Genomic DNA, 144179 nt, shown 5'->3' with positions numbered 1-144179 from the left:
AAAATTAGTTTTTATTTTCTGGTTGGTTTGCTAGATGTTTATGACTATAATAAAAGTCTTAAATTTTGTCTCATATCTTAAAACACAATCTGACTTAGCAATGGGTATTGTGCTATACATAGGGGCTGTGATATAGTTTCTAACTTCAAAAACATATAACCTAGAAGGGAACACAGACACATATGCAGCAATTATGGCAACTGCATTTGTTTACTAAGTGAAATAGTACTGAGATGGATAAAGTGCTAGCAAGCCTTGAATAGCCAAATCAGCTTCAAAAATAGATGCGCAGTTCTTTAAAAATCTTTTTAACATTTTTCCAGCTACATGTAGCATATAACTTAGCATAAAAACGGTATGGGTTTTATTTTAAGTAATTTAGCATTTTGACATCCTCATAATGAAATTAAATCCAGAAGGAGGTTTCTCTCCCTGATCTCTTGAAATGGTCCTTGATTATCCGCAATATTTCCCATCATCACAAAGGTGGTACCAAGGGCAGGGAATTCCAACATTATTAAAGTTTCATAAAGCAAAGTCAATTTTAAGAATATAATGTCCCCAAACTGGTAAAGGTCTTGACAGATAATTTCAAGGGAAGCATAAATTATTTTTTGTTTGTCAGAGGGCAAAAATATTTAGGTTGAGTTAATGAATGGTAGAGTTTTTGAGTGGAGAGTGTCCTTAAAATATTATGTAGATCTGTACTGTCAACGGATGCTAGCCACGTGGCATTATTTATATTTAAACAAATTTAAAAATAAGATTAAAAATTCAGTTCCTCATTTGCATTTGCCATATTTCAAACATGTTTATTAGCTTCATGTAGCTATTGAATACTGCTTTACATAGTACAGATATAGAATATTTTCATTATCAACAAAAATTCTGTTGAGCAATACTAAAATTATACCCAGATATGCACAGAGAAGGCAACCAAGTCTCAAGGAAATAATGTAACTTCCCCAAGATCACACAGCTGTGTTTTTAAAAAAAACCAAAATGACACAAAGGAAATAGTAACAGAGGCATTAACGAAACCCAGTAAGTTTCTGGAGCAGTCAAAGTAGGGTTTAAAAGTGCATACTTAGCTGTTAGCAGGGTTGAAGCTCTTGATGGTTGGTAAGATCAACCTGCCTGAATTTGGACATTAGCATTTTATGCAATGAATTAAAAGCAAAAAGTAATTTCAATGAATGGCTTCCAGCTCCATATTTTTAGCCACTGCCATGCTTCCAGGTTATGTTTATCACTTTCATATACAGGGCACCACTGTGAAATGTGATGGTTTATCTGACCCCAGAGAAATCAAGAAATCTTGTGGGGGTTATGGCTATATTTGAAAAGGTTGATTTTTAAATGCATCATGCAGACTGGCCCTGTTTTAAAAGGGATTCCTGCCATCAAAAAATCAAAATGTAAACTGTCTTCTCACCTTGCAAAAGTCAAAGATAGTCCCTGCATCTTTATTATTTCATTGAAATCCAAATATTATTTTTCCATTCTCTAACTTGTTTTCCTCACAGTGTGATCAACTATTGCCAAGGAAGGAAAGGTTAGATTTATCAATCAAAGTTTGCTAAAGGCCCCCTATGTAACTGAATCCTCAGGAGAAACAATCGTCAGGTATTCATTTTCTGTTGTTTCAGTATCTTCGTAAAGAGTCATTTCAATATGTTTGGTTCTGTAGCAGAGGTTCTGTGAAGCGCTTATCTTCCTCAGAGGTGCAGAAAGCCTGCGAGTCTGTGGGTAAAGATGGGTAAGGAGAGAGAGGGAAGGAGGCTAGACAGAGGCTCAGTGCTGAGATAAGGACAGTGTTCTAAAGCCTCCTGGGGGTGAGGCTGGGGTGCACAAACACCCACGACTAATCTAGACAGAAAGTGAATAATCAAGGGGACGACCAGTGTGAAGTCATGTGGTCACCTCTCCCTCTAGAAATAAACATTGCCCTCAGTAAGTCTCCCCCCACCCCAGAAGAGCATTAGGAAGGTCTGGAGAGGGGGATTATTGGCAGAAATGGGAAAAGCAGGTTGAAGGGATTAGCCTGGAGCAGAGAGCCCAAGAAACCTAAACCAGTAGATGGAAGGCAGACTTTTCATGGAAGTCTCCAAGCCCACGTCAAGTTCTGGGACCACCAAGTACAAGTCAAAGAGTGCTCATTTAACCCCTTTGGGCCCCCACGGGAGTGGAGGAAGGCTGGACAGAGAGGGAGAAGAGGCCATTGAAGGTACAGTATTTACTATGGGATTTAACTCCTCAAAGGCCTCCCAGTAGCTTCAGATCTTCTCAAGAATCCTTCATGTCCTGCTGGTTTGCAGCGAGTGGCTCACAGCTTCAAGGCCTCCTCTGCCAGTTGGAGAACTATTTCAAACATCCTGCCTCTATTTTGTACTGTAGCGATGCAGTCAGGAAACCTGACCCCATTTTCAGGTTCTAAAGAGAAATTCTAAGTACCTGAAAGACTGAGGAACATGGTGGCTTTTACTTAAGATGTGGAGATAGAGAGCACATACCTGGACTTGGGCCTGCAGCAGCACCAAATTGCACCAAGTGTTCCCTTTATTTTCTCTCGCATCTCTGTTTCTCCTTTTCTCTCTGCTGGATTAGCCACGGGGACTCCAAGTTCTTTCTTGTGTGGTCCTGGTACCAAGATTCTCCTGGGAATTATAAAGCTATTCACCTTCTACATCGAGCACTTCTTATTTTTTCCCCAGCAACATAAGTCATCCTTAAGAGGGGTCAGGGTGCTAGCTCTTAAATATATTTTAGTCATCCCTTTGTACATTAAATTCTCTTTCTTGGAGACTGCTCCTGACATGGTGTTCACCGTGCTCTCAGCTGGCCTCCTGAAGTTCTGCCCTGCCTTCCCCACCAGGTACAGTTCAGGAGCTGCCTACCTCAGGGTGATAGGTTCTCGTCTAGTTGCTTTATTCCTTTCCGTTTTACACTTAGAGAGTATAATTGGAATACATAAACTTCTCTGTGACCACAGCTTTATTTGCAATGCACAGGTTTTGTTATGGCATATTTTCATTATCATTGAATTAATAAAATTCTAATTCCCATTGCAACTTTATCTTTGACCTACATAATGATCAGAAGTATGTTTTTAATATCCAACTATTTGGTAAAATATTGGTTATATAGGTTTAAATTTCTTGCTTATTCGGAGTCTTGTTTTATAACCAGCATATAGTCAATTTTATAAATGTGCCATGTGCACCTAAAAATTTCTGCATAATATATATATTCCATCATTGTTGGTGCAGTGTTTTATGTAAATTTAGGCCAAAGTTTTTAATGATGGTATTCAGATCTTCTATAATCTGCTGATTTGTTGTTGTGGTTCTATGTTACTGATCTAGGTAATTTAGATTTTTCTATTTCTACTTAGATTTTTGGAATTTCCCTTCATATATTGCATTGAAGTTTAGATTTATAATATATTCCTCGTAAAGTAACAGTGGGTTTTATTATCCTGCCTTATCGCCAGTGATACTTTTTGCTTTCAAATCTATGTTAAGATTAAAAAGTCTTCTTCAATTTTACTTATTGTTGTTATGACATAACTTTTGAATCCTTTCATTTTCAATCTGACTCTTTGTCTCTTGTAGGTGGCATAGAATTAGGTTTTTTGTTTGTTTCAATAATCCTTGTCCTTTAATTTGAATATTTACAGTTAATTATTTTCTTACAGACTGTTTACTCCTTGTTTACTCTTTGTCCCACCTTGTTATGTTCCTTTTGCTCTTATTTCTTCCTTTGATATTTCTTCAAATTCCATTTTCCCTTATATTAGCTTGTTACTTTTACACAAGTAGCAGTTACACATGTACCATGACTTATTAGCTCTTTTACTGCTTCTCAAGCAATGCTGAGATCTTAAATTTCTTTTACTACATTTTCTTCTTCCATTTGTTTTAATGCATTCTAATTTTTGATATATTTTATTATTACTCTTTTGTGCTGTTAGATTTTATTTAGTTTTATCCACTTATTTCCGTGATAACTCGGGGTCATCAGTTCAATCAACGTTTGCATGAATAATGCAAATGGAAACAAGACAGGCATGCTTACTGAAACTGAAAATGACATGGCACTGGCTGGAATAACTGATGAGAGAGCAAGAAAAAAACAAAAATGAAAACAAACCGTGATCAAGAAACAATCAGTCAAGTTCTGACTTTCTTTACTTAGTTTCAAAACGGGATACCACAAATCCCAGCGAGAGACTCCAGCATCATCAGCTGTCTTTCTCCTTTGTTTCCACCTTCCTTTCCTTTTCCTTCTACCCTAGATTGTTCCAGAAGTGTTTATAGCTCCTTGCAAGACAAATTCTAATACTTGCTTTCTCTCACGCAAACTTCACAATATGTCCATGTGATAAATAGTGTAGAGGTAAAAGACAATTCATCACAGGCACATCTCCTATGAAAATAGAATTAGAAACTAGCTTCTAAACATGCAGAGAGAAGGGCGTGGTGTCAGGCACTAATTTCCTTGCGAATTCCTCTCCATTTCTAATAGACGTTCTTCTTTACCAAGATCCCTTTTTATTGGTGTCCAATTCCAGACTGCTCCACTCCGCCCATCCTCATCCTGTAAAATACATTCACACTCTTTTGTGACCCTACTTATTTGCCCATTAAATAATCAATCATAGAACTGTCGGAATTAAATATAGAGTGAAATTAAAATACTGGAGTCACTTGGAGGGTTTAAGCAGCTCCACCAGAAAACACTGGGCATGGATTTAAAAGAGGCTGCGTGGGACTTGTCCTTGTCCAAGTTCTTTCTCAAGAAGTATCTGAAATAAGCCTAAATTCAGAGTTAATCAGATTGGCCTGCTTTCTCAGGTGGACTGGAATTCACTGATCTTTACCCTCAACTCCCTGATGTCATTGGCACTTTCCGGAGATGAGGTGGACTTCTCTGCCTACTGCAGAAGCTCAGTTCCCCCCGGGCCCACTCCCTGTCTGAATCCCACACTTGAGGCCAGATGCCAGCCTTCCCAGAACATTCGTGGTCTCCTTTCAGTTTTTGACCTGCTCAGATTGAGTTCCTGTAGACTCTTCCTCAGCTTGAAACCTGATCTTCCACCCCTTTCCCTGACCTCGATGGTTACCTTCCTACTTTAGGCCTCAGGTGCTTTAGCTATAAATTGATATATTTGCCCTTAATTCTAAAGTCTTCTTTCTAAAGCTCTACAATGTGTGGCTCCTTGAAAATGTTTCTCTTTGCTGGTTTTAATTTTGTAGAGAATTAAAAGCACAGCTACTCTAAAAGACAGTAAGTTGCATGGGTTAAGGAAAGTGTGCTTTTGTAGTTAGATTAACAGGGATGGAAGACGACTTAGTATGTTTTAAGATACTTGTGATCCGTTCTCGTGAGAGTCGGGGAAAGAAGGGGAAGAGAGTTAATAAAATACCAAATGATTGTGACAAATTAAGTTCACCAAGATGTAGCTGATTAGTTACTACTTGAATAAGCCACACAAATCCAATTCAAGTTGTTCTTTAGTTTTCTAAGAAGGATCCCAGTGAACTGAGTCCCATGTTCAGTAGCTCCACGTTCAATGGCTTAGTCTTTAAAAACTGTTATGTTGCTGGAAGAAGAAATATTGCCCATCAGTTCTAATTGATGTTTAGCTATCATGCACATTTCAAATAAGTTTATTACATTGCCTGATCTCAGTGTAATACATTCCAAAGGGGCATAGAGCACACGAAAAGTTATGGAGTCTCCATCTTCTACACTGAAGTATGCAATAAATTACATATTATTTGGCCGCGAAATTCACAAGCCATAGAAACCACGCCATTAGCAATGTATACAGCGGTAAACAGCAGGTAATGAGAATGATATAAAACAAAACAGACTGTGTATGTTGGCACTGCTGCCAATAAAACAATCATTAAACGCATTCATATGCATCTATGCTAGGTAAGCTCTTTAGGGCAATTGCTATGAGTTCTACATACCTGTCAGGATATTATATATAGCCCAGTTTCTATGGCCTTTATTCAAAGTCTCTGAGAAAGGGTCACTCTGGGTAAATTCAGACCTTTTCTCAATATAGAATTTGGTCAACATGCATTCTGAACAGCAAAATTTCACAGTATTTTCCTACACTAATTGCCACCTCAGCAAATGCAGGATTAAGTATAATGGATTATAAGAAGTGAGAAAGGAAAGATGGAAGAAAAGAAGGAAGGTAGAAAAAAGGTGGGTATGGAGTACTTCAACATTTATGTAAAGAGTGGACCTAAAACTAACCTGAGGTTTCCCTGAGCTTTTAGCAAAAGCTGTAGAAACTTAAATGAAAAAATAAAAAAAAACCAGCAAGGGAAACTCAAAGATTCTTTGTTTTTTCACTTTACTGCATATACACGTCCATCTTAAACAATCTATATGCTTATATCCAATAAGAGAGCATTGTTTTGCAAGGCTAAATGGGTTCTATCAGAATGTAAATAAAGGTCGGACGACTCAACTTTAGCAGAGTTAGCCTTCAGGTGAATAATTGCTTCTTTCAGGTTGCGAGCATTTGAATTTTCCAGAAATGTTTCCCAAAATATGAAAACTCAAAGAAGGGTCCTAGGACAGCATCCTTTAGAAGTTTTATATAGTATCAAGGCTTTTGGAGGAAGAGAATCCTTGTCGATTATCAACACAATGATTCCAAGCAGGTGAATTTTTGCTGAGAATATTATATAACAGAACCCACTTCACCTCCATTATACTGACAATGATCTTCCTTACTTCAACCTTGTGCTTCTTAGTAAAGTTGAAAATACGGAGGCAAGAACAGACAGTGACAATGCCAGAGACTCAGATGTACCTATAGGTGCCTTCAGACAACATCAGCCACCCAGGCTAAAGTCCTGGTTTAAAACATCCCAACATGAATGAATCTCAAAAACCATATGCTGAGCAAGTGAAGCCAGATCAAAAGGGCACCTACTGTGTTATTCAACTTACATGAAATTGTAAACTCGGCAAAAGCCATCTCTAAAAATAAAAAAACAGATCCGTGGTTGCCTTGGGGTGGGAGATGGGGATACTTTTGCAAAAGCCTAGGAGGAAACTTTCTAGGGTTTTAGAATTGTTATCTATCTTTATGGGGGTGGTAGTTAAACAAATGTATACATTAATTAAAAGTCACTGAACCGTTGACTAAAAATGTCTGCATTTTATTGTATGTAAATGATACCTTAATAAGGTTGATTACAAAATGAACCAAAACCAAAACAAAGCAGAAGAAAAACCTCTCAAGACCTCAAAGGAAATACACTGTTTTCTTCCAGGGCACCAGATTGGAAATGAGGCATTGGTCTGTTCTACTCTCAGATTATCCCTAGGATTATCTAGTCTATTTTAAAGCACTAGAGTCCCCTATCAGGAAAACTCACCCCATGTTTAATTACTTTGATTTCTTCTCTGCCTCTTCTCCCAACACAGTGAAGCCATTCACGGAAGGAAAACCAGCTTTTTCCAACTTTGCATCACCACATATTCTTTCCAAAGCTATTATTTATGGAATGAAATTTGGCTACACTTTGTAAAAATCTAGCTTTTTGAGCCTTACAAATCTTAACAGTTAACCTATTGCCTCCACTGGAATTTGGAAAAAAATTATTTTGAAAAGGAATAGCTGAGACTTGACATTTTTGTGTGTGTGTGATTTTCTCTTCCCCTAAGAGAGAAGTGAGTAGGAATGAGAAACACATACATAAAGAAAAAAAAATTATCTTGCTGCCTTTCCATGGTTATAATTTATAGGAGGCCCTTTTCAACAGTAATCTATTATCAGAATCAATAAAATATAATCTCCACGAAGGCCAGGCCAGGATATTTGTCTCTTTTTCAGCAGATTGCAATACAAACTACATTCATGGATATGCTTCTTGATGATCTTTGTAATACTGTAACAGTTGCCCATTTCTTCATGCCTCTTCACCTTAACTTCAACCTGGTTTTTTACCAATGACCTCACATTTCCTTCTCTATCACTTGGTTGTGGGCCTCTTTTCCAACTCCAACCCCAACTCGCATTTCACTCTGGCACCAAAGGAAGACTCACACCTTCCTGCTTTTTAGTGATACCTCAAGGTCATTACCATACTGTGATCACCCTGAAGAACAGCCAGACAATTGTTATTGCAGAGCCATCTGACAGTTTGTAGCTCTAAAAATTAACTAAGGACCGCATTTGTCAAAAATATCCTAGTTTAAGATTTTGGTAATACAGCAACAGTAATTCCGAAGTCATTTATGACAATCAGTGTGGGAAGCACCCTCCTTCAGGAAGATCCTTTGCCATAACAATACTCTTTCCCTGTCTGGTAATAAGGAAGAATGGCCGTGGAAAGTAACCTTTTGTGGAAAGAAATACTTGGCTTTGAGAAGGCTTGAAGTTCATACATTTTTCTTGAATTAGATTCCCCATTAATTACTTTATCCACAAAGAGGTAATTATCAGAGTTATGTAAGCAATTAAGGAGATGCTACTCCACATTCTTTCAGCTTGTTGACCTTTCTCACTTTATTTCATGTGGCTATCTGAAACATCAGTGATTTACATGCCTTTCTTTTTTTTTTTTTAAACAGATTTCTGTGTGTGTGTGTCCCCATGATGAAAACATCATTAAAGTAAGCTATCATGAATAGACTCTTAAGAAGCAGAGTCTACTTAAAGTCCTGGAAAATATGAAAGCACTAATATTCACGGACAACTCTACACTCTGAAAGTTACTCCAAATGTTGTTGATCTCTCTTTTGTCTAGGCGTTTTTCAAATTTTTACCATGATCTTTTGTTAGTTTTATAATTACATAATAAAGGCATTACATCATACAATCTTTTGTTATCCGTTGCAGTTTTAAAACTATTCCTTTCCTTGTCCTCAGCAGATATGTCATAGATTATTAGTACACAAGCAAAGACTTTCAACGTAACAGTACTTCATAGTGAGAAGAACTATACTGAGCTATCTCTGTCCTAAGACAATGCACTAGGAAAGCACTAGGAATTCTTAAGCACTAGGAATACAGAGTCGATCAAGGGGCAAGTTCCTTGCCTTCGAGTATACATGATCGTTATAGCAAATGCTTAAATAGCACTTAGTATGTAACTCACCACAGCAGTCTTATTATCCTCCTTTTTAATAGGTGAGCAGAGGAAGCTACAGGGAAGTCATAGGGTAAAGCCAGAATTTGAACCTAGGTAGACCAGTACACTCTCCACGGCTTTAACTACTACATTAAAAAAAATATATATATATATATGTTTTATATATATATATACATAAAACTCCAAGTATTCCAAAGTTACAAAACACTTATCTACCAAAACTCAAAAAGGAGCACACAAACTTGCATAGAAAATAAACATGTGGGCTTCCCTTGTGGCGCAGTGGTTGAGAGTCTGCCTGCCGATGCAGGGAACAGGGGTTCGTGCCCCAGTCTGGGAAGATCCCACATGCCGCGGAGTGGCTAGGCCCGTGAGCCATGGCCGCTGAGCCTGCGCGTCCGGAGCCTGTGCTCCTCAACGGGAGAGGCCGCAACAGTGAGAGGCCCGCATACCGCAAAGAAGAAAATAAACATGTAAAAGTTCATAAATAAACCACAATATAACCTGCTCCACATAATATACTGACTGCAGTGTCCTGGGCCTCTCCCATCCTTAGGTAGCCGGAAATTACAACAAAATAATGCTTTTCACCTTTGGAAGCCACACCATCGCTCACACCAACCAACCAATTACTTCCTTAGAATTGGAAATTAACCTGAATATCATAAAATATATATATATAGCATTAGTGATGTAGAATCTTTGTTTAAAGACAATAACTTCAATAGCAGAGGGAACTTTACCATTGCAGGCTTCCGATAACCTCTGTATTTCTCAGATTTCATGCTAAATCATAAAATGCCATATTGTGTCTGAAGCTATTTTTTCAATAGTCCATTTTCTTAAATGGACTAGCAAAGCCGTAAATACTGAGGAACATTTTGGCTCCCAAATCCTAAAGCCATTCTGATCATGCATGGGTGATCATGGGGACGTCATCGGAACTACCAGAGGACTGGCTGAAATACCAGTGTTCTGGCCAGCTTACAAATTAGAAATTATACAGAATCCAGTTTTATTTTTTGGTTAAGTAATTCCTATGAGGCTTTTAGGATGTCAGTGTAAAGTCCTTTCATGTGTAATCTTTATCCATTAGATAGGGAACAATGCCAATCCCCGTCATAAATACTTTCACAACCTGACACTGAAAATCCATTGTAGGGCATAAGACCCGCAAATAGGATGTGAATCACACACATCCACGCATTCAGACAATCCACAAATATTCATTTTTAAGTCTACTATATGCCAATAATGTACCGGCCTCTCAGATGCTAAACCATGCTAAATGCTGAAACAGACATACTCAGTTCGGGCCCTCCTGGAACTTATCACCTACAGAAGTGCCTTCGTTGTAAATGGTCAGGTCTCAGCCAATGCTATTATCATCAGCAGGTGACCAAAGGATAGAGCTTGCTTCCCTTCAGAGGCACAAAACAGTTCTTACACCTGAATGGGATGCAAAGAATAATCTGACTTCTGTTCACCAGGGGATGAACTGAACTGTCCTTGCAGAAGAGGTAACAGATGGTGTGAACCCCAGATCCTAGAAACGGGCCAGGCACACGATAAGTGTTCAGCTTTTCAAAAACAGATGAACAATCACTTCCTCTCCTAGATCTTTACACCCTTCCTCTGTTGGCTACTTTCTCGCAGCTTATAAACATCCTCAAATATACCCACTTAAAAAAACTCTCAGACCTATGATTCTTTGGATATTCTTGTGGATAAACCTAAGTCTCTACCATGCCTTCAAACACCTGTCCTCCCAAAAGCCCACATCTGTACCTTGGGCCCAGACCTGTCTACCAGGCCCCTCTAAAGCACTGAAGATGAAGTAAGATCCTCTCGCCACCCCCAATCCCTTTCTACTGTGCTCTGTGTCTCTCAAAAAGATGCAGCTGTAAACTGTCACCCACGCTTGCTGCCCTCCCTTTTCTAACTGGTCGCCAGGCCTCACCCATTCTCTCTCAGATCTGCAAAACCCGGTCCCACCTTTTGTAACTTAAGTGGGACCCTCAGATTACAATTCACCCTGCACCCAATCAACTGCCTTCCACATGGAGGTCCAAGTGAGCCTCTAAACCAGAATTCCATTTCACTGTCCTTTGGTGTTTCCCGCAGCCTTCAGGATAAACATCCAAACTTCTGACAGGACAAACAAGGCGCCTTTCTGTTGGGCCCCACTAAGTTTTCAGTATCAACTCTCATTTCTTTCCCAAACCCTGAGTTCCAGTCCTGTACATTAGTTTTGCCATATTTTCTTACATTTCTCAAACTTCAACACACACTGCTTTCTCCTGCCACCCCAGGAGCTTCTACATATCCTTAGAAAGGATGGCACTTCCTCCAAGAATCCTACCCTGAACTTTCCCTTCCAAGTTTCTGTGCTCTGCAAAGGGGAAAGATGGCGGGGAGGGATACATTAGGAGTTTGGCATTAACATATACAAATGACTATATATAAAATAATCAACAAGGACCTACTGCATAGCACAGGGACCTCTACTCCATATCCTGTAACAAACTGTACGGGAAAAGAATCTGAAAAGGAATGGATATATGGATAACTGAATCACTTTACTGTACACCTGAAACTAACACAATATTGTAAATCAACTATCCTCCAATATAGAATAAAAATTAAATTAAAGAAAAAAGAGATTCTGTGCTCTGTAGCAGCAGAACTCACTTCTTCCAGAGCACTGACTCCTGTGCTTGTGTTTACTTGCTGCCCAGTAGAAGGGAAGATTACCTAGGGCAGAAGCATCGTCTCCAGCAGCCCTTGGTTCTGACAACTCATTCAAGTGCCAGGATACTTTACACACATAACCTGCTTCATTAATTCTAAGAACCCACAGAAAGAGTGGTTTTTAATGTCATTTTACAAGTGTGGGGATTGTAGTGCAAAAGAAACCTGTCCAGGCCACAGAGAGCATAAGCCCTGGAATTCAAACCCTAAGCTGCCTTGACACCGGTGCTTTTTCCACTATATATGATACACCTATTGAAAAAAAATTTTTTTTTCCTGAGCCCTGTTTGAATGGAAAGGAAATGAAGCTGGGATATATGCATTTCCTAATCGCTTTGGTGTGTACCAGGCAAAGTCATTCAGCAGACCAGGTAACATCTGTGCAACAATGAACGATGCTCCACACTGTGCTAAGTGTTCTACTTTGTAGAGTCGAGAAGCATTAACACAGTGCATCCTTGTAACCGCCACGGAGGCTGGGTCCTGTTAAGCCCACGCTACAGATGAGAACACTGAGGCCTTGAAGCCTTAAGGCACTCGGCCGGGCTCACCGAGCTGGCAGGAGTCCTAGGCCGCACGCCCCGTCTAGCGCACGCACACCCGGGCACTGGGCACCGGTTCTAGTGCCCGCCCTCCACCTTTAACCATTTAAAACCCCGCTTCTCAGCGCCCACACGAGCGCCCCTGGAAGCGGCAAGTACAAACCTGTCTCGACAAGCCGTGGCTGGAAGAAGCTCTGGATACAGATCAGGGGCAGAGGGTGCTCAGGAGCGGCGCCCAGTCTACCCCGCGGAGGCGGTCGGCGTTAAGTCCAGCAGGCCCTCCCTCAGGGAAGCCCGCACGGAGGCCAGAGGCACCGAGTCCTGCAGCGCGCACAGGTCCTCAGAGCGCGAGAAGGAGTCGGCCGCGCTGTCCGGGCGCAGCTTCACCGAGTGTTCATGGCCTGAGCGCGGCCTCGGGGACGCTGGCTGCAGGCAGGATGCCCACACCCGCCTGTGGGTCCCGGCTCGCCTCCCGGCCCCTCGGGCGCCCACCGCCCGGCGGCTGCGGCCCCGCATCGTGCGCAGGACCGGCGTCGCAGCCAGAAGACATAGGGCCACGGGCCCCAGCTAGGCCGGGCCCTCCATGCCGCGCTCTGGAGCCCACGCGCGGCCTGCTGTTGGCGCGGGCATCAACGCCCTCCCGAGCCGTGGGGTTGCGGTTTAAGCCTCCGGGCGGGCGGGCCCGTGGGGGCGGGGCTCGAGGACTTCTGCGCGCTCGCCGTGCGTCCGCACGCAGAGCCGCCTCCCATGACGACGCGGCTTGAGGAGCAGCACGCAGACCCGCCTCCCATGACGACGCGGCCTGAGTAGCGGTGTCGGCAGCTTCGAGACTACGGCAGCGCGAAAGGTAGGAGGTGTGGAGAATTTGGGGTTTCCAAAAAGCGTTGGCTGACTGATCCAAACAAAAGTGAGACATGGTTGTATCAGCGCATTTTAAAAGTAGTTAAACTCCCGCAAAGTGTCTGTGTTCGCCCCGCCCAGGAGAGAGCGTGAACTCCGTGAGGGACGCAGGAAAGGCTGAGTGAACGTCTGCCTGTGGTCCCTTACCTGGTGCACGGGTGTGTGAATTTCTGCGGAGAGCTCTTAATTTCTGTCGTTTCTGCTGACTTGACACGGTGGTTGGCAAACGGGGACGTGTTCCGTGCATTCAGGACATGATCGTGGTTCCTAATAATCACTTTGTTTTGTACTGACACCTCCACAGAGAATTTACTACTGAATATCCACTTTACAGAAGAGAAACTGAGGCATAGGAAGTGAAGTGACTGAGTAAGAGGAAGGACTCAGACATTTGGTGTTAGTAAATTAAGCCTGCAAGGAGGCCGTTAGCCTGCGGTGGCTCTAGCGATGCGGCCGCCTAGTTAAACCAACCAAAATCTAAGCCTGTCAATGCCTCAGGGTGACGAACAGCGCCGAGGACACCCAGTCACAAACCACCAACTAGGCCTTAAAGCCATAGCAAATCACTCGTTTCCTTGCTTTGCTTCTGCCCTTTTAAAATAAACATCTCTGCAGCTCCTGTGGCTGGAGTGCTCCTCACCTCTTCCGCTTTGTGGTGCGTGAATTGAATCTATTTTTGCGCACATAAAGTGTTCAAATTTTAAATATGCCTCAGTTTGTCTTCTAAGATTGGCCGTAGAGGTTGGATTTGTGTCCAGTTTCTAGAGCAGTGGTCGTCCTCTGGTCAGGCCTTAGGCGTTACGTGTACAACGTTCCTCTTCTACCACCACCTTCTGGATGCCTCCACCCACTACCAGCTCCCACGCATCAGTTCCCCTAGATGTGGTCAGCAATGGCTTTTACATGCAGCGTGCTCGCATTATAACATCGCAGATACTCCTCCATCCTCCAGCCAGCGTGTGAAGTGAAACATTACCATTCCTGTTGAAGAGTCTGGTGTGACCACTTTCCCAAACACAGCCACTCCCCAGCTGACCCTGGGTAACCACTCCTCTGAACTTGGTCTCCATCACTGGCATGGATGTCTTTCTATGTAGGCTACATGTTTAAGTATTCTTAAACTGCATATCGTATTCTATTTTGTTTTCTCTTGTTACTTGCTTTATTTAGTGTTATCTTTGCTAGGTTCATCCATGCTGACATGTAAAGGTCTGTCTAGTTCATGTACTTTCCTCGCTACGTAGGATTCCCATGTAGGGAAATACAATAATTTATATGTGCATTTTCCTGTTGATGGACATTTAAATTGTTTCGAATTTTAAGTATGATTTCTTTTTAAAAAAATTTTATATACTTTTTAAAGGTTACTTTACAGTTATTACAAAATATTGGCTATATTCCCTGTGTTGTACAATACCTCCTTGAGCCTGTCGTACACCCAGTAGTTTACATCTCTCACTTCCCCACCCCTGTATTGCCCCCTCCTCCCCCTCCGCACTGGCAACCATTAGTTTGTTCTCTCTATCGGTGACTCTCCTTCTTTTTTGTTATATTCATTCAATTGTTGTATGTTTTAGATTCCATATATAGGTGATATCCTACAGTGTTTCAGACTTCAAAAGACTCTCACGACAGAAGCCAAAAGGTAAGAGCCATTTTACATTGATAAAAAGCATTTTAACTATGTAGAAGCAGGAAATGAAAAGAAAGAACTTTGCATTACATTTAATAAAAGCTTAGGGAGATCTTTGTGGTATATTAGTGAACTTATTTGTGGAAATTTAGCCATGTACATTGTGTTGGAGAGGCACCAAGAGTTCAAGAACTCTCACAATTTGAGTACACAATTGCCTTACTTGTAGGCATGGTGGCAGCCATTTACATAACAATGATTTGGAGGATGTTGTGTTAGTCAGCTCTTGCTGTGATAATGCTTTGGAACAAATCGACCCAAAACTCAGTTCCATAAACAAGAATTTATTTTTCTTGGACCTATTGGCTAGCTGCAGTGGCTCTCTTTTAGACCTCTAGATGGCTGGTTTTGCTCCGTGTTTTGGGTCAGTTTGAGGTCTGTAACACACATCTTCCTCTGGAGCCCAACTGTGAGGCCGCAGCTCCCAGGCCCTGTCTTCTCACAAAGTTCACTGAAACATAAGAGGTGAGCCCAACTGCACAAGCCCACTTAAGGCCTCTGCTGCTCATTGAAGGCCATCATGTCTGCTCACACTTCATTGGCCAAAACATGTCACAGATCTAAGCTGTATTTAGAATATGTGTATTTGTTTAAAGTTGGGTGCCCTCGCAGAAGAATATTGCATTTTGGACAGTGTTACCTTAGCATTTTCATTGGCATTTGCAAACGTGATAAACGCCGTGTGCACTTTTCCACCTTTGAGAACTTTCTGAAATTGTGGGACCATTTCTATTGGAAAAGAGGAAGGTAGACTTTAGAACTCAACTCTAGTTATGGCATTGTTGGGAGAAGAATTAATGAGATAAGGTCAATACAAGTGAAAGATTTGGGATCACATATTCATCATTAACATTAGCATTCTACAGAACATTCCTGGAGAATTGTGATGCTTGCTTTATGTGATTTCTATCATAAATCATTAGAATTTGACCAAGACACTTCAGTGAAACATACATCATACAGCACATCGCATTTTAGTTTTTCCTACCACTCCACAACTTATCATCAATACTTCACCATAACTCAGAAACAGAAAAAGAAACTGAGTGAGTTCATTGTTAGCAGACGGGCTTCACAAGCAATACTAGTGGAAGTTCTTCAGATGATAGCAGACAGTAACTCAAGCCATAAAAACAAAACAAAGAATGCTGACTAGAGCAGTTGTGTAGGGAATTATAAAAGATACTGTAATTTCAAATTTCTTCTCCTTTCTTCTCTTAACTAATTTAAAAAGTAAGTGCCTAAACAATATGACTATATTTGGATTGTTCTCTATATAACATAAAAAAATATCATATATTTGATGATATGGCACAACGAAGGCAGTGAGAACGAAGCTGTGTTAGAATAAAAATGACAGTAGATCATAAGCTGAATCCGCAGGAAGAAAGGAAGAGAACCAGAAATGGTAAATAGATTAACCCGACAAACTCAAAAATATTTATTTGCTCAACTTTCTTCTCTAAGCTCTTTGAAAAAATAAGCTTGTGAGAAGTAATTATTATAATATGTTAAGTATGTAACATATATAAATGTAATAAAAACAAAAAAGAGGGGAAGGCATACAGCTCTATAAAAGTACAGTTTCTGTTTCTATCTGGAATGAACCTAGTAAAAATCTGAAGAGATTCTGAGATGTATTACATAAGCCCTGGTGCAGCCATTACTCAAACAATGTGGTTAAAAATCATTAAAGGAATTACATGTTACAGTAGAAAATATCTACTTACTATAAAAGGAAAATGGAGGAACAATAACAAAAAAACAAAAACATGAGACATGTAGAAAACCAAAGGTAAAATGATAGACATAAATAAATCCTACCATATCAATAATAAAAACTAAATGTAAATGAATTAAACAATACAATCAAAAGGCAGATATTGTCGAACTGGGTATTAAAAGATGTTTTCTATAGCAGGCACTGCTTGGATTCAAAAGTCTAATGTGTACCAAGTAAAAGGATGAAAAAATATACATCATGCAAATGGCAACCGTAAGCATTGCTGAAGTGGCTATACTAATACCAGAAAAAATAGACTTTAAAACAAACAAAAAAGTTACTAGCTATGAAAAGGGACATTTTATGATAAAGAAAGGGAAGATACAAAAATCTTTAACATATTTGCCCTGAATAAGGTAAAACCAAAGTACATGAAGAAGAAAATACCAAAATCCATGAAGAATTGAAGGAAGAAATAGATAATTGCACAACATTAGGTAGAGGCTTCAGTACTCCACAGTCAATAATGGATAGAACAGTTAGGCAGAAGGTCAACAACGATATAGAAGACTTGGACGAGACTATGAATCAACAAGACCTAATAAATGTTTACAAAACACTCAACCAAACAGTAAAATACTCATCCTGCTCAACTACATGTGAAACGTTTTCCAGCATAGATGACATGCTAGGCTGTAAGAGAAGAGATTGAAACCCACATACATTGCTGGTGGGAATGTAAAATGGTGCGGCCATTTTACAAAACAGCTTGAGAGTTCCTGCAAGTGTTAAACATAGAGTTACCCTGTGACCCAGCAGTTCCACTACTAAATATATACCTAAGAGAAGTAAAAACTTATGTCTGCACAAAAGCTTCTACGTGAATGTTCATAGAAGCATATTTCTAAAAACAAAAGGTGGAAATAATTCGAATGACAACCGGATAAATGAATAAACAAAATGTGGAATATCCATACAATAGAATAGCATTCAGCTATAGAAAGGAATGATCTATTGATCCATGTTACAACATGGACGAACCATGAAAGCATTATGTAAAGTAAAAGCAGCCACTCACAAAAGATCACATATTGTACGGTCCCATTTATATGAAATGCCCAGAATAGCAAATCTGTAGAGACAGGAAGTAGATGAGTGGTTGCCTAGGGCTGAGAGGGTTGAGGAGATTGAAGAAAGCTTGTTAATGTGTAATGGTTTTTTTGTGGGGGGACAGAAATCTAAAATTGGATTCTGGTGATGCTTACACAAGTCTTTTAGTGGTGACACTGAGAACCACTGAATTGTATACATTAATGTGTTGAAATTATGGTATGTAAATTACATCCCAATAAAGCTGTTAAAATTATGATAATTTTATATTTATAAATTTGAAAATTCATCGAAAATGACAAATTCATTAAAAATGCAAGCTAACAAGACTAACCCAAGAAAGAAAAAATATCTAAAAACCCTATATCTACTGCAAAAGTTGTTTGTATAATTAAGTACCTTTACAGAAGATGATTTCCAGGGATAAATGGCTTTCCAAGTAAATTCTTCCAAATATTTAGGGAAGAAATATTGGTAATCTTACATAAAAATCTTCCAGGAAACAGAAAAGTATATATTGCTCAAAATGTTTATAAGGCCGACATAAGCTTCAGATCAAAACTAAAAGGAATATTACAAGAATAGAATCACAGGCCAATTTCTCTTTTGAACATGCATGCAAAATGTGTAAACAGAAGCACAAACTGTATCCATGGTATGTAAAACAATCATATATCACAATCAAAGTAGCTTTATTCTAGTAATGCAAGGTTGGTTTAATGTTCAAACATGAAACTGATCCCAGGAATGAATTAGAGTGGGAAAAAAAGTCATTTAAAACAGAAGTCTTGGGACTTCCCTGGTGGTCCAGTGGTTAGAACTTGGCGTTTTCACTGCTGGGGCCCTGGGGTCCAATTCCCGGTCAGGGAACTAAGATCCTGCAAGCCGTGAGGCAGGGCCCCCCCCCCCAAAAAAAAAGGAAAAAAAGAAGACTTAACCAGGAGAAGCACAAGATCGAATAAACATAACAGATAACACCTTATGAAAAGTAGGTGAAGATTATGGAATATTCTAAAATTTTAAAACAAAAAGAAACATTTAAAGATTCAAGAGGATGTGACAAATATTGTACATAGGCAAAAAATAAAATAAAATATACGGATGATGGGAGCCCAAAAATCCAGATGCCCATGTCCTGTCTCTGAAGATTCTCATTCAATGGGTTATGGATTTCCTCTATGTTTAAAAACCTACAGGTGTTATAAAGCAGAAACTAACACACCATTGTAAAGCAATTATACTCCAATAAATATGTTAAAACACAACAAAACAAACCTACAGCTGATTCTGATATGATTCACAGACAATGTAAAGCTTCTGCTTTACAGGAAATAATACCAGATTATTTTGTTATTTTATAGTTATAGTAACAGGTTGTACTATTGACTGGTAAGTCTGATGTCAAAATGCACTCCCCACTAGGGATATAAAAGGAACTAATAGTCTGTACGGCTACTTGGTGGCAGCATGCGTGTATTGCAAGGGCAATTATTGTAGGAATCCAAATGAGTGGAACATTTTAGAATTGGAAGACTACATACAGATCATCTAGTCAAGCTTCCAACTATTATAGTTGTGAAAACTAAGGCCCATATAAAAGAAATGATTTCTCTCCAAAGAGCGTTAGTGAAAGAGTATGAAATTAGAAATATCTCTGAACTTTTAATTTAGTGCTGTTTTTATTAATCTCATGTATTAGCTTAAACTTCAGTGTGACAGATTTGGGATTGAATTCTTGCTCAAGTTTACTGATTGCGTGCCTTTTAGGAAGTTACTAAAACACTTTTTTTTTTTTAAAATAGATTTATTTTTGGCTGCGTTGGCTCTTCCTTGCTATGCGCGGGCTTTCTCTAGTTGCGGTGAGCGGGGGCTACTCTTTGTTACGGTGTGCGGGCTTCTCAATGTGGTGGCTTCTCTTTGTTGCTGAGCGCGGGGTCTAGGTGTGTGGGCTTCAGTAGTTGTGGTTCACGGGCTCTAGAGTGCAGGCTCAGTAGTTGTGGCACATGCTCTTAGTTGCTCCGTGGCATGTGGGAGCTTCCCGGACCAGGGCTCAAACCCGCGTCCCCTGCACTGGCAGGCAGATTCTTAACCACTGCGCCACCAGGGAAGCCCTACTAAAACACTTTTAACTTCGCTTTTCACATATGTAAAATGGTGAGCCTTGGCTGATATAGAATATGAGATAACCTAGCACTGTTCTTAACACATACACGTAGTTAACATTTTTTGGCTCTCATCCCTCTTAAACAGCCTCTATCCTCTTAACAATGAAAGTGTGTTTCAGCTAGCAAAGCACCCCAGAGCTGACCACATTCTGGCAAGAGATATAGGATTCTTTTTCTTGCTGGTAGTTCTTTATACCTGATATTTGAACTGCACTGAAACATGAACATCTCTTGTTTATACTGTATTAATGGATTGATGAATTTGATAATTTGATAGATGAATTTTAAAAAGTAATATGCAGGAAAAAAAAAAGTAATATGCAGGAATTGAGCTGCCTTACTCTCAAGAAATATAATTCGATAGTGGTGGCTAAAACGATAAACAGTGTTTGGACAGGGAGTCCATATTGGATGTGAACTACCTGTACTCCCATTCGTCTATTAAGAATAAATAGAATCCTTTCAAAATCTGTTTTAAAGGGCAGTTATTTCCTTCTGACTCATTTAAGTTACCTGCAAGCAAAAGACAATCTCCTGAATCCTTGCTTAAAAGGCTTTTAATATAAAGCAGATAATTTTTTGCAACATTTCCCAAACTTTTCATTATCAAATTGGCTGAGGCTTCTCAACGATTATCATTTCACAACAATATCTCCATTTTCACCTTTTTTAAAAGAATTGGCCTCGTAGATGTGCCCTTAAAACAGAGCTTCACTCTCAACTTATTTTAAATTTTGTATTCAAACAGTATGAAGAAAACAGGATCAGGGAATTCAGCCATAAAAGTGAATGGATTACTGATACATGCTACATCATGGATGCAACTAAGTGAAAGAAGTCAGGCACGAAAGGCTCTATATTGTATGGTTCCATATTTATGAAATATCCAGCAGTGGCAAATCCATACACACGGAAAATATTATACATTAGTGGTTTCCAGGGGTTTGGAAGAGAGGGAAATAGGGAATGACTCCTCAAAATGGGTGTATGTTTCCTCTTGGGGTGGTGAAAATGTTTTGTAGTTGGACAGTGGTGATAGTTGCACAACATTGTGACAGTAGTAAATTCCACGGAATGGTACAGTGAATTGTAAAATGATCAAAATGGTGGATTTTGTGTTATGTTCATTTTACTACAATAAAAAGGAGAAGGAATTAGGGAAAGACTTAGAGTTTGGGAAACTAAGGTGAACTGGTCAAGAAAAAGACATATGTACTGTTCAGTGTTCTCTCAGCTCTCCCAGTGCATTAATCCTCAGCAAAAAGTAGCCTGAACTTGTCGATGACAGTCATTCAACACAGTCCAGGGAAAAGTAAATAAGATAAAACCCAACTCTTCTTCTTTAGCACATCTGTGAAAGGTTAACTTGCTGCTCAGCCACGTGGACATTCATGAAGACGTTTCACTTTAGGTGTCCTCTACTTCAGTACTTTACTCACAGCTCATTCACACATGTAGGCAACAGCATTCCTTAATTGGATGGAATCTGCAGTGCTGGTTGTGATCGGTCTCATGAAAAGAAAAGGGAAGGAGGAAAAAGCCTCCACATTGACTTGGTGGTCTTGACGAAATGGATGCAGAAGACAGCTTGAGTGTCAAACTGGAAACTGTTATTTTCCTTTTCCTTTTCTTTTTATCTTTGCTATCAGGTCTTCTGCCCACTTCCCACCCCCTTCTTTCAAACAGGAAAGACACTAATTAGCTGCTTTTTTGTGTTTTTGGTAAAACACCTATTGTTTTGCGTTTCTTGTTGTTCGGTGAACATTATTGTTTTTACTGCCAAATGAGCTTCAGTGGTTGATGTAGGGGGTCTCTTGGGAACTTAACTTCTTCCAGTTTAAGTGGAAAAGCTTTTTTGTTTGAATTGGCTTTTACTGGGTGCTTCAGGGTTTGCTCTTGGCTCTTTGAAGGGGGACTGAATAGCACTGTGTTTCCTTTGAGGTTCCAATGAATAAAGGATCCTATGTCCTGGGCACTTTTTGTTGATTTTGCTGTGTCCTCTCTAGTAGCCAGATGCAGATTCCAGGAAAATGACATTTAAATGAATATAAGTAATCTAATATTTTTACAATTTGCTTTGGCCATACTCCTGGTCTTATTCTACTTGTAGCAGATGGCTTTAAAGAGCATTAGCTCTGTATATATTAAAAATAATATAAATATACCAATATTAAATATTATATTGATGTATAAATGTAATATACTAATATTTATATTAGTGTATAACAATTATGTATTATATTAATATATATTTTTGCCTAGCATATATTATATACAAAATATATGAGTAATGAAATGTATTTCTATGGTTAATATGTTCATAATATTAATATGATATATCCTGTAATATTGATTATAAAACAATTATATCATAATATATAAATATATATTATTATCTGATATAATACACTATAGTTAATATATTCTATATAACACAATATATAATGTATTAGTATAATTGTATTATATAATATAAATATAATACATATATAAAACTATATATCTTTTAGTTATACATTACACATACGAGTATGTATAGCTATTTATAATTTTATTTACATAGGAATCTGGTCATCATAACAATTGATGTAAAAATATGCAATATTTTCAATCAAATGGGCCTTAACCTCACTACCTACACATAACTACTTTTAAAATCTTGAACCCTGTCTAACTCATGCTTCCATATCTCTCAACCGGCTTTTCTACACATGCACGTAGACACACATTTATACACGATATACATGTATACTACCAGTTTTCAGTTCAATGTATATAAATATGTAATATATAATTATATTCCTGTGTATGTATACAAATATAAATCAAAGGTATGTGTATAGGTATGTATTTCATATGTTTATATAAATATATCATACAAACAATGTATGTGTATATCAATACATGACTGTATACATACATACACAGAAATATACTTATTTAAACAAAAGGGACCTAAATAAACATAGTTCTCTAAGAATAAAAAGTTATGTCTCACTGTTTCAATAACAGTTTATAGTTTTCTACTGTATGTGCTTCTATAATTGTTATGAACATTTCCCATTTTTGTTGAATGTTAAGTTGTTTTAATTTTTTGCCTTTTTTTGTTTTATGTTTGTTTTTTTTTTGGTACGTAGGCCTCTCACCGTTGCGGCCTCTCCCGTTGCGGAGCACAGGCTCCGGACGCACAGGCTCAGCGGCCATGGCTCACGGGCCCAGCCGCTCCGCGGCATGTGAGATCTTCCCAGACCGGGGCACGAACCCGTGTCCCCTGCATCGGCAGGCGGACTCTCAACCACTGCGCCACCAGGTAAGCCCAGTCTTTTGCCATTATTAATGAAGTTCTGAAGAATACGGTGGGCAAGATTACTTGAAAAACTCTCCTAAAAGAAATGGGTTAGGTATGCTAGATTAAATGTACACAACTTATTTTTAAGTGTGTGGTTGATTTTGGAAGTGTGCAGTCGAAATTTCCAGGACCCATGAAGGAAGGGTGGTACATGTGTAAGAGTTATAGCTCTATTAAGAGTGGATTGAAGATCTTGATAGCTTAGAACAGAAGCTGGAAATCCTGTTTTTATGGAGCCAAATGGCAAATATTTTAGGCTTTGTAGACCAAAGAGGCAAAATTGAGGATATTATTTAGGTACTTAGGTAACCATTTAAAATGTTACCAGTTAAAACGTGAAAATTATTCCTAGCTCATAGGCCATAAAAAATAGGCAGCTGTCTGGATTTGGAATACAGGCCGTAGTTGAATGACACACCTGGTATAGAGACTTGTTTTTAAATGGCCATGACCACATGGGAGGCAGGAGGTAAGACTCCATCCCTACTAGATGGGAAGTTAGAACTAAACCTATCTATCCCTAGCTTCACCTTTAATGAAAGGGTGTGCCAGGAGAAAAAAATATCTGCTGGCAAAGGGAGACTAAGAGCAAATTCTCTTGGCCTCTGCTCTGGGTAGGAAACAGGTAGGAAATCTTGAGAATTCTGAACCGCCGATCTGTGTTCACAGTGTTTGGGTTGCAAATTTATTTGCGGTCTTGCAAACAGAAGCCAAGAAATTAACTTAAAATGCTCCCGAATCGGTGGTATCCCAAACACAAAACTAAACCCTTTCTGGAGAGGTAGACCCTCAACACAGGCCTATAGCGTTCCCACAGATAAAGTTTAGCTAAACGTGAGCTCATGATCTAAATTTACACAATAATGAAGAAATCAGCTCCAAGTGGAGAGAATCAGCAAAAACAATCAATACCAGAATGAAATTCCCAAGGCCATCCATCAGATGTTGGAATAATCAGGTGCCAGGCAGAACATATACATAAAACTAGAACTGAAACAAGGAGCAAGGATGTTTTAAAAGACTGGGTAGGATCTTTCAAACATTTTTAAAATACATGTCATTGATAAAGCTAAAAACTCGAAGGTCGTGTAATACAGCAGATTAATCGTGGAGAAGAGTGAAATGATGCTGTTTTTTAAAATATGGCAGATCAGATTTCCTGCCTAATTATATAAGTTGATTTATCTTAAAAAATACACAGTATTTTAAAGACTTATTGGCTGTAAAATAAGTTGAGGGTATTTCAAAGGGCTTCTCTGCAAAGAAAAGTGAGAAGTAGCAAAACACAGAAAGTCGAGGGGAAAAAATGTCAATATATACATTGCTATAGGGTGAACTAAGCCTTAGGCCAGCAACTATGAGGAGGAGCTGACCCTTAGATACGTACAACTAAGCTGGAACCTTCAAAAAGTTCAACTATTTATAAGTAAAAAGATTTATTAAAATGAATAACCAAGTGTTTTAATTGACATCAGAAGAGTAAAACAATAAACCCTGAGAACATAGAAAAATAGACAATAAAGATATGAGCAGAACTTAATAAAACAGAAAAAAGTATAAAATTGAGGTGATTTAGTAAGTCAAAAGAATATTCTTTGAAAAGATTTAAAAAAACAAAACTTTGATTAGGCAAAACAAAAACGTAAGTAAATAATATACAGAAAGAATCAGGACAATGTTATAGCAGAGAGTACAAACAGAGAATATATGAAATGCCAGTAAATTTGAACATTTCTGTAAAGTGGACAATTTCCTAGCTCCTAAAGTTTACCAAAACTGACACAAGAGGAAATTTGTAGCTGGAGTTCTTGCACCAGTAAAGGAATTAAGTCAATAGTTTACAATCTTTCACCAAGAAAATACCAGACCCGGCCAGATCATTTGGGAGGTGAATTCTATCAAACTTCTGTTAAACAGATAACATCAATATTAACAAAGAAAAACTTCTAGAGAGTAGCAAAGGAAGAATGCGCCTTTATTCATCTTATGAAGTCTATATAATCCTAATACTGAAAACAGATTAGGACTGTAAGGAAAAAGAAATTTACAGGTCAAATTTACTTGTAAATATAAAAGGAAAAATTTAAAACTATGATATTAGCTACCCAAGTTCACTAGAGTAAGAAAAAGCATGAGCAAGTTAGGTCATCCAATGAATGAAAAGGTAGTTTAATGTCAAGAATATATATCAATAGATTGAAATCACCACATTTTATTTCTTTCATCTGTCTCTTTAAAAAATTGGTAAGTACTTATATTGATCTCTCTTGTAGTAGGCACTGTGCCAAGTCACTTACATATTTACTCCTTTAAACCTTCTATCATCCCTGGGGGAAAGTTCTATTTTGCTTCCATTTCTTAGCTAAGACTCTAACCCCCAGGAAAGGAAAGCAACATTTGTAAGTTTTTGTGGATGGTCAGTGACGGGACCAGTACAGGAACATCCAAAGTCTGTGCTTGGAAACAGTGCCCCATGTTGACACTCACATTACAGATGAAAGGAAAGGAACCATGCACTTACCATATAGATTAAATCTCACATTACAGGTTAAAGGAAAGGAACCATGCACTTACATTATAGATTAATACCCACATAACAGGTTAAAGGAAAAAGAAACATGTGCTTCTCTCAAAAGTTGTAAAGAAGGCATATCCATTTCTAAATATATTTCCCAATTTCTTTGGCTTGTTTTCTGACCTTTGTAGTGCATTTTGCCATGAGGAGAATTTTAATTCTTATATAATTAAATGTATCCTTTTTTCTTTGTATCTTAGAAAGGTATTCCTCATGAATAATTTATTTCAAGTCTCCCAGGTTTCTGATACTTTTACACTTTCATTATTTTTTAACTTTTAACTCGTTGCTGTATCTAGAATTTACTAATTCTGTGATAGCTATATTTTCCCACTTTTGTTGAATAATTTTTGCTGATCCAAAACGTGAATTTTATTTTCATCTCAATTCCCTTATGCTCTTGCATCTAATTTTAAGATGCTTCCTATTCCACTGGTTGTTTTGTCTATCTAAAACAAAATGCTACCTTAAAAATAATGTAATTATAATATAATAAATGTCATTAGTAAACAGAATACAATATATGATAAATAACATAATATAAAATAACAAAATATAATTTACCATATAACAAGGTCAAAGGAGAGCAAAACTATACAATCACTTGAAATATCCCCCAAAAGATATTTTATAAAATTCAATATTCATTTGTAATTTAAAAGAAAGAGTAAAATAGGGATTGATGAATGCTTCCAAAATAAGAAGAAATTATATGTCTAAAAGAGAAAGAGGTAAGTGGTAGACTTTAGTGACACTGGCAATAAATGCAGGACAAGAGGAGGATGCCTGATATAATGTTAAAGAAAAAGTATTATGTAACATTGTTTTTGCAGCACTGATGAGTTCAGTGAAAAGAGAATCTCATAGAAAAGAGTATCTCGTTCTTCTTAATGTATGTGCACTTGTCCATTGCATGAACATAACAGCTTATTTAACCAATATGTTACTGATCTGCATCTGGAGTTCTAGGTTTTCATGGAATTTTATTATGCACAGTTGTTTCAAACACTAGGACTTCCTCTTGTGTTTATATCTTTTGAAAGAAACAATATCTCCACAGATGATTTATCCGTGCTGGCTGCTAGCTGACTTTGGGTACTTCTCAGTTCTTCCCTTTACCTTCCTAGTCAATATGAAAAGGGAAGGCAAGAAGGTCTCCTGTTTAGAGACTGTAAAGATAGGTCTTGGTGATAAAGTCTTGGTGGTAAAGGCTAAAAGTATTAACCCAGAACAAATGTTTTTCCAGCTGTAACTGTGTGTGATTCCCTTGGCTTGATTCCGTAGAGGATGTAAGACAAGACTGTAGAATCTGCCCTCAAAGTGCTTCCGGTGGGACAAGCTAAGTCAAGTATGGTGGCATATCTAATTCAAGACAAATATAACGTCTCCTTTTCTCCCCTGGCAAAACTTGGTGGAGTGAATGTAGAAGTCACTGTATGCTTTAAATTAAAGCAACACAATAAATCTTGTATTGGAAGGTGCTTATTCTGGTCTCTTTGTGGAGACGAATTGGAAATTGTCTAGAAGAAGGAAAATTAGGTTAACCAAAGTTAAACTCATAAATAATTGAGCATTAATTAAATACCTGTGGTCTATGTTTCTCTTTGATCATAATTTCTGCCAATTTATAGACCTCTTTGATACCTGATTAATCCTTGTCAAAGATGCAGTTAACAATGATTATTGCTGTGTATTAGGTTTTGCCTGGGCCCTGAAGAAACTATCCTAAATCACCAGCTATGATTGTCACTTGATTTCCTCACAGAGAACAATCAGAACTCCTTGTCTTAAGTGGCTTGGGATGAGAAACTAGTTAGTCTCTTAGATACTGTTAGAGGACCCTACAGAGCCCATTGGTGAAAGTTTGGAAAACACTGGGCTTCTTAAAATTGATTCTTGTAGTGCTTCAGGAAAGATCACTGAACCAAAAGGATAACGGTGTTTCTGGTTCTGTTGTTAGTGCTCTCCATGGAAACATTGCTGAAGCTTCTGGACTCAATTTCCTTCCCCATGTGTGAATGTCACTGAAAATATCCAACTCCATTCTATCCCCATGTAACTTCAGAAACTAAGCAAAATGAAGACTCAAAATTCATTTCAAATAATGAAATGAATATATAATGTAGAATGGAACTGGGAAAATACCTGGTTTAAATTCTGGAAAGTACCAACTCTACAATTCTGGATAAGTTGCTTAATCTTGCTTAGTCTAATTTAATGCCCATCTCACAGGATGTTATGATGATTAATTTAATATCTTTGTATAACATACAGTGTTACATAATTTCTTCTTGTTTTTCTTGAGTAAATTCATATCCTTAAGCAACTCACTGTAAACAACAGTTACTTACTTGCTTAAATTACTCTTATCTTCTATTATCAGCTGAATTGTGTCCTGCTCAAGTTAATATGTGGAAGTCTTAACCCCCAATACCTCGTAATATGACTGTATTTGGAGATAAGGCCCTTACATAGGTAATTGAGGTCAAATGAGGTCAAATGGGTGGGCTCTAATCCAATATGACTGGTGTCCTTATAAAAAGAAAATATTAGGACACAGACATGCACAGAGAGAAGACCATGTGAAGACAAAAGGAAAACATGGCATGTACAAACCAAGAAGAGATACTTGAGAAGAAATCAATCCTGCTGACACCTTATCTCAGATTTCTAGCCTCTAGACCTGTGAGTGAGTAAATTTCTGTTGTTTAACCTCCTCAGTCCCTGGTACTTTGTCATGGCAGCTCTAGGAAACTAATACAACTTTTTGTGGCCTCCTTGTCTCAAGTTGAAAGTTCAATATTTGGCATCATAGCTAGGAAACAAAAATATCATCTACATTCCTTGTTGTAGTCTTTCTTCCCCATTCTCATTGCTAGTAATTTCCATATTTGGGTCTGTTTTCTGTGCCTTGTAAACAGAGCGTTACGCTCATTTCTGGTCTTACTGCTAATATACAGTAAATGTACAGATACTGAATAGATTTTGGAGAAGTGCAACATATAGTTGGCACATGTGTGTATGTGTGTGTATTCATATAATTTATACTTTTTCTCTCTTTTTTTCCTTTGGTGTGAGCTAAGATTCTCTGCTTTTGTGACGAGTACTCCTGAATACTAATCCCTGAATTTAATTCACCAAAAATTGCCAAAAATAATAATAATATGGGGAAAGAGAGAGTGATAGAGGGAGAAGAACAAACAATCAGGCAAGGGCAGTACTGTGAATTATTAGGGTCTTATTAATAAGATTATGTTAGTCTAGAGGAAATGACCGTAAATATCATCAGTGAGCCCAGTTGGTCTTTACTGACTGCTAGACACATCCCTGAGTTCTGTTCTTAGTCTCCAACTGTATGATTACTGCTGTCTGGAAGTATTATTTGAACAACTAAAGTCACTTAATGGAAAAGGAATATGTCTTTAGAGAATCAACAGTAATTTTTCTATCTGATTAAAAAGGACTGTTGACTGTCTGGAAACCTCAGTCATATTTGTAAGCAGGAGCGCATTGGCTATTAAAAGTGGATGATGTAAAGAGATGAGCAGAAACTTTGGCGATAGGTATACCTGGATTTAATTCTCACTTCTACCACTTGGCAGCTGGATAGCCTTAGGCAAGTTTCATACCTCCCTGAAATTCACTTAATTCAGTCTGTAAAATGGCATAATAACTTATTATAGCATCCTTTTAGGAATTTTAAATCAGTTCTTGAAATAAAAGTACACAATATATAGACAAGTATGGATTCCTCAATAGGTGTTTGACCTTTCATTTCTCCAGTATCCCACCCGCATCAAATAAAGAAAAATACTTTTTAAAATTTACGAATATTTCATTGTTCTAAAGGTAAAGCCATAAAAATAGAAATAATCAAATGGCCTACTATCATACCATTAGAAGAAAAAAAAAATGGTGTTCATGAGAGTTCCATATTAGAATACAAGTTTTCCTTAGGTACCTGTTTATGTATGCTATTCTGCTCTTTACAATAAATAATTATATTTAAAAGACTTAATTCCTCACTTTTAAGACCTTATTAGTTTACAAATTACATATTGACCTATGCTAAATTTTATACCAACCCATGCTAATGAATTCAGTACAGAAAACAAAAAACACTGCACTCAAGCAAACTATATATATATATATATATATATATATATATATATATATATATATAACTTAAATGCATTTATATCCTACCGTGTCTCATAAAGCATTGTGGTATCTCAGCGGAATACAGACAATCAAATATAATGGCAAAAGCACTTAATATAAACAGGGCCAAGGAAACATAGACAGAAGATGAAGAAAAGATGAGGGAAATGTGAACAGGAGGACGTGTAGTTAATCGAGTTGTATGTTTTGACCTTAAGATTCTCTGTGTGGGGACTTCCCTGGTGGCACAGTGGTTGGGAATCCGCCTGCCAGTTCAGGGGACATGGGTTCGAGCCCTGGTCTGGGAGGATCCCACATGCCGCGGAGCAACTAAGCCCGTGCGCCACAACTACTGAGCCCGTGCTCTAGGGCCAATGAGCCACAACTACTGAAGCCCGCGTGCCACAACTACTGGAACCCCAGCGCCTAGAGCCCGTGCTCTGCAACGAGAGAAGCCACAGCAATGAGGAGCCCGCATACCACAATGTAGAGTAGCCCCCACTCGCCCCAACTGGAGAAAGCCCATGTGCAGCAACAAAGACCTAACACAGCCAAAAATAAATAATAAATAAATTTATTTTTAAAAAAAAGATTGTGAATAAAACAACATGTAAATAATTGGTTACAAAGCCACGTTATTTGAAGGTGCCAGACTGCACATTAACAGTCTGACACAAAGGGACAGCACAGGAAAACTATTCAAACATAAAGATTTTTAAATCTTTGCAGTTTGAAACCTTTTAGAGCAAGTATAATGAGCTCGACACACATTTCAACACTCAACATGTTAATCACATGTTCAAAGTATGTCTCAAAGTCATTGGAAATAGTTGCTGTCTCTGTCTCTGATATGTAAAACAGATCTGTGATGTGTAAAACTCAGGAGGTATTGATACCCACTTTTTGGCATCTGAACAGGAAACAAAGTTGTTTCGCAGTGATAATAAAGAATGAAGTAAGTGCAACAGTCAAATAAAAGACAAAGTACTGAAGGAATGTATTAACAAAACGAATCCAACTAAATTCTGGTGACCTGGGGCCTACGATTGTACACACTGCATGGAAATACCCCAGCCTAAATACTGGCATAGGAGGAAGAGTACTGCTAAGCCCATCACAGTATAATCCTTTTAAATGTCCCTTTCAAGGTTGTCTGCACTCAACACTGAGTATAGGAAATCTTCCCATCAGGCAGAAACACTGGCTGCCCAATGATTGACCAAGAAATTAACACACTAATGAATAATTGATGCTAATTTATTTCTATCCCTGACAACGGGAAACAGCACACACTCTGTGTCAATGATATGTCCTCTTTCCCACTTTTCTAAATGGTCAATTATGTTTTTCCCTTCATTGCTTTATATCATGTGTGGCAGGCATGATGGGAAATGGCTACCAATGGTTCTGTTATTGATTTCTACCTTCCTTTCACTGTGATTAAAGAAGATACTTTGTATGATTTCAGTTTCTTAAAAATGTATTGGTACTTGTATTGTGGCGTAACATATGGTCTTTCCTGGAGAATGTTCCATGTGTACTTGATAAAAATGTGTATTCTGCTGTTGTTGAGTGGAGTGATCTATATATGGCTGTTAGGTTTAGTTGGTTAAATGTGTTATTCAGTCCCCCTACCTCTCTACTGATCTTCTGTCTAGATGTGTTATCCATTATTGAAAGCAAGGTATTGATCTCCAACTATTATTTTAGAACTATCTATTTCTTCCTTCAATTCTGTCAATGTCTGCTTCACATATTTGGGGGATGTTTGGTACATATATGTTTATAGTTGTTATATCTTCTTGATAGATTGAACTTGTTATCAACATATAGTGGCCTCCTTTTCCTCTTGTGATAGTTTTTGATTTAAAGTTTATTTTGTGTGATATTAACGTAGCCATCCCAGATCTATCTTCCTTCCTTCCTTCCTTCCTTCCTTCCTTCCTTTCTTTTTCTCTCTCTCTCTTTCTTTCTTTTTGTTACTATTTGCATGGGATATTTTATTCTATGCTTTAACTTTCAACCAACTTGTGTCTCTTGTAATCAAGTGAGTTTTTTGCGGACAGCATATACTTGGATTATGGTTGTTTTTAAAGTCCATTGGCCAATATGTACATGTTTATTGGAGAGCTTAATCCACTTACTTTTTCAAAAATTACTGATGAGGAAGAACTTAATTCTGTCTGTTTCCTGGTTGTTTTCTGTATGTCTTATGCATTTTTTGCCGCTTATTTACTCCATTACTGACTTCTTCTGTGGTTTGCCGATTTTCTTGTAGTGAACTCTTGATCCCTTTTTCATTTCTTTTTGCATATAGTCTATTGATATTTTCTTTGTGGTTATCAAGAAGATTACATTTACCCTTCTAAAGTTCAACCAATATCATTTGAATTGAAACCAACTTCAATAGCACAGAGAAACTCTGTTCCTCTACAGTTCCATTCCTCCTCTTTACATTATTGTTGTCACAAATTACACCTTTATACTTTGTGAGCCCAATAACATGGACTTATAATTATTTTATGCATTTGTTTTTTCAATCATGTAAGAAATAAAAAGTAGGGTTACAAGCCAGTAGCGCAATACTGGCTTTAGTATCTGCCCATGTATTTATCTTTACTGGAGACTTCTATTTCTTTATACAGCTTCGAGCTGCTGTCTAGTGTCCTTTCATTTCAACCTGAAGGTTCAATTTAGCATTTGTCATAGGGCAGTGTTAGGAAGTTGTAAAACAAACGCCCTCAGCCTTTGTTCATCTGGGAATGTGTTAATTTCTCCCTAAGTTTTGAAACCATTTTGGCCAAATATAGAATTCTTGGTGGACAGTTTCTTTCTTTCAGCACTTTAAATATGTCTGGCCTCTTGCTTCCGTGGTTTCAGATAGAAAATTAGCTATGAATCTTTTTGAGGATCCCTGCTTTGTAACAAATTTGTTTTTTCTTTCTCCTTTGGGAGAAAAGATTCTTTCTCTGTCTTTTGGCATCTGAGAGTTTGATTATACTGTTTCTTGTTGTGGGGTTCCTTGAGTTTCTCTTAGTCCTGAAATCAGCCAAAGATTTACAGCAACCACACACATACTGAACCAGGGAAGAGGCAATTGGAAAATGGCAGGAAAGCTTTGTGGCATTTTTACTTGCCCTTGCCCCATCCACTGTTAGTGTAGAGATGGTCTTAAAGTGGTGGAGCCTTAATGCAGTGATAGTCTTAAAGTAGCGGCAGACCATTCGTAGTATGGGACCCTCAATCCTGCTTCAGGAGGGAGCAGAAGAGACCGTACTCTCAGATTATTATGTGTATCTGTTGTAACCTGTCTGGGAGCTACCTGAAGGACTGACACAAGATGCTTATCTCTGTCTTAGCTAACCTGGAACACAGTCTGGAAAAGCAGCGGTCATTGCTGAAAAAAAGTGCAAGGTGAACTAACAAAGCACAGATGGCTGGGGCAGAAGACTGTGCATTGAAATACAATAGACCACATAAGATGCAGGAGCAAAAGTTGGGGGAGATTCTTTGGGAACTTAGAACATACAAAAAGTACACATGTGTCCAGAGAAATTAGGAAAGCCGCATGCATACTCAAGATAAGATGCGTGTTCTGAAAACACCAGAGGAGTCTCTAAGCTTTCACCATGGGCTGAGCCCTGAACTCAGTGCAGGTCAGCTAAATGTTGAAGGAGTGATCCAGCAATCTGCACAATGGGGAGAGGTGTGTGGTTTTGAGTGTGCATGTGGATGTGCTTGTGTATATTTGTTTTTGTTTGTCTTAGGTGCAGGAATTCAAGGACATCTCTGTCAAAACATTAGCTAAACATGAACTAAAGGGACAGAGACTTCAGTGCCTACATACGATAAGGAGTCATTGCAAAGCTATTTTGGAAAGTCAAAGTCATTACAGTCATTGCAAAGCTAGTTTGGAAAGGTCCCTAAACAAACAGACTACTACAGCCTTCAACAATCAAAAGCCCAGAAAACCCTGGGAAAGTGGGAGAATCTGATTTCCATAGACACCACATTATAATATTTGAAAGCCAAATGTTCAACCAAAAAACTCACAAGGTATACAAAGACATGGAAAAGTATGGTCCATTTAAGAAAACAAATTAATTGATGAAACCATCCCTAAGGAAGCCCAGACTTTTCTCCATTGCATATTCTTGCCTCCTTTGTCATAGATTCATTGACCATAAGTGCATGGGTTTCTTTCTGGGCTCTCTATTCTGTTCCAGTGATGGATGTTTTTGTGCCGGTGCCATACTGTTTTGATTACTGTAGGTTTGTAGCACAGTCTGAAGCCAGGGAGCATGATTCCTCCAGTTGTGTTCTTCTTTCTCAAGACTGTTTTAGCTATTCAGCATCTTTTGTGTTTCCATACAAACTTGAAAATTATTTGTTCTAGGTCTGTGGAAAATGCCCTTGATATGTTGATACAGACTGCATTGAATCCGTAGATTTCCTTGGGTATGATGGTCATTTTAACAATATTAATTCTTCCAATCCGTGACCATGGTATATCTTTCCAGCTGTTTGTGTCATCTTTCATTTCTTTTATGAGTGTCATATAGTTTCCTGGGTACAGGTCTTTTACCTCCTTAGGCAGGTTTATTCTTATGTATTTTATTCATTTTTGTGCGATTGTAAATGGGATTGTTTCCTTAATTTCTCTTTCTGATAGTTCACTGTGAGTGTATAGAAATACAAAATTTATATATAGAAATCTATTGTATCCTGCAAATTTACCAAGTTCATGTTTGAGCTCGAATAGGTTTTTGATGGTGTCTTTCAGATTTTCTATGTATCATGCCATCTGCAAACAGTGACGGTTTTACTTTTTCCTTTCCATTTTGGAGTCCTTTTATTTATTTGTTCTTGTCTGATTGCTGTGGCTAGGACTTCCAAAACTCTGTTCAATAAAAGTGGTGAGAGTGGGCATCCTTGTCTTGTTCCTGATCTTAGGGGAAATGCTTTCAGCTTTTCACCATTGAGTATGTTAGCTATGGGCTTGTCATATATGGCCTTTATTATGTTGAGGTATGTTCCCTCTATGCCCACTTTCTGGAGAGTTTTTACCATGAATGGATATTGAATTTTTTCAAAAGCTTTTTCTGCATCTATTGAGGTGATCGTATGGTTTTTAGTCTTCAATTTGTTACTGTGATGATAAGAGACCTAAGACAGCTACAGAGGCTAAGTGACCTTTCCTTCCCTGAATGGGTAGGTATCCTTGTTCTGCCTTCTAATTGAGTTAGTATCTGAGGAAAGAACTGCCAGGTGTCATTTAGTTCACAATACACTGCTGTGGCAATATAGAAATGAATTTGCCTAAGTCATTTGGCTTTTCTCAATTATAGTAAATGAATATACTGAATGAATACTTCAACTTAAGGAAATGCTCTTAAAAATATATTAATGTAGGCAACTTCAGTGGAGAACTGAAAACAAAACAAAACATTCAGGTAAAGGGTTGAAATAAAAGTACACTCAGTTGTATCCAGTTTCCTCTTGTAAATCTCTCTTTTTCATTTGAGTGGACAGTCACTTGAGAATATCTGACTTGGGGCTAAGGAAATCTAAGCCTTCTTGGCCACACTGTATTCTCTTATGTCATTTACTAAAGACACCAGTTGGGTTGCTGAAAAAAGCGTGGGAAAAATCAATCCCTCACATCCAAAGGGCGGCTCTTGAAACTATGTGGGTTGTTGTAGTTATTTTGCTCTTCTGGCCTCAGAAGTTCTAATCTTAACCTTAGCCCCTCATGGAGAGAGACTTTGTAAACCAATTGCCACATTACTCATTATGTGACTGTTGAAAAAAGAGAAACCCAGCTCTTTTCCTGTGCTTTCAACCAGTTATCTTCTTCAAAAATCTGTTTGGATTGTTATACCTTAATCTTGCCTGGCAAGGGACTTACGGGAAGGTTCTTATTGTTTGAAAGTTTGGTGCCAGTATCTGCAAAGAAAGAAGAAAGATGTGTTTATCAAACATCCCAATAGTGAAGGTGTGTGAAAGCAACTTTTGAAAAGGTTAAACTGTCAGAGTTTAGCCGTATTATTACATTTTATTTTATTCATTGAAAATAAATAATTATCAATGAATCCTTTCTAGATGTTCTAGCTTCCCAAAGTTCCCTGCATTCACATTCTAAGAGGAAAAAATGGTATTTTAAGTCACTGCTCTCCACCTTATATTATTTATAATCACTCCTCGTGACCTCTTCCTTCCAAGAAACGTGATCCTGAGAAGTGTCCTTTGTTTGTCTTTGTGGAATAAGTGATGAGGATGCATCCTGGAGACCTGTGAGATGTTCAACTTGTGGCATAATGAAACTAGGATGGAGAGTTGTGGAAAGATCTGGAAAGGTGGCTGGTAGAGTGTGGCCAGATGTGGGAGAAGAGAGACGTACAGAGAGAGGGAGAGGAAATTTTCAGAGGGAGAAAATGAAACAAATAATTAAATAAGTTTTGTTGTGTGGTGTGGGATGCAAGCCTTTCTCTCCCCCTTTCCTTCACAATGTCTTTGTTAAAGACTGTGTTTTTCATTAGTTTTACTAAGATAGGATTTGCCGTTTTGTTTGGATACTGAGAATGGACCCATGGAAACAGTTACATTTGGGTTATCTCTGACTGTCTTTAATGAAGAACGTAAATATTGGCCACACTATCTATGCACATGCTATCACCATGCCTTTTTTGTTCTCTGTTCATATATCTAAGTCCTCTTCTTTCTTTAAGGCCAATCTCAAATCTCATCTGAAATGTACATTTATTGATAGATTCAACCCATAATGAACTGTCCCTTCTTTGTCCTCCTTAGGCTCTGATTATTTATAAAAACTCATTTTTGAACTTAGAAGCTGTCCAATATGATATATTAGTTATTTCACCAGCATGTGTTATATCCTCAACACAATTATACGCTTTTGTGGGGCTGGGATCGTACATTCTGTAATTTTTCTCAGTACTTACACTTACTTTGATAAAAAGCGCATTCATTCATCTAAACATCATTTATTGGGTGTTAATTAAATATCTCAACTCAGTAAATATTGTTTGAATGAATGCATGCATGAATGAGGGAGTGTGCAATAGGTAGCCTAATGTACCGCCCAATGTGAGAAAACCAAAAACATAAACACAAAAGCAAGCCAAAAAGTGGACCAGGACTTTCTGTAAGATATCCTGCTTTTTGTTGGATGATGCCATGAAAATCAAGATGCTCCTGAAAGGTCTTAATAGCTGACCAAGAATAGTAAACGATTGAAATTCTCTCAGGCTTCTTCAACCCTATCACTGGACACATTTATACCTCTCAGGAATGATATTAAAAGAAGAGATTAATAAAGCTTTTATAGATGAGTTGATAAATCTCTAAAGATTTAAGTCTTCATTGCCTCCTAGGTTTTCTCTATTTTGGGTTTCCAAAAGATTTCAATAAACCACAGGATAATTAAAAATTAGACATTCTCTTTCTTACCTTGATGTTTTTTGATGGTAAACACCTTTTTATTGTCTCCATAGTGCTGCCCAATTTCCACCAGTACAGTACTTAAGTGAATTTTGCTCTGGATGGTCGGATATATAAGATGTAAACGAATTGTTCGTATATGTTTTAGAATTCTTCAAAAGGGCCTGGCCATGGAAATGCATTGAATATTACTTAAATAACTAAAGTAACTTCCTCAGAATTATTATTCTGTTCTGGTTAGGATACTCTCTGCTCTGGTTTGTTAAAATTTCCCTTTAGAGTGGTTTTAATTTTGTTTCTGATAGGGTCCTAGGATTTATTGCCACACCCATCCTGCATCTGTTTTTCTTTGAATTACTCTCCTTGCAGTTTCTGATTCATACAGGGCCTTACAGGTTAGTGACAACCTGGCCATCACAACGCTGGGAAGGACAGGCCTACTTTTCAGAGGTGTTGATGTTTTCTGTAGCTGAAGGTTTTCAAGAGATATCAATCTTCCTCACCACCGCCCTTGGCCCTCTTAATGGACTAAGCAGTTCCTCATGAAATTTCTGTAGGATATCTGTACCAACTTCTCAGTATTGTTCCATCCTGAGTCTAAATTCCTGGCCTCAAGGTAATGTTAGATTTCTAGCTCCAGCCCCTATTTACATAAGGCCTATACTAAGGAACGGAACCCACAGACATCAGTCCGCTCTTCTTTCTCTGGATTTAATTTCTCTGTTACTTTCTGAAACATGCAGGTGTTCCTTTCTTTCTTTTAATCTCAGCTAGGTGCTTTTAACTTGTTCAAAATTGACCCAGAATTTACATGTGTCTCCAGTAAGAGTACATTAAATTGAGCTTAGTCTGCTATTCTACTGGCATGTTTGAGATCCAGATAATTTGCTACTTAACTGGATTCAATGACCTGTATATTTCAGGCATCTAAAACTCACCATGTTCCAAATTTCCCTCCTTATAGTTAGTAATTTTCTTGGGAATCTGGATGACATTAAATGGAATAAAGTTAGTGAGTGGCCCAGGAATGCCTGAAAGTTTGTTTGTCAGAGTGGCCAGGGAAAGTGAAGCAAGGAAGAAAAGCAAATGAAAAACAGAATCACATTATTATGGCTGAGTTTACTCCCAGGATTCCATGCAGAGCTCTCTGTAGACCTGGGTTGGGTTATAACTTATGCCAGAGCTCTACGTGGGGCTGACACCATCTCATGCCAAGCTCTCAGTTCTGGGCTAACGTCATCTCTGGTCCACTCTGTGGAGTGGAAACTTTGGAGGAATGGCCAATGTGTTCCGCGGCATAGGAAGAGGGAAATTGTGAATGTGACTTTCTAAATTGTGGAGGAACTAACCACTGTAAATGTGCCTTGAACTATGTTGTTTAATTTGACCAGTCAGATCAATGACTTTCCCCTTGAGTGAAATGCTGCTACGTATATGAGCAGAAAAACAGAACTGGTATAAGGAAGAGATAGCTAGTGGGAAGCAGCCGCATAGCACAGGGAGATGCGCTCGGTGCTTTGTGACCACCTAGAGGGGTGGGATAGGGAGGGTGGGAGGGAGGGAGATGCAAGAGGGAGGAGATATGGGGACATATGTATAACTGATTTACTTTGTTATAAAGCAGAAACTAACACACCATTGTAAAGCAATTATACTCCAATGAAGATGTTTAAAAAAAAAACTGGTATAAGGAGATGGAGAGACTGGGAGTCTTATTTTCCCACCAATTAACTTTGCCTCTGACCATGACCTTCCCTTTGAGTCTCCTAGACCTTGGGGATGATCGCAGCCCCTTGGGTTGGGTGACGGCAACCCCATCTTCACTAGAACCTCTATAGTTAACTTTGATTTTTCCCACTCCGTCTATCCATCCCATGTATGCAGTCAGACATTTGATCTTGGACTTTTCCTGACAAAATATGCTTGAATATAACCATTTCTTTTCACTCCCACTGCTACTGCTATTGTCACTGCCTTAACTAGGGCTTTATCTTTAAGTTCTTTATATAAATATATAAATATCTATATGTAAATATAACATACAAATAAATAAAATATAATATTAATTCTGATGATTTTGAAGTCTTTTCTTGATAAAGACTTTTCCTGATAAAGATACACAATATCTTATATAAATATTTTTGTATTATCTGTTCTTTTCTTAGAATTTTAGCCATATGATTCTATCTCTTGGTTTGTCTAGAACTTTTTGATTGAATGCTGGCTATTTCATTTGGCTTTTTTTGTTTTTCTCAGTGGAAACGTTGTTTTGCTTCAAAATATTTTATTCTACCTGGAAGTAGCAAATCTTCAAATTACAATTTTTTAAATGCTTTCAAATATCAATACTATAGGTGTCACAAAATCTAGAAAAATGACATTTAAAAATTAACTACTGCCAGATGTGTCTCTATAAAACTTTTCCCCCACTCTTTTAGCTATATATTCTTTAACTGCCTCCTCATACGACAGTTTATGTATTTTCGAAATAAAATTTTAAGAAATAAACTTTGCAGTTTTTAGACATAGGTTTCTTGTAACATGGTTGATTAGAATTTGCTTCTAGTTATTAATAGTTTAGAAAAGTTTATTTCAGCTTCACAATTTATTATTGATAATGTCACATTAATTTTCATTGTTAACTTTGAGAAAACCTCTATGGATTACTTCCTCATAAGTATTTACTATTATAAATGCATTACTGATTTCAGTACTGCTATAGGTCTGTGCATTACAGGGATTCTGATAAAATACACCATTCCATTACACACATTGTTGATGGAGTATATTCATTTATTTATTTATTTTTGGCTGTGTTGGGTCTTCGTTGCTGTGCGCAGGCTTTCTCTACTTGCAGGGACTGGGGGCCACTCTTCGTTGCGGTGCACAGGCTTCTCACTGCGGTGGCTTCTCTTGTTGCAGAGCACGGGTGCTAGGCACGGAGGCTTCAGTAGTTGTGGCTCGCAGGCTCAATAGTCGTGGCTCACGGGCTCTAGAGCGCAGGTTCCGTAGTTGTGGCACACCGGCTTAGTTGCTCCGTGGCATGTGGGATCTTCCCGGACCAGGGCTCGAACCCTTGTCCCCTGCATTGGCAGGTGGCTTCTTAACCACTGCGCCATCGGGGAAGCCCCTGGAGTATATTCCTGACAGAAGAAAATTTCCGTTTTGACTAAGCATTGATGAGAGCTGAATCTTTGACTTATCTTTCACATGCCTGATGATTGAAATAATTTTCCACAGAATAGCTTCTGGTTTTGTACTTTTCAGTTGTTTTTTTCTTCTTCAAACGCACATGCTTTGAGAGCTGTGAAGTGCAAGACATGGCTTGTAAGGTGGTTTTTGTCCTTATGCTTCTGTGTCTTGTGCTAGGTTAAGTCAGTAGAGTAGTCAGTAGAGTAGTCAGTATGAGTACTGGAAGTTATTCCTGTAATGGGATAGTATATAGTCAATTACATACGGCAGTGTCTGAAAATCACATAATAGCCTCACTTAAAACATCTCCTTAGGGCTTCCCTGGTGGCGCAGCGGTTGAGAGTCCACCTGCCGACGCAGGGGACACGGGTTCGTGTCCCGGTCCGGGAAGATCCCACATGCCGCGGAGCGGCTAGGCCCGTGAGCCATGGCCGCTGAGCCTGTGCGTCCAGAGCCTGTGCTCCACAACGGGAGAGGCCACAACAGTGAGAGGCCCGCGTACCACAGAAAAAAGAAAATCTCCTTAGCCAGATTTCAAAAAAGCCTGTGGCCATTCCAATATGATCCAACATAGCGGAATATGATAGAAGGAAAATTGGCAAAGAAAGAGACGCTGGTCTTACCTGATGGAAGTTAAAATATCTCACTTTTGACAATTTTGCAAAAACTTATAATTCCATGAACTAATTCCTAGGGTTCTTCATAGGACCTAAAAAGGAACCCATAGAGTTGTGGAACAACAATAGAAGCTGCTGTGATGAGAAGCCCGGGCACCGCAACAAAGAGTAGCCCCCGCTCGCCGCAACTAGAGAAAGTCTGCACGCAGCATTGAAGACCCAACGCAGCCAAAATAAAAATAAATAAAGATAAATAGATTTATTTTTAAAAAAGTAATACTCGGGTTTGAGGCATGAGAAATATGATGAGGAGAAATTAGCTAATCCTTTCAGAACTTTTAAAATATCAAACTCAGTCTCTAAGATTTGAGCATTATATACAACGTTGGTTACTTATTAGTGGTTTGGGAAGGCCAATTTAAAATTTTCTGATCTTACTGTATTGAAATACACGGCCCTAATGTTTTCCACATTGACTACATGAATGATGAAGTAAAGTCAATCATGTATTTCCTTTCCAACTGGACAGAAAACAAAAATTTAAAAAGTGTTTGGACTACTGACTTTTGATTTCTTCTAAGGCAAGTGTATAGGTAATTTTTATTCCCTGATTAGGAGAAAAATGGTGGAAGAGGGCAGGGTTAAGAATTAAGATTTCAAGAGCGTGAGAGGTAGATGGCCAACCAGAGTTCCTAAGGTTCGGTGCCTGTAACTGTTGCCGCCGCTTAAGCCTGCCAAAGCAGTGGTACGGCTGCTGCCCTCGTATTTGCTACCTCTGGAAACATTCTTGCCAGTAGTGGCGGCAGCGGGACTCAATTACCCCCTTTTCTCACTCTCTCCAGAAGCTCCAGATGGCGTCTTCTGTGGGCAACGTGGCTGACAGCACAGAACCAACGAAACGTATGCTTTCCTTCCAAGGGTTAGCTGAGTTGGCACATCGAGAATATCAGGCAGGAGATTTTGAGGCAGCTGAGAGACGCTGCATGCAGCTGTGGAGACAAGAGCCTGACAATACTGGAGTACTTTTATTACTTTCATCTCTACACTTCCAGTGTCGAAGGCTGGACAGATCTGCCCACTTTAGTACTCTGGCAATTAAACAGAACCCTCTTCTGGCCGAAGCCTATTCGAATTTGGGGAATGTGTACAAGGAAAGAGGGCAGTTGCAGGAAGCAATGGAGCATTACCGGCATGCATTGCATCTCAAGCCAGATTTCATCGACGGTTATGTTAACCTGGCAGCCGCTTTGGTAGCAGCAGGCGACATGCAAGGGGCAGTACAAGCTTACGTCTCTGCTCTTCAGTGCAATCCTGATTTGTACTGTGTTCGCAGTGACCTGGGGAACCTGCTCAAAGCCCTGGGTCGCTTGGAAGGAGCCAAGGCATGTTATTTGAAAGCAGTGGAGACGCAACCGAACTTTGCAGTAGCTTGGAGTAATCTTGGCTGTGTTTTCAATGCACAAGGGGAGATTTGGCTTGCAATTCATCACTTTGAAAAGGCTGTCACCCTTGACCCCAATTTTCTGGATGCTTATATCAATTTAGGAAATGTCTTGAAAGAGGCACGGATTTTTGACAGAGCTGTGGCAGCTTACCTTTGTGCCCTAAGCTTGAGCCCAAATCATGCAGTGGTACGTGCCAACCTGGCTTGTGTATACTATGAGCAAGGCCTGATGGATCTGGCAATAGACACCTACAGGCGAGCTATTGAATTGCAACCACATTTCCCTGATGCTTACTGCAACCTAGCCAACGCTCTGGAAGAGAAGGGCCGTGTTGCCGAAGCAGAAGATTGTTATAATACAGCTCTGCGGCTGTGCCCCACCCATGCAGACTCTCTGAATAACCTGGCCAATATCAAAGGAGACCAGGGAAACATTGAAGAGGCAGTTCGCTTGTATCGTAAAGCATTAGAAGTCTTCCCAGAGTTTGCTGTTGCCCATTCAAATTTAGCAAGTGTATTGGAGCAGCAGGGAAAACTGCAGGAAGCTCTGATGCATTATAAGGAGGCTGTTCGAATCAGTCCTACCTTTGCTGACGCCTACTGTAACATGGGAAACACTCTAAAGGAGATGCAGGATGTTCAGGGAGCCTTGCAGTGTTATACTCGTGCCATTCAGATTAACCCTGCACTTGCGGATGCCCACAGCAATCTGGCTTCCATTCACAAGTATTCAGGGAATATTCCAGAAGCAATTGCTTCTTATCGCACTGCTCTGAAGCTTGAACCTGACTTTCCTGACGCTTATTGTGATTTGGCTCATTGCCTGCAGATTGTCTGTGATTGGACAGACTATGATGAGCGAATGAAGAAGTTGGTCAGCATTGTGGCTGACCAGCTGGAGAAGAATAGGTTGCCTTCTGTGCAGCCTCATCATAGTATGCTGTATCCTCTTTCTCATGGCTTCAGGAAGGCTATTGCTGAGAGCCATGGGAACCTCTGCTTGGATGAGATCAGTGTCCTTCATAAACCACCGTACGAACATCCAAAAGACTTGAAGCTCAGTGATGGTCGACTGCGTGTAGGATACGTGAGTTCTGACTTTGGGAATCATCCTACTTCTCATCTTATGCAGTCTATTCCAGGCACGCACAATCCTGATAAATTTGAGGTCTTCTGTTATGCCCTGAGCCCAGATGATGGCACAAACTTCCGAGCGAAGGTGATGGCAGAAGCCCATCATTTCATTGATCTTTCTCAGATTCCATGCAATGGGAAAGCAGCTGATCGCATCCATCAAGATGGTATACACATCCTTGTAAATATGAATGGTTATACCAGGGGTGCTCGAAATGAACTCTTTGCTCTCAGGCCAGCTCCTATTCAGGCAATGTGGCTGGGCTACCCTGGGACCAGTGGCGTGCTTTTCATGGATTATATCATCACTGATCAGGAAACTTCACCTGCTGAAGTTGCTGAGCAGTATTCTGAGAAACTGGCTTATATGCCCCATACTTTCTTTATTGGTGATCATGCCAATATGTTCCCCCACCTGAAGAAGAAAGCAGTCATCGATTTTAAGTCCAATGGGCACATTTATGACAATCGGATTGTGCTGAATGGCATCGACCTCAAAGCATTTCTTGATAGTCTCCCAGATGTGCAAATTGTCAAGATGAAATGTCCTGATGGAGGAGACACCGCAGACAGCAGTAATACAGCTCTTAATATGCCTGTCATTCCTATGAATACTACTGCAGAGGCAGTTATTGAAATGATTAACAGAGGACAAATTCAGATAACAATTAATGGATTCAGTCTTAGCAATGGACTGGCAACTACCCAGATCAACATTAAGGCTGCCACTGGAGAGGAGGTTCCCCGTACCATTATTGTAACCACACGTTCTCAGTACGGGTTACCGGAAGATGCCATTGTGTACTGTAACTTCAATCAGTTATATAAAATTGACCCATCTACTTTGCAGATGTGGGCAAATATTCTGAAGCGTGTTCCCAATAGTGTACTGTGGCTGTTGCGTTTTCCAGCAGTAGGAGAACCTAATATTCAACAGTACGCACAAAATATGGGCCTTCCCCAGAACCGTATCATTTTTTCACCTGTTGCTCCTAAAGAGGAACATGTTCGGCGAGGCCAGCTGGCTGATGTCTGCTTGGACACTCCACTCTGTAATGGACACACCACAGGGATGGATGTCCTTTGGTCAGGGACACCCATGGTGACTATGCCAGGAGAGACTCTTGCTTCCCGAGTTGCAGCTTCCCAGCTCACTTGTTTAGGCTGTCTTGAGCTTATTGCTAAAAATAGTCAAGAATATGAAGACATAGCTGTGAAACTGGGAACTGATCTAGAATACCTGAAGAAAATTCGTGGCAAAGTCTGGAAGCAGAGAACATCCAGCCCTCTGTTCAACACCAAACGATACACAATGGACCTAGAGCGGCTCTATCTACAGATGTGGGAGCATTACGCAGCTGGCAACAAACCTGATCACATGATTAAGCCTGTTGAAGTCACTGAGTCGGCCTAAATAATGACTGTGTGCACAGGAGAATTACCCTGTACCTGAGCCTCAACCTTCTGGGGGAAAGGGAACTACTTTTTCCTTATCCGTACAATACCATGTTGCAGATGGGTGACAATGATAAGAAATAGCACAGCCAGACTTGCTTCCTGCATGATCATGATCGTGATAGGGAGAGACACAAGAGATGGGAAACTGCTGTTCCACAAGGAGTCTCCATAGAATTTTGCAGCAGCCAGGTGTCTGGAAGGTCTGGAAGGTAAGTCTGGAAGGTCTGATCTCCCTTGGTCTTCCATGGGATGGATGGTTAGTGTGGAAGGGAGATAGAGATTGCCCAGCCGTTTTGTGATTATCATGGATCGATTGAGTCTTCTGGATTAATATTTTTCTTTATATTTTGGGTATTGGAGCTTTTAAAAATGTTTGGTTTCAGGTATTTTTATTCATGTGAAGTGTATATGATTCTCTTGAGATAAGGTTTTAAGCTAAAATATTCCTTGTTTTAGTTTCTGAACTCTACAGATAAATGGGGACTTTGCTGCTGTAGTCTTTTTATAGGTTTTATAAACCACTTGAGCCTACATCAGTCATTTTAGTTTGTGACATAATGTTTGGAACTATCAGTGCTTTGTTGGTTTATAGATGATGGCTTAAATTCTTTTCCTGGTCCGTTTCCTTCTTCCCTTCCCCCCACTTTAAAAATTCCCCTGTAACTTGGCGAACAAAAAACCAAGTCTGATTCAAAACCTCCCAGAGTGTTTCTCTTAAACACATCTTCTGATGCCAAATGAAGTTTCTTAGGAGCGATTATTAATTCTGAAGGGCACAGTTGTGGTACTGTCACTGATGATAATAATAATGGATTTTTGGCCTAGAGTTTTGACTTATTTCACCAGTGTTTTACCGTTGACTGCCCCTCTATGCTGCTTCCAAAAGTGATAGTGTGTGTTAAGATTTTTACTTTCATTGCTAAAGTTTGTTTTTTTTTTTAGTGGGTCCTGTCCTTCCTTTTTCTTTCAGCAGAAATGAAATCCCAGGTAAGTATAAGTATTCAAATATTTGATCAGTAAGTCACAGTTATCTCCAGTACATTAAATAACTTTCATCAAAAAACATGTTATAGGTAAAAAGCTCTGAAGGACCAGCTATGTATATGATAATTATGTTTCAGACTTTCTAGGGTATTATATATAATAACTTGTCTTCTGGACGTGGTCTTGAAGTCTTTATGGATTCAGCCTCAGTAGTAGCGAACTGCACTGCTACTTGGTTTGGAGTACAAATTAGACTTTAGCCCTCCTGGAGGCTGAGTTTTTGGTACTGAAAACCATAGGAATGAAATTATTGTATTTCAACAAAGGATCGAGGGCTTGAGGCTTAAACAAGGCAACATATGTTTGGGAAGCAGTCAGCCTTGAGAGCAGGTAAGGACATGCCAGGCATGCGGCCGCTGCTCGAAGGGACTGTCCCTACTTGTTCCCCTCCTTGTTCCATTCCATGGGAGATAAATCACCAGGGCCCAGAGATCAGAAAGAATGTAAAATGAGACAAACAAAGCTGTCTCCCCCCTGCACATGCAGGTTATTTTTGATGCTTCTGGTTTTATGGGTTTTCTCCCAGGGAATTTAACCTTGAGCCGAGACAGTCTGTAGATAATGTAAACCACCATCTGGCCACCTTCCGATTTCTAGTCTATATAATCTGCAACTGTAGCATAATAAAATTTGCCTTGCAACCATCAGTTGTCTTGGTCCTTCTGACCCCATCCGTCGGTGCTACTTCAGTTCCTTACCCCTTCCCTTCTGACCCTGGGCGGTGAGATCCTCTTTCTCCGGCTGGTCCGCGGCAAGTGGCACTCGAACAGGGACCTGAAGCGTGAAGGCAATTAAAAGAAAAAGAAAGTGCAGGTAAGAGAACCCTTATGCAAAATATGTGTGGCCACCAGTAAAAGTGAAACTAATAGAGGCATAAGGCAATAGTCAGAAGTAAAATAAGATGGGGCAGAAGGGCTCAAAGGAGTGTGAATTATTTGCTCAGGTTTTACTTTCGATGCTTAAAGCTCGGGGTAATAAAGTTTCTACCTCACAGTTGACTGAATTTTTACAGCATATCCATGGTGTATCTCCCTGGTTTCCTGATGGCAGCTCTGTTGACATAGAAATCTGGCAGAAAGTTGGAGAAGATTTAAAAAATTATTATGAGTCTCGAGGGCCTACTCATACTCCTGTTGTTACATATAGTTTGTGGACTCTGATAAAAATATGTTTAGATTCTTCTCATGATAGTGTTGATTTGAATGTAAAGTCAGAAAGACATAAGCCTCTGACAGAAGGAGAGACTGTATTATCAGCTACTGTGTCGCCACTTCCTAAACCGAAAGAGCTAATTAATTTAAATATTTTAGATGAAAAGGAACATTTGGACTTAACAGATGAGGCTTTTAAACATAAAAGAGAGAAATATCCTGAGGATGATTTTCTAATGGCTATGATAGATAAGTCAGTGAAAAAGCTGCAGGTTAATAAGGACTGTCTTCCTCAAAAATCTACATCTGTAAAAATGCTCAGTCCCTTGCAGCGCGCTGTACGAGGAGCAATAAAACGAGGAGAAGATCCTATTTTCCGTTGTCCCGTCATAGAAAGACCTGATTCTAATAATCCTCAACAAGCTACTAAGGAGCATCAGTCTCTCCCTTTTAAAGTTTTGAAAGATTGAAAATCTGCCTGTGCTCAATATGGGCCCACTGCTCCTTTTCCTACTGCTATGGTTGACAGGAGAAGCTCTTCCCCCCCGCCGATTGGAAGTCTATTGCACGAGCTTGTTTAAATGGTGGAGATTATTTAATATGGAAGTTTGATTTTTATGAACGGGCTGCTGAACAAGCAGAAAAGAATGCTGCCCATAATATTCCAGTTGATTATCATATGCTGATTGGGGAAGGACAATATCTTTCTTTACAAGATCAATTAACTTATCCCTTTGTTGCTTATCCTCAAATAAATCATTTGGCATTACAAGCCTGGAGGAAATGACCTTCTACACACAAAACTGAGGATCTTTCAACAATTAGACAGGGACCTGATGAACCATATGCTGATTTTGTAGATAGATTGTCACAGGCGGTGGGGAGACTCATTGTGGACGGACTCACTGGTACAATTGTAGTTAAGCAGCTTGCTTTTGAGAATGCTAATAATGCATGTCAGGCTGCGATTCGACCTTGGAGAAAACGGGGAACATTGGAGGATTATATTCGCCTTTGTGCAGACATTGGGCCTACTTACATACAGGGTGCTGCTGTGGCTGCAGCATTAACTAAAGTGGGGTTTAAAAACAGTCAAAAGAAAACAAAGACTTGTTTTAAATGCGGAAAGGCAGGTCATTTTGCTAGAGAATGTAGATCTTTTAATTCTAACCCTAGTCCTTCCTTCCCTACTCAAAAACCTCCAGATGGTCAGAAAATCCCTGGTTTATGCCCTAAATGCAACAGGGGAAAACATTGGGCACAAGATGGTTGCTCAGTGGCCCACAAGGATGGGCCACCACTGTCGGGGAACTCCTCCCGGGGCCTTCCCCGGCCCCAACAAATAATAAGGGCAATGTCTGTGTATCCTCCTCAAATTATCAATCAGACATTAACCAAAAACAAAAACATACAATATCCTCGCTCTCCAGAGCAACACCAGGAAGCGCAGGACTGGAGCTCAGTACCTCCGCCCGATATGTATTAACTCCTGAAATGGGTCCTCAGGCCCTCTCTACGGGCATCTGTGGACCTTTACCCAAGGGTTTGATGGGACTATTATTGGGAAGAAGTAGTGTCACCATGAAAGGTTTAACTGTTATGCCAGGAGTCACAGATTCTGACTACGAAGGAGAAATAAAAGTCATGGCACAAACTATTAAAAATATAATAACTATTTCTCCTGGTGATAAAATTGCACAATTGCTACTTTTGCCCTTTGTACCTCATGGACAAATTTGACAACATCAAAAGAGAGAAACAAAGGCTTTTGGATCGTCTAATGCTGCCTACTGGATTCAGAAGATAGGGAAAGAACGTCCAGAAATGAAATGAACCATTAATGGAAAGGTTTTTTCAGGTTTGTTAGACACTGGAGCTGATGTCTCTGTTATGACGCAGATACACTGGCCTAAACATTGGCCCATTAGTCCTACTATTACAGAACTTCACGTAATAGGACAAAGCTCTTCTCCTATGCAAAGTAGTCAGTTTTTATTATGGCAAGATAGTGAGGGCCATTCAGGATACTTCCAGCCTTATGTTTTGCCTGGGCTGCCTTTAAACCTCTGGGGCCGAGATATATTAAAAGAAATGGGAGTATTACTTTATAGTCCAAACTTTCAAGTCTCTAATATGATGTTGGATCAAGGATTTCTTCCCACAAAAGGGCTGGGAACAAATCAACAAGGAACTGTCTATCCTATTGATGTGATAATAAAAAATGATAGACTAGGTCTGGGTTTTTCTTAGGAGCCTTGGATTCTCCTCCACTCACTGCTGATCCAATTACTTGGCTGACTGATGACCCTGTATGGGTGGACCAGTGGCCCCTCACAAAGGAGAAATTAGAAGCTGCAGAACAATTAGTACTGGAACAATTAGGGCATTTAGAAATTTCCAGTAGTCCTTGGAATACTCCTATTTTTATTATCAAGAAAAAATCTGGAAAATATAGGTTATTACAGGATCTAAGAGCTGTTAATAAAACTATGCTAATAATGGGAGCTCTTCAACCAGGCCTACCCTCTCCAACAGCCATACCACACAATTATCATCTTTTAGTTATAGATTTAAAAGATTGTTTTTTCACTATTCCTTTGTTTCCTGAAGATAGAAAACATTTTGCTTTTAGCTTGCCTTCCTTAAATTTTAAGGAAGCCATGAGGAGATTTCAATGGGAAGTATTGCCTCAGGGCATGGCAAATAGTCCTACATTATGCCAAAAATATGTGGCTCAGGCCTTGACTCCTGTGAGAAAAAGGTTTCCATCGTTATATCTCATACATTATATGGATGATATACTTTTAGCCACTGATAATATTTCTTTATTAGAGACTGCTTTTCAGTTTTTACAACAGTCCTTGCAATCATTTGGCTTGGTCATTGCCTCAAAAAAAATTCAAAGACAATCTCCATTTTTATATTTGGGAAAATACATTGATAAGACTACTATTAGGCCTCAAAAACTGCAAATTCGAGTTGATAATTTAAAAACATTAAATGATTTTCAAAAATTACTTGGAGATATTAATTGGCTAAGGCCTTCCTTAAAACTTACTACTGCTCAATTACAGCCTTTCTTTGATGTTCTTAAAGGTGACTCAGATCCTTCTTCTTCACGCTCTATGACTCCAGAAGGATTTCAAGCTTTACAAATAGTCAATAGATCTGTCAGTTCTACACAATTAACTAGAATTCATACTCACCTTCCAATTTTCTTCATAATTTGTCCAACTCCTCATGTGCCTACTGCCGTCTTATGGCAAACTGTTGGAATTATTGAATAGATTCATATGAAAACTACACCCTCTAAAGTTATTAACCCTTATTATGAACTTATTAGTAATTTAATAATGCAAGGTAGAACTATATGCTTACAACCTATAAGTATAGAACCTTCTCAAATTATTATCCCTTATTCAGTTAGTCAACAAAATTGCCTTTTTCAACATAGTAATGAATGGGGTCTTGCTCTTGCAGGATTTTCAGGTACCTTGGAATGCCATGACCCTGCTGATAAATTGATCCAATTCAGCAAACTTAACTCATATCTTTCCTTCTATAATTAGGCAACAGCCTGTTCCTCATGTACCTTTGGTTTTTACGGACGGTTCTTCTTCAGGAGTGGCTACTGTAATCATTGACGACGGAGCAAACCTCATTAAAGAAACTTCCTTGACTTCAGCTCAACGTGTTGAACTGTATGCTGTCATTATGGCTTTTAAACATTTGCCTTCTATATCTTTTCATTTGTTTTCTGATAGTAAATATCTTATTAGCTTATGATTTCTTCTGGAGACTGCGACCATAGGACATACTAATAACCCTGAATTATCATCCTCTTTTCGTTTGCTTCAACAGCTTATTCGTTCCCACGATGGTCCTGTTGCAGGTCTGTATATCCGTGCTCATTCTAACTTGCCTGGTCCATTGACTAAACTTAATGCGACTGCAGATGTTTTAACTCGATGTAAACGTGATCTTTATCCTGTACATTTTCCTCCCAAGAATAGAGTTGAAGTTACTCCTCCTCCTCAATCTCTTTTCCCTAAAGCAGGACATGTCCCAATTTACTGTACTCCTCCTTTCCGTTCGTCATGCTGTCAAGAATGGCTAATGTACTGCATTCATTATCTTCATACTGTTGATACTCATGGTCCATGTCCTGGACACCCTCATATTACGGTAAGTTATGATCAGACTGCTTCCCAAGCAGCACAGCCGTTGCACGCTCTACACCGTCAGTCGACGGCTACATTACACACACAATCTTCCCTTACTCGTGAAGCCGCCCGACAAATTGTTAAGCAATGCCCACAATGCTTACCTCACCTTCCTGTTCCACATTATGTTGTTAATCCTCGTGGATTATTACCTAGACATTTATGGCAAATGGATGTTACTCATATCCCGTCTTTTGGGAAATGACAGTTTGTTCATGTCACTATCGATACTTACTCTGATTTCCTCTGTGCTACAGCACAGACCGGAGGAGCTACTAAACATGTTATCACTCATTTATTACACTGTTTTGCTTTCATGAACCTTCCCAAAATTATTCAAACAGATAATGGGCCCGCTGCTTTTGCAACATTTTGTAATTCATTACAAAATTACCCATATTACAGGCATTCCATATAACCCTCAAGGACAAGGTATTATAGAACGTGCAAATAGATCTTTAAAGCTAACTATTGAAAAAATAAAAAGGGGGGAATTGTCTAGAACAACACCACGTAACCTTATAAATCATGCTCTGTTTATTTTAAATGTTCTCACTGTTGACAAATTTGGCTGCTCTGCAGGGGGAAGGTTTGTGGCTGAGCCAAGGTTGGCCTCTTAATCTCCGGAGGTCCTCTGGAAAGATCCGTTAACCAGCACTTGGCGTGGTCCTGATCCTGTGTTGATTTGGGGACGTGGTCACGTGTGTATCTTATCCCAGATCAGCGCCTGGACCTTGCTGGCTTCCTGAGCGCTTAGTCAAGCAAATAGATGGCTCGCCACAGCTCACCTAGTTCAGAAGATGAAGAAGCTCTGCACCTCTCCGGAAAATTTGACAGTGTTGATTCAGAAAAAGAAGAAGAAGAGGAGACCACTTGCCAGGACGACTCAAAGGAGTGATGTTCCAACTTGGGGACAAATTAAACAACTGGTTTCACGAGCTCAAGAGTCAGTGAAACAACAGAATAATCCTGTTACACCTGTAACTTTATTTTTGGTTCTGTTGGCAACCATTTCATGTGTTCCCTCTGTTAATGCAGCAACTTACTGGGCCTATGTACCTGATCCTCCACTATTACAACCCATATCTTGGTCTGAAGCACAGTTTCCTGTATTTTACAATGATAACTGTTTATGGGCCTCTTATTGGGAATATAAAACAAATCAATATGTAAATTATACTAACTGGTTTAGTACCTATCCTGTCTGTCTTAGCCCATTGCATCTGGAAACTGGATGTGTAAAGGCTATTAGTTATGAGCATACAGATGTTTATGAGGGAACGGATCAATCAATTAGTTTGTCAGGCTCTCCAGGCATCCTTCGTTTTACAGGAACCAACATTACTCTTACATGCCCGGCTACCAGCCGACGAGAGGATCTTAAGGATACCATCATTTGGTATAAAATGGGCAAGCTATTAATATTAGAGGTCAAATCTCATACGCCTCACCACTTAGGGATTCCGCTATTACTATAGCCAAGGTTACAGGTGAAGATTCAGGAAATTATTTCTGTATGAAGCGTTTACTTGGAGGACAAGGGATACTTATAGCTGGACATAAGGTTACTATGCTTAACAGAAAATCAAAAAACCAATTGCCTCCTTTTATGACTGTTAACTTTCCTGGATCCAGTTTTGAACGTTGCAATGCATCTTGGAATAATAACCAAATATGGTGTACTATAGATTATACCAAGGTGTCAATTCTTATCTCTTCTTTTCCCATCATACATAGGTTTATCACATTTCAAAAGAACAGGGATATATGGAAACTAGCTCTAACTTATTCCAGTACACCTGTTAAAACTTGTGTTGCTCCTCCATATACACGTTTGTGTGGTTCTATTAACATTGGTAATTCTTCCAAAGGAGGATATAATATTAGCTGTGTTAATTGTACTTTTAGCAGTTGTATGTTCCCTTCTGCAGGAAGGCAATCTGTGCTTATACTAAAGCAACCCATGTATGTTATGGTGCCTGTACATCTGAGAGAACCTTGGTATGAAGATACTGGAGTACAGGCATGGGTGGAACTCTCTAAAGCCTTGCAGAGAAGGAGACGCTTTCTTGGGTGGCTAATAGTAAGTTTACTTGCCTCGGCTGCTCTGTCTGCTACCGTGGCTACTGCCGGTCTTGCTCTTTCACAGAGTATTCATCATGCTCACTTTGCTAATCCGTTATCTCAACATACCAGTCTTGCTTTATCTTTACAAAGTCACATAGATTTACAGATTAATAACAAGTTAGGTGAATTTAAAAAGGCAATTTTGGGGATTGGAGATCAGATGGCAGCATTAAAATTGAGGATGCGTGTAGCTTGTCATGCAAAGTATACATGGATGTGTGTTACTCCTTAAAAGTGCAGTGACTGTATTTGGGAATGGGAAAAAGTAAAAATGCATCTGCTGAGTGTTTGGTCAGATAATAATATTAGTCTTGATCTTAAGAAATTAAATGCTGAAATTCAGGATATACAAAATACACATCTTGTTGATGTTTCGCCAGAAGATGTAATTCAAACTTTACTGGATCATTTAAAGTGGTTAAACCCTCAGTCTTGGATTACTGGAAGGTTGTCAGGATTTATTACCCTGGCCATAATTTGCCTATTATTGATAATAATCTTCTCATGTCTGTTTCGTATCCTCATGCAACAGTATACTACTCTCGGCACTAAACTTCATGGAATTATTTTGCAGCAAAAGTTAAAAAATAAAAAAGGGGGACCTGTGGGAAGCAGTCAGCCTTGAGAGCAGGTAAGGACATGCCAGGCATGCGGCCGCCGCTCGAAGTGACTGTCCCTACTTGTTCCCCTCCTTGTTCCATTCCATGGGAGATAAATCACCAGGGCCCAGAGATCAGAAAGAATGTAAAATGAGACAAACAAAGCTGTCTCCCCCCTGCACATGCAGGTTATTTTTGATGATTCTGGGTTTATGGGTTTTCTCCCAGGGAAGTTAACCTTGAGCCGAGACAGTCTGTAGATAATGTAAACCACCATCTGGCAACCTTCCTTTTTCTAGTCTATATTATCTGCAACTGTAGCATAATAAAATTTGCCTTGCAACCATCAGTTGTCTTGGTCCTTCTGACCCCATTCGTCGGTGCTACTTCAGTTCCTTACCCCTTCCCTTCTGACCCTGGGCGGTGAAATTCTCTTTCTCCGGCTGGTCCGCGGCACACATGAATATATGGTTTTGTCTTGCTGTACTGCACCTGTGCTGTCTAGTAACAGATGTTTTGTCTGCTAGTAGCGTTCTGGATTATGTCTCTCCACAGCGCTGAGGCAGTGCACCTATTCTGTAGTTGCAGCTCATGCCTGAATGTATCCTAGCTGACAAATTATTGATTAATAAGAACTTGAATTTCTGAAAGATTTGTACTGTTAACCAAAATCTGAGCAAGGAGTCTCAAATGTAATTCTTAGCCAGAATTACATGTTAATGAACCATTTAACAGTGTGAATCAAGGAACATCAGTGTAAGGATTTCTTTTAATTTATTTTTTACCTGCTTGAAATATCAGTTAAAGTTTGCCAGCTTGGTTGCAGATGAACGGACGTTTGAAGTTCACCAAACTACTTAATGTGGGATAGGATAATAGACTTCCAGTGCCCTCAAGGCTGTGACCTTGCAGCCATTTTACATAGCACATCCTCCTCCTATAGGGATGAACCTTTCCCTGGCCCAAAAAGTAGCAGCTCTGTTGAAGCTTTGCTTATTGTAACAGGCTTTTGTTTCCAGGTTACATGTCTGTGGAAGACTTAATTCTGCATAGAGATATAGATATTACTGGAAACTAATTGTTTTCTCTATTATACTCTGATTTATCAAAAAAGTAAAACATTTAAATTGTGCTACATAAATTCAGAAGTTGTCTTGCAATCTTTAAACAATAAATGAATGAGTTGCCCTTAAAAAAAAAAAAAGAATTAAGCAGTTAGGCTTTGTGGGCCTTATACAGTTTCTGTAACTTCTACGCTTTTTTCTTCAACAACCTTTCTAAACGTGAGAACCATTATTAGCTCACAGTCCCACAGATCCAGGCTGAGAGCCTGATTTGATTTGTGGCCATTTTTTGCCGATTTCTGCTCTACGTCCTTACTGATGCAGAGGAGGGGGACCATGTTTGAGTAATCACTTCTTTGAATCAACTATTGGTCTTCTGGGGCTTGTCCTTACTCTCCTACAGTCTCTAATCAACATGGCGTCCAGAGAAATCTTGTTAAAACATAAGTGAGATCATGTCACTTAAGTCTCTTCAATGGCTCCTTCACAGGAAAAGCAAAGTCCTCAAAGTGCGTCCACAGCCCTAGAAATGTGGGCCTCTGTTTCCTGTCTGACTGTTTCCTTCTCCTCTCCACTTTGCTCCCTCTGTTTTCCACACACTGACATCCTTTCTGCTCCTTGGATACTCCAAACCCACTCTTGCCTCATTGCCTTTCCATCTGACTGTTCCCTCTGCTTGTACTATTCACTTCCCAGATATGCACCTTGCTCCCTCTCACAACCTTAAGTTCCCTCTTATATTTTATCTTCCCCAGAAAGCCCTCATCGACCACTTAGTTTCAGATTGCAGCCTCCTCCTACCAGCTAATAATCTCCATCTCCCTTCCCTGCTTGCTGTTTTTCTCCAACACTTACCTGATATACTATTCTATCCATTTATTTAATTTTTATTTACATATTTATACGTATGATTTTTTTTTTTTTTTTTTTTTTTTTTGCGGTACGCAGGCCTCTCACTGTTGTGGCCTCTCCCATTGTGGAGCACAGGCTCCGGACACACAGGTTCAGCGGCCATGGCTCACGGGGCTAGCCGCTCCGCGGCATGTGGGATCTACCAGGACCAGGGCACGAACCCGTGTCCCCTGCATCGGCAGGGGGAATTTCAACCACTGTGCCACCAGGGAAGCCCTATACTTACGATTTTATATTTGCTTATTTACTTTTCTCTCCCCTCTCAGCTCAAGAGAGACTATATTCATCTGTGTTAATCACTGCTGTGTTTCCTGAACATGCCTATAAATCATACTGAAGAATGGTGCCTGAAATTTGGTAAGGGATCAATCAATTTTCTTGGCTGGATGAAGAAATGTGTTCATAAATTAATGAACAGATCTTCGGGGCTTCTGACTTGAGGACTAATGGGAAGAGGATGGCAAATGGTTGGGACAGGGTACTGCAAGAAGTAATATTTGGAGTACTCTGATAGCTATCCTAACAGATAAGATTGTGTTCATTTAAGTAGTTTTAATGAGCGAGCTGGGAACTAGGGACACACAGCATTAAGGTTTTTATAATGCATTCTGTAGAGTTCTTTTTAAGTCTGTACAAATATCATTGAAAATATATGCATACATATACACCGCTGTTACTTTACTTAGTGCTTTACGAGAGCCCCTCAAGGAAGGGGTAGTAGCAACTCTCAGCATCCTTCCTTTATGATGAGCTTAATTTATTCAAAGTTACATCATAATTTATTTGTAACTGTGAAACTAGACTTAGTTATTTAATAGACCCTCCCTTGAAACGTATGACATTAATAAAACCAACAAAACTTTGTTCTGTTTCCAATGATAGACACACTACAGACTCAATTATGGGCCATCCAGTTTAATGAAGGGAAGAAGTGATTTAACAAATATAGAGCAAACAGAATATGAAGTTTTATCCTCCATTAATATTAGTAATGGATAGTGTGGGCTCCAATGCCTTCAAGATAGCGTGAGACCATCATCTCTGTGTCATGGGCAGGGGGATGTTCAGCCAGGATGTCTTTCACTGTCACTGAGAAAAATTTCCATAGTATATAATGATACCTACTGAAACTGATATGGGGCATTTGGGTAATAAGGAATCCATTAGCATATTTTTCCGGAAGCGTTGACTACAAAATGAAGACAGTAGATTTGGACACTTTCAGCCATGAAGAAGTTGTTTGGATATTCATCTTTATGCCTAGTGAAATAAGCTTATTTCATCTCTGCAGCTTCCCGTATACCATTTTCCCACCTCTGTTTTATGTTTGGCAAGACTTTTAGAAATTGAAAGTCAAGTTAAAAAGTGAGTGACAACTTAAATGATATATGGAATATTTTGCTGACTTACAAGAGCATGCAGAATTAAATATGACCCAGTTCAAATGTTTATTTTAACGTGTATGTTGAGGTGGAGTTTTCAAGGTGCCAGAAAACGAGAATTCACCTTCCAGTGTGTGTTACCAGTTCTGTTCATTGCACAGAATCATCTTCATAAAACATACTGTTTTCTATGTACCTGGTATATATCTCAATTAGTTTGAAGAATTTCTCAGATACCTCTTAATATGTAGTGCTCCAATTCCAATCTTGCCATGCCCTGTACCAGTGACACAGCACACAGGAGTTTTGTTTCTCTTTATTTCTCTGGGTTGTTCAGAACCCAATGAAAGAACAATGGAATGGGATCCAAGAGATCAGGGTTCGTGTCCCAGATTTACCATAAAATAATTGTGTCCTCTTGGGAAAATTATAGTCATTCTAGGTCCCTTTTCTTTACTTTGACAGAGCTGCACTAGATGACCCCAAATAATATAGCACTCGTTCAGTAGTAGCTTAGATGTCATTGGTATTCTGAAACAAAGGAAGACAATGACACATGGAGCTGTGCAACATCTCTGTAACTCTGTTGTCTTAGAGTTGCCTCCATTTTACAGATGATAAGATGACTGTGCATAGAAGTAGATGTTTGGAACCAGCGGTTCCAAAGTAAGTGGAGGTAAACCACAAATTTCCTTCCTTCCTGAAGCTCACTTAGCCAAAACATAGGCTTCTGAATATTAAGCTGTAAAGCATATTATCAGTACATTTTAAAAGAAGCTATTCTTCTAGAATTTCCAATTAATAGCAGGAGGTTTTGAAATTATTAAAAGATCATTTAATTTTGTGAGATTTACAGTTCTATTTTCCTGTCAGGCAACTTGTATTAGTGCCAGACAATCATCTGAGCTTCTGGATGCTTCTCTGAACCTCTTGAAGTTTTCTTCTTGCTATCTGAAATTCATGCCAGATAAGCCTTTTTCTAGAGCGTATGTACAGACTTGTGTATTTTTATATAGGAAAGCGATGCAGTGAGTCAAGTCGGGGGTTCAGCCCTCATTCTCAGAGTGGTATTGAGCTCCTGGTGAAATATCATCATCATTTCGTCAGAATCGAAAAGCAGTTATCTCAGGTGTATAATCCCATTAACTAGTTATACATTTACGTATGACACATGTATTCATTGTACCTACGAGGTGTGTTCTCTCTGGGAAGTACAAAGCTCTTAGAGACATAGGTTGTTCATTTTTTGGTTTCCCACAAATATTGTGACCCTTTGAGCAGGAAGGTCTATATTTTACTAACATCTAGAACCAGCAGTTAACACGGTGTCTAAGATGTAGTCAATAAATATGAAATAGATAAATGAACACATTTTTATGTAAGGGCCAGGACATGGACAAATAGAAATTTTTCATTTTCAGTCACAAAGCAACAACAGACATAAAAATGATACAGACAACAAGTGCTACGGTCGTTCAAAGAAGGCATAGAACAGATAGAAGGATCTCCTCTATGGCACAGGGAACTATACTCAATATTTTGTAATAACATCTGTATGGGGCACCTGCTCCCCACCAGGCCCTATGACAGGTGCTTACATACTTTCCCTCTCCCCCATCCTATGGGGAAAGTACCTCTGCTATAGATTTAACATTTGCCTCCCCCAAAATCCATATGTTGAAATCCTAACCCCCAAAGTGATGGTATCAGGAGGTGTGGCATTTGGGAGGTGATAAGGTCATGAGGGTAGAGCCCTCATGCACAAAATTAGTGCCCTCATAAAAGAGACCCCGCAGAGGTCCCTCGACTTTTCTGCCATGGGAGGTTACAGAGAAAACACGCCAACTGTGACCCAGGAAGAGGATACTCACCGGACTGTGGATCTGCTCGCACCCTGATCTTAGACTTCCAACCTCCAGAACTATGAGAAATAAACTTCTGTTGTTCATAAGCTACCCAGACTCTGGTATTTTGTTATAGCAGCCCAAATGGATTACGATAACCTCTGTCCTTCGGTTTCAGACCCAGAAACTCAACACTGTAGAGGTTAGGAGGACTCTAAAGCCACTCAACCAGGCAGAGGCAGATTTGAAATTTAAGTCTCCAATTCCACATGTAAGTCTATCAGACCCTGTCTCCAGACATGATGTCATGAACAAGAGCTAATGCAACAAAGAGTTTACATGCAGCAAAACAATTAGCAAACCAAGTAAGAATATAGTAGACCGACTGTTTTGGTCACCCAATAGCCATTCACCACTCTTCCAGTTGAACAGAAGCCATGCCCCGTGGGCACATTCAGCCCTGCTGTTTTCACTTCCCAGATTTGAGGGGTAGGAAATTATTATCCCTCCTGGCCATCAGCACCCTGACCTCTACCACCCACCGGGCCAGCTTCAAGAACAGCTGGATCCACCTGTTCAAATGAAACAGGTCTGCTCTCTGTGGTGTTGGCTTCTAGTTCAAGCAGCTCTCCCCACATGATAGCAAAGCTGGCTCCCAGCGGTTGCAAGCATGAATCCTACCAGCCTAGCAGTCCCAAAGCTCCAGTTAAAAGTCCTAGGCTGATTCCAATTTGATCTGCTCTGGACATTTTCTTTAGAACCTAGAAGGCTGCCAGACAAAACACAGGATGCCCGCCTCGTTAAAGCTGAATTTCAGATAAACAGTAATTTTTTTATAGAAGTATGTTGCATGCAATGTTGAAGACACCCTAAAAAGTCGTGGTTTTCACCTAAGGTTCAGCTTTAACTGAGCGCCCCGTGTGGGCTTTGCCGGCTGTGGTGGGCGCCGAGCGGGGTCGGCGGGGACGGTGGGGGACTGTGGCCCGAGCCGTGTTGCACACCCAGCCCACAGCGTGCAGGGAGAGAGGGGCAGCCTCGTCTCCGCTGCAGGAGCTGAGACGGGGAGAAGGGGAGCGCCCCAAAAGGAAACCAGCTGCCCCTCCCAGGAGAGAGGAGATGGCTGTTAAGCAGCCAGAAACAGCAGAGGAGCCCGAGCACCGAAGCGGCGGCCTCTGAGGACGCGGCGCACATATTTCAGGTGGGCGAGCGGCACGCGGGCCGGTCCGTGGGAAAGAGGGGAGCCCGCGCCGGCCCCTCCGCCTCCCGAGCCTGTGCGTTCCCCTAAAAGAGCAGCAGCTGTGCAAGCTGACGGTTCACAGTTGTGATAAATCTCCTTAGGAAAGCACTTCGATTAAAGTCACATCTAACTAGAACGCAAGAAGTCACCCCTGAACAAATCAATTGCGAGAGGGGCAGCTCTGGGCGCGCACCCACCCCGCTGCTGTTTTGCTTTCCCCGCAGGACGAGGGCCGCTCACTGGGTCGCGGGGACAGCGCGCTGTCTCAGCTGGGGAAGAGGCGCTTTCTCAGGACACATGCAAAACCCAAAGTGTGAAAGGAGGCCTTTATTCCATTCCTTTGGGGGATTTCTTAATGATGTAAAGCCCAACTTGGTTTCAGATCTGCCTGTCGTTTCCGTGACAGGACCTTCCTGGGGGGTCCACCAGCAGCGGGGTGGCCAGGCGCCACAGGGCTGTGCTCTCCTTCCCAAGCCAGTTCATCTCCATCTGTAGCATTTTCAGAGAAACTCTCGGATAGGTTTTCTCCAACAGGTTCTTTTTCCTTCACTTTATAAAGTCATTCTCCTGCACAAAATGAACGGCCTGAAGACATCACTGAGCCTCTTTTTCTCCCAGGGTCAGGGCCAGCACGGCCCCCAGACCACAGGGGCGCAGGACCTCACAATGGGCTTCAGGCCTTCCCCTCCCCTCCCGCCCCTCCCACCCTGCCCTACCCCTCCCCTCCTCCCCTGCAGAAATCACATCCCTTTCTCCAGACTCCCCACTTCAGCTTGAATTCCAGCAGATCTTTACCCTGCCAGTTAGTAATTCAGGACTAATTAGGTGATTGCTTTCATTTATGGTTGCAGTTGGGGCGGGGGGGGGGGGGGGATGAAATGGCTTTGCCCCTATTCTTGTTGGAAAAATAAATCACACCCACTGTCACTTGAGATCTTATTTTTGCCCCCAATCAAGCAAATTAGCAGCGTGGTTCATTTTCCCAGCATTCACTCCTGAACAGACGGCAGTGCCCTGGAACGTGGCTTAGAGCTGTGTGGTCAGTGCAATTGTTTGGGGCTGTTTGTGCCGACAATGACAGGAGACGCCTGCCTCCCAAAAGTAGAGTGGCCCTTGTCTTGATTAGGCCAACGAGCTGCCCGGAGCGCTGCCCGCCCGGCTTCTGAGGTAGATGTACTCCGCCATCTAGTGGACATGGGGGCTCACTGCAGTGTGCTCTCTCTCCCGCCTTTCCTTCTGGCCGGTAAGGACAAGCAATAATGCTTCTTGTAAATTCCTAAAAATAGGGAGGTCTCATTATATCACCAGGAGTGAAATGTTTGCCTCAACGTCTGTAATGAAAGTGCAACCCCATGCTTGCACAACGTCTGTCTTGTCAGTAGCCCTCTTTCATCCCGATGTTTAGGTCCAAGACAGGATCGTCATTGTCTGAGCAATGGCTATCTCTGTGAAGCTGGGTAATTCTTCCCTGTCCCAAGTAGTGTGGGAGGAGACAGTGAGCACCTTCAGAGGCGCCTTCATCTCTGCAGCCTCGCCATCACTCCTCATCTCGCCCACAGCAAGCCCGATTCCAAAGTGCACAGGGTAGAGGCGTTCGAAAGTTGGCTTGTTCAACCAGGGGCATTGCCACTTCCCAGCCGGAGCCACAAACACACCCACATCCTAAGACTCTTTTCACTCTTGGCGTTGAGGAGGTTCCCACTCTGTCCCCTGACTACACGCAAGTCAGTGTCTTTTTCCTTTCCGCTCATTCTACCTACATGAAGAGCACGTTGATCTCCCCAGTTTTAACACAGGAACCATGATTTTCTTGGGTTTTGTGTACTGGGGAGGGGGGGAAGAGATTGGGAGAGAGAGCAAGTACATCCCAATATGGAAGGGCTTGGGGCCGTGGTTCTCAACCAGGGGCAATTTTGCACCCAGGAGACATTTGAAAGTGTCTTGGGACACTTTGGATGGTCACAGCTTACGCGAGGCTAAATGTTCTTCCATCACAGGACAGGCCCACAGCAAAGAAGCATCCAACCCCACCCAGCAGTCGTGCTGAGGCTGAGAAAGCCTGGTTTAGGCTCTCAGATATCACCCTCCAGCAAGCCGGTGAGAGCACTGATTGTCCTCAAATGGGCCACACTGCAGAGGCTGTGGATAGATAATTCATCCTCTCCCAAGTCAGTACTGACCACCGTTTTTCTTCTTTTAGACTCTTCCATTTTAAACATAATTTAGCTGTCTCTTTTTTGTCCCTCTGCTCTGCTGGGAAGAGAAAGGATTGGAAAGAAAAGGGGGATTAGAGGCCTCACCTGTTTCTCCTGGAGAAGCTGGGCACATTCCTCCCTCACAAGCTTTGTGACACAGCAGGGTACAATTAAAAGCACAACAATTTGCTTGTTATTCAAGTCAGGCATTAGTCTGGGTAATGGCATGCTTGGTAGAGAGATGGATTTCCTTGTTTGGAGCTAAGCACAGGACTAGCTGAATTCTCCATGGAGAAATCTTGATTTGTTCAGGTCTTTCATGTTTTCTACAGAGAAGGGATTATGTCTTCCTAAAGAGGGGCCTTGCTTAAAAAGCTACAAAAGTATAAGAAAAGGATTTAGGGCAGAGGGGGCTGTGGTTACGTAGCTGAGGGGTACAGGGAATTTCAGAGCCAAGGATTATTTAAAGCCATAAAGTTAAAAAAATAATTGGTTTAGGGACTCCCCTGGTGGTGCAGTTGTTAAGAATCCACCTGCCAGTGCAGGGGACATCGGTTCGAGCCCTGGTCCGGGAAGATCCCACATGCCACGGAGCAACAAAGCCCGTGCGCCACAACTACGGAGCTTGCACTCTAGAGCCCGCGAGCTACAACTACTGAGCCCAAGTGTCACAACTACTGAAGCCCACACGCCTAAAGCCCGTGCTCTGCAACAAGAGAAGCCACCCAATGAGAAGCCCGCGAACCGCAACGAAGAGTAGCCCCCGCTCACCGCAACTAGAGAAAGCCCGCGCGCAGCAGCAAAGACCTAAGGCAGGCAAAAATAAAAATAAATAATTTTTTTTAATTTATTAAAAAAATTAGTTTAGCACTACTGCATCCGTGCTGGCGAGTACGCTGTAAAGGCAATTAAGCATGAGCTAAAATTCATTTTACTTTGGCTAATTACTGCATGGATCCAGGAGAGGGAGCGGAAAGAAAACATGCCCCCTCCCTGGCAATCAGGGAGGACGTTGGTTTTGGTTTCTTTGCCTTATAGGCACGCTTATTAGTTGGGGTGCCCAGAATCCAGCCATCACAAGGGCCTTATTAGTTAAAACACAGGAAAATTGTCCTCTCAAGGCAGAACAGTGAATGCTCTGCTGTCCCAGTGACCAAGCAGAAGCCACTACTAGTTTTAACTCCATCAATTATTGTTAGCCAGAGAGGACATGACATACACAGTCCAGACTTCACCCATGTGCCTGCTGAGCCTGGGTCAGGGGCTCTCAACCCAGAGCAACTCTGCCCCCCTCCCCCCAGCTCCCCGCCCCCCGGACAATTGACAAGTTCAGGAGGCATTTCTGCTGTCACAGCTGGGAAAGGACTGCTGGCGTCCGCTGGGCAGAGGCCAGGGATACTGTAGGAGCATCCCACAATGCCCAGGACAGCCCACAGCAAAGAATTATCGGACACAAAATGTCACCAGTGGCAAAAGTAAGAGGTCCTGGTGTAGACAGAGGCAATTTCCTCTCCTTGAGTAGGTGAAGGTCTTCAGAATCTCCACTTCCTCAAATACATAATGGACAAGTCATCAGATGACCATATTTCATGCTAACACGCTTTTCTTCCCCCTTTTCTACACTGGGTATTCATTCTCCCACTTCAGGAAATCGAGTGACACTAAGAAAAACTTGCCCTGGAAGGATGGTCCGCGGGGGCGAACCGAGACCCAAGTCGCTGCCTGCCCTCTCCTTCTCCGATTCACACACACACAGCCAAGAGAAAAGACAGCGAGCTTCTCTGCAATCCCCTGGTTCGGAGTTTTGAGAAGTTTTATTCCCTTCTCTGAGATTACCCATTCTTCCCTGCATGAAGCATGTTCAGCGAAGTCATTTGTCCTGCAGCTTTACAGGAGTTCAGATCCCGCAGCAGTGAGATATCAATTTCCTCCCTGGAGAATGAGGACTCCCCCTGAGGGAGGTTAATGCTCAGGACAGGAGCATCCCTGGAGCTGGTGACAGCCAAGGGGCTGTGACTCAGGACTGTCCCAGGCAGGCCATCAACTCTCTGGGAGAGCCTCAAGGATGTACTTAGCCTCCCTTTACAGGAGGTGAGGAGGGCAGAGTGCTGCAGACGGGAGCGGGGCGGCCACACCCAGACTAAACCCTAGCTGGCACCCTGCAAGAGACAGAAAACCTCTCTCCTCAGGTCCCACCAGCCCTGCTCTCCCCTTCTGTGCACCCCTTTCAAATGCGTTTTCCTGCGTTGCCCCCTCCCATTCAATCCGTTCTAGGTACAGCAGTCAGGGTGATCCTGGTGAGTCCCAAGTCAGATCGTGTTGCTCAGAGCTCAAAACCCTTCAGAGGCTCCCATCTGGATTCGAACAAAAGCAGTCTTCTCCCCCTCTCCCCCTCCCCATTCCTCTCTCTCTCTGTCTCTCTGTCTCTGTCTCTCTGTCTCTCTGACACACACACACACACACACACACACCGTCCCTCCCCTTCCCTCAAGCCCTTCCAGACACACTGGCACGCTGTCCTTGGCTGTTCCTAGCAGCTCCCTCCCCATAGCCTCCTGCACTTACTATTCTCTCTGCCTAGAATGTTCTTTCTCTCCATAACTACAGGGGCTGCTCTCTCCGGTCTGTCCACATGTCCCCTTCAAATTAGGGCAGCCCTCTTTCCCTTTGATGCTTTATTGTTCCCGTAACCTACATCATCTGGTAACATGCTAAAAACTTCCATGCTTTTATTTGCGGGTCCTTCCCTACCCCACCTCTCACTCCCAGATTGCAAGGATCTCTGTATAATTTTTTCACAGCCGTCTATCTCGAGGACCAAGTACAGTGCCCGGCTCCAGCAAGCACTCAGATATTCGCTAAAGAAATTAGGAAATGGACCAGGCTACTTAGCTTCAGAAGCTCTTTCATGGAAGTTCCCATCCCCTCCGTACCAGTTCTCAGCTAGTTGACTGAAGACTAGCACCCTGACAATGAGGCAGCTCTAAACTGTGAACGACAAAAATATTTACTGTGTCTCCGAGGGGCACTTTTGTTTGGTATTTTATTTTTTAAATAATTTTGTAAATTAATTGTTAAATTTATTTATTTAATTTTGGCTGTGTTGGGTCTTCGTTGCTGTGCGCGGGCTTTCTCTAGTTGCGGCGAGCGGGGGCTACTCCTCGTCACGGTGTGCGGGCTTCTCACAGTGGTGGCTTCTCTTGTTGCGGAGCACGGGCTCTAGGTGCATGCAGTTCAGTAGTTGTGGCACACGGGCTTCAGTAGCTGTGGCTCGCAGGCTCTAGAGTGCAGGCCCAGTAGTTGTGGTGCACGGGCTTAGTTGTTCCGCGGCATGTGGGATCTTCTCGGACCAGGGCTCGAACCCGTGTCTCCTGCATTGGCAGGCGGATTCTTAACCACTGCGCCACCAGGGAAGTCCATGTTTGGTTTTTATTTGTAGTGAAATGCACATAAAATTGTATCATCGTATCACTTATGAGTGTAGAGTTTAGACACGTTCAGGACATTCACGTTGTGCGGCAGCCAAACTCCAGAACTCTTTTCTTCTGGAAAAACTGGAACTCTCTGCCCTCCAGCAACTGCTACCCCCAGCCCCTGGCACCCACCATTCGACTTTCTGTCCGTATGAACTTGACCACTCTAGGTGCCTCATACAAGTGGAATTGACAGCATTTGTCTTTCTGTGACTGGTAGATTAGCATCATGTCCTCAAGATTCATCCATGTTGTAGCCTGTGTCAGAACTTCCTCTTCAAGGCTGAATAATATTCTGTTGTGTATATACCCCGTTTTGCTCATCTATTCATCTGTCAGTGGGCAGTTGGGTTCCTTCCACATTTTAGTTATTGTGAACAATGCTGCTATGAACAGAGGTATACAAAGTATCTTGCAAAACCTGCTTTCAGTTATGTTGGGTATATACCCAGAAGTGGAATTGGACCATATGGTAATCCTACTTTTAATTTTGAGGAACCACCATGATATTTTGCACAATGGCTGTACCATCATTTTACATTCTCACCAGTAGTGCACAGGGTTCCAATTTCCTACATCCTCATTAACCCTTGTTATTTTTTGTTTTCACAGTAGCCACCCTAATGTGTGTAAGGTGGTATCTCACTGTAGTCTTGACTTGTACTCTCCTAATGATCGCTGATGCTGAGCATCTTTTGAGGTGTTTATGGGCCATTTATGTATCTTCTTAGCAGAAATGTCTAATCAAGTCCTTTGCCCGTTTTCTAGCCAGGTTGTTTGCTTTGTGGTTGAGTTTTAGGAGTTCTCTGTACACTCTAGATATTAATCCCTTATCAGATATGTGATTTCCAAACATCTCCTCTCATTCTGCGATTGCCCTTTTCCTCTGTTGATAGGGTCTGGATGCACAGATTTTTAAAAATTTTCATGAAGTCCAATTTCTCTATTTTCCTTTTGTTGCCTGTGCCTTCGGTGTCATATTCAAGAAATCATTGCCAAAATCTAATGCCATTAAACTTTGGGGCACTTGTGCTTTTTAAAAGACCTTTTAATGACAAGTTCCCCAGTTTGGGGAGTTCAGAGCCCTGAAACCTAACTATAAGTGTTCCCAATGCAGAAAGTACATAAGAACCAGAGTGCTTAATCAACATTTCTGTTGGCAAGCGAGGTCCCAAGGAGCCTGTGGAAGCACAGCAGAAGTAACATGGAGGACTTTTAGGCATGTTCTCTGCCACCTTAGTTTCCTCCCTCTTTCTCCATATATCCCTCCCATTTTTCATTCCTTCCTTCCTTTCAGATAACATGTCTGGGGAAGGATATGGTGAGGAAAATGCTTTTACCTCACTCCCCTATAACAACACTGACCACCCCATGAGCCTTGGAGAAACAATTTGCCTAATTTGGAGAGAAAAACTCCATTCAAGCCCTGCTGGGATGCACGTTCAAATCTGCGTGACCACAAAACCCACGTTCATGGACCCACTTGCCTCTATTGCTTTTTTAAGCTATAGGAATGCTGGATGAGGAATGTTGTCTGTTATTAACTAGCAAAACACGATCCCCCTTTGAGCCTTCATGTCATTATCTATAAGATGAAAATGGACAAGAACATCTCCAGTGTTACTTTTGAAATTTTCAGTGCTATCTTACATGAAAATAACATGAAGACACAGAAGCAAACCTGCCTTATTCCCCCTTATGCCTTGACTTCTTGGCCTGCAGAGAGGCCTCCAAGACCCTCCTTGGACGATCCAGGGTTCAGCCCAGCACTGAGCTAGACGACCATGGGCTCCCCTTCCGTGAGTGAGTCTTTGCATGACTGTTTTGGGTTTCTTTCCCTAGACTCCCATTTCTTAAACGTTTAACAGGAGAGCCAGTCACAGATCTCCCTTTCACCCGAGGGCTGGCAGGTCACGAGGTCGCCAATATTTGTTTTATGTACTGCTAAGAGATTAAGGGGCAGTATAATTTCAGAGAAAAGTTAGGTTCTCTGGAAGTCAGGAACCCCAGCATCCTGCCCTTAAACACTCGAATGACCTTGAGCAATGAAAGGTCTCCAGACCTTCATTTCTCATCTTCAAATGAGAAGACAAATTGGACAACATCACTGTTTCCTGAAGTGTGGTGTGGACACCGCTGTGGAAAGTAAGCAATAGGTAGAAACAAGTTAGGTGCTTTTATCTTATGTATATATCTATAAATACTTAAATAGCCTCTCAGCTCTACAGTATCTTAGCTATTATTGCTACAGCAAGGCTGAAGTCGGTGACACACACACAAGCAAGACCCAATGCTAGTACATGCGGTGAAGGTATCGCACCTTCAGGAATTGTCCTTTCCACCCAAACTGTCCAGAAAGATTGACACCGATGAAATGGATCGCTATTGTGGATCCTCATGTACCAAATTCCCATGAGCTTTGCTGAGAAGACCTCAGCAGTGCATCAAAGCATCCCTTTGATGCAATGTGAATAAGGTTTAAAAAAGTTATTACTGTGGTTAGTAACTGACTGCAGTTTGGGAAATCCTACACTTGATTTCTTGGCTTCTTCCACGTCTAGCTGTCTTTGACGTGTGACGTGCTTAGACAAAAGTCAGTGTGCTCTCTTCAGGTCAGTCTTAATCTATAACCTGTGTTATACATGTGCCTCATTAAGGACAAATTTCTAGTTCCAGATGGGGAATTTGGAGCGGGCTCTTTTTTCTCTAAATGAATGGGGCTCTACTCCAAGAACACAGACTTCACATATATGGGTATAAACACATACATACACCAGTCAAGTCACTTTCTATCCCTCTATTCACTGTTTAGGCCCTGAAGGTATTGTTTACAGCCGGACACTTGGCTTGCAGGGAAGAATCTCATCCACCTGAGATCTTAGGCCCAGTGCCTCCAATCCCCTCCTCTCTTTCTGTTAAATTTCTGCAAAGGCAGGAAGTACCAGAGTGATGCAGAGGTTGGCTGGAAGGTTGAGAAGAAGCCCCAAAGATGCAAGCCTTAGGATGACCCTGAAGAACAGATGGGGTTTGGGCAGTCGGCATGGAAGCTAGAGAAAATTCCAACTGGGCAAGGAAGGAGTGGGCACTATAAATGGGGGACAGGGAAAAGACTGGAACACAGGGTTTGGACTGGGAAGTAAAGAGGATGCTATAAGGCAGGTTCGAGGGGTGGGTTAGAGAGAGCATGATGGCCTGCTAAATCTTTTAAGCTCCACTCTGTGCCACTCACGTGCTACAAAAGGATTTATTTCAGTGTGAGGTAAGATGTAAGTGCTACTTTAAGAATTTAACTGAACCAAAATGACCTGGGGACCAGGATGCTAGTCTACTGTTCTAGGTACCGTTCTCCTGGGGAAAAAAGCCAACGTACAATGGTGCATTAGTCTGTTTGGGCTGCCATAATAGAATACTAGAGACTGGAGGCTTAAACAACAGAAATTTCCTTTCTCGCAGTTCTGGAATTCTGCAGTCTAAAATCAAGATGCCAGCAGAGTTGCTTCCTTCTGAGGCCTCTCTTCCTGGCTTGCAGACAGCTGCCTTCTCACTGAGTCCTCACATGGTCTTACCTGTGTGTGTGCATGGACAGAGAGAGGCCGCTGATGTCTCTATCTTCTTATAAGGACACGAGTCCAGTCTGATTAGGGCTTCACCATTATGACTTTATTTAACCTTAATTACCTCCTTAAAGACCCTATTTCCTAATACAGTCACATTAGAGGTGAGGGCTTTAACTCAGGAATTGGCGGGGGCGGGGCGTTTCTGCCCTATGTGAGAGGGCTGGGAATGGCACAGAGCACATCCCGCTGAAGGCTGTGCCTGTGCTGCCCTTCCCACCTTTTCCAGTGGTAAGATATAGGCAGAGAGGGAAGAGCGTTCTAGAACAGGCTTCATGACTTGCTTCAGTTCAAACCTATTCAAACCCAAGGACAAGCATTCACTCTTGTGGACCAGCACAGCTTACCAGATTTTCAGGGGTTAGGGGAGAGTTTAAAGCCCAAATAAAGTGTTAATTTCTCGTTGGCCGGGGCCACAAGCCGCCCACACAGTGTGGGCAGGTAGCTCCCTCAGCATCCAAACTCCCTCTGTGGGGAAATGAAACCCCCGGGGTCATTTGGAGGAAAGGTGCTGTTTCAATACACCCATACAAAGGGAGTAGAGTCATAAGATTTATTACTTTCAAAAATAGATAACTAATGAGAACCTACTGTATAGCACAGGGAACTCTACTCAATGCCCTGTGGTGACCTAAATGAGAAAGAAATCTAAAAAGGAGGGGATATACGTACACGTGTAACTGATTCACTCTGCTGTACAGCAGAGACTAACGCAACACTGTAAAGCGGCTGTGCTCCAACAAAAATTAATTTAAAAAAATGATTTATTACTTATATATCCCAGAAGCAAAGGGACACAGTGAGCCGGGGGAAGGGCAGTCTTCCACCCCAGGTCACAAGCCAGCAGGAGATAGAGCAGGGTAGCAAGCACCTAGTCCTTACAAGGTGATTGGGGCAGAGGCTACTAACTTTTCACAGGCTTAACTCTAAGTGGTTATTTTTTTTTTAACATCTTTATTGGAGTATAATTGCTTTACAATGGTGTGTTAGTTTCTGCTTTATAACAAAGTGAATCAGTTATACATATACATATGTTCCCATATCTCTTCTCTCTTGCGTCTCCCTCCCGCCCTCCGTATCCCACCCCTCTAGAGGGTCACAAAGCCCCGAGCTGATCTCCCTGTGCTATGCGGCTGCTTCCCACTAGCTAGTTTACGTTTGGTAGTGTATATACGTCCATGCCACTCTCTCACTTTGTCACAGCTTACCCTTCCCCCTCCCCATATCCTCAAGTCCATTCTCTAGTAGGTTTGTGTCTTTATTCCTGTCTTACCCCTACGTTCTTCATGACCTTCTTTTTTTTTCCCTTAGATTCCATATATATGTGTTAGCATACGGTATTTGTTTTTCTCTTTCTGACTTACTTCACACTGTATGACAGACTCTAGGTCCATCCACCTCACTACAAATAACTCAATTTCGTTCCTTTTTATGGCTGAGTAATATTCCATTGTATATATGTGCCACATCTTCTTTATCCATTCATCTGTTGATGGACACTTAGGTTGCTTCCATGTCTTGGCTATTGTAAATAGAGCTGCAATGAACATTTTGGTACATGACTCTTTTTGAATTATGGTTTTCTCAGGGTATATGCCCAGTAGTGGGATTGCTGGGTCGTATGGTAGTTCTATCTGTAGTTTTTTAAGGAACCTCCATACTGTTCTCCATAGTGGCTGTATCAATTTACATTAAAACATTTTATTTTATACCCGCTTAGCTCTAAATGTTTTTAAACTTTTATTTATTTATATTTTCTGGCCACACAGTGTGGCATGCAGAACTTCCCTGACCAGGGGTCAAACCCATGCCCGCTGCAGTGGAAGCTCAGAGTCTTAACCACTGGACCACCAGGGAAGCCCACTCAGTGGTTATATTAAAAGGTTCCACCAGGGAAGGCAAAGCAGGAACCTGTGGGGATACCCTAAACCTATCTAAAAGTCCAGACTCTGAACTTTTGGTGTTAGTAGGGTCACCATACTGTAAAATGCCTAGGCAGCCACTCAGAAAAACAAAATCGTTTTCCTCAAAGTTGTTTTCCTCATCACCCCTTTCTAGTTTTGACCCTCTTGCATTATGATCCCAGCTAGGACAGCAGGTGACATGACGCAGCTGCAGGAAGGGCTTGGGGAAAAAAGCTCAGTGAGGGCAGCCTGGAGTGGAGTAAGATAGATCCTGGGTGAAATCCCAGCTTCACCACTAGCTGTGTGACCTTGGGCAAGTGACCTCACCTCTCTGAGCTTCCATTAAAAAAAAATTTCCATTATCAAAAATTTTAAACAGAAAAATAGAAAGAGAATACAATGAACACTTATACATCCGCCCAGATTCAACAAGTCTAAACTCTGCCATATTTGCTTCAACTAAGCCACTTTAAAGTAAATTACAAACGCTAAGGACCATCGTCCCTAAATACTTTAGCATTTGTGTCCAACGAAAGAGAACATTTCCCCCCATAACCACAAAACTATTACGCCTCAATAAAACAGTTCCCTGGGGCTTCCCTGGTGGTCCGGTGGTAAAGAATCCACCTTCCAATGCAGGGGACTCGGGTTCGATCCCTGGTCAGGGAACGAAGATCCCACATGCTGCAGGGCAACTAAGTCCACGTGCCACAACTACTGAGCTCCCACGCCTCAACTAGAGAGCCCGTGTGCCGCAAACTACAAAGCCCACACACCCTGGAACCCACGCGCCACAACTAGGGAGAGAAAATCCGCACGCCACAACTAGAGAGAAGCCCGAGCCCGCACGCTGCAACAAAAGATCCCGCATTGCCACAACTAAGACCTGACGCAGCCAAGAAAATAAATAAATATTAAAAAAACAATTCCCTTATATATATATATTATTTAATATTCTGGCCACATTGAAATTTCCGCAACTGTTCCCAAATTATATTTTACAGATGGTCCATTCACACCAAGATCCAATCAGAGACCTTGCATTGCATTTGGTCATTATGGATCTTAAATCACTGAGTTTCCATTCTGCTCATCTGTAAAATGGGAAAAGAATAATACATACCTCACAGGGTACACAAATTAGACATAATACATGTTAAGGGGTTAGGCTAGTGCATCCAAAAATGTACACTATTATTATTAGCTTCCTTACTGGACTTGCTCTGCTCAAGGCAGCAGTGCATTGGGATGGAGTGTCTTGAGATGTCAGTAGCATGGGCTAGAGATAATGAGGCAACAGGTCCCAGCATCCTCAGGGATGTAGACCCACAAGCTGCATTTTGCCCAGCCCTGGCCTGGGGATGGAGGGAACCAGTCTCACCTTGACCACCTTCAGCACCCCCGATTCCTGGTCCAGCCCATGCTCCCCCTGGAAGCTCTGCTCCCTCAGGAACTGCTCCACAGCCTGCACAGTCTCCAACACCTCTTTTTTCCACTTCTGGCTGGGATGCAGGCAGTGAGCCACGAAGGAGTTCAGCCTGGAAGCTGGGGTGACAAAGAGCTTCGGGGGCACTGCCATCTCTGTCTTGAGAGTACCACTGGCGGCTAGATATATACCCACACACCTACCCAGCTCCTGGCACACACACTCTTCTTTAAGGGGACTCCTCCTCAGCTGACCTCCAGCACCCTGTGGAATAAAGGACCAGAGTGCAGAGGAAACAAGGGGTGTCTGGCTGACCAGGGGATCCTCTTCCTGGAGGCCATTCACTGCAGCTGGGGTATCGAGGGACACTGGGTGAAACCACATTAACAGGCGGGGCTTTTAGTCACCCTTTCTGCTGTAGGTTTCATTTCTCACCTCTTAATTTTCCTTTTACAACTTGGAAACTGAAACTGGCTTGAGGATGGCTCTGGGAAAGGCAACTCCCCCAGGAGATGGGAGCTGGATGGTATCCACCAATCCCATCCCCACAACCTTGTCACCCAAAACAGGCTCAGTAAGAGCAGGCACTCGCTGGAGGTTGGGCTGAACAGTGGGAATTCTAGGGTTCCGCAGAACAAACTCTGGAATTCCAGTCTGCCCTTTGCCAGACTCTTAACCTCTCTGACTCTCACAGAAATAATCCTTAAAATGGGTTTAAGAATAATACCTACCCCATAGGTTGTGTGGATTAAGCAAGAGAACATTTAGCAGAGAAAACATTAAGTAAATGCAAGTATTGTTATTCGTTCACTGGACATCTATTGAGTGCTGGCTGGGTGCCAGACATTGTGCTAAGAAGACAATGTAAGACGTGGTTCCTGCCCCAGGGGCTCCCAGAGCAGTGGGGGAGACGCAGGAGACACAGAGAGTCCAGTGTCCTGTGTACTAGGAGAAAAGAGGGCACAGAAACTTGGTGGAAATTCAGGCAGAAGAGTTTCTTTGGGGTCACCTGTGGTGTCAGTGAACACCTGCTTGAGATGAGTCTTAAAAGACTGGGAACGCGGCCAGGAGACAGAGGGCACAAGACAGGATAAGGCTGAGAAGTGTGAATCATCCTGGTATGTGCCAGGACTCGGCTGTCAGATCCACGTTGGCATGGAGGGCAGGGAGGGGAGAGGTGAGAGCTGTGCCTGGACAGGTGGGCAGGGATTGAAACTCGGAATGCCATTCATTCATTCAACAAACATTTGTTGCGTGCCTGCTATGTGCCAGGCAGGTGTCCTGGGGATACGGCAGTGAATAGGCAAAATTCTCGGACTGCAGAGAGCTAACCCTCTAATGGTGGAGACAGATAATAAACAGGATAAATAAGTAACATTATAATAATTAAGACGGTGATAAGTGCTAATCAGGAAAATAAAGCAGGGAAAGAGGTTAAAAGATACTGACTACGTGTGTGTGGGGGGGTAAGAAGTGGCAATGTTCAGGGGTTCAGTCTCAAGAAAGGTGGCTAGGGAAGGTCTGAAAAGGAGACATTTGAGCAAAGACATGAAGGAGGCGAAGAGTGAGCGGTATGTATGTCAGAGGGAAGAATGAGAGAAAGTGGGACTTCCCTGGTGGTCCAGTGGGTAAGACTCCACTCTCCCAATGCAGGGGGCCCAGGTTCGATCCCCGATCGGGGAACTAAATTCCACACGCATGCCGCAGCTAAGAGTCTGTATGTGGCAACTAAGAAGTCCACACGCCCCAACGAAAGATCCCGTGTGCCGTGACTGAGAGCCGGCTCAGCCACAAATTAAAAAAAATAAAATAAATTAAAAAAATTAAAGAAGAATGGGAGAAGGAACAGCAAGTGCAAAGGCCCTGTGGCGGCAGTATGCCTGGTGGGATTGAGGAATAGCAGTGTGACTGGAATGGAATGATCAAAGGGGGAGAGTGGGAGGGGATGAGGTTTGAGTACAAGTGTAGGGGGCAAATTGTGTAGGATCTTGAAGACTACTAAGACTTTGGCTTTTACTCTGATTGAAATGGGGAACCACTGGGGAGTTCCAAGCAGAAGAGGGACATGGATGGACTTTCATTTTAACGGTATCACACTGGCTGTTCGTGGGAAGATTGGATTAAAAGCAGAGGGTGGGGAGTGGAGGTGAGAGCAGAAGCAGGAATTCAGTTAAGAAGCTACTACAACAGTCCAGGCAAGAGATGTGGCGCCTTGGATCAGAATGGTAGCAGTGAAAGGTAGGGAGAAGTGGTATGGTTCAATTTTCTTATTATGGAAAATTTCAAACAGGAACAAAAGTAGAATAATACAATGAACCTCCATGTACCATCCCCCATCTTCAACAATTATCAACCTGTAGACAGTTTTTTAAATGTTTATTCAGGTCTTCTGCCCATTTTTATTTTTATTGGCCACCCGGCACGCGGGATCTTAGTTCCCCAACCAGGGATTGAACCCATGCCCCCTGCAGTAGAAGCACAGAGTCCTAACCACTGGACCACCAGGGAAGTCCCAACCTACAGACAATCTTGTTTCAATGATATCTCCATCCACATCTCCCCTCCTGTATTATTTGGAAGTGAATCCCAGACCTCATATCATTTCACTGGCTATATTTTGAGTATAAACAGGTCTTGCTAAAGGATAGAGTGTGATGTGAGAGAAAAATTAGAGTCAAGGACCACTCTAAGGCTTTTGGCCTTAGCACTGGAAGGATGGAATTGTCCTTAACTGAGAAGGGAAAGACTGGGCCAGGGCACAGTGTAGGCATGAAAGTCGGGAGCTCGGCTTTGGAAGCAAACTTGAGTGTCTAGTGAGAGAGATCCAAGTTGGCTAGGGAGTTGCATATTTGAGTCTGGATTTCAGGGACGAAGTCTGGGGTTGAGATACAAATTACCAGCATAGATATATTTAAAGCCATGAGGCTGGATGGGTTCACCAAGGGAGTGAGTATAGAGCAAGACAAGAAAAGGACCAGTGACTGGGCCCTGAAACACTTAATAGTATTAAGTGATTGGGGAGAGGCAAGCATCCGGCAAACAAGAATGCGAAGGAGTAGCCAGGGAGGTGGAAGAAAAATCAGCAGTGTGTTTTGATAGCCAAGTGGAAACATTGTTCTAGGAAAGAGAAAGTGATCCACTGGGTCACATATCAGGTGAATCTGCGCTGACTTTGTCCTGAGGGCAGTGGCAAATCAGAGGAGCGACCAGAGGTGAAATGACCATTCTGGAAAGATTGGTCTGGCTGCTTCTGTGGGGAGGATGGATTGCAGGGGCCAGGGGTAGATATGTAGGGAAACGTGTCAGGACACTGTACAGTGATCCAGGTGAGAGGGAAGGTGACCCGGACTTGGCCGGAGAAGGGATGGGATTCTAGGTCTACCTTGGGGGGAGGGTGAACAGGACTTGGTGACTACAGGTAGGAGGTGAGGGAAAAGACAGGATGGCTATCAGCTCTCTGGCTTAGGTACCTGGGTAATGGATGGAGGGTACTGTTAACAAAGGGAGGAAGATAAAAGGAGGAGTGGGAAGTGGGGAGGTCTACAAGGGTAGCTGTTTAAGCCAGAGAGCTTAAAAAAGTTGTCCACATTGCCTAATGCTTCCGACAAGTTCAGGAATATAGGTCTGAGAAGCACCCAAGAGGCTACTGGTGATCATTGTGGGTGAAATGTAAGGGAGAGCTGGGAGCAGAAGCCAGATTTTAGGTGCGGGGTTGAAGAGTAAGTTGGGTGAGGAGGATGGAGACCAGGAGTGTAGATAACACTTTCAAGAACTTTGTCGTGAAAGGGAGGAGAAAGACCAGGTGTTAGCTGGAGGAAGTGGTGGGGTGGAGGGTGTTTGTTGTCTTAAATACCATTTGGGGGAAAAAAAAAACCCTCAATCATGACACGCTTCAATTTAAACTTTCCAACTGGCTAACCCCAAACGGAAAGAATCACATTTTTAATTACATAAATTCTAAAAGTCTCCATATTTTCAAAGTTTGGTAGTGCCTGGTCCTTAAACAGTCCTATATTATAACTGTTTAAAGAGCAGTGGCAATTTCGCAAACCAAAGTCAACAATAAAGTGAGATTCCAAACATTTGTCCTATGTTTATAATGACAGATAATGAGCTTCAAGGCAATATAAAAGTTATTCAAACAAACGTTATTCAAACATTCAGACCTTACGTCTTAGTTTAAAACTTTTTTTGAAGTATAATTGATTTACAACACTATATCGGTTTCAGGCGTACAACATAGTTATTCAATATTTTTACAGGTTGTACTCCATTTGAAGTTATTATAGGCACTTCCCTGGTGATCCAGTGGTAAAGAATCTGCCTTCCAATTCAGGGGACACAGGTCTGATCCCTGGTCGGGGAACTAAGATCCTACAGGCGGCAGGGCAACTAAGCCCGCGTGCCACAACTACTGAGCCCATGTGCCCTGAAGCATGCAGGCCACAACTAGAGAGAAACCTCCACACCCCAACGAAGAGCCCACGTCCTGCAATGAAAGATCCCGCACGCCTCAGTGAAGATCCTGCGTCTCGCAACTAAGACCCAATGCAGCCAAAAATAAATTAAATAAATAATAAACCTTTGAAAAACTAAAGTTATTATAATATATTGGCTCTATTCCCTGTGCTGTACAATATGTCCTTGTAGCTTATCTATTTTATACACAGTAGTTTGTACCTCTTAATCCCGTCCTCCTATTTTGCCTCTCCCCACTGGTAGCCACCACTTTGCTCAATAGACTTTACATATTAGTTTTGATTCATTTCATTATTCATTTTCATGAGATATCTGGGAGTTCAGCAGCTTTCAAGATTTCGAAAGGGGGAATTCCCTGGCAGTCCAGCGTTGGAACTCTGGGCTTTCACTGCCAGGGACCAGGGTTCAATCCCTGGTCTGGTATTTAGGAACCTGCAGCCTTGCAGAGTGGCCAAAATAAGGAAAAAAAAAAAACGATTTAAAAAGGGAACATGGGGCTTCCCTGGTGGCGCAGTGTTTAGGAGTCCGCCTGCCGATGCAGGGGACATGGGTTCGTGCCCCGGTCTGGGAAGATCCTACACGCCGCTGAGCGGCTAGGCCCGTGAGCCATGGCCGCTGAGACTGCGCGTCCGGAGCCTGTGCTCTGCAACAGGAGAGGCCACAACAGTGAGAGGTCCGCGTACCGCAAAAAAAAAAAAAAAAAAAAAAAGGGAACATGCAGTCGATTGTGTATTGGTTTTATGGTTTGTAGAAATGCCACGTAGTTGGGCACATTTCTATGGCGGTGGGGGAAGAGCTAGTAGTTAGGAAGAGTGTGGGCTGGGTTTTAGGAAGAGGAAGATACATAAAGATGGGTTTTCTCTTAGCTTGTGTTCCTCCAAATGCAGAGCCTGAGACAAGGAGTTGCATGAGACTTGTTTTGGGAAATGATCCCAAGGGACAGGTGTGGGGGATTGAGAAGGAGGAAAAAACAGTCCAAGAAATATCATGAAATTGATCACTACTGTGGGCAGCTGAGCTTTGATCCCACTGGGGACCCTCTAAGGAGCAATGCAGAACGTGCCTCAAAATTATCCACCTGAGAGGTGGAGGAGGGGAGTATGCACTCGCTGCACTCACTGGTTCCTGTCTTTCAATGCGCCAAGGCTTACCCCCTGGGGTGTTAACTCCCTGGAACTTCCATATTTGCTCAGAATTACTTGGAAGGCTTGTTAAGACACAGATTGCTGAGTCCCACTACCAGAGAACCTAACTCAGGTAATTCTGGGCTAGTTGCTGAGAAGTTTTATTTCAAAGAGGTTCCAGATGATGTTGATTCTGCTGGTCTGGGGTCCTTACTTTTGAGAATCAATAACTTAGAGGTTTGAGCTTTGAAAGGTGACAACATGGGGGAGAAGGAAAGTTGACTCAAAGTCATGGAGTTGTGAGCCAGCATTCAGTGTTCTGGAATTGCAAGTGTTTGGCCACGTCTGGTATGTTTTGAGAGTGACGAGGAGAGACTGAGAAGTCAGCAAGAGCTAAATGGTCAAGAACCCTGAATGCCAAGCAAAGGAACTTCAACTTGATTCTGTAGGTAATAGGAGCCATTGGAGAATTTTAAGCAGGGGAGGATTCTGTTTCTATTTATGCTTCAGAAAGAGCACAGTGGTCTGGGTAGAAAGGGGTGAGCTAGGGGGACATGACCATAGAAGTCTACAAAATGAACAGCCTGATCTTGGCACTCGTGGGGATGTGGGGCCTCTCTTAACGAGCATGATGGTGTCACAATCCTTGATGTGCAGTCTGAGAAGCTATTGATTCCACAGTTTCTGGCCCCGGAACCTGAGTATCTGATCCTCCATGTAAGGTCCTCCAGCCTCTTCAATCTTCTCTTTCAAGTCGTGGATGGAGTCATCAGGGTCAATGGTGTAAGGCTTGCCCTGGCCACTGGAGTCCTTCATGAAGACCTGGATCTCAGGGGGGAAGGTCTCCAGCACCTGGAGGCTCCTGAAAGGAGAGACAGTGGTGTCCACTGGGGCCACATGTCCTCTTGTTTTCATAGTTTTGCCTTTCCCAGAATGTCATATGGTTGGAATCATCCAGTGTGTAGTCTTTTCAGACTGGTTTCTTTCAACTAGCAATATGCATTTAAGCTTCTTCCATGGCTTTTCATACATCACCACTCACAGTAACAAATTATTTTTTTCTTGTGATGAGAGCTTTTAAGATCTACTCTCTTAGCAACTTTCAAATACACAGCAATATTGTTAGCTATAGTCACTACATTATACATGACATCCCCAGGACTTATTTATCTTATAACTTGAAGTTTGTACCTTTGGTCCACCTTCAGCTATTTCACCCACCTCCCACCTCTGGCAACCAGTCTATTCTATGTATCTGTGAGTTGTTTCTTCTTTGCTTTTAAAGATTCCACATATAAGTGATCTCATACAGTATTTATGTTTCGCCCTCTGACTTAATGCACTTAGCATAATGCCCTCAAGGTCTATCTGTGTTGTCACAAATGGCAGATTTCCTTCTTTTCATGTGGCTGAATAAAATTCCATTATCTATCTATCTATCTATATCTATCTATCTATCTATCTATATCTATATGTCACATTTTCTTTATCCATTCACCTGTTGGACACTTAGTTGTTTCCTAGTCTTGATTTGCCTATTTTATTTTATTTTTTTACACACACTGCATGACATGCGGGCCTTAATTCCCTGACCAGGGATCAAACCCATGCCCCCTGCAGTGGAAGTGTGGAGTCTTAACCACTGGACCACCAGGGAAGTCCCCTGCTTTGCCAATTTTAGAATCAGGTTATTTGTTTTGGTTTGTTTGTTTGTTTGTTTTTTGCTATGGAGTTGTTTGAATTCCTTATAGATTTTGGATATTAACCTCTTATCATACATGTGGTTTGCAAATATTTTTTCCCATTCCTAGGTTGCGTTTTCATTTTGTTGATTGTTTCTTTTGCTCTGCAGGAGCTTTTTAGTTTGATGTAGTCCCATTGGTTGCTTTTTGTTTTTGTTGCTTGTGGTTTTGTTGTCATACCCAAAAAATCATCACCAAGACCAATGTTAAAGAGCTTTCTCTTTATGTTCTCTTCTAGGAGTTTTACAGTTTCAGGTCTTACATTTAAGTCTTTAATCCATTTCAAGTTAATTTTTACAAATGGTGTAAGATAGGGGTCCACTTTCTTTGTTTGCATGTGGGTATCCAGTTTTCCCAACACCATTTACTGAAGAGACTATCTTTTCCCTGTTGAGTATTCTTGGATCCCTGTCAATTAGTTGCCTGTATGTGTGTGGATTTATTTCTCGGCTCTTGATTCTGTTGCATTGGTGTATGTGTCTGTTTTCATGCCAGTACCATACTATTTTGATTACTCTAGCTTTGTAGTATAATTTGAAATCAGGAAAAGTGTTGCCTCCAGCTTTGTTCTTCTTTCTCAGGATTGCTGTGGCTTTTGAAGTCTATTGCAGTTCCATACCAATTTTAGGATTGTTCTTCCTATTTATATAAAAAATGTCATTGGAATTTTGATAGGGATTGCACTGGATCTGTAGATTGCTTTAGGTTGTATGGACATATACTCTCTGACTGAGATGTGCATGTAAATGATTTGCCTAAGGCTTATTAAAGCAAAACAAAAAAAGTCAAAGAAACTGCTACATTAGAAAATACTAAACATGTAGAGTATGGGCGGCTGGTGTGTGCTCGGGATGACCCAGCCCCCTCCAGGCCAGAGAGGTGGGTGGGAAGCAGCAATTACAACAGACAAGGATGACCCTCCCTGTTTACCCCTCCCTCTGGGCCCATTTTCTTCCGGGCTGCATCGTTTAAACTCAAAACACACTTTTAATATAGGGCCCTTGTAGCCATCTTGTTGTGCTACTCTTCACAACCCATGAGCAGGGTCACAGGAAACTGTAAACGGGTCTGGCTTTCCATGTTACCACTCATACAAGCCAGTGCTTTTCCCACTTGATCTACAGATCACAGACACGTGAGGATTATGCAAAAGAACAAGAACAAAGCTTTATTATAAGTTTCACATCGAAACAGGGTCCACACGAGGCCCAGCCTGGGAGGAGGTGGACACTGATGGCCTCGCCACAAAATTATTGGCTCAGGCCAACTTCCTCCTCTTAAACCCCAAGGTAATGAATCGTGACCCGGAGGAGAATGACTTGGTCGATGGCCCAGCGGTTTGTTGTCCAGCCAAGCGCTTGGCAGGTGATGAGGGGGCCCTAAGAGCAAGGCTGCACCTTGCTGTGCCCACTGCGGAGCTGGGGCTGATAGTAGTAGAGGCCGGAACCGACACACCCCTAAAGTCAGTCTTGGCTGGGCATGGGTTGCGCCCTCCGCTGGAAGTAGGGGGGCCCTGCCTGGGTGCGCCCACGGGGATGTGACCTAAGATGGGTCCTCCCGTAACACTGAGAGCTGCAAACATGCAGCTCAGATCTCGGGCAGCCGCTCTGCTCCCAAAACCCAGCTGTGTGCTGGCATGGGTGCCCACGGTGGAACTTGTGGATGATGAACCCACAGAAGATGTTTGTGCGGGGCCGCCCGAAGCTGGGGGGCCTGGAGCAGAGGCAAAGGCTGAAGCTTTCCTTTTCCTATGCTGGGGAGAGCTGCCACAGGCGGTGGTTCCTCGCTGCTGCCAATCAGGGCCCCCAGGGATGTGACTTAAGATGGAGGCAGTAGTGCCTCCAAACCCAGGCTTCTTCTTAGGGCTGGGTCCCGTGGTCACCATGGGGTGGCTCTGGTGAGGAGGGCCCCAGGAGTTCAGGCCCACGCTGCCCCCTTTGCTGTGTGTGGTGCTCGGGGGTCCCCTCGTTGCTGTTGTAAGGCTGAGAGCTGCAAACATGCAGCTCAGATCTCGGGCAGCCGCTCTGCTCCCAAAACCCAGCTGTGTGCTGGCATGGGTGCCCACGGTGGAATTTGTAAATGATGAACACCCAGAAGATGCTTGTGCGGGGCCGTCCGAAGCTGCGGGGCCTGGAGCAGAGGCAAAGCCTGGAGCTTTCCGCTTCCTATGCTGGGGAGAGCTGCCACAGGCGGTGGTTCCTCGCTGCTGCCAATCAGGGGCCCCAGAGATGGGCTGGGTAGTGGCTCCAGGCTGCAGAGGAAATCTCAGAGTTTGGGTGCGGGACCTGAGTGCAAGCAAGCTGGTGGTGACTGTGACTGAGGATGTGCTCTCACTGGGGGGCGTCTGCCGGGCCTGGGTCGAGGAGAAGAGGCTCCCACTGGAGCCAGGGGCGGACCCCAAGAGGAGAGGATGGGAGGGTGGAGTGGTGTCCATGGGGGTGACCTCAGGGTCAGAAGCGGCCTGGGGTGCCAGGCCCGCAGATGTGCCGGGTGAGGGTCTGGAACTGACAGTACACGTAACGGGCAGGCTTGGGGAGGGGGCAGTAGGGCTGGTGACGGGAGGTAGGTTCTGTGGGGTGAAGACAGGAGAGTCCACACACATGGGTTTCCTATGCTGGGGAGAAATGCCCAGGTCCCCGATGGCATAGGTCTCACCCCGCAGCGCACTGTTGATGAGCCGGAAGGCTGCTTGCTTCTCCGAGTCTAGGTCTTCAGCGGTGACCCGGAAACCCGGCTCAGGGGCTGGGGGCAGCCTCAGAGGCTCCCCTCGCCGGTGCGGCAGCAGAGGAATCCTGCGTTTTCGGGGCCTGGGACTGTCAGATGTGCGGGAGCCCTCCCTCCAGGGTCCTTTCTGCCCTCTTGCTGTCTCTGCATTTTTGTCAGGCTGGCTTTTCCTCCGGTAAACCACCGGAGCTGCAGAGGGCGATGGAGGGCCCTCCTCGCCCCCTGTCTTTGTAGACTTCTGGGGCAGCCCTTGCGGTATAGCGGGACCCCTCCTTCTTTCCACTGGCAGGAAACCTCGGGTGGAGCTATATGAGCTCGTGATGGCGTTTCTTTGGGGGCAGGAGCTCATACAAGAGGTCTGCTGTTTCCTGGCGGATCTGTCCTCTGCCCACTTGGCGTGGAGGTCTCTCTGCAGAGGTCCAGACCTGGGCACGAAGAAAGAGCCCCCCAGGGGCCTAAATGCAGATCGTGCGTCCCCGGTGTCATTGGGGCCGCTTCTCTGGTCATCGTTCCTCACTGTGACTGTGGGGACTTCCTCCTGCTTGGCCATCCCTTGCCCCCTCTCTCCCAGGGCCCTCAACACCGTCTTCTCGGTGCTGTAGTTCGGGACACAGCTGGGTGTCGTGGCCGGCACTGGCTGCCCCTGCGCCACACTGGCAGTGACTGTGTCCACTGCGGACACTGAGCTGCGGGACGTCGTGGAGGTGCGAGCACCCATCACTGCCTTCTTCCGATGGCCTCGCCTGAAGATGGAGATAAGGATCCCCATAAGGAGTGCAGCGTCTGCGGGATGGTAGAATGGGGTCTCAGAGACTCTGTGGCAAAGCGCAGATGCAGAGTCACTGGACACTTGTGGGCTGGCCTGCGAGTGGATAGCCGGCCATAGACAGCTGGGTGGCCCGGGCCGGCCACGGGAAGTCGGTGGGCGCGGGGAGCGGGCTGGGGGCAGCCGAGCCCTCCTGGCAGGTGCTGGTCCCCCAGTGCCCGGGGCGGGGGTGAGGGGCAGGGCCTACCTAAGTAACTGCTCCTAGAGAACTTAGGTGAGGTCGGTCCGTGGATACAGAGCTGGGCTCTGAGCACTCTCCTTCAGCTGCCAACTCGGCCAAAAGTGGAGTGCGCTCTCTTTGGCCTGTTGCCTTTTTATACTCTGAAACCTGTGAGCGAACAATGGGCGTGCGTTGGTGGGGCGCAACAATTTAGGGAGGGGTGGCGCATGCGCAGAGTACACGTCAGGCCCTGGGGCGCACAGGTGAGGATGCGCGCCCCTGGACCGTCTAGCGCTTCTGAATCCCCCGGGGGTCTGAGGGCTGGAGGTGTTTGCCTTGAGGGTGATGAGCTTCTTGGCAGGACAGCTGGCCCTTCTCCCCTGGCCGCGCCCCAGTGCTGTCAGGGTAACTAACTGTACTGGACGGGATCCCCGCCCAGCAACGTGGAGCAAGGTTGCTGGCTGTGCAGCTCCCACAAGAGGCGGCAGCTTTGGCAGCAGCGCCTCTGCGTTCCCCTGGCGCCACTGGAGGGGAGAGCCGCTAAGAACGGAAGTGCCCACACCATCCAGATCCTGCTGGGGTGACACCTGAAGTGGTGGCCAGGGCTGGCTGAGAGGGCCATACTTACCATATGACCCAAAAACCCACTCCTAGGCAGTTAACCAAGAGAAAAACTTTTCACAAAACACAAATGTGAATGTTTTAGCTATCTTGTCCACAATTCCTAAATATAGGACTATTGAGGTTATCCAATTTTCTTGAGTTTGTCATTTTTTAATTGTTCTTGGAATAACACTATGTATACGTATTGTTTCACAGTCTAGAGTTAATATTTTACCAATTAAATAAAATTCAGAAGGCTTACATCCATATAGATTCTTTTACCTTCCACTCTTTGTTATAGCTGTCATATGTGTCACCTTTATATGACTTCAACGCCACCCTCTGAGACTGTGGTATCCTTTTTTCATACATATACAGGGAACTCCCTGGCGGTCCAGTGGTTAGGACTCAACACTTTCACTGCTGGGGCCCCGGCTTCAGTCCCTGGTAGGGGAACTAAGATCCCGCAGGCCATGCAGGCGTGGCCAAAAAAAAAAAAAAGTCATACATATATAAAATAATGTAAGAGGATAATTTTTCCAGATACTTGCCATTTTTGTTGCCCTTCCTTTGTTCCTGAAGTTGCAAGCTTACTTCTTTCTTGTGTCATTTCACTTCAGCCTGAAGAAGTTCCTTTCATGTAATGTTTTTATAGCAAATTGTCTGGTGATGAATTCTCTTAGTTTTCTCTCATCTCCATCAGACTTCATTTTGGCTTTTGTTTGGCTTTCAGTCTTTAAGGATATCCTTGCTTTAAGGATATCATATCCTGGTTTGGTCTTTTCCTTTAATACTTTAAAGATGTTATTCCATTCTTTTCTGGTCTCTGTTTTCTGATGAGAAATCACAGTCCTTCAAGTTGACATTCTGTGATGTATAACAGGTCGGTTTCCTTGACTGCTTTCAAGATTATTCTTCACCTTGGCTTTTTTATCAGATTGTGTGTCAGGGTGAGGCTTTCTGAGCTTAGGTCTGTGTCTCGAAATCAGTGCCGTTTTCAACTATTCTTTTCCTCATATATTTTCTTCTGCACCTTTCCTTCAGACCCTCCAACGGCACAAAAGGTAGAACTTGCAATATTGTTTCACATGTCTCTGAGACTTAATTTTTGTTCAGTCATGTATCCTCTTTGTTTTTCAGATTGTGCCATTTCTATTGATCCATAAGTTTTCTGAATCTTTCCTCTGTTTTCTCTGTTCTGTTATTCAGCCCATCCAGTGAATGTTTGCTTTTGGATATTGCATGTTAAGTTCTAAACTTTCCATTTGCTTCTTTTTCATAGTTTGTACTTCTCACTGAAGAACTTCTTTCCATTAATTTCAAGAGGATTTACCTTTAACTCATGGAGCATGGTTGTAATGGATGCTTTGTCTGCTAATTCCTCCATGTGGGTTATTTCAGGGCTGGGTCTGTTGATTGCATTTTTCTCTTGAGAATTTGTCACATTTTCCTAGTTCTTTGTATGCTCCGTTGTGTGATTTTGGGTGGTATCCTGGAAAGTTTGCTTATTATGTTTCGAGACTCTGGTTCCTATTAAAATCCTCAGGAGATTGATACTTTTCCTTTTTCTGTGGTTTTTATTAAGCAATTCATGAACCTATGGTCAAACAGGTATTGTGCCTTGTCTTCTGAGTTGTTCCAGTCTTGGTGCAGTTTTCAGGACACTGCTGTGCTGTTTGTGTCCACATGGTGCACGTACCACTCAGGGGTTAATCTCGGAATTGAGTGGCAGTTTATACTGTAGTTCACTTCCGCAAGCCTCTATTCTGCCTCGTTGGCTCTGTCTGTGCATGAGGCTCAGGGGGATCCCAGGACTTATGTGGGCTCGTACACAGACCTAAATAATCTCCTCCTATAGCTCTCTCCTCTTTGGAATTCTACCCACATTCTCAGGCTTCAGGGGCCCCTCCTACATGTTCCTTAAAGTGTTTAAGCCGCCATGCTGTCATGCAGTTCCCTATGGCCAGGTTGACCTTTCAGGTGAAATAGCAAGAGAAAAGAAAGGAAAATAACGGGCATGCCCCCACACTCTTCAAACAATAGGAGTCTCTTAACCTGTTCCTTTGTCCAGAGACACAGGCCATTTCTCAGTGAAGGCCTCTGCCATCACTGAGGTTGCAGGGGAGATGTGGTAACTGGGGAGAAAAAGACCAATGGGGATGACCCCCTCACTCCTCAACATCCAAGCCCCCCACTTTCTCACTTGTCTGGCTAGAAATAAAAGGTTGATCCCATGGTTTTAACTTTCAGCTGTTGCTGGACTTTGCGTGCCTTGCGTAAGCTGGGAGACAGAGGCAGGAAAAAAACCCACCATAATCACCCTGTTACGGGCTGTTATTCAACTTTGGACTTCCAGGCCCCATCTGCCTGTTAGCGTTCACTTCTTAGAGTTTCAAGTGCATGCTGTTTGTCCTCTATCTTGCTCCATGCGGCTCTCAAGCCCTCGTAATATGACCACAGTTCTCGTGCCACATGTAAACATTCGAACGCTTTGCAGATACTGAATTAAAAATCTATTATTTACATTGACTCCACCATTTTTATTTTCCTGGTGTCTTCATTAGAAAATTCAAAACTACATATGTGCCTGGCATTATGTATTTTTTGGTGAGCAGTGATCCAGAGGATGGAAATGTATGCCTCCTTCGACTCCTTCAACTTAACCCCACTCTGGGGCAATGTCCCAGCCAGGCAGAAACTTCAGGTGGAGCTGGAGACCTTGAAGAGTTTGGCTATACTTCCAGCTCAGCCCAAAGCCCAAGGATGATTCTGGACTTTCATTCTGACTCGTGCATTTCAGATCTTTCTGGGTTTGGACCTGGTATATATGTCCCTCCCAGCCCGCCCTGCCTGCCCCTTCAGTTGTCACCCCAGCAGGATCCGGTTGGCTTGGGCACTTCTGGGTTTTTTTTCTTTTTTTTGCACTTGTTCTTAGCGGCTCTCTCCTCCAATGTTACCAGGTGGGAGGGCAGGCGGACACACAGGCGCTGACGCCAAATCTGCCACCTCGGGCGGCGGCTGCTGAGCCAGGTACCCTGCTCTCCAGCTTTCCTGCTCTGGTGGCCGGGGACCCATCCTGTACAGTTAGAGCCGGCCGGGGGAGAAGGGGCAGCTGCCCTGCCAAGAAGCTCATCACCCTCAAGGCAAACACCTCCAGCCCTCAGACCCCCGGGGAGATTCAGAAGCGCTAGACGGTCCAGGGGCACGCATCCTCACCTGTGCGCCCCAGGGCCTGACGTGTACTCTGCGCATGCGCCACCCCTCCCCAAACTTTTGCGCCCCACCAACGCACGCCCATTGTTCGCTCACAGGTTCCAGAGCTGCATCCCAGCAACAGGCCAAAGAGAGCGCACTCCGATTTTGGCCGAGTTGGCAGCTGAAGGAGAGTGCTCGGAGCCCAGCTCTCTATCCAAGGACCGACCTCACCCAAGTTCTCTAGGGGCAGTTACTTAGGTAGGCCCTGCCCCTCACCCCCGCCCCGGGCACTGGGGGATCAGCACCTGCCAGGAGGGTTCATCTGCCCCCGGCCCGCTCCCCACGCCCACCAACTTACCGTGGCCGGCCCGGGTCACCCAGCTGTCTATGGCCGGCTATCCACTCGCAGGCCAGCCCACAAGTGTCCAGTGACTCTGCATCTGCGCTTTGCCACAGAGTCTCTGAGGCCACATTCTACCATCCCGCACACCCTGCGCTCCTTTCTGGGGGGTCCTTATCTCCATCTGCAGGCGAGGCCATCGGAAGAAGGCAGTGATGGGTGCTCGCACCTCCACGACGTCCCGCAGCTCAGTGTCCGCAGTGGACACAGTCACTGTCAGTGTGGCGCGGGGGCAGCCAGTGCCGGCCACGACACCCAGCTGTGTCCCGAACTACAGCACCGAGAAGACGGTGTTGAGGGCCCTGGGAGAGAGCGGGCAAGGGATGGCCAAGCAGGAGGAAGTCCCCACAGTCACAGGGAGGAACGAAGACCAGAGAAGCGGCCCCGATGACACCGGGGGCGCACGATCTGCATTTAGGCCCCTGGGGGGCTCTTTCTTCGTGCCCAGGCCTGGACCTCTGCAGAGAGACCTCCACGCCAAGTGGGCAGAAGACAGATCCACCAGGAAACTGTAGACCACTTGTATGAGCTCCTGCCCCCAAAGAAACGCCATCACGAGCTCATATAGCTCCACCCGAGGTTTCCCGCCAGTGAAGAGAAGGAGGGGTCCCGCCATACCGCAAGGGCTGCCCCAGAAGTCTGCAAAGAAAGGGAGCGAGGAGGGCCCTCCGTCGCCCTCTGCAGCTCCGGTGGTTTCCCGGAGGAAAAGCCAGCCTGACAAAGATGCAGAGGCAGCAAGAGGGCAGAAAGGGCCCTGGAGGAAGGGCTCCCGCACATCTGACAGTCCCAGGCCCCGAAAACGCAGGATTCCTCTGCTGCCGCACCGGCGAGGGGAGCCTCTGAGGCTGCCCCCAGGCCCTGAGCTGGGTTTCCCTGTCGCCACTGAAGACCTAGACTCCGAGAAGGAAGCAGCGTTCCGGCACATCAACAGTGCGCTGCAGGGTGAGACCTAGGCCATTGGGGGCCTGGGCGCCATGCAGCCTTCCTGTCCCTTTCTGCTGCCTGCCGCAGGGGCTGCTTCTCCGCAGAAAATGTTTCATAGTTATTTCTATGTTAATATGATCATGGTACATTAAAATGTATTAGTGCTTGCCTGTGAACACTAAGGTCACTTGACTTGTAATTGTCTATGTTGTTCTATATTTTTGTGACTAAAGGCATTACTTGGGGGAATGAAAAGAATATCTTGAAGCGATTTTGGCTTTTGATCTGCCACTAACTCCTATTTAACCTTAATTCAGGGGTCGGATTCTTTGACCCAAGGAAACAGAATAGTATAAAAAGAAAGAATGTGAGTGTCAGATGGTGGCAGTGATTAAGTACAGCAAGAGACGCCTTTGCAAAAGTTACTCTTGGTCCCAGAAGACTCTCACTTAGCTGTGTGACCGTGGGCAAGTCACTTCACCTAAATCTCTGAATTATAGGGCTGTGCTGATGATTTAAAAGTGACTGAGCACGGTGGACACTCGGAAATCCTGGGTTCTCAATAAAGCCACTGCCCTGCTCTTTGGTCCTTTGGCATTACTATATTAGTAAAATTTATACTTGACAGTAATTTTAGCTTAAAGTTTATTTTGTCTATTTCATCTCAGGCTTTTGGCTAAGATCAAGTGTAGTATCTGTTCTTGTCAATTTAAATAGCAAGAGAAAAGAAAGGAAAATAACGGGCATGCCCCCACACTCTTCAAACAATAGGAGTCTCTTAACCTGTTCCTTTGTCCAGAGACACAGGCCATTTCTCAGTGAAGGCCTCTGCCATCACTGAGGTTGCAGGGGAGATGTGGTAACTGGGGAGAAAAAGACCAATGGGGATGACCCCCTCACTCCTCAACATCCAAGCCCCCCACTTTCTCACTTGTCTGGCTAGAAATAAAAGGTTGATCCCATGGTTTTAACTTTCAGCTGTTGCTGGACTTTGCGTGCCTTGCGTAAGCTGGGAGACAGAGGCAGGAAAAAAACCCACCATAATCACCCTGTTACGGGCTGTTATTCAACTTTGGACTCCCAGGCCCCATCTGCCTGTTAGCGTTCACTTCTTAGAGTTTCAAGTGCATGCTGTTTGTCTTCTATCTTGCTCCATGCGGCTCTCAAGCCCTCGTAATATGACCACAGTTCTCGTGCCACATGTAAACATTCGAACACTTTGCAGATACTGAATTAAAAATCTATTATTTACATTGACTCCACCATTTTTATTTTCCTGGTGTGTTCATTAGAAAATTCAAAACTACATATGTGCCTGGCATTATGTATTTTTTGGTGAGCAGTGATCCAGAGGATGGAAATGTATGCCTCCTTCGACTCCTTCAACTTAACCGCACTCTGGGGCAATGTCCCAGCCAGGCAGAAACTGCAGTGTGTCTTGGAGAAGGTCTTTTGCATTGAGATAGTAGGATGCTCTTTTAGCTTCAAGAACTTGGATGTTGTTGAGTTTAACCTGGTATAAGTTCAAATTAGAGTGTTTTAATTTTAGGATGTTAAAGGTAATCCCCATGGTAAACACAAAGAAAAGAGCTATAGAATATTCCCAAAAGGAAGTGAGAAAGTAATTTAAATATTGTATTGTAAGAAATCAGCTAAACACACACAACGAAAGAGAGGAATGCAGGAAATGAGGGGCAAAAAAGCTTTGGGCAGATGGAAAAGAAACAGCACAATAGCAGAAATAAGTCTTTTTTTTGTCAGCAATTACTTTAAATGTAAATGCATTAAACTCTCCAATCAAAATACAGAGATTGGCGGAATAGGTAAAAACATATGATCCAACTATATGCTGTCTACAAGAGACTTACTTGAGATCAAAAGACTCAAGCAGGTTGAAAGTTAAAGGATAGAAAAGGGAATTCCAAACTCAGTGAGAAAACTCAAATAGTAACCAAGAGAGCAGGAGTGTCTATACCAATATCAGACAAAATAGGCTTTGAATTTAAAATGGATCAAAGAGTTAAATATAAGAGCTAAACTATACAAATTTCTGAAGAAAAAAAGGGATAAATCTTCATAGTCTTGGATTTGGCAATGAACTCTTAAATATGATAGCAAAGGCACAGACAACAAAAGGAAAAAGAAATTGGACTTTATCAAAATTAAAATCCTTTGTGTTTCAAAGAACACCATCAAGACAGACATAATACAACCTTCAGAATGAAGGAAAATGTTTGCAAGTCATATATCTGATAAAGCCTAGTATTCAGAATATGTAAAGAACACTGGCAACTCAACAATAAAATGTCAAATAACCAAATTTTAAAAATGAGAAAAAGAATCTGCACAGATACTGCTCCAAAGAAGACACAAATTGCCAATAAGTACATGAAAACATGTGCAAAATTATAAGTCAAAATTATGCAAACTGAAACCACAGTGAGACACCACTTCATACCCACTATTGTGCCATATAATTTTTTTAAAAACAAGCGTTGGCAATGATGTGGGGAAATTGGCACTTTCAATCATTGCTGGTGCAAATACGAAAAAGAAAATAGTTTGGCCGTTCCTCAAAAAGTTCAACACAGAGATACAATATGGCCCAGGAACTCCACTCCCAGGTGTATGTCCAGGAGAAATAAAAAACATATGTTCACACAAAAACTTGTACATGAGTGTTATATTGTCGTATCATTATTCATAATAGCCAAAGAGTGGAAACAACCCAACTATTCGCCAACTGAGGAATGGAAAAATAAAATGTGTTATATCCATACAATGAATATTATTCAGCCATTAAAAGGGTGAAGGACAGATACATGCTACAACCTGGATGCACCTTGAATACATTTTGCTTACTGCAAAAGTCAGACACAGAAGTCCGCACATTGTGTGGTTCTATACATATGAAAGGTCCAGCATAGGAAAATCAATAGAGACAGAAAGACCCAGGGCTGGGGTGAAAGGGGTGGACAGAATGAGAATGACTGATACTAGGTATGAGGTTTCTCTTGGGGATGATGAAAATGTACTGGAATTAGAGATGTTGATTGCAAAACCTGAGCACACTAAAAGCAGCTGAATCACACAGTTAAAAAAAATGTGAATTATATCTCAATCAAAAGATAATATGACAACCTTTTTATAGTCATTACTCTTGATCAGTTTCAGGATGGAATTCTCACAGTGACTTCAATGGAGTGGCTTGTATGGGATGATATTTGAGGCTCAACCCTTTGGGACTAGATGTTCATTTTGAGCTGTTGAATGACGGTGAGGGCCAGCCAGTATATTTTCTTCACGGAGGATCAATCCCCATATGGTATCCTTGGTTTGAATCCTTGTCTTTTTCTCTTCATATTCCTGAAACAAGCTCCTAGGAAATACATTCACAATAGTGAGAGGTGTTGACATCTTCCTGGCAAAAGTCTTATTCACAGGTGAAACTTCAGATCTCCTTATTACTAGCTGCCCGGGGAGTCCCCTGAATCAAAGTAGGGCTTATGAAGATGGACCTTGCATTTTAGCGTGCACTTAAAATACCCAACAGGCTGATCACATGGGGAAAATAACTTTATTTACATGAGACAAGTACAAAGTCAGCACAACACAATGAGGGAGAGTATGGGTGCTGGTGCCTGATGGCCTGAAATCAAATCCTATTCGAACGCCATGTGTACCTGGGAAGGTTAGTTACTTAGCTCTTCTGTTTCTCAGTTCCCTGGCCAGGGATATGGAAATATTAGTAGGACCTGCTTATTCGTATTATGTTCTGAGGCTAAAAATTAGTAAATACAAAGCCTGAAGAAAAATGATGGGTACTTCATAAGTGCTACCTACATAAATGTTCAAGTATTAAATGCCTGGAAGAATAAGTAGGTTGTCTCCAGAAAGGGCACCTAGGAGGCTACAAATAGGAGGATAGAGCCTACTTTTTCACATTGATGACACGAGTAAGAAGTTTTAGAGCTCATGGAAAGAATATTATTTCTTGTGATGCACTGTGGGGTGGGCAGAGTAGGGGCTGTGACCCATATTTTATGGTTCAGGGCACTGAAATTTAGGCAGATTGAGTAACTTGTCTAGCGTCACAACACTGATGAGTGATGGGTCTGAGGCAGGGGAGGGACAGAGATTCCGGAACACATGGACATGAGATCATACCCTGGATACACAAACCAAGAGCTCTCCTCACTCCCTTTCCCACATCCTCCTGCCCCAAGAATGCTGCAGGGAGACAGCTGGTACTCGGAGGAGGTGCCTGGCCCAAGAGAATGGCTCAAACCTGGACCCACCTCCTGGCTCTACGTTTCAATCCCTGACCCCAAATACAGTGTCTTTCCCCCAAATGCAGACCCCCTGATGGACCAAGGTATCCAAATATGTGTGCATCTCCCCTCCCTTCCCCCTCAGCACTTGATTCTAGCAGCTGATTTGCAGTGAGACTTCCTGGTGGTCAGGTGACCACCCTGAATGACCAGTAGTCTACCTGACTCCCTAACTGACTCAAAACCCAGGACATTCCAAACCAACTGCCCACATGACAGTTGCACAGAGAATTAGCATCATCTTCAACTGATCAAACCCGGATGATGAGCAGTTAATATTCATTAGCTGGGAACAGGGTCTACTGGGCTGGTGTTTTGGTGGCTTAACACATGAAGGTTACAGGCCCCCAGGGTCTCACTGACTAGAAACTGACCAATCGTCTGAGCAGCTTGGACTAAGGCCTGGCTAAGAGCGGGCAGTGGCTGCACGGGCTCTGAGTGGGCACCTTCCCTGCCCAATCCTCCCTCAGCCAGATCCAGGCTCTGCTGTACAAACTACAGCCATTGCTCCTGAATCTACTTGCTGGTATTAGTTCCACAGTACCTTCAATGGAGTGGTCAGTGGGGGTGCTATTTGGGTCCCTACCCTGTTGTTTGGCCAGATGCTGATTCTGATGTGCCTGAACCACCGCTGCGGATGGCCAGCAGATTATCTTGATCACAGATGATATTCTTGTGCATCCTGTGTTTGATTCCTTTATAATCTTCCTTTTCTTCTTGGTACCCGAGTCATGATCCTGGAAAACACAACAAAAACTGAGAGAACTATTGATATGTTGCTGGGAGAAGACCATGCAGAGGTGTCAATTCATTCCCAGGTCACACGTCTGTTCTCTTTGTTCACCAGCCTCCTAGGGGAGTCTAGGGGAGTCACGTGAATCGAAGCTGGGCTGAGAAGAGGGTGTTGCAATGTGGTGTGCACTTAAAATAGCCAGCAGGCTGACTGCACGGGACATGACTTCATTTAGTGAGATAATATAGAAAGGGAGCACAGCACAGTGACCGACAGAGTGGGAGCTGGTGCCTGATGGTCTGGATTCAAATCATACCAGAAGCCACATGAACCTGGGAAAGTTATGCAGACCCTCTGTCCTCAGTTCCTTGTTCTGTGATAGTGGAAATGTTAATAGGGTCCACTTATTAGTATTACATGATGAAGCTTAATACAGCAAATCAGGTAGACCCTGATGAAAAATGATGCTTACTTCATAAGTGCTACCTAAGTGTTCAAATATTAAATGTCTGGAAGAATAAGCAAGAAATGTGGTAGTGCTGCCTCCAGAGAGGGGACCTGGATGCCACAGGGCAGGGGAGTGGGGAAGGTTATGGGTGTGATGCTTTAGAGCTTGTGAAGAATATCTGTCATCATCTCCTGTGATCCCCACATCAGCCCCGTGGGGAACTCATGGCAGGTGCTGTGAACCATATTTTATGGTACATGGCACTAAAATGTTGAGATTTTAAGTGACTTTCCCGGAGTCGCAAAGCTGATGACAGATGGATGTGGGACAGGAATGTAGTTGGTTCCCTGGGACAGAAATCCCTGAACCCCTGAATCCTCTAGATGGTGCTCTGGACTCCTGAGCCCAGGGCTCCCCTCCCTCCATCCCCCCAAGCCTCCTGCCTGCCCCATGGTTGCTCCAAGGACAGGAGGGGTCTGAGCCAACAGGAGGGCCCAAGCCTGACCCACTGCCTCCCTTACATGTTGATCCCTGACCCCACAGCTCTTAAATATCCCTGAAAGAAGGTCCCTTGAAGGATCAGGGGGTCCCATCTACGTCCCTCCTCCCTCAGCGTCTTCACACACTGGGTGAGCCTCCTGGTGGTCTGACCAGTGGTCGGCTTGTCTCCACGTGGCTCAGAGCCCTGGTCTCTCCAAGCCAGTTGCCCACATGGCACGTCTCTAACAAATTAGCTTGGTCTTCAACAACCAGCCCTGGATGCACAGTTAGTGCTGATTAATCAGGACAGTGGCCTGCTGGGCTGTGCTTGGTGGTTTAGTGGGTGAAGCTGGCGTGCCCCACTGTCGCCTGACTATTGATGTGAGCAACCGTCTGAGTAGCCTGGGCTACGGCCTGGCTGGGGAGGGGCCGTGGCCGCACTGGCTCTGAGGGCGCACCTTCCCTGCTCATCCTTCCTCATCAAAATCCAGCCCCTACAAACTCCTCATCCATCCCTAGACCCTGCAGTGGCACAGGAGAGAGGCCCATGCCCTTCTAGAGGGACCCCTCCATAGCCACAGCCTAGAGACCCCATCCCAGGACTGTCTCTGAGGATGACCCAGGCCCTCCTAATCTCTGTCACCAAATGTTCATTCCACTAACCCGATGGCATTGTCCCTTCTCTCCACGTTCCCAGGCAGCGCCCAAACACCCAGTGATCCTGTCCACATCAACCACTGGAAATACCGCCACGAAATCCCAGTTTCCTTCCTTTCTGAAAACCTCTAGGTTTAGACTGCTAATATTTGCTTTTGGATTTTGACATCGACATTCAGAAGTGTTTAGCCTGGAATTTCTCCTGTCCTGTAATATCTACTGCTGGTATGACATCAGTATTCTCCTGGTCCGATGAAAGCAGTGTGGGTGTGTTCCCTCTGTATCTGTTCTCTGGAAGAGTGTGTAGGAGACGGGCATCGTTTCTGTCTTAAATGTTTGGTAGAAATCAGAGGAAGCCACCTGGCCCTGAAGTTTGTTTTGTGGGGAAATTTTTTTGGCATCTCTTTCTAATTGAAGTTTACTTGGTGTATTGTACAGGGCACAGATCTTAAGCATAGAGCTTTATGGTTTCTTGTAAATATAAACACATCTGTTACCAACACCCAGTTCAATATACAGGACGTCCCCAGCACTCTGGCCGCCCCCTGTCGAAGAATAAGTGCTAACTTATTCGGTTATAAGAATGAAGTCAGTTACTCCATGTATATTCCAAGTGCGGTGATTTACACACAAATAACTCAAAATGAGTGTGGCAGCACAATGAGAAAGTAGTGGAGGGTGCTGGAGGGCTGGGAGAATCCAGTCCCTTTGGGATTTCCGCTGTGGAGGTGGGGCCAGAGTAAGGAAGCTGAGAGGAGCTTCTCTGAAGCATCTGGGCTTTTACAGAGGGAAGAACTACTGCTCCCCAGAGTGCAGCGCCCATTGTAATTCACTGAGCCCTCCCTTTGCGGAGGGTGCTTTTCTATACTTGTGTGTTATTTTACATAGAAATGTTTAAAAAAATAAAGAGGAGATCAATTTTGTTTGATGTAACAGCCTTTCACTGTTAAAAGTAAGACATATATCTAAAATTATGCTAAATCTGTACAGCTCCGACAGGAAGTAACCGGCACTCACTACCTGACTCAGGAGCGGAGGCGGAGCAGAGAGGCGGCCCTCCTTCCTTGGCCTCGTGTCTCATTTAAGCTGCCAGACGCTGCACAAGCTCCATCCCCTCTGAGTCTCAGGCTGAGGCCTCCAGGTCACAGTCTTCACAGGAGTCAGACGAGAACCTGCCACACAAAGGCAGGGACTGGAGTCAGTGGGGAGGTGGGCTCCCTGGGGTCGCTGTGTGGGACCCAGGGGGCTACTCAGACCCTGCAAGTGACTTTGGGCCCTGACATCCCCAGGGCTCACATCCCCAGGGCACTGGGGCCTGTTTGCTGCTCTTTGCCAAGTGTGTTCTGGTAGCAGAGAGACCTGTCCTACAGGGGCGATTTAACCTGGGCATTTGGCCGGGCGGCGTTCGAGCGACTGGTCCCCTGAACAGTGAAAGTGATGCAGAGGAAAGGGGAGGCACTGGGGCTCCAGGTTGAAAAGTGTGGGTCCCTCCCACCTGGGCGCTGTGAGGAGTGGGAGGTCTGATGACACAGGTGGGAGTAGTGACCCTGTCCCTCCAGCCCACACGCAACACGGCCCATCATGAGACCAGCACAGTGGAAGTGGGCAGAGAACCGCAATGTTCCCTTTTCCCCTAATAATCGTTTTTCTTTCTTTAACACCCCAGCCAAACTTGCCTGTGCTTTTTCATTTAAAAATATCCTGATGCTGTGGTCACAGAATCATAAATTCTATAGCTTTGCTGTATCCCAACATGAAAAGTTTGTAGAAGACACTGCTTTTCAGCATGTAATAAAACCAGATGTATTTGTTATCTAATTTTAAGGTCATAATTAATTTGGAATCCTGGCCCTTTAACTCATCCTAAATTAGCATTGCTTTGAATTGCCTTCATTTTGTGTGTGTGTTGTATTCAATTTTTACACATCTATGAAAAATCTATAGAACCTCAGGTTGAGAAATGGTGCCATGAGGTGACCCAGGCCCTTCAGTGGGGCTCCACAGAGGCTGAGGGGTCCCCAGGGGTTGGGCAAATCCCAGCCAGGTGTGGATCCTGCAGTGTCCCCTACCGGATGACAGGGCTACTGTGTGCCCACAGGGATGCAGCAGCGCTGGGCCAGGTGAGCTGTCTGCTTGCATGAGAAGAAGCCCCGGTTCCTCTGTCCTCCTCACCCTTTCCCCAGGACGCCTGAACTGGGGGGTACCAGGGCCACTCCAGATATCTCACTACACCTGGGGATTAACTGGGGATGTTGTCTGCTGACCTTGGCGGGTTGGGAGGGCAAGGCTGGGTCCTGCAGAGGGAGATGTTGAACCTCACCAGGGACACTCTTTACAAAGAACACAATGTGAACAACACCTCCAGGAGTGATGTACGTGATGACCCCACAGACACCTTCGGCCCCCCATCTAAACATAAGAGCCTGGCATCTTCAGGGATTCTATGGAACGGGGACTGTTCCCTGGCGAGATGCACTCAGGTCATCCTCCAGTTGCCTGCGCAGATTACCACCATTCTCTTCTCTCCTTTTTGTTCACATGCAGTGGTGAGCACCTCTGTGCTCTTCTCTGGCTTTTGGGTTTTCCTGAAGCGCCAAAAAAAAAAAAGTCAGGGATGGCAAGAGAAGCACATACACTTATTTGCCTTCTGCTCTTCCTCCTACCCTCTCCACGCTCACATTTCCTCTTCTTGTTCTTCCTCATCCTTTTACTTCATCCCTTCTCTTGAATCCAGGATGAGAGAATTTCTTTTTTTTTTTTAATTGGATGAGTCAGTCTTCTTTTACTTATTTATTTTTAACGTCTTTATTGGAGTATAATTGCTTTACAATGGTGTGTTAGTTTCTGCCTTATAACAAAGTGAATCACCTATACATATACATACATCCCCATAACCCCTCCCTCTTTTGTCTCCCTCCCACCCTCCCTATCCCACCCATCCAGGTGGTCACAAAGCACCGAACTGATCTCCCTGTACTAAGTGGCTGCTTCCCACTAGCTATCTATTTTACGTTTGGTAGTGTATATATGTCCATGCCACTCTCTTTGTCACAGCTTAACCTTCCCCCTCCCCATATCCTCAAACCCATACCGTTTTTATGCTAAGTTATATTCTACATGTACCTGGAAAAATGTTAAAAAGATTTTTAAAGAACTGCGCATCTATTTTTGCCGCTGATTTGCCTGTTCAAGGCTCGCTAGCACTTTATCCATCTCAGTACTATTTCGCTTAGTAAACAAATGCAGTTACCATAATTGCTGCATATGTGTCTGTGTTCCCTTCTAGGTTATATGTTTTTGAAGTTAGAAACTATATTTATATCACAGCCCCTATGTATGGCACAATATCCATTGCTAATTCAGATTGTGTTTTAAGATATGAGACAAAATTTAAGACTTTTATTATAGTCATAAACATCTAGCAAATCAACCAGAAAATAAAAACTAATTTTCAATTGGTTGGCCAAGAACAAAAAAGGGAGGAATACCTAGTGCAAAATCATATCTCTAATAACTACTGTTGGATTTAGAGCACACACATGCTAAACTTATTTTAAAATATCGTCTTATCAAAGATTTGAGGTTGGACCGGAAAAAATTATATCAGAAGTGAAAATAATTATGTGGTCTGACCAGCGTGGATCACAGAAAGTAAGGGTATACTATATATAAAGTAGATAAACTACGAGGTCCTGCTGTATAGCACAGGCAACTATATTCAATACCTTGTAATAACCTATAAAGGAAAAGGATCTGAAAAAGAAATATATATATATCTGAATCACTTGGCTGTACACCTGAAACACATTGTCAATTAACTATACTTCAAGGGAAACAAAACAAAGTAAGTGTAAAGGGAAGTATAGTTTTATAAATTCACCTCTGATATCCAATGGACCAACTGAAAGAAAACAGAAAGTACAACTTTCTAGGAGACAGGACATGGCCAGCAAACCAGGCCGTTACCCTCGGTAACAGTCATACCTGCCAAAAAATATACAGACTAGCCTGCATTCAGGAATACATAGGAATTCTTCATTTATCTGGCATTGTTAGGCAATGAGGTATTGCATGTTAGGAGAAGTATTTTTAAAATGACAAAATGAAGAGGAGTTGTTTTAACCTTCACTCGGTAATTTTTTTCTAAAATTAAGAAATGTATCCACTGGTGTATTTAATGTTTCCGTGATAACTCGGGGTCATCAGTTCAATCAACGTTTGCATGAATAATGCAAATGGAAACAAGACAGGCAGGCTTACTTACTGAAACTGAAAATGACATGGCACTGGCTGGAATAACTGATGAGAGAGCACGAAAAAAGCAAAAATGAAAACAAACCGTGATCAAGAAACAATCAGTCAAGTTCTGACTTTCTGTACTTAGTTTCAAAATGAGATACCACAAATCCCAGCGAGAGACTCCAGCATCATCAGCTGTCTTTCTCCTTTGTTTCCACCTTCCTTTCCTTCTCCTTCTATCCTAGACTGTTCCAGGCAGTGCTTATGGCTGCTTGCAAGAGAAATTCTAATACTTGCTTTCTCTCACACAAACTTCACAATATGTCCATGTGATAACTAGTGTGGAGGTAAAAGACAATTCATCACAGAGACATCTCCTATGAAAATAAAATTAGAAACTAGCTTTTAAACATGCAGAGAGAAGGGCGTGGAGTCAGGCACTAATTTCCTTGCGAATTCCTCTCCATTTCTAATAGACGTTCTTCTTTACCAAGATCCCTTTTTATTGGTGTGCTGTTCCAGACTGCTCCACTCCGCCCATCCTCATTCTGTAAAATACATTCACACTCTTTTGTGACCCTACTTATTTGCCCATTAAATAATCAATCATAGAACTGTCGGAATTATTTACAGAGTGAAATTAAAATGCTGGAGTCACTTGGAGGGTTTAAGCAACTCCACCAGAAAATACTGGGCATGGATTTAAAAGAGGCTGCGTGGGACTTGCTCTTGTCCAAGTTCTTTCTCAAGAAGTATCTGAAATAAGCCTAAATTCAGAGTTAATCAGACTGGCCTGCTTTCTCAGGTGGACTGGAACTCATTGCTCTTTCCCCTCAACTCCCTGATGTCAGCGGCACTTTCCGGAGAGGAGGTGGACTTCTCTGCCTACTGCAGAAGCTCAGTTCCCCCCGGGCCCACTCCGTGTCTGAATCCCACACTTGAGGCCACATGCCAGCCTTCCCAGAACATTCGTGGTCTCATTTCAGTTTTTGACCTAGTCAGATTGAGTCCCTCTAGACTCTTCCTCAGCTTGAAACCTGATCTTCCACCACTTTCCCTGACCTCGATGGTAACCTGCCTACTTTAGGCCTCAGGTGCTTTAGCTATAAATTGATATATTTGCCCTTAATTCTAAAGTCTTCTTTCTAAAGCTCTACAATGTGGTGGCTCCTTGAAAATGTTTCTCTTTGCTGGTTGTAATTTTGTACAGAATTAAAAGCACAGCTACTCTAAAAGACAGTAAGTTGCATTGGATAAGGAAAGTGTGCTCTTGTAGTTAGATTAACAGGGATGGAAGACGACTTAGTATGTTTTAAGATACTCATGATCCGTTCTCGTGAGAGTCGGGGGAAGAAGGGGAAGAGAGTTAATAAAATACCAAATGTTTGTGACAAATTAAGTTCAAGATGTAGCTGATAAGTTACTACTTGAATAAGCCACACAAATCCAATTCAAGTTTTGCTTTATTTTTCTAAGAAGGATCCCAGTGAACTGAGTCCCATGTTCAGTAACTCCACGTTCAATGGCTTAGTCTTTAAACACTGTCATGTTGCTGGAAGAAGAAATATTGCCCACCATTCCTAACTGATGTTTAGCTATCACGCACATTTGAAATAAATTTATTACTTTGCCTCATCTCAGGGTAATACATTCCAAAGGGGCAAAGAACACACGAAAAGTTATGGAGTCTCCATCTTCTACACTAAAGTGTGCAATAAATTACATATTATTTGGCCGTTAAGTTCACAAGCCATAGAAACCATTCCATTTGCAATGTATACAGTGGTAATCAGCAGGTAATGAGAATGATATAAAACCAAACAGACCGTGTATGATGGCACTGCTGCCAATAAAGCAATCATTAAATGCATTCATATGCATCTACGATAGGTAAGCTCTTTGAGGGCAATTGCTATGAATTCTACATACCTGTCAGGATACTATATATAGCCCACTTTCTATGGCCTTTATTCAAAGACGCTGAGAAAGGGTTACTCTGGGTAAATTCAGACCTTTTCTCAATATAGAATTTGGTCAACATGCATTCTGAACAGCAAAATTTCACAGTATTTTCCTACACTAAGTGCCACCTCAGCAAATGCAGGATTAAGTATAATGGATTATAAGAAGTGAGAAAGGAAAGATGGAAGAAAAGAAGGAAGGTAGGAAAACGGTGGGTATGGAGTACTTCAACATTTATGTAAAGAGTGGAACTAAAACTAACCTGAGGTTACCCTGAATTATTAGCATACGCTATAGAAACTTAAATGAAAAAATAAAAAAAACCCAGCAAGGGAAACCCAAAGATTCTCTGTTTTTTCACTTTACTGCATATACACGTCCATCTTAAACAATCTATATGCTTATATCCAATAAGAGAGCATTGTTTTGCAAGGCTATTTGGCTTCTATCAGCATGTAAAGGTCGGACAACTCAACTTTAGCAGAGTCAGCCTTCAGGTGAATAATTGCTTCTTTCAGGTTGTGAACATTTGAATTTTCCAGAAATGTTTCCCAAAAAATAAAAACTAAAAGAGTCCTAGGACAGCGTCCTTTAGAAGTTTTATAGTACCAAGGTTTTTGGAAGAAGAGTATTCTTGTCAGTTATCAACACAATGATTCCAAGCAGGTCAATTTTTGCTGAGAATATTATATAACAGAACCCACTTCACCTCCATTATACTGACAATGATCTTCCTTACTTCAACCTTGTGCTGCTTAGTAAAGTTGAAAATACGGAGCCAAGAAGAGACAGTGACAATGCCAGAGACTCAGATGTACCTATAAGTGCCTTCAGACAACATCAGCCACCCAGGCTAAAGTCCTGGTTTAAAACATCCCAACATGAATGAATCTCAAAAACTATATGCTGAGCAAGTGAAGCCAGATCAAAAGGGCACCTACTGTATTATTCAACTTACATGAAATTCTAAACTGGGCAAAAGTCATCTCTAAAGATAAAAAACAGATCCGTGGTTGCCTTGGGGTGGGAGATGGGGATACTTTTGCAAAAGCCTAGGAGGAAACTTTCTAGGGTTTTAGAATTGTTATCTATCTTTATGGGGGTGGTAGTTATACAAATGTATACATTAATTAAAAGTCACTGAACTATTGACTAAAAATGTCTGCATTTTATTGTATGTAAATGATACCTTAATAAGGTTGATTACAAAATGAACCAAAAACAAAACAAAGCAGAAGAGAAACCTCTCAAGAATTCAAAGGAAATACACTGTTTTCTTCCAGGGTACCAGATTGGAAATGAGGCATTGGTCTGTTCTACCCTCAGCTTATCCCTAGGGTTATCTAGTCTATTTTAAAGCACTAGAGTCCCCTATCAGGAAAACTCACCCCATGTTTAATTACTTTGATTTCTTCTCTGCCTCTTCTCCCAACACACTGAAGTCATTCACGGAAGAAAAACCAGCTTTTTCCAACTTTGCATCATGACACATTCTTTCCAAAGCTATTAGTTATAGAATAAAATTTGGGTACACTTTGTAAAAAATCTAGCTTTTTGAGCCTTACAAATCTTAACAGTTAACCTATTGCCTCCACTGGAATTTGGAAAAAAATTATTTTGAAAAGGAATAGCTGAGACTTGACATTTTTTTGTGTGTGATTTTCTCTTCCCCTAAGAGAGAAGTGAGTAGGAATGAGAAACACATACATAAAGAAAAAAATTATCTTGCTGCCTTTGCATGGTTATAATTTATAGGAGGCCCTTTTCAACAATAATGTATTATCAGAATCAATAAAATATAATCTCCATGAAGGCCAGGCCAGGATACTTGTCTCTTTTTCAGCAGATTGCAATACAAACCACATTCATGGATATGCTTCTTGATGATCTTTGTAATACTGTAACAGTTGACCATTTCCTCATGCCTCTTCACCTTAACTTCAACCTGGTTTTTCACTAATGACTTCACATTTCCTTCTCTAACACTTGGTTGTGGGCCTCTTTTCCAACTCCAACTCCAACTCGCATTTCACTCTGGAACCAAAGGAAGACTCACACCTTCCTGCTACAGTTGCAGATTATATAGACTAGAAAAAGGAAGGTTGCCAGATGGTGGTTTACATTATCTACAGACTGTCTCGGCTCAAGGTTAACTTCCCTGGGAGAAAACCCATAAACCCAGAAGCATCAAAAATAACCTGCATGTGCAGGGGGGAGACAGCTTTGCTTGTCTCATTTTACATTCTTTCTGATTTCTGGGCCCTGGTGATTTATCTCCCATGGAATGGAACAAGGAGGGGAACAAGTAGGGACAGTCCCTTCGAGCTAAGAGAAACACTCCGGGAGGTTTTGAATCAGACTTGGTTTTTTGTTAGCCAAGTTACAGGAGAATTTTTAAAGTGGGGGAAAGGGAAGAAGGAAGCGGACCAGGAAAAGAATTTAAGCCATCATCTATAAACCAACAAAGCACTGATAGTTCCAAACATTATGTCACAAACTAAAATGACTGATGTAGGCTCAAGTGGTTTATAAAACCTATAAAAAGACTACACCAGCAAAGTCCCCATTTATCTGTAGAGTTCAGAAACTAAAACAAGGAATATTTTAGCTTAAAACCTTATCTCAAGAGAATCATATACACTTCACATGAATAAAAATACCTGAAACCAAACATTTTTAAAAGCTCCAATACCCAAAATATAAAGAAAAATATTAATCCAGAAGACTCAATCAATCCATGATAATCACAAAATGGCTGGGCAATCTCTATCTCCCTTCCACACTAACCATCCATCCCATGGAAGACCAAGGGAGATCAGACCTTCCAGACTTACCTTCCAGACCTTCCAGACACCTGGATGCTGCAAAATTCTATGGAGACTCCTTGTGGAGCAGCAGTTTCCCATCTCTTGTGTCTCTCCCTATCGTGATCATGATCATGCAGGAAGCAAGTCTGGCTGTGCTATCTTCTCATTGTCTGTCACCCATCTGCAACATGGTATTGTACAGATAAGGAGAAAGTAGTTGCCTTTCCCCCAGAAGGTTGAGGCTCAGGTACAGGGTAATTCTCCTGTGCACACAGTCATTATTTAGGCCGACTCAGTGACTTCAACAGGCTTAATCATGTGATCAGGTTTGTTGCCAGCTGCGTAATGCTCCCACATCTGTAGATAGAGCCGCTCTAGGTCCATTGTGTATCGTTTGGTGTTGAACAGAGGGCTAGATGTTCTCTGCTTCCAGACTTTGCCACGAATTTTCTTCAGGTATTCTAGATCAGTTCCCAGTTTCACAGCTATGTCTTCATATTCTTGACTATTTTTAGCAATAAGCTCAAGACAGCCTAAACAAGTGAGCTGGGAAGCTGCAACTCGGGAAGCAAGAGTCTCTCCTGGCATAGTCACCATGGGTGTCCCTGACCAAAGGACATCCATCCCTGTGGTGTGTCCATTACAGAGTGGAGTGTCCAAGCAGACATCAGCCAGCTGGCCTCGCCGAACATGTTCCTCTTTAGGAGCAACAGGTGAAAAAATGATACGGTTCTGGGGAAGGCCCATATTTTGTGCGTACTGTTGAATATTAGGTTCTCCTACTGCTGGAAAACGCAACAGCCACAGTACACTATTGGGAACACGCTTCAGAATATTTGCCCACATCTGCAAAGTAGATGGGTCAATTTTATATAACTGATTGAAGTTACAGTACACAATGGCATCTTCCGGTAACCCGTAGTGAGAACGTGTGGTTACAATAATGGTACGGGGAACCTCCTCTCCAGTGGCAGCCTTAATGTTGATCTGGGTAGTTGCCAGTCCATTGCTAAGACTGAATCCATTAATTGTTATCTGAATTTGTCCTCTGTTAATCATTTCAATAACTGCCTCTGCAATAGTATTCATAGGAATGACAGGCACATTAAGAGCTGTATTACTGCTGTCTGCGGTGTCTCCTCCCTCAGGACATTTCATCTTGACAATTTGCACATCTGGGAGACTATCAAGAAATGCTTTGAGGTCGATGCCATTCAGCACAATCCGATTGTCATAAATGTGCCCATTGGACTTAAAATCGATGACTGCTTTCTTCTTCAGGTGAGGGAACATATTGGCATGATCACCAATAAAGAAAGTATGGGGCATATAAGCCAGTTTCTCAGAATACTGCTCAGCAACTTCAGCAGGTGAAGTTTCCTGATCAGTGATGATATAATCCATGAAAAGCACACCACTGGTTCCAGGGTAGCCCAGCCACATTGCCTGAATAGGAGCTGGCCTGAGAGCAAAGAGTTCATTTCGAGCACCCCTGGTATAACCATTCATATTTACAAGGATGTGTATACCATCTTGATGGATGCGATCAGCTGCTTTCCCATTGCATGGAATCTGAGAAAGATCAATGAAATGATGGGCTTCTGCCATCACCTTCGCTCGGAAGTTTGTGCCGTCATCTGGGCTCAGGGCATAATAGAATACCTCAAATTTATCAGGATTGTGCGTGCCTGGAATAGACTGCATAAGATGAGAAGTAGGATGATTCCCAAAGTCAGAACTCACATATCCTACACGCAGTGGACCATCACTGAGCTTCAAGTCTTTTGGATGTTCATACGGTGGTTTACGAAGGACACTGATCTCATCCAAGGAGAGGTTCCCATGGCTCTCAGCAAGAGCCTTCCTGAAGCCATGAGAAAGAGGATAGAGCATACTATGATGAGGCTGCACAGAAGGCAACCTATTCTTCTCCAGCTGGTCAGCCACAATGCTGACCAACTTCTTCATTCGCTCATCATAGTCTGTCCAATCACAGACAATCTGCAGGCAATGAGCCAAATCACAATAAGCGTCAGGAAAGTCAGGTTCAAGCTTCAGAGCAGTGCGATAAGAAGCAATTGCTTCTGGAATATTCCCTAAATCCTTGTGAATGGAAGCCAGATTGCTGTGGGCATCTGCAAATGCAGGGTTAATCTGAATGGCACGAGTATAACACTGCAAGGCTCCCTGAACATCCTGCATCTCCTTTAGAGTGTTTCCCATATTACAGTAGGCGTCAGCAGAGGTAGGACTGATTTGAACAGCCTCCTTATAATGCATCAGAGCTTCCTGCAGTTTTCCCTGCTGCTCCAATACACTTGCTAAATTTGAATGGGCAACAGCAAACTCTGGGAAGACTTCTAATGCTTTACAATACAAGTGAACTGCCTCTTGAATGTTTCCCTGGTCTCCTTTGATATTGGCTAGAGAGTCTGCATGGGTGGGGCACAGCCGCAGAGCTGTATTATAACAATCTTCTGCTTCAGCAACACCGCCCTTCTCTTCCAGAGCGTTGGCTAGGTTGCAGTAAGCATCACGGAAATGTGGTTGCAATCTAATAGCTCACCTGTAGGTGTCTATTGCCAGATCTATCAGGCCTTGCTCGCAGTGTACACAAGCCAGGTTGGCACGTACCACTGCATGATTTGGACTCAAGCTTAGGGCACAAAGGTAAGCTGCCACAGCTCTGTCAAAAATCCGTGCCTCTTTCAAGACATTTCCTAAATTGATATAAGCATCCAGAAAATTGGGGTCAAGGGTGACAGCCTTTTCAAAGTGATGAATTGCAAGCCAAATCTCCCCTTGTGCATTGAAAACACAGCCAAGATTACTCCAAGCTACTGCAAAGTTCGGTTGCGTCTCCATTGCTTTCAAATAACATGCCTTGGCTCCTTCCAAGCGACCCAGGGCTTTGAGCAGGTTCCCCAGGTCACTGAGAACACAGTACAAATCAGGATTGTACTGAACAGCAGAGACGTAAGCTTATACTGCCCCTTCCATGTCGCCTGCTGCTACCAAAGCAGCTTCCAGGTTAATATAACCATCGATGAAATCTGGTTTGAGACGTAATGCATGCCGGTAATGCTCAATTGCTTCCTGCAACTGCCCTCTTTCCTTGTACACATTCCCCAAATTCGACTAGGCTTCTGCCAGAAGAGGGTTCTGTTTAATTGCCAGAGTACTAAAGTGGGCAGATCTGTCCAGCCTTCGACACTGGAAGTGTAGAGATGAAAGTAGAAAATAAAAGAATAGGATGTGATTTGTAGTCGATACTACTTTTGCAAAAATTAGAAAATACAAAACAATTCGGTATTTCAAATATATACATATGTTTAAAATAACTATAAAGGTGAGTTGGGAGATTACATATTAAATGGCCCAAATGGTGCTATATAGGGGAAAATAAAGGAAATAAATCTGGCAGAGGAACGTCGGGGCCAAAACCAATCTTAAAAGTATTAGAAAATAGAGTGACCATACACACTGATGATAGAGTGACATGAACTGAGGCATATGGTCCCTTTTGAGTAAATGCCTTAAATACAAACTAAAAAAATAATGTCATAAGATTTACAAGCACTATAAAAATATTTAGCAGTATTGCAGTAGACAGTAGAAATATATAACCTTTCAACTTAAATAAAAACAAGACTGATGAAATATCATCTTTGTTTCCATGTCATCCATGCTAAGGAAGAAATAATAAATCAGCTTTCAAGATAGAATTTTTTACAGTGAGAGATACAAAAACAAAGAAAAAGAAACCCTAACTGTTTATCCCATGAAGGGAGAAAAAAACAATTTGAAAAGTCAGAGTAGAACTCTATGAGGATAATATTTAACATCAATTTTTTTTTGTAAAACAGAATTTTAAGCTGGTTTTGAATTGTTTATAGAGTTTCTAATTAGCATGCTGAGGAAATACAGGGTCCATCTTAATCCAGAAGCAAGCAAAAAGTTCTGACTCTTAAAATTCTAGGCTCTAGAGTAGGTGTGTGCTGGTGTGTATGTGTGTGTGTGTGCACATTTGCTGTGTGTTTTCAATAAACTCAAGAGTACATAAGGGTGTATGTTACTACATTGTAACAATTCTTGAGCAAGTCTAACTGAAGGTCAGTAGCAAACAAGTAGATGCCGCTTGGGTGGCCCCCCAAACTCTCAGGTAATGTGCAGATCTGCCTTGGCAATCATGTTCTGCTTTTAGACATAATGCATTTTTATGTTCTTGTTAGCACTGAAAGACTAACTTGAATATTCTGCAACTGATGAAATGGACAACAGAGCAGTAACCTAGAGTTTACAAGTATTTGGGGCAGTAAAACTTTAGTTCTAGATTTAACTTGGATTTGAGTCCTAATTTAACTTGGATTTTCTACAACGCATTTTTTTTCTATAAACTGGAGGTATATACCACCATAATCCTAAAAAACCTGTGACTTTGGGCTTCAGGGGTCTAAGCCTTCTCTCTAAGTGACTGAAAGGTACAACTGGATATTAGACCTGTCTAAAAATTGTCCTTTTCTGTCCTCACATACAAGGGAACGCTTGATTTTTGGATAGCTGTCATTAAAAAAAAAAAAAATGTGCAAAGAGCTAATGTCTTTTGCTACAAGACAAAACAATTTCTCCTGGACATGCAGTAATAGGAGGCAATGCCATGTGTTGGAAGCACGCACATATTTTATGATAGATATTAATCTGGAGGTTAACAGCTAGGTGCTCCGGTTGAAGCAGTTTATTTCAAACATACATATAATGTTAGTCCACTTTGTAACAAAGCCTTCAACATTTCATATGCAAATTCGTTTTTCTTTCTAGTTTAAGCCCAAGGAAATCCCTATAAATCTTGTCTCCAAAGAGAAAATATAAAGAATTCATAAGATTAAAGAGTTCTTATCAATTGTATAAAAAACTAAAAAGGTACTAACTAGATAAAAATGTAGATGTCTAAGAGAACGTCCAACAAATAGAAAAGTAGAGGACTGCACTGAGATTGCAATCCTGAGAAAAATACATTATTTCTAAATGAAGAAGTAAAAGGAGATAGCATAAATTAAAGCCAGAAGAAAAATTTAAAACCTACAAAAGTACGAGTCGATACAAAGTTAAAAACCCATTAATTTTACTATATACCCAAAGGCTTCACAAAAGATCTCATGAATATCACAAATTAAAATAAACAAAAGCCAGAAATATTGTTTTCCCCAAATTGTACTACTACCTGCTTATTGCTTCAGTGGTAAGAAGAAAAATTATCTTCAAATAGTTGAATTGTATACCTACTTATATTTTAACTCTTAGGTGGATCTTGTTATATAATATATATGATCTTTAAAGAAAACTTGTTGATTGTTTATTTTGGCATCTGTTAGGAAATTCCTATTTAATTAGATAAATCTCCTTAGATAACTCTTAAATAAAAATAGATGCAAATATAGTATGTTTCCTATCATTCATTTTAGACCTCTAAGAGTTGGAAAAGCTCAACCTGGAGAAGAAACTAGTTTTACTGAGGGAAGAAACTACTTTCCAGTTTAGAAGAGGAGGGATTATCCCATTTCTGTAGAGGAAGCAATCAGGAAGATACAAAAAGAATGATCCTTGCCTAGTGCTAAGGCCAGAACCACTGTGAATATTGTACCAGATCTTGTAAAAACAGCCACTGTGCTGGCACTCACAGGCCTGGGTCATGGTGTGTTCAACAATAAAACTTTGTTCCAAAGGATGGAACTCCTTCGGGCCAAAAAGCTTTCACCTGCATGATTCCATTAACCTCACTGTTTTGTTATGGGAAATGCGTTTATTTTTTGAAATGACATTGAAATATATCCTTAAAAGAACACTTTAGGTCTCAACAAGATTCTCTTCTCTTTCAGCCAACACATTACCTTTTAGAAATCAACAGTCTACTTCTTTCTTTAAATCATCACATTTCAAAGCTGTAGCAGCTAATAAATGTTAATATGATTTTTCCAAAACTGCAATCTCCCTAAATTTCTATGCTGTCTTCTTTATCCTGTCTTTTCAAGGTAAAGGTATCTTTCCAGTTTTCTTAGCATTATCAGGATTATGGATTTTGTTCATTGTTAAAGTTCGTTGTTTATGGACATAAGTTAATGTAAATGCAAAAATATCTCGTATTATTCACAAGCTGGCTGACTTAAATCACTCGCTCTTAAAACAACTTTACTGCTCTCCAATCTGTTCAAATGCACGGAAATATAAATTCAGGATGATGTGGCTTTTCTGCAATGCTTTCTTTTCAGGCTGCAGTCTACATGACAGCGTTATATCTTATCCTTGCTGCTGCTGTTGTTCAATCTATAAAACCTCTCTTGAAGACCCCCAAAACAGCTTGTAATTTAAACTTTTACTTTTGGTGACTCACTGTTTTCAAATTGCCATCTCTGACCATATCCCCCTTCCAGGGGAATTTATGCAGACTCTTAACCCATAATTGCTTTACTCTTTACCTCTATTTCTGGGTTCTTAAATTAAATTAACTGTTACATCAGTGTTCTTCATTACTCAAATTATTTTTTCTTAAGAACTTTTCCTGGAAGTAAGTTCATGCTCTTTTTGACAAGCAAACATTTGACTTCTGAAAGAATTCTTATGGAAATGGGTTTATATCCCAAATGCACCACCAAAAATCTTGGTGACCTTGCATAAACGTCCCTTACCATTTCAGGTGCTATCTTTGCTTGACTCCAAAGGGAACTGATTAAAACTATGAGCATCTAGCTGTTATGCACTTTTGTCTCAGTTTGGTCAATGAAACTCTTAAAAATCCATCAGATTTTCATTATTTTTATCATTAGCCTGTTTGTGTCAAATAAGTTACCATTTATGGAGCCAGTGTTCTCCTTTATTCCGGCATCCAATCATTGTAAATATTTCTCATGGACACATTCTTAGAAGGCCTATGAATAACCTGGCCTCTTACTGATTCTCCCTTTTGGAGTCTTACTAGCCAGACTTCCCCAATAACTTTCAGAGAGAGTTCTCCCAATTTCCGGGTCTTCTTTTTGACTTCTATACGCCATAGAACTTTCAAAAGTCATCACACCAATACTAAGATTACCACATACCCTCCAAAAAGCTCCAAGCTGTTTATGCCTATTCATTAAGTTAATACTTTATCAAAACTTGCCCAATTGAGTAGTTTTAGCACAGATATTTTATACATTTTAGCACAGACATGCTCTGTTTAAGGCTGACAGATCCATTAGGAATTAACTTTCTGGTACATTTTCCCTCTGACATTTTCCTCACAACTGCATTTCCTCACAACTGAGCCATCAGTTATCTCTTGCCTATAGAAAGGCAGATAAAAGAAAGCTAAGTGAGAAAAGATATGTAAATAGACTAGCACAATATTGGACACATAATAAGTATCCAATAAATGACAGCAAGTATTCTTACCCTTATCCTCACATTAGTTTATATGTATTAAAAACTGATTACTGGACTCAACTCTTACTTCCATTTCTCATTAGATCCTCACAGAAACCTTGGAGGAAGCGAGGTTTTATCCCCATTTTACAGGTTGGGAGACTGCAGCCTAGAGGGCTTAAGTACCTTAACTGAAGTCATATAGTCAAGAAATAAGCCTATATTTGTCACAATCACTTGCCCATGCTTTGACGTGACACCACCACCCATCATTTACCCAGCTTCACCAAGGTACTACTAAATTTTTTACTCTTATTCTCCTCTCTTTGCTTCATACTGCCATTGCCACCAACCCAGTCAAATTCACTTTTAATTTTCCAATGTTAGTGAAGGGAGTAGAAGGTGGAAATTGAGGTTAAAGGAGGAAACTTTAATGTTATTCAAGGATGACTTCATCTTAACGTCCAGCCTTTGTCTACCCATTCTCTGCTCCAGTCACACGCAGAGTATTTGCTATCTCTTCCGTAAGTCTTGACTTTTCTTGTCTTTATGCCACTTTTCTTTTCTCCATTTGCAATGAATCTCCCTTTCCCTTGGTTCTTCACCATTTCTTACTCCATACTCTCCATTAAAATTCAAATCTACCTTTAAAGCCCAACTCATATACCAGTTCTGTCCTACAGTCTCCTGGATCTGCCAAGTCAGAACTAACCACTTGCTCCTCCGTGCTCCTGCAATGGCAATGATGTTAGAAGGGCGAGTGATTTTACAGCTCGCTCACCACCTGCGGGAAATATGTCCTATTTGCCCTTCCACATCCTTTCTCCACCCAACTCTATATGGATGGCTTGCATGGCCTATCTTAGTAAGTGTCCTTGCTCTGGCTTCTGTTTGGCTCACCAATGAAGAGTACCAATAGAAGATTGTAGGGAATGAAGGAGGGGAGTGAAGTTAGGGTATTAATTCTTGCCAAATTGCTGGGAGTTGGCTGCATCCCCCAACTAACGTATAGTGCTTCTCTGTGGGGCATCACAGCATCTTTGGGGAGGACTCTCTCTCCAGCAAGGCTTCCTTTCTCTTTCATCTCCTATAAAGCAGCCACACTTTTACTGAACCCAGGGCACTACACTATCTCTTGATTCTCTACATTGGGCTCAATTTATCCCTATTGATGTACCCCTGATTTCCTGCTGAGACCCTGTCTGATGAACTTCGTAATATGCTCTTCTAAGCTGTTAATTTTACAAACCACATTATTACACTTATTAGAAGAATGTCTTCAGGATGTGTCAGTAAGCTCTGATTGATGATAATGGTAAACAGCTAGAATTTATGGAACATAACGTATGCTTTGGTTACTCTCTTGAGTACACCGTGTGCATTATTCTAATTAATTAAAATCACTATTAGCTAAGCAAGGCACACAGATGCTAAGAGGTTCCCAGAAGTAACTTGCTCATGGTCACTCCAGTGTCTCAGTAGTGTTTAGGACTCAGATCTGTCCAAAGCCTAAACCTTAAGCTCTAGGTCTAAGCAGTGGCTCTCACACTTGAGTATGCATCGGCATCACCCAGAGAGCTTCCTGAAACAGGTAGTGGGCCCCACCCCCAGAGTGTCCGAGTCTGCAGGTCTGGAGCAGGACCCAAGACTTTCACTTCTAAAAATTCCTACGTGCAGCTGATGTGCTGGTCTGGGTACCAGACTTTGAGAACCACTAGTCCAGGCATTTTAGGTCCAGAATTTCAGGTGTTAGAATAATTTTCTGGTGATAAATTGTCGAAAAAAAAAAAAAAGCACTGCATTTTCCTGTTTGTAAGGAGGTAATACATTCAGTCTTAAAGAGTCAATAATGGGGCTAAGTATTTAAGAAAGAAGAGTTATTCTCCAGGAAGATGGGAGGAGATGGACATTCTAAGGACAGGAATGCCCTTTCAGGAATCTTGCAAAGGGAACAGAAAAATAACAGTAAGATTCTGCTATCCAGTGTTCACAGAACATGAGTGGGATACTCTTGACTGTAAAATGGGAAGCCAACTTTTGCTCACCATATACATACCTTATTCAGTACAAATGTTTATTAAGAATCTCCAAAAGCTAGACACTAGGCATCAGGGCTACACTGATAGAGCAGATAAAGTGCCTGGCCTCAGGGAGCCTGTGCTTCAGAGGATGTACATCAGCTAGATAGACTGAATGATGGATACTATATTGGGTTCACACTTCGTCTCAAGAAAAAAATATATCCATAGACGTGATCCAGGAGTCAAATGGCAAAAGACCGAGCCTCAAAGTGAGTGTTAATTTCATTAAATGGTAGGTAAAAATTATTTTATATGCCGAGATAGGCTCTGCTTAAAAGACACACTATTCCTCCAAACGTATTATACAAGCCAGCTTATAAACCTGTGACTTTTTCTAGGAGACATGTTGCCTTCTTTCCCAAGAAGGGAGCAGTAGGGGTCGGCGTGGAAATAGTTTCATCATCAGAGGCACAGTCTCACTACTACTGCTCAGCTCCAATTCGCAACCTTCTGAATGGTTTCCAGACTAAGAAATTTAGCAAAGTGATGAAGAAAACATGGCCCATTAATCTTATGATGCGTGTTATAACTTAACTCTGGGTTTAGCATAGGAAAAATATTATTTGCATTGATTAGAAATATGCTTTATGGCTGCATATATTATTCACTCTGAACATTCTAAAATTATTAGCTGGGTTGACATGATGAACTGCACAGGAGTACTTCTAGATGACATCTCCATGTCATCTGTTACTCACATCATATAGGTCTAGGAATCAATACGTATTTTACTCAATACGAGATCTTATTCCAAACACCAAAATATGCCTGTTTTTATTCGATGGTTATCATCATGAAACTACCAGCTAAACATCATTTAGAAAATTCAAAGCAAGTAAATTACTGTATTAACTGTCCAACTATGATTATGACTTTCCTCCACTTATAGCTGAACCTAATATAATGATCTGGTCAGTCTGACTAGGAGGATTTATTCATTAATTTACTCAAAGGTTCTGAGGTATATTTTGAAGGACTTAAATTATGGTCTGGTTGGTAGGATCCAACAGTAAGGGTGCAGGTTTATCTCCTACAAGCTCTGTGACCTTGCCCAAGTGACTTAGCATCTCTGAGACTCACTTTCCTAATCTGTAAAATGGAAACAATAGTAGAACCCAAGTTGTAAAGCTGAAGGAAAAAAAGGAATATGGTAATGTATTTTGGCACAAAAGAGCAGTTACGCTGACGGTCATTATTTGTGAATACTGTTGCTAAGATTATTGAAAACCTGTTGTGTGTTAGGTGCTGTTCAAGGACTAGAATTTTAAGACTGTTCTTCACCTTTATCCCAGTTTTACCTGCAAAGTTCTGCCATGCACTGGAAAAACATACTGGTATTTCTAGGGAAGGGGACCACTCAGGTGACATTTTTGTTTCACCAGGTATATAAAGTATACAGAGGTTATAGTGTATCTTTTAAGTCCTTTGGACGTCTAGTTACCTTTCACTAGAATGATTCTAGTAGATCCTGATAGATACCTGAGACAAGGTCACGTCAGTGATGTTGGTACCTTTTCTGGCTTAAGAGCATAGGGCAGAAACACAGGAAGGGAGGTCTTCCTTTTCCACTCCTGTTACTAAGAACCCTCTCGAATAATGACAATCTGAAACAGATCACTACATTGTCGTATGTTGTAGAATCAAAGCAGTGTACAAAGCAAAGAGCACTGGCCTCCATTATACGTGCATTTCACTTGAGATTCACTTTTCTAGACCGTGGAGAAAGCAGATGTTCCAACACTTTCCAGGTACTGGGATATTACAATCTGGCAATCTCTACCACTGCATGTTTGATCACACTATTCCCTGCAAATGGAATGCTGTTCCATCAAGGTCAGATTGACCAGTGCAAATACCTGATTTTATCGTACGGTCAGAACCAAATTAACTTACTGAAATTCTGCCCAGCTCAGGGTCTACCTTCTCTGTGAAACCTCCTGTGAGATCCCAAGTTACAAACAACTCTATCTTCTTCAGAAGACATTGTATACTATATAAATAGTAATTTACATATAAATATATGTATATGTGTGTGTATTTTTTTGTTACGTTAAGTTATAACTCCTGTGGTTTCTCTTCTTAACTAAACTGGACCCCCTTATCATCACAGTGGCCATGTACATCATTGTATCCTCCAAAAAATCCAGATAATAATATCATGGATTCAGTATATAGTTGTTTAATAGAAAACAATTAACTAACCACTGCAGAATACTAGTGTGTCTCAAGTGTGTTCAGTGGATCATAAATCCTATGAGACAGTCCATGAAGGAAAAGATTTCAAATAAATTTGGGATCTGTTGTCCACTACATCTCCTTATCAGAGACTCATAATTCACAAGACTGGTAAAAAGCTCTGTAGCAAAGAAACTGTTGACTTAGTTTGACCCAGTATTTCTCTTACAAGAGTATCAGTTCTGGAGGTCAAGGACATTTTCCACCTCTAATACAACAGCTCTACTGCCTAGTAGAGTGCCTGGCACTTAGCAGACACCTAATAAATATTTGAATAAGTTTCAACATACATTCCCCTTTTAAGCTATAGAAGAAAAACACAGTATATAGATTTTGATTTACTTGGGGAGAATAATAATATGAATAGATAAATTTACACAAATCATTTTAAAGTATATGTATTTGATAATACTTTTTTCCACAAATCTACACAATTGCACATTTAGTGGTGATAGTAAACGAACTACATTTGCTTCTGAAAACTTGCTAAGAAGGATGGCTACTAAAAACTACAACTTGAACCCAAAACAACTGATTTAGTTCATGGGTCCCCACTCCTTAGCAGTTTTAATATAGAAGAAAATAGACGCATATATTTCTTTTCTACCATAATATGACATCATATAAGGAATGCTATTTTATTAGCTAGAAATAAGATTTGCTTTTGTTATTTTAGTACATTTGATCACATAAGAATAATTCTAGATTTTGTCCTAGACTGCTTACTATGTGCTTTCACTATAGATTTTAATGTCAATAGAGAAAGGAGAAGGAAAAGTCAGAGGGAAATGAAACAGGTGTATGCAACACCCCTCTCTACTACCGACATTTCTCAGAATTCTGGGGGAAGTTGCATCTATAAGGGGAAAGTTTTTCACCATGGAACTCACGGTGGTTGAACTTCTCATGAAGAATTTTTTTTCACTACTGAAGAAAAATATGTTTGATTTTACCATAACTGAAAAGTTCTCCTGTTTCTACTTCTGAGGTTTGCCCTCAAGACTACTGTTTACCTAATGGAAGTGACTCCTATGCATGGAGGAAAAAGTGCACCATTTGAAGGAAAAGCTAAAGGAGTGATATTCAGGTAGCTCCTCATTCCACCAATGAAAACGTACACATAGATTTTCCACTTTACACCTCATTTTCCACCTTATTTTCATGATTTTGAAATGAATATGTAGGGTCTGATGAGTTTGTCAATAGTCTATAATTATTAGTGTTATTAAAATAGAATACAAATGATAAGCCATATGTAAAAATGCTGTGTGAATAAACTGCTATACCCCAAATAATACAAATGAGTGAATGGCAGTAAATGCTAAGAGGGATTAACAACATAAAGGATATTAAAAAAATGATGACCGTATTTCATATTTATGTGTCTTTTTCTCTCTCACTCTTTTTTTTTTTTGCGGTACGCGGGCCTCTCACTGTTGTGGCCTCTCCCGTTGCGGAGCACAGGCTCCGGACGCGCAAGCTCAGCGGCCACGGCTCACGGGCCCAGCCGCTCCGCGGCATGTGGGATCTTCCCGGACTGGGGCATGAACCCGCGTCCCCTGCATCGGCAGGCAGAACACTCAACCACTGCGCCACCAGGGAAGCCCTTCTCTCTCACTCTTACTCAACTCCTAAATAACTAAGAGAATATGCTCACAAATGGTAAGCATGTTTTGGATGTTCGATGTGTGTTTGTGGGAAAGAACAAAAAAAATACTGCCTCAATTAGGTCAAATATACAAGAGATGAATGAGATTAGAGATGGGATTGGGATTTGTGTTAGTTACTCAATAGCTAACCAATCACAGACATGAGAGTGTAGTGCAATATGCAAACATACTTTTAAACAACTTCTCTTAAGTTATCTACTGTCTGTAAAGACAATCACACTCAACTGCTCTGCACTTAAACCCCAGAGCTTCTGAGTTAGAATCTGTTAGAAATAGGTACACGTTTCATTGCTTTGGCAACATTTACATGGCTCTGCATCAGGCAATACAACTGCTAAGATCACACTCTGGGAATTCAGGAAAGGCTAGTGTCCAGTTCTGGTCGTTCTACCACCCAACTGTGATCTAGGGTAAATTCCTGATAAAAAAAAAAAAAAAGAAAGAAAAACTCTGAAGATGCTGAAACAGTATTTCCTACTTCACAGGGTCGTCATGGGGATAAAAGGTCATTAGGATAAAGTGCCTCTCACCCAGGAAACACTGATAAATGCTACTGCTGCTACCATCATCATCATCGTGACCGATCAAGAACATATGGCCACATGGAAATTCAACATTCCCTGGGCCATTCACAACTTTCCTTTAAAGGACTCATATTCTATGTGGGGTCTTAACACCTTCAAATAACAGAAAATACAAGTCTTTACACCTTTTTTTCTGTAGCTAATTTTGGCATCTTTCACCTCTGTCCACTTAAGTGTTGGTTTAGCATATTCTTGTCACACAAAGAAGCTACTTCCCAAAGAGAGGAACAATGTGTCAAGTGACAAAGACATTGAGTGAAGTCTTTCACATCCTAGATTGTCCACGGTACAGCTCAGCTGGTCTCTGGGTTGGAAGGCCTGGGTCTACTTTGCTCGTCTGTTACAGGGGAAGGGACGTGGTCCTTAGCATGTGGTCTGTGAAACAGAGGCAGCTGAGGGTAGAATTATAACACAAGCAGAACTGGCTTCAATTCTTCCTTCTTAGGTCTTTTTCTTCTTGTTCAGCTGTTCAAGGAACTTGCCTGCCCTCTGTCCCCGCCAGGACGATGTTACATCTGCCTGGATAAGTAGGTCACCATTGTATATCAGGAAAGGTCTTATTTGTAATCATCAGGAGCCAGATACGGCTAATTTGAGCAGAAAAGGAAACTTCTGGAAGTTTATGGTTAGGTCTCAGTAACTAGAAGCAGACTAAACAACCGAAAGCCAAGCCTATGCTATTGCAATTATAGGATCAGGCCAAAGTGATGTTATAAGTCCTAGCTGGCCTTGCTACCAAGCAGGAACAGGAAACAGGAGGTTGACCCAGCACTGCTGGCCTTGCTTCTTTACATCATTTATTTGTAATTCAAAATCCAAGAGAAGGGTGCAGTTGGCCAACCCGAGGTCGCCCGACTGTTTTCCATCTGTAAGGGAGACTGAGCATGTGAGTAAACAGTGTATCTGACATGTTCAGCTTGTATAACGAGAGGAAGGCTCTGTTTCTCACCAAGACCCACAAAGTGGAAAATTCCCCAAAGAGAAAGGAATTTCACATCAGATGCTTGGAAAGTTAAAAACAACAACAACAAACAAATGCAGGTGTGGAATTAAAGACATGGAGTCATTAAGAACCTATATGTGGAGTGATTCAGACCTGAGTTCACATCTGGAGCAAGCTACTCAATCTTGCTGAGCTTCAATTTTCTTTAAAGGAAACAATGTGGAAGATGATATCCACATGTAACTTGTGGTGCACATGAAGGAGGATAGTACAGTATATGATGACTGGCACATCCTATGCATTTTCTAAAACTACTAGTAGTACTATTATTATTGTTACTTATTATACAATTTATTGTAGAAATTAACAGGGAGAGTATTAATAAATGTTAATACAGTGCTAAGTGTCACATTTATGATCTCAACTAATTATCTGTTTATTCAACAAACATTCCACATATCAGAAAATAACCTGTGTATATATATTTTTTTTTGTTTGTTTGTTTTTTACAGAAGAAAAGAAACCCTGAGGCTTAGAAAGTGTAAACAATGTACCAAAAGTCACCCATTTAAGAGGTAATGGAATATTATTCAGCCTTAAAAAAATGAAGGAGATCCTTTCATTTGTGACAATATAGATGAAACAGGAGTGCATTATGCTGATGAAATAAGCCAGACAGGATAAATACGAATGATATCATTTATATATGGAATCTAAAAAGAAAAAAAGCCACACTCATAGAAACAGAGTAGAAAACTGGTTGCCAGGGGCTGGGGTGTGGGTGGGGAAAAGAGGGGAAGACTGGTAAAAGGGTACAAACTTTCAGCTGCAGGATGAATAAGGCCTGAGGATCTACTGTATAACATAGTTACTACAGTCAATAATACTGTATTGTATAACTAACATTTTCTGAGAGAATAGAACTTAAGTGTTCTCACCAAAAAAAGAAAAAAAGGAAAAAGGTGTCATGAGCTGTTAGATGTATTAATTAACGTGATGGGAGGGATCCTTTTACAACGCATATGTGTATCAAATCATCATGATATACTCTTTGACTATCTTACAATTTTGTCAATTATACCTCAATAAAACAGAAAAAAAAGAGGTAATAAAGATGAGACTCCAATCCAGGATTATCCAGCTCAAAAAACTACACTCTTAACCATTACAATATAGTATCCATCCATATGTTGTAACTGTAAAATGCTTAACACAAAGGAAACGTTAAATAAATGGTATTTATTCTAACTCTAATGCTTACTAGATATTAGTTATGTGGTACGCTTTACTTCTAACTACAAGGGTATAAGGTGCAAATTCTTGCTACAGAACATAAAAGCCCCTGTGGTACCCTGTAGGATAAACACAGTACCTGTAAATCTCTCATCTCTCAACCCAGGGTCTCCTCAAGATGGAGGTCTTTTTACCCCCTTTATAATGTGGGAATAATGCCTTTCCCACATTTGCACTGGGCATGAAAATCCATACTTCCAGGTGTATACTGAACCTCCACTTAGCTCCTCGTCACCTTGGAATCACCAGACCAAAGATCATTTATTCCATTAAGATAAATGATGTAGGGATAGAAGTACAGAATATACAGAGAGTGTTGGAGGAATCCAAACAACAAGTCCTCCACTCTCAAAACAAATTTTACAGTTCCAAAAGTAAAGAGCAATGTTTGGAAATAAAACTAAAAATGAAACTAACATCTACAATTAGCCAAGTATTTATTATGGGCCAGACTACTTACTAGGCACTTGATAAACATTACAGCTCATCTTCCTGCAGCCCTTCAAAGCATATAATATTGTTTCTATTTCATAGAGAAGAAAATTGTATCTAAGCAGGTTAGTGATTAGCCCAAGACCACAGGGCTAGGCTGTAAGAAAAGAAGGCCAAGTTTCAGTGGTCAAAATGGTGATGGATGTTAGAACTAGAAGATTATGGCTAATCAAATAAAAATATTCAGAACGGTCCTAATGTATTATTAGGATTTCTTTAGAATAACTTGGGTGCCTTAGTGAATACAGTAGTGGTAGGCACTACAGTCTCTTTAATTTGCTAATCATACAAATCTACTTTAATATTCTTGGTGACAAGGAGCTAACTACTGATAAGACAGCTTCTTCAGTTTTGGGGCTACTCCAGGGTGAAATGCCGGAACGTCTTACTGCCTGCAATGTCACCTAGTTCTACCAGGGGGAATAAAGCAGAACAAGTAGCCACTGTTCTTGACAAATGGATACAGTTTCCGTTTTTCAAACTATGAGTGTCAGATTCATTCATTGTATCAGATAGATCTGTCAAATGGCTTTGCCCATTTACTAATGGATGGCACACTGCAGACACACGTTGGGTCAAAGGACTCAATGTCACCTCATTGATACTGTCATCAATATAATTTGTATTGGCATTTTGTCTCACCCTGACTTTAAGGACTATGTGAGGAGATCCAAGTCTCCAGACCATGGACTGATCACCACTGCTTGACACAGTATTCTCTGCTCATTTCCAGAGGGGACCAAGGATGAGCTCTTGTACTTCTGAGTCTATTCACCCTACCTGGCAACACATACTAGCTGGGCTGATTGGATCAAGCAGGAGCCCCACAGTTTAAATTTCCAGCTGCATTGGAGGAAACAGAGGCTATGCCCCAATCCCATAACCCCTCACTTCTTACCGCTAGCCTATCCTAGGCTGTTCTTGCTGATAGGAGTACTTCATGCTAAAAATTAATTTTGCTTACCTGATGGCAGTCACACAACCTCAAATGCCATTTTTATAAATAAGGCAACCACCAATGGAGTGAGATTTAGGGTTTTTTCTTCTGTAGACCCTGCCTACCCTATAAAATCTCCCATTACTGCATCATGGAGACTATAATCCCTTTCCGAGGGAATAGATTCTTTCCAACCATAAGATGAAATAAGAACTTACATTTCCATACTGCCCAAAAGGAAATACATTGATTACAAAATGCAGGAGAATGACTGATTTTCCACATTTGTTGTGTTCATTAAAGGGTTTTTGAATAGACTTGACAGTATTAAAGAAGTTCAACACACACAAAATAAAAATTAATAAATGAAGAGAAAAAAATTGCATTTACAACAAACAAAATAAACACATTGATATATAAAAGGTTGTTATACATCGATGAAAAATGGATGTCATAAAGTCACAAACTAAAAAGTATTAACAGCCAATTAAGATAGGAAAATATGTTCAACCTTGCTATTATTAATCAAAGAAATACAAATAAAATAATTCAGATGTCATATTTTACTGACTAGAATGACAAAGTTTTAAAAAACGTGATAATACTGGTATTGATATTGATAATACTGGTACTGATGAGTGTGTGTAAGAAACCACACTGGATGTTAAATTCCTGGTAGAAATAAAAAGCACGGTAACCTTTCTGGAAGACAATATGTCAGTATGTACCAGAACTGACAACCAGCCATTCAAGTTCTAGAAGTCCATTCTAAGGAAATAAACAAATGCTCAAAGACATATGAACAAGGATGCTTGTCTCATTGTTTAGCAAAGCAAAACAGGAATAATCTAAATGCTGAACAGTAGGGACTGGTTAAATAAATAATAGAATGCTGTTCAACCATTAAAAATGATGCTGCAGATTTTTATTAGGTGATGAGTAATCATACTTATATTACTAAATAAAAATGTTATAGAACTGTTTTGTAGTTGGATATAATAATTAAAGGTATTTTATACTTGCATTGTATTTATATGCACCCCGTCACAAAAAAGTTTCAAAAGATACCCTCAAAAATGTTACAGAGATGATTTATCAGAAATGGGATTTTGAGTTATTTTTCCTTTTTTCTTTAAATCCTTTCAATTTTGGAGTTTCTACAATGAGCCTGTATTATTTTTACAATTAAAAATATTTAAATTTACAATAAAAGGATCTAAATTCCTCCAGTTTTCCATTTATTTTCCACCCTGGCTCAGGGCATTTGTGTAAAAAAAAAAAAATCAGCTTATTTTCTCTTTTGTATCAATCTAAATTTACTTTTCATAAGGTAACTATTTTAGTCTGGCAAAAGTTTCACACAGGAAAATTGTTAAGGTCTGAGTATTCTATTACCTTTAAAAGCACTGGAAACTTTGAAATTATTTCTTTCAGAATTTTCATATAATACTGAAAGGTGGGGGGGAGGTAGCAAAATGAAGGGAAATAGATAGTAGTAGTCAACTTCAATTAAGAAAAAGCAACAAGAGGCAGTTTGTACTCTTTTGATACGGCAGAAGCCCCCTGTGTCAACTCATGCTAAAAAATGTATATATACACACACATATATATGTTTGTGTGTATTATATGTATATGTGACACACACACATAATTAATCCACAGTCTTAGGCTAATCACTCATTGTGGCAGAAACAACGAGCTGTTGACTACACTTTAATTAGCTCCTCCAGCCTGTAGAGGCATCACTAGGACCAAGATAGGAACAACATTCTCCATCTCCGCTTGCATCTGGGTATGGTTCTATCCCAAAGAATGTGACCAGAGGTGACCTGAAGAGTTTATGTCTGAAGGATAACGAGTTGATAATTGTAGCTTGCAGCTTCCTCTCTCCTTTCCTTTTTAGGACAAACGTAGAGCCACTTGATGAAGGTGGTGGGTCCCTGAATAACTGAGCAGAAAACTGACCCTCAGACCACCAAAGTCCATACTACACTCCTGAGTGAGTGAGAAATGAACTGTCCATGTGTTGCTCCACTGAGGTTTAAGGTTTATTATTTAGTGTTTAACTAACGCATTTTTTCTTTAAACCTCAGTTGCCTTCTCTGTAAAATAAAGTCTTTGAAAAGGATCCACTGTAAGTTTTTTCCATTGCTTATGTTTTTATCTTAGTTTTTAATTCTCAGAAACACTGCGCACATTTTACCTTTTAAGTTAGTAAGTCTACTTTTTTTCCCACAAAGACGGGTTCTTCAAGTTATGGAGAAGTCATAGCAGACTGTTGCTTCAGTTTAAGATACGCATTCACATATGAGATGAGAAGGGTGAGGACCCAGAGAAACGCCTTTGACAGAGGGGAGTGAGAGCATACTGAAGAATGTTTAGTAATAAAGAATTCAGATGGGAGAAACGGATGGGTTACATCTAACAGATTTGCTCAAAGGAATTCTGGAAAGGCAAATATGTGAAAATGTATAGCAAAGACGTGAAATGCCTTTTGGTCCCTAAATGGATTTCATTTCAAAGACGTGCATATTGCAAATATATGTACCATAACACTTCTCTGTCCACTTCTAGAATTTTCTAAAGCCTGACAGAACATCTGCAGAGAGAGGATGTCATTCCAAGATAATCGACTGCAAGTTACTAAATTAAGATAAAAATGTCCTTAACCTTGAACAGTTTTTAAAGAGATTTTAGAAGAAAGGAGCCCTCCAGGGGGTTGTATAACTATATAATTGTACCCTTTCTAAAAGGCTATTTACAGATACATAATGTTTCCCCTCCATTCTTTAAAGTAAAATATAGGATAAAAAAAATAGTTTGGGGATAATATTTGTTTGGGACAGCAGGCACTGCTAATCAGTACCACTCTCTCCTTATTCCTTACTATCAGAGCCCTGGTTTAGGAGATCCCATTATCCTTAAGGCTAAGGTGGCCAGTTTAAAATCCGAGCTGATGAGATCTAAGTGCAAGTCTGCTGACCATCTGTGGTAAAAAATTTGCTGTCTGAGTTAGACACTGCCTTTTTTTTCTTACTTAATTTCTTTTTTTTTTTTCCTTTTCTTTCTTCCTGCCCAAATTGTTGGAACACTATTGGAGATTCTGGGGTCACTTTGAAGCTATGTGGACGTGCTAGAGATGTGGAAGCTGGAAGAGCGAAGCAACCCAGTCCCCTGGTGATGCCCTTCAGCAGCTGGACTAACGCTAGAGGGACTATCTCCAAACTTCCTGCTACCCGTGGAAAGTAAGGTAAATCACTCATTCACTTTCTGTTACCTACTAACTGATCCAGAACTCTAACCTCAGGGTTCTAGAACCCTTCTCAGTATCCCATAGTCATACTCATGTTCCGGACTCCTGATCATCAGACTTGCTTATAGCAGATGTATGGGGAGGGCGGGCTCTTCTGGAAGCCCTCATACTTCCTCCCCGACCCCCACCACACACAAATAATGATCTTTATGTCCACTCATCCTTCTATCTACACTCAGAGGCCAGGGCCCCCAGGAAGGCTTCACTGACAACCCTTTACTCCTCTCTACATGCAGAAAGGGTAGAGGTGTGGGCTCTGGAATCACACTTCCTAGACTTGAATTCTTAATCTGTTACTTACCAGTTTAGGACGTGGGCAAAGTAGTTACCTTCTCTGGACACCCCTGTAAAAGAGGAACACTAAGTAGCACCTATGTACCTTACTGAAAGGATTAAATGAGCAAATGCAGGTAAAGTTCTTATAATTTTTTCTTGGGTCAATCAATTCTAGCTGCTATTGCTACCTTTGACTAATTTAGGGCAGTCCCTTTGCCCTCCTTTGGTTCTCTGGGCCCGTCTCATTCACAACACACACAACCGCATACTGCATTCACAACACACACAACTGCATACTGCAGAGTTTTGAAAGGTGGTTCTCAAAATGTGGTCCCTGGGCCAGCAATATCAGCCACACCTGGGAACTGGTTAGAACTCTGGCACTGGAGCCCTGCAATCTGTGTTTTAACAATATTCTCAGGCAAATCTGATGCACACTAAAGGTTGACGACAACTGAGAACATCTGTCTCAGACTCTCCTGGAGGCATTCACCAAAAATACAGATACAGGACTTACACCTGACCAGCTGGAGAAGGGGTCTAGTAATTGCTCTGGTTATCATGCTTGTCATGATTTTTCAGCACATGTTTGAGAATCACTGCCATTTAGAATGTGTGTTTCACTTGTCTGTTTTTCCAGTGGACTTTACTTCCTTGCAAGGAAGGTTTGTGAAGATCTGTTGTTGTTGTTTGCATTATTAGTTTTAGTATGCTAATTCTAGAATCTCTGGCACATAGTGCAATCTCAGGCAGGAAGTAGTGGCTCATTAAAACAGGTATCCCAAAAGTCTTAGTAGAACTTCAAGATTAATTCCTTCGGGAAGAGGTAAAATTGTCATTAGATGCAGATGATATGATACTATATATAGAAAACCCTAAAGACTCTACATGAAAACTACTACAACTGATAAACGAATTCAGCAAGGTAGCAGAATACAAGATTAACATACAGAAATTGGTTGCATTTCTTTATACCAACAATGAAATATCGGAAAGGGAATGTAAAAAAACAATGCCTTTTAAAATCACAACCCCAGAAATAAAATACTTAGGTATAAACCTCACCAAGAAGGCAAAAGACTTATACGCTGAGAACTGTAAGACATTAATAAAGGAAAGTGAAGATGATTCAAACAAATGGAAAGACATCTCATGTTCTTGGGTTGGAGGAATTAATAGTTAAAATGCTCATACTACCCAAAGCAATCTACAGATTTAATGCGATCCCTATCAAATTACTCATGACATTTTTCACACAATTAGAACAAATAATCCTAAAATTCATACAGAACCATAAAAGACCCAGAATTGCCAAAGCAATCCTGAAGAAAAAGAACAAGGTTGGAGGCATAGCCACCCCAGACTCAGACAGTACTCCAAAGTCACAGTAATCAAAACAGCGTGGTATTGGCACAAAAACAGACATATGGATCAATGGAACAGAATACAGAGCCCAGAAATAAACCCACACACCTCAGTTAATCTTTGACAATTAATCTTTGACAAAGGAGGCAAGAATATATAATGGGAAAGAGACAGTCTCTTCCGCAAGTGCTGTTGGTAAAGTTGGACAGCCTTATATAAACCAGTGAAGTTAGAACACATCCTTTCACCATACACGAAAATAAACTCAAAATGTCTTAAAGACTTAAACATAAGACCTGACACCATAAAACTTCTAGAAGAGAACACAGGCAAAATATTCTCTGACATAAATCATACCAATATTTTCTTAGGTCAGTCTCCCAAGACAATAGAAATCAAAATGAAAATAAACAAAGGGGACCGAATCAAACTTACAAGCTTTTGCACAGCAAAGGAAACCATAAACTAAATGAAAAGACAACCTACAGAATGGGAGAAAATATTTGCAAATGATGCGGCCAGCAAGGGCTTAATTTCCAAAATATACAAACAGCTCATACAACTTGATGACAATAAAAGCAAACAACCCAATCAAAAAAATAGGCAGAAGACTTAAAGAGACATTTCTCCAAAGAAGAAATACAGATGGCCAATAGGCACATGAAAAGATGCTCAACACTGCCAATTATTAAAGAAATGCAAATCAAAACTACCATGAGGTACCACCTCACACCAGTCAGAATGGCCATCATTAAAAAGTCTACAAATAACATATGCTGGAGAGGGTGTGGAGAAAAGGGAACCCTCCTACAACACTGTTGGTGGGAATGTAAGTTGGTGCAGCCACTGTGGAAAACAGTACGGAGGTTCCTCAGAAAACTAAAAATAGACCCACCATATGATCCAGCAATCCCACTCCTGGGCATATATCCAGACCAAACTATAATTCAAAAAGACACATTCACCCTGATCTTCACAGCAGCAATATTCACAATAGCCAAGACATGGAAACAACCTAAATGTCCATCAACATATGAATGGATAAAGACGATGTGGTACATATATACAATGAAATACTACTCAGCCATAAAAAAAGAATGAAATAATGCCATTTGCAGCAGCAACATGGATGCAACTAGAGATTATCATACTAAGCAAAGTAAGTCAGAAAGAGAAAGACAAATACCATGATACCACTTATATGTGGAATCTAAAATATGACACAAATGAACCTATCTATGAAACAGAAACAGAATCAGAGACATAGAGAATAGACTGGTGGCTGTCAAGGGGGAAGCAGGTGGGAGAGGGATGAACTGGGAGTTTGGGATTAGCAGATGCAAACTGGTATATATAGATTGGCTAAACAACAAGGTCCTACTATATAGCACAGGGAACTATATTCAATATCCTGTGATAAACCATAATGGAAAAGAATATGAAAAAGAATGTATATACATATGTATAACAGAGTCACTTTGCTGTACAGCAGTAATTAACACAATGCTGTAAACCAAGTATACTTCAATAAAAAATAAGTTAATTAAATTTTTAAAAAGATTAATTCCTTCAGAAGAACAAGTACTACACATTCACAAAAAAAAGCACCCTTTGAAAGTTTAAATTTTTGAATTTCTTTGCCACTTCCTTAGTTTTGATCATCTTGGACAATATATTTTTAATACTGACTTTTAAAAAGAATTGTGTTTCAGTGTTTGCTATCCTTAGAGAGACAGAAACAGATAAGTACAACTAAATACTTATTTTTCAAAAGTCTCAAAAGTATAAGGGAAATGAAAGTAATTTATCTTCAAATGATTTTGGGGTATGTTTCTAATTTCATACTTCTGATGCGATTCAAGGTTAAAACTGTATTAAGACATTTGAGACATGCCGCATTGGTATTAAATGAATGTAATTTTGTGTAAAGTGGTAGAAATATTTTCTTCAGCAAACATACCTGCAGATATAAAATCACAACCATAAATCTACAAAAAAGCAAGCTATTGAATGAAATCTGATTGGTTATTTCCCTGCAGTATGGATCTGCTAATAATTTAATTTACTACTTGCTAACACAAGCCAAAATTTAAATATACATATATATATGTGTGTGTATATATATATCTCTTCAATTTTAAATCATTCATATATATGAACAAGTATATATACACATATATAACAATTGTTCATATATATATATATATAAACAATTTAAATTAAAGAAAGTACATCTGGTGGCCTATTTTTTCCCCCCGATTTCTAAAGAACACCATATTCTATTCTAGGCAGTGGAATGTCAATCCACCTTAAGGGTTGTTCAATGAGCATATCTGAGAAACCACTGGTTTAGCCAATGATGTACTTATTCAGGGAGGCCCTAGTGCCACTGTCAAGAGCTTATCCACAGGACAGATAAGAAGGTACTTGTTTGGTTTGTGAAAAGAAGGAGTAGTGAGGAATGGCAGGTAGCTGCAGGCTGATGACACGTGATGTCCATATATATGTAGAACCAACACGCCCATAATTGCACCCATTTTCCATACCCAAATCCAAAGCCTTTATATCATTAATCCCAGGCAAAAATGGTAAGATTCATGTGTGTTACTATCCCACGGCTTCAAGATGCCTATAAACTCATATGAGTATGTCTTAGTTTTATCAGTGGAGGACAAACCAGGCTTCTATCACCAAGCCCCATTCCATAACAGGCAAACCAGTCCAACACTTCTCTGAGTGCTGCAGGAGAGTCTATGGAAGGGGCGCTCACTCCACTGTGATGCCTAAAATGCCTTTGCACAGAGCAAACATTCAAACCATGCTGAGTGAATGAATGAGTGAACTGGTGTCATAAAACAGGCTTATTTCAGGGAAATTCCATTCAACAGGCTGGCATTCCTTCCTACCCATCTTAACTGTTAAGCTTGCCATCAGACAAAAAATTAATTATAAAACGTTAGAGCTGAGGAAATTTTAGAAACTATCTACTCTCCAGAGGTATACAACTTTAATTTAGTGGTAAAAATCACTAGGAGTGATTTAGGAGTCTATCAGACCTGAGTCCAAATTCCACATCTACCATATTTTTGTGAGCAAATAACCACTTCTGAGGCTCTGTTCCATGTATGCATTATGGGATATCATAATAATACATACATTAATTGTATGACTATCAGGGGATGAAATGACACAATCCATTTGCCATGGTCGGCTAAGTAATTGGCACCAAGTAAGCACTCAAGACATTAGCCAATATTAACAGCGGAGAGATGATAACAAAACTCTGGGACTGATGCCCACCCTAGTGGCCCCAGTGGTCATAATGACTTTCTTCCATTCAGCCTGCTCTCTTCTCACTAAGACTAAGGAAGAGAAGATGAACAAATTAGGAATAACAATTTGAAAATGGTTTTATACTCCCTGAATGAATGGAATTATAATAAAATGATTCATGAGTTCTGCAGAAATATGATGAGACTTTAGATCTTTATGTTAGTTCTCTGCAAAACCAATTTATGGCCCTAAGATGTACCTTCCCACCCAGCCCCATCCTTACCAGGATCAAATATCATTGTAAATGGAAAAGTCAACAACACATAATCAACAAGCTAAGTTACAAGCCAGTGAAGTCTCGGAGCTTTGATAGAGAAAATTCAGATTTATCATTATATGTAAAAATAAGATGATATGAAGAACTCAATCTAAAAAATATTACCTGGAGATCTATAATTCTACAATAGTGCTATAAAAAGTAAAGAGCTAGAAATCTATTTAGATGGTTTTCCTTATAAGAAAGCACTTTCTGTATAACTTTTAATGTACTATTGATGAGAACAATTCAACAAAATTCAAATAAATACCTGCAGATGTCCTACAAGAAGAAAAGAACAGAGTTAGATGTGACGGGATAACTGGACTTCAGGATGAGTAAGACCCTATACTTGACCTCAATAAATTACCATGAAATACAGTGGATGAGTCATGTACAGAATGTCAGAATTCCAAAAGGCCAAGCTAAGTACCAAAAGGAACATGTGGGGACTCTTAAGAAGGAAATAAAATATTGGTTAGTTGATTACGAAAAGGCAGAAGGGAGTAGGTTCCCTTTGGCTGCTCTTTGAAGAGATCACTTCCTTTCCCCTCTAGTCCTGAGGCTAGGGTGGCATGGGCAATAGAGGAATGTGGGGACTGAGAATCATTTCTACTCTCACCAGAGTGGCTGGAAGCAGATTTTCTTACCAGGATGTAGTAGTATGCTAATAGTTAAGGGTTCTTGAGGTCAGAGAGAAGGGTTTGAACACTCCGGCTCCATCTCTTGCTGTGGGTCAACTTTCTTACCTTTCCAACACCTCAGCGTCTTTATCTGAAAATTGGGGATGATGATAATGTCTCCCACCTGAGTGTGAGAACTACATGATATAGTGCATACGCAGGGCTAAATCTGGTGCCTGGCAAACAGAAAGTGCTCAGTACGGCAGGCGAGTGTAGTGACAATAAAGGCAAAGATGACAGGGGTAGTGCCGGTGCTGCTTCTGCCCCCAGAACAGGCTCTGACTGGGAGAGAGTTAAAGCACCTTTGGGTTCATGGGGGTTTATATATAAGCAACGGTTGATCAATGGGAGCTGGTTGTCCAAATGATTATGTGCAATCTAAGAAAAAAATGGGCCTCGGATCTGCTCAGCTACTTAATATTAGCAGCGGTAGTAGTCAAAGAAGCTAAATTTTATTACGTGTTTATATGCCAAACAACGTGCTGAACGTTTTAAAAGGATTTACTCACTTATTACAACGAGGCTATACGCTAGGTCCTGATAATGTTATTCGTCTCTTTCAGATGTTGACTGAGCCTCAGAGGGGTTACAAAAGCACCTAAGATCCCGTTGTCAGTACATGACGGAAATGAGTTCAAATCCAGCCTGTCTGACTTGTTCTTAATCACTAAGGTATGAAATTAAGCATGTTGCCCTTTGCCTGATTCTCCTTCTGAGGCCTGAATATTTCACTTAGCTCTCTGAGTGCAGAAGAGAGAAAATTCTCTCTCCTTCACCCAACTTGGCATCAATATCCAGCTCCCCTTCTCAAAATGGGTTGCTTCAACGAGCAGCAATGAATGCCGGGTCGTGGACCAGTCACCTTGATGACTAAGAGTCAGACACTAGGGAAAGAAAATGCTCTGTGACAAACCTACCCCTGTACAGAAACAAGACAGAAATGGGGGGACAGGGCAGAAGATAATGGAATAAGGCATAGGAAAAATAGCACCTGGCATCGTGATAGTAATAATAATAATAGTAGTAGTAGTAGTAATAGTAATAATAATAGACTTTACTATGCTCTAGGCATTGTATTAAGTGCTTGGTGTAAGTGACTTCATTTTAACATTGAAAACAAGTCTATGAGGATGAAATATTATTAACATCATTTTATAGGCAGGAGTATTGAGGTTCAGGTAATCAGGTAAATTGCCCAAGCTCATATGGTTAGCAAGTGGAAAGCAGAGATTTGAACCAGCACCTACACTCCTAACCATTATGCTATAACCATTATGCTGAAGACATAAGAATTCCAATGGTCTTTCCCCATAACCCACTCCTGCACTCCAGACCTCAACAGTCCAAGATCAAGAGAGAGCAAGCTTGGAGTTGCCACTCTTCAGTGAGTGTCAATCATTTCAAAACACTGTGTTTGCTAACAAGATGTAGTTCCTGTGATAATCTTCTCAACCAGGTATCAAGAAACAGGAAGCAAAGATTCAAGTAACACTATGCTCGTACTTACGAGGAAGGTGGGACAGCATAGTTGACACTGGGCTTAACTGTTCTGGAAAACGTGGTCCCAGTAGGCATACACGCTGGTACATTTTCCCCACCTACCAAATACAAAAGAAGTATTTCATTTCCATGTTGCTCTTCAAAGTTCCACCTCATTCGTGCCTGTCATTCATCCTCTGGCCTCTTCCTGTCTCCATTTCTGTACAGAAAGGTGCTGAGTCTCTGCTCTCGGATACGAAAGGGTGTGTTAAGGAGAGGGAGCCATGGTACCTCAGTCTTTTGTTTTTCTTCTTAATTCTATTATGCCAACTCCACTGAACTTAATTAGAGTGAATACAGAATTACACAATTATCCTCTGTTCTATTCTTCAGATGTTATATTTTGATAAAATTTACGACATGCTGCTCTCCCCTTGAACACCAGATGAACACTAGAAATGGATGTGTGTTGACATAAAATCTGTTATAATTACAACTAAAGTATAGCTTACATAATGATAGTGTTAACATAAAATTATAGATGTGTAGAGACAACGTGGTCATGCATTTTTTAGTATAAGTACATGCTTAGACCAATATCTGTTAGCGGAATGAAGATGGAAGAGAATTTTGGTTAAGCCACAAAGGCTGTTTAAGGACTTGCAGATAGCTAAGGGGAACTCAAAGACCAGTAAGATAGTATTTCCCCTGCCATGTTTTCAATTGCAAAGCGAAGGGAAGATGTGAAAGTAAGTACCCCTATGGAAATGACAAGACAAGTACCTTTTTTTCCTTGAATACCGGGGTAAATGCTTAAATTCTAATGTATATCAGCGATGCAAATTTTCAACTGAGTTTGATAAATCATAAAATAATAATTATACATATATGTATATAAAACTGCATGGAACTAGACAGTTCAGAATTACTTCTAATTAAAGAGGTACCCTATGACAACTAACTTAAACCTTACAAAATATGGTTCCAAGTACCCTATCAGAGTGAAAAGTAGGAGACTGAAAGGTTTATTGTAGATGTTTGTAGTCATGGTGTCTTACCTAAAACTACTCTGTCACAAATACTATTAAAATAATTGTGACATTTTATTCACTTTTACTGCAAACAACAAAACAAACTATAGGTATTTTTTCATTTCAGGTAATTATTTTAGCTAACAGTTATTAAATGTTTTGAGAAGACAGAGTGCTAACTGCATGACTTCATTTTATCTTTAAAATAGCGCTTCCATGTCATTATTCTTAATATCTCCATTGTATTAAAGTGTATCTCTAGTTCAGACCTTTCTTCAGAACTGCAGACTTGTGTATCCAACTGTGTACTCAGCATCTCTGCTTGGACGTCACGAAAACATCTCAAATCTTACACCTCCAAAACTGGTCTTTAATCCACCAAACACGCTCTACCCCAAACTTTTTCCATCTTAGGTGACAGTAACCACACCTTTCCAGTTCCCCAGGCCCTAAATCTCGAATTCACCCTTGACCCCCTCTTCCTTTCCATTCTTGCATTCAATCTACCACAAAGTGCTGTCACAACCTTCCCAATGTGCCACTTCTGAGAACTACCAGCCGCTAGCAGCCTGGTGCAGGCCACCAACATAGACCTCGAGGATCCTGTCGTCGCCTCCCGAGATTCTCCCTGACTCCAGTCTCTCCCCACATCCTCAAGACCACAGATAGAGTTATGCTTTTCAAACCAGAGACAGTTCATGCCACACCTCGGCTAAAATCCTGCCCCTGGCTGCCTACATTTAGAGTAAAAGACACAATGCATGTGATGGCCTCCCAGGACTTACCCAATCCATCCCATCACATATCCGACCTCCAGCCCTCCTGCTGTCTCTTCCTCCCCACTGACTAAGTCAGCCAGGGTGGCCTCCTTGATATTCCTCCAAGCTGCCCGGCATATTTCTGCCTTAGAGTTTTGGGACTGGTTATTCTTGCTCCCAGGGAGTGGTCTCCCCATCATACATTCTGACAACGCCCTCACTTCAAGTCTTTGCTCAAATGTCAACTTATAAAATCCACCCTGACTACCCTATCTAAAATCAGAACCTACCTGTACACTCCTCCAGCACTCCCAACCCAAGCCTCTTCAGTGAGCTTCACATCCTTTTCCTTATCCCGTAGCGCCCATCAACCTGTGACAAAGCACAGAATTTATTTATAACATCCGTTTCCACACGAGAGTGTAAGGAGGGAGAAAGCATGCAAGAAGGAGCACGCAGGCAAAGGCTCTTGTCTAATTTATTCATTGATACGTCCAAGCATAGAGAACAGGAAGATGCTTGATAAATAGTCCTGAAAAAGATACAGATGAGGAAACTAGTAGTAAAGCTCAGAAAGTTTAAGAAACTTCCTCAAGGTTCTAGAGCTAGAAGAGGGTCACAGTAGAATTCACACTTGGGGATGTCTAACTTCAAATCTCTTAGCCTCTCTGCTATCTTTTTTTTCTTCTTTGCGGTACGCGGGTCTCTCACTGTTGCAGCTTCTCCCGTTGCGGAGCACAGGCTCCGGACGCGCAGGCTCAGCAGCCATGGCTCACAGGCCCAGCTGCTCCGCAGCATGTGGGATCTTCCCGGATCGGGTCACGAACTCTCAACCACTGCGCCACCAGGGAAGCCCCTCTCTGCTATCTTAAGTCCATGAAATTCAGGATTTGTTTTAATCAGTGCCATGGAAATTCTCACTCCACTGAATAGGATCACTAAAGTGTTCTCTGTCTAGATTTATATATATATTTTCCATTTAAACAAAGGAAACAGAAGAGGGGAATTCATCATGGGTTATTGCGGTAATTTTACAGCAATTTTAGCAATAATGACATTTAAGTAATAGTGATATTTAATGATAGCATAATAATAATAAAACAATAGCTCTTAAATGTATTGAAGATGAATCGCATGCTAAACTCGGTGCTAAAATATTTCCATGTATATTTTGTGCAAAATCCTTATGAATATTCTATCAGATGAGCTTTATGTGTAACTCCACCAGGCATACTTCTCTTATTCCGCTTTCAAAGATAAGGAAATTGATGAGAAGTGTGGTAACCGTTTGATCAAGATGAGACTGGTAATAAGTTGTGAGTATGAATTTAAATTCAGGTCTAACTCCAGAATTTGATTCTCAATCCATACATGAAAATTCTGATAATTCTTTTGATAAGGGTATGTTCTCTCCTGGAAAACGTCCCCCATTATGTCTGCCTGTGCTCATACCTTCAGAACACAGTCAAGTTTGAAACATGATAAAAATGTTTAAATAGTGTGCTTTAATAAATGGAAATATCTTCATCTAAACAATAACACAAAAAGGCAGGCTGAGCCTTCTGAAGTGGCTTCGTTGCTATCTTCCATCCAGAACAAGAGAAGGAATCAACAGCTGCAGAGTAAAGAAAGCATGAAACCCAGAGATGGAGGATTCTGTAAATGACCAATTACAAGACTATTAAGCCACACTTTCATAGCAAGAGGCAAAATATTCCGTTAAACTGAAAATTCTTCTACCCCTCACTCCAAGGCCCACACAAACATTAATGTTGCATTTATTAGGATGTATTTCCTGTGCTCTATCAACTTGACTTTCAGCAACTGTATTAATACAGTCCTTTCGCTTTGCACATATATCTGAATGATGGATTCCATTACTGGAGTTTTGTAGAAAGAGTGGAGTGAATGAAGTAAAGTTTGGGAAGAGCCATCATAATCCATAATGATGGGCACTGAATCAGGACAAGAAGAAACCTCTCTTCTCATTTATTTGAATGAAAATTCTACTATATATTTATTGCCTCTGTACAGGGCCATCTGTTGAATAATGGAAAACAAGCATCTTTCATTTGGAGGTAGGATTTGTGTGCTCAAGTTTCGATGGGCCTGCAGAATTAATCTTGTTTTAGAAATGAAATAAAATGTAATTTCTTACTGTAAGTAGATGTGGTTAAGCAACTGGCAACTTTGATGTCTTTAAATCACTGCAGTTTCAGGGTAGGCAAATCTATAATTATTTCAAGCACTTCTTTATTGGTGCAACAATTGAGCAGTGTACATAGTGGTCAACAACCTGGGCATTGTCAGAGGACTCTAAGTTTGAATCTAGACTTTGCCACTCACCAGCTATGTGACTTTCAGCTATGAGAATCACTTTCTTCAGCGTTACAGTGTGGATTATTATATGCCCTTTGCAGAACTACTGTAAGAACTAAATGTATATGGGCACAGTGGCTCATAGTGAGGGCTCAAATTAGTACTGTGGTCACTACTAGTAGTATTGAAAAGAAATTACAACTTCTATTCTCATAAAGTGGGATATGTGTCCCTTTATCATTGTAATTTCATATCATTTTACTTTTGACCTTATAATTTAATAGCTTGATCCAGGAAACATTTAGCAGTAAATATAATTGAAAGAAGGTTACTTGTCAAACATGAAATACTGTAGTATCAAGTGTGCTGGCACAATACTCTTCTCAGATAATTAACCTGTAAAAATATGTTATTGTCTTCTTTTTAATTGAGCACATTGAACATATATATTTACTGTGCCAATTGGCGAAAGGTCCATTAATTAATCAATCTAACTATATGTTGCATAAATGTCTTCTAAACATAATCGTATATGTATTTTATTTGTTGGGAAAATGTGTTTGAGATTGTTCTTTTCTGCCTATTTAAAGTAAAAGAGGGTGAGAAGTAGAGTTAGGCTTAATGTACTTTGTACTCCATTATGCCATGAAAATGCTTCTGTGCCCCGGAGACAACAACAAAAGATCTGCTTTAATGACAAGAATCAAGTATGTTCTAAAGCTTCCAGGTAGGAGGCATACAGGTTGCAGTTTATATCAGAAGTCTTTGCTCTCTCTCTCAACTGCGTCTAGATGGGAAAGATGTGGTCACAAATGCTTCAAGGTGATATAGTAAATGTTGGAAAAGAGGGGGGTAGGAGGCAGAGTTTTGAATATCTCAAACCTGAGCTAGAAGGATTTTATTTAAAGAAAATAGCGGATATGATTTTTCACTTAAGGAATGCCAGTCAGCAAACCTGACACTAATGTAGGAAATTAGCTCTTTTAGCTATGATGCTTTCAAATGCACATGGCTGAAAACAAATTCAAAATAGTCCAAGGAAATTTCAAAACAAAAACCAAACAACAACAACAACCTCAACAAACAAGTACTAGAAATTCAGGGATGCAGCCATATTCAGATACAGCTGGATCTGGAAATTCCAGAGTATCAGCAGGGTTCCAGCTCTCTCTCCATCGCTCAGCCCTGCTTACCTCTGCAAGACTTTATTTTACAGAAAGTCTCTTCTGGTGCTGGATGGTCACTGGGAGTCCCAGAGTCATATCTCCCCAGCTTAGAAATTCCAGAGAGAAAAGACAATTCTTCCATTTTGCTCTGAGAGAAAAGTCCTGGGGAGGAGTCTGATAGACTTAGCCGAGGTCAGATGCCTACCCATGAGCCAATCACCTGCTTTACTGGAGTTCAGTCCCTGGGCGACTCATCCCCCGGGCCCGTGAGGAGGCAGGATGGCATTATCTGGCAGTTCTCCAAGAAAAGCCTGCTGTTTTTGTAAGATGAAAGGGGAGAGGACATGGATAATGAAACCTGTATCTGCTTCTGTAAAATCCACAGAATCTTACTCCCTGCCCTGTGTCGATGACCATGCAGTAAGCTGACCCAGGAGGTCATTTTTCCCACAACAGTCTTTATATATATGACTAAGGAACATACTGGTAAAAGAATATGGGAGAAAGTCTGAGTATGACAAGTCAGCTAGACTGATATTAACTAAAAAAGCTGTGTGAAAATATCCTTAAAAAGTTGCCCCCAACTCACTCAAAGTCCAAAGTTGGAGCTGGAAATACAATGTCATGGAGTTTGGATAAGAACAGGTTTTCTCCAAGTTGAACTATGACACAGAGATTAGAGACTTCTAGAAACTACACTTTTTCAAAGAAAAAACATCACATGAGAAAAATGAGGCCTAGAAAAATTAAATGACTTAAGATAACATAGCTAATTAATGGCAGGACTGAGACTAGAGTATATACTTTGTGTAATTGGCTATGGTTTAGTTAGTTAGTTTGTTTGTTTTGTTATCACTTCAAAACGAGACAAACTTAAAGAAAGGAAACACAACCAAAACTCAGTGGTTGGAAAAGAGATGGATGTGAACGCCCACTTGTTTCTTACGTATAAAGTTACCCCTCGCAGTGTTTTGGAGGAGAAAACGCTGGCTCTTCCCAACGTTGGTTACATACACAAAGATTCCAAAGACAAGACAAGTGCTTTGCAAACGAAGTAACTAGAACCAGCTCAGGCTTCCCCGCGCCGGGTCCTACGTTCCACGGTCAGAACCACCAACTGTATCCCCCCCGGGTAACAAGGTGATTCAGAAAAGCTGGCGTCTTCAGAGAAGCGAGAAAACTTAGCCGGGAAGAGAGGAGAAAACTTGCTCAGCTTCTTGCTGGGGTCTGAAACGATCCCAACAGAGTCCTTAAACCCCTCAGGTTTCCCCAATCAAGCACCCTCGCCTCCAACCTGGGCCACCCCAGATCTATCAGACGACAGAAGTATGCGGACGCACGAAGAGCTGACCACCCCACGAGAGGAACCTACGCGCGGCCGCACCCACTCACCCGCCGCTCCCCGGGAGACGGGAGACGAGTCCGGGGTCCAAGTCCTGGGCGTGGCACACTCGCCCCTCTCCGGGCCCAGCTCCAGCTCACCTCGGCGCAGCCCGCCTGGGCGCCGCCATCTTGACCACAAAGGGGGCCTCGCGCCGGAGGCCCCTGAGCGGGCGCCCTGAGCGGAGCCGGAGCTCCGGGGAGCCCCAGGTCGGCGCCCTACGTCCCCCGCGCGCTCGCGCAGCGTCCACGCGCGACGAGAATCCCTCACGCAGCCCCCGACCTAGGCTTCCGCGGACCCGGCGCCCCGCGCAGCCCGCACCGCGGCTCAGGCGGCGCCGAGGGCGGCCCGGGCGGAAGAGCGGGCGCGGGGCACGCGCTCGGTAACCTGGCAACGCGGAGCAACCCGGCGTCTCTGGCGAACCCCTGCCTTCCACCGCGAGGAAGCACGGACCCCCCCCCGCACCCGCTGCCCAGCCCTCGCCGCCCCTCGGTCGCTCCGCCCGCCGCTGCCCGCTGGCTATGGTCTTTTAAATCCATGATACAACGTCTATATGTAACAAATCTGTTAAACCCTAAATGTTTATGATATTCAAGTAATCCAGTATCTGAATTATTCTTGAAGATAAAACATCCAAAGACTTCTTAATTGTATGGGTATACATACATAAAATACACGTGGAGGTAACTTCAAATATAGTATGTGCCTGTCTCTATTCCTTCCCTCTCCGCTCTTTTAAAAAATGCCCCTTTAAAAATTGCCCACTCACCATCTGTTAGGTAAATTTGCTGAAACACAGTAAATGTGGAGACAGAAATTGTTATAGAGACTATTCCAAATGGCACTGACACCTGTATTTATGAAAGAGTTACTATTTTTATTATTATCCTAATTTTAGACAAGAAATTATTGTAATAGCTAACACTTATCTGGAACTTACTATGCCCCAGGTACTGCTTGAATGGTTTACACATGTTAATTTATTTAATCCTCATAATAAACTAAGGATTTATCTCATCCCCAACACATAAAGGGCAGGTATTATTATTCATCACCCCTATTTTTCAAGATGAAGAAATTGAGGTACAGTGTTCTTAAGAGACTTGCCAAGGACATAAAGCTAGGAAGCACAGAGCTCAATTTGAAGTCAGGAACTATCTTCAAGATCTATGTTTCAACCCCTCTGCCACCTAGCTCTTGGGTGCAGAAACAGAGCTCATACCCATGTCTAATCTCAGCAACAACACTTTTAACTATTGTACTCTGTTGTCTGTCTATGTATTAGACAGTAATCCCTATCAGCAGTGTTTCCAGAACTATTCCTCTTGGATGAATCACGTTCTGGGTATGTCCAGTGAACAACTGAACATAAAATGTTTAAATTATTGGAAAGTTCTCTCTGGGGAATGTCTTACGAGACCATCTACCATGCTTAATTCCACTAATCGAATTAAATGGAATTTTAGACCATCTATCATTTTTTAATATTCACATCTCATTTAATATTCAAACAATATTCCTTAGGGTAATTACTCATATTCTTTGCATATCTTGATTCTTTGTGATGTGGGCCCATTTCTCATGATCGTATCTGCTTTGAAATTATTTAACGTAAGTTGATACTAGTATCTTCCCCATGCAAGTTATTTATCTTACAATGATTAAAAAAATTTTTTATCATTGTGTTGTGAATTCACAGCATTTTAAAAATTAGTTTTTATTTTATTTATTTTTGACTGTGTTGGGTCTTCGTTGCTGTGTGCAGGCTTTCTCTAGTTACGGCAAGCAGGGGCTACTCTCCATTGCAGTGTGCTGGCTTCTCACTGCGGTGGCTTCTTCCGTTGTGGAGCACGGGCTCTACGCGTGCAGGCTTCAGTAGTTGTGGCTCACGGGCTCTAGAGCACAGGCTCAGTAGTTGTGGCACACGGGCTTAGTTGCTCCAGGGCATGTGGGATCTTCCTGGACCAGGGATGGAACCCGTGTCCCCTGCATTGGCAGGTGGATTCTTAACCACTGCACCACCAGGGAAGTCCCTATCCTATAATGATTTTGATTCTTCAGTTCCTCAACCCTCCACCCCATTAAAATAAAATCAGAAGTGGGATCAAGTCTCATTTCTGTGGGGAGAAGGTAGCAGGTAAGCTCTTGTAGACATTCATTCAGTCAATCAATCTCAGTTGAGGACTCCTGCTTCTAGCCATTATGGAGTAATTGGCCCCAGAATTTTCCTCTCAAAGCTAATTATTAGAAAATTAGAATAACATAAACAACCCTTTTAAGACACTGGGCAGCTAAGAGCTCAGGACTGTGTTCCCCAAAGGAGGGGGAACAAATGAGGCAAGCCCTATGAATGTTCCTGCCTGGTGCCACTTTTCAGACCCAAGCTGAGCATGGTCAATGGGCTAATTTGAGAAAACAGAGATCAGAGTTCAGAGAGACTCAGGAAGCTGCAACTTGCAGGCAAGAGTACAAGATAGACAGGAGGTACACAGAGAAAGAGGGCTAGAAATATGTATGGTAGTCCCTTGAATTTTGGCTCAACACTAAACTGGGAAAACATAGGATGAGGATATGGGACCCTAGGAAAATAACAACTATTAGGGAACTGTAACAGAGCTCACGCAGCACTGGGAGACACTGAAGTGCTAACCCTCTGGAGGGGAGAAATCTTTCTGAAGACTCGGACAAATTAGTAGAGACCCAGAAAGACTTTAATAGCAGGGCTAAATACCCACTGGAAAAAGTCTTAAAAACCAACCTGGAAAGGTTCTAGCTGACCTGCAAGTAACCTAACATCTGCTAAAACAAGATTCAATGCTTTTTAAAGGAAGACAGTGAAATGAAGACACAACCACATTATTTTTACACTGTACAGAATCCAATAAAAATTATAAGGCATGTGAAAAGGCAGGAGGAAAAACTAGTCAATAAAAACAGATCTAGAAATGACAGATTTTAGAATCAGCACAAATACAAAAAAAAACAGTGTGACAGAATTCTAAAATAGCCCCCATAATTATATAGTGAATGGGATTTTGCAGGTGTAGTTGAGGTTATTAATCGGTTGGCTTTGAGAGAGATTCTCCAGGTGAGCCTAACCTAATCACGTAAGTCCTTAAAATAAGACTTTTCTTTGGCTGGTCACAAAAGAGTATGTCAGAGAGATCCTAAGTGTGAGAAGGATTCAACGTGAAGGAGGTTCTCTATTTCTGAGAGGGAAGGAGCCATCTGGAAGGGTCTGAGAGTGGCCCTAGCAGCTGTCTGACCCCTGGATAACGGCAAGAGAAGACAAGGACGTCGTCCCTACAGTTGTAAGTAACTGAATTCTACTGACAAGCTAAATAACCTTGGACACGGATTTTTCCCAGAGCTTCCAGATAACAGCTCAGCCTGGCTGACACTCTGACTTCAGTTCTGTAAAAGAGCCTCAGGAGAGATCCCAGCCAAGCCGCCCATACTTGAGTACCTAAAGATCTGTGAGATAAATGAGTATTGTTTTAAGTCACTAAATGTGTGGTAGTTGTGTCACAGCAATAGGAAATAAATATAAACAGCTAGTGTAAATATGTTCAAGAATTTGAGGGCAACATGAACCCAATGAGGAGAGAAGTGAAAAATATAAAAATAAATGGAATGTGTAGGGCTGAAAAATACATTGTTTGAAATTCACTGCATCTGTGTAACAGCAGTTGCACACTGCAGAAGACAAACTTGAACATTGTTCAAGATAGACCATATATTGTTCCATAAACAA

At 41.6% G+C, this 144179-nt stretch overlaps 1 protein-coding gene, 1 long non-coding RNA gene and 2 pseudogenes across 3 annotated transcripts; 1 reads left to right on the top strand and 3 right to left on the bottom strand.

Moving 5' to 3' along the window:
• Positions 1-79592: 79592 nt before the first annotated feature.
• LOC149744051 (2'-5'-oligoadenylate synthase-like protein 2) lies at positions 79593-97438 on the bottom strand. The gene is made up of 2 exons (XM_089905869.1): positions 94696-97438; positions 79593-80066 (listed from the first exon to the last, which is right to left on the bottom strand). Exons 1-2 carry the CDS (start codon positions 94788-94790, stop codon positions 79871-79873), a joined length of 291 nt encoding a protein of 96 aa, XP_089761995.1. The 5' UTR covers positions 94791-97438; the 3' UTR covers positions 79593-79870.
• Positions 90435-90540, top strand: LOC149744052 (U2 spliceosomal RNA; annotated as a pseudogene).
• LOC111171151 (UDP-N-acetylglucosamine--peptide N-acetylglucosaminyltransferase 110 kDa subunit pseudogene) lies at positions 93339-111196 on the bottom strand (annotated as a pseudogene). Its single transcript, XR_016391598.1, has 5 exons — positions 111191-111196; positions 105463-108648; positions 98660-99012; positions 97448-97599; positions 93339-94846 (listed from the first exon to the last, which is right to left on the bottom strand). The product of XR_016391598.1 is annotated as a UDP-N-acetylglucosamine--peptide N-acetylglucosaminyltransferase 110 kDa subunit pseudogene (transcript).
• A 3415-nt stretch (positions 111197-114611) lies between these two features.
• On the bottom strand, positions 114612-141862 carry LOC149744050 (uncharacterized). The gene is made up of 4 exons (XR_016391585.1): positions 140437-141862; positions 135850-135931; positions 133799-133889; positions 114612-126722 (listed from the first exon to the last, which is right to left on the bottom strand). It is a non-coding gene; the product is annotated as an uncharacterized LOC149744050 (long non-coding RNA).
• Positions 141863-144179: the final 2317 nt, after the last annotated feature.

This window comes from Delphinapterus leucas, unplaced genomic scaffold, assembly GCF_059928025.1.
Source record: "Delphinapterus leucas isolate spDelLeu-1000000601 "Yukka" unplaced genomic scaffold, BTC_Dleu_Yukka2 spDelLeu_asBTCV2_sq25, whole genome shotgun sequence".
In the NCBI taxonomy this organism is placed as follows: Eukaryota; Metazoa; Chordata; class Mammalia; order Artiodactyla; family Monodontidae; genus Delphinapterus; species Delphinapterus leucas.
Note: the sequence above shows the minus strand (reverse complement) of the source record. Positions and strands in the feature narration are given on the sequence as shown.

What these genes read in the sequence shown, in the direction of transcription:
- LOC149744051 (XM_089905869.1), bottom strand. Translation starts at nt 94,790, where the DNA reads ATGCACAAGAATATCATCTGTGATCAAGATAATCTGCTGGCCATCCGC. An exon ending in GCATCTGGCCAAACAACAGG is followed by an intron (nt 80,067 to 94,695) that starts GTAGGGACCCAA and finishes CTCTCCTTTCAG; the next exon opens with GAGCCTCCAGGTGCTGGAGA.